This window comes from Argiope bruennichi, chromosome 10, assembly GCF_947563725.1.
Source record: "Argiope bruennichi chromosome 10, qqArgBrue1.1, whole genome shotgun sequence".
Taxonomy (NCBI): Eukaryota; Metazoa; Arthropoda; class Arachnida; order Araneae; family Araneidae; genus Argiope; species Argiope bruennichi.
The window spans coordinates 27,799,670-27,904,719 of NC_079160.1; the positions used below are offsets into that span (position 1 = coordinate 27,799,670).

A 105,050-nucleotide genomic window follows, 5' to 3' on the forward strand; every position below is an offset into this window, starting at 1 on the left:
CAATGATGTTTAATTATGTGGCATTCTTAATAAACTACTCTTTAAGCCCGTCTAAATTGATGTCCACCCTGTTTTAATAAGCTTTTAAAATCACTTACTTGGAACATAATTTCTTTTCTCTAACTCGTCTAAAATGCTTGGAGTGAAAAACAAAGTCGATATTTGATATTTATCGACCAGATCCCAGAGATAGGTGGGACTCAAGAAATACGGGACACCTTCAAAAACAATTATCGTGATTCCAGTGTAAATATATGATATAAATATATTCCACGAAACCCAGCCTGCCTGAAAAAAATTGATAGTTAGTAACTTCAAAAAATTTATACAGTATATTTTAGCTGAAAATGCAGTCTATTATGTTTATAATAATCATGCATAGTCAAGTTACTTTATTGTGATCTCTTCTACTTTTGCCTTCACTATAGCATAACTAAGCCCAAAGACGCACGTGAAGACAAAGCTGTTGGACACAGAAAGTGTGTTTTGAGCTTGCTACTGAACAGTTTATGGATTGTTGAGATGCTGTCGTTAATTGTTTCAAGAATGGCAAAATGTCATCACGAATACGTGATGTGGGAATAGCAGAGCAATGCGGTCCATAAATTTGAGTTTTGCGGGGTGAATGACGTATTGAAGAAATTGATAACGCAAATAACAGACATTAATTGAAGTGCGTCGAAAATAACGGCTCTTTATTTAACTGGTAATTTATCCTTTAAGCACATACAAATATCCAAGGATAAGATACAAAACAGACTATTTAAAAACTGTAAAACATATCCAATGTCTGCATTTGAGACGCTTGAGACTCCGACGCTTATGAATGCGTACACACACACACTAAACGATTGCCCATCCTCAAAAACACTGGCATTTGCACAATAATGCCAGCAGCGGTTCACTAAATGTGTGGCAAAAGAATATATTTCACGAATCAGCATGTTTCCAGTTCCTTCAGATAGATGCACATGTACATAGATGTAGCATGTACGAAGAAAAACAACCTTGTTCCTCAGACTGACAGACATACTGATATTTGAGCGGTAATGCCAATAGTGGGACATCAATATCTGGCAAAAGACAATTTCCTCTGATTAACCAGTGTTTTTTCCCCACCAAACTGATGAGCGGTGGAGGAAATAATGAGAAAATCGGAATGTTCCTTGCCACCAAAACGACCCCGCCACATGGTAAGAAAACACTTCGGAAAACACCTTACCACCAAATCAACCAACAGACCGATGGACGGTGGCGTGCATAGATTTCCTCGAGATCAAACTGACCACCAAACCAACGAGTAGTAGCGTACATGCTGAGAAAATAAGATAATTCTTTGCAACCAAAACCTGTTGGACGGTGAAGTTTATGTGATAAAATAGAACTCCTTGTGACCAAGACGACAACTAGACTGTTGAGATTTGGCTTTTATGGTGAGAAAATCGGAGAACACGCAATCCTTTATGAAGGTGGGCCATCTGGTGGAGGCAAACTTTAGAAAAAAATAATTCTTGCAGATGTACAATCGCTGATTGTACATATTTTAAATTGGTACAGATAGCATCTTGCAACCAAAACGATTACCAGACTGTTGGACGGTGAAGTTTATGTGATAAAATAGAACTCCTTGTGACCAAGACGACAACTAGACTGTTGAGATTTGGCTTTCATGGTGAGAAAATTGGAGAATTCGCGATCCTTTATGAAGGTGGGCCATCTAGTGGAGGTAAACGTTAGAAAAAAATAATTCTTGCAGATGTACAATCGCTGATTCTATATATTTTAAATTGGTACAGATAGCATCTTGCAACCAAAACGATTACCAGACTGTTGGACGGTGAAGTTTATGTGATAAAATAGAACTCCTTGTGACCAAGACGACAACCAGACTGTTGAGATTTGGCTTTCATGGTGAGAAAATTGGAGAATTCGCGATCCTTTATGAAGGTGGGCCATCTAGTGGAGGTAAACGTTAGAAAAAAATAATTCTTGCAGATGTACAATCGCTGATTCTATATATTTTAAATTGGTACAGATAGCATCTTGCAACCAAAACGATTACCAGACTGTTGGACGGTGAAGTTTATGTGATAAAATAGAACTCCTTGTGACCAAGACGACAACTAGACTGTTGAGATTTGGCTTTCATGGTGAGAAAATTGGAGAATTCGCGATCCTTTATGAAGGTGGGCCATCTAGTGGAGGTAAACGTTAGAAAAAAATAATTCTTGCAGATGTACAATCGCTGATTCTATATATTTTAAATTGGTACAGATAGCATCTTGCAACCAAAACGATTACCAGACTGTTGGACGGTGAAGTTTATGTGATAAAATAGAACTCCTTGTGACCAAGACGACAACCAGACTGTTGAGATTTGGCTTTCATGGTGAGAAAATTGGAGAATTCGCGATCCTTTATGAAGGTGGGCCATCTAGTGGAGGTAAACGTTAGAAAAAAATAATTCTTGCAGATGTACAATCGCTGATTCTATATATTTTAAATTGGTACAGATAGCATCTTGCAACCAAAACGATTACCAGACTGTTGGACGGTGAAGTTTATGTGATAAAATAGAACTCCTTGTGACCAAGACGACAACTAGACTGTTGAGATTTGGCTTTCATGGTGAGAAAATTGGAGAATTCGCGATCCTTTATGAAGGTGGGCCATCTAGTGGAGGTAAACGTTAGAAAAAAATAATTCTTGCAGATGTACAATCGCTGATTCTATATATTTTAAATTGGTACAGATAGCATCTTGCAACCAAAACGATTACCAGACTGTTGGACGGTGAAGTTTATGTGATAAAATAGAACTCCTTGTGACCAAGACGACAACCAGACTGTTGAGATTTGGCTTTCATGGTGAGAAAATTGGAGAATTCGCGATCCTTTATGAAGGTGGGCCATCTAGTGGAGGTAAACGTTAGAAAAAAATAATTCTTGCAGATGTACAATCGCTGATTCTATATATTTTAAATTGGTACAGATAGCATCTTGCAACCAAAACGATTACCAGACTGTTGGACGGTGAAGTTTATGTGATAAAATAGAACTCCTTGTGACCAAGACGACAACTAGACTGTTGAGATTTGGCTTTCATGGTGAGAAAATTGGAGAATTCGCGATCCTTTATGAAGGTGGGCCATCTAGTGGAGGTAAACGTTAGAAAAAAATAATTCTTGCAGATGTACAATCGCTGATTCTATATATTTTAAATTGGTACAGATAGCATCTTGCAACCAAAACGATTACCAGACTGTTGGACGGTGAAGTTTATGTGATAAAATAGAACTCCTTGTGACCAAGACGACAACCAGACTGTTGAGATTTGGCTTTCATGGTGAGAAAATTGGAGAATTCGCGATCCTTTATGAAGGTGGGCCATCTAGTGGAGGTAAACGTTAGAAAAAAATAATTCTTGCAGATGTACAATCGCTGATTCTATATATTTTAAATTGGTACAGATAGCATCTTGCAACCAAAACGATTACCAGACTGTTGGACGGTGAAGTTTATGTGATAAAATAGAACTCCTTGTGACCAAGACGACAACCAGACTGTTGAGATTTGGCTTTCATGGTGAGAAAATTGGAGAATTCGCGATCCTTTATGAAGGTGGGCCATCTAGTGGAGGTAAACGTTAGAAAAAAATAATTCTTGCAGATGTACAATCGCTGATTCTATATATTTTAAATTGGTACAGATAGCATCTTGCAACCAAAACGATTACCAGACTGTTGGACGGTGAAGTTTATGTGATAAAATAGAACTCCTTGTGACCAAGACGACAACTAGACTGTTGAGATTTGGCTTTTATGGTGAGAAAATTGGAGAACTCGCAATCCTTTATGAAGGTGGGCCATCTGGTGGAGGCAAACTTTAGAAAAAAATAATTCTTGCAGATGTACAATCGCTGATTGTACATATTTTAAATTGGTACAGATAGCATCTTAAAGTATCATATTACCAAACATAATATGTTCTTGCACATCTTCGCAAATTCAAAAACAAGGAACTTTCCTAAGTAGATGCCCTCGAATTTATAGGCTATTAAAAATCTCTCGCTCTAACAAATAATTATCTGAGTAATTTTACTATTATTATTATTAATAATTTATTTTTTAACATGTTTTCGCAATTTGCAAATTATACTCTTCGATATTTCTTAAAATTGTTTTGATCAGACGTTTTAAAGTTTTAGTCTCTGAAACTGGAAAGAAGTTTCCGCTTATTAAACAAAAATATGAAAATTAATTTCTTACAGGCTAGGAAATAAAATTTATAATGTATTGATTGTAATTTTACATTATAACAAACTTTCAAATTAGTTTTATGTGAATATTTGTTTTACAAGTTATTTTCATTTAGTTTAGTTAAAAATGCAATCACTAAGTTTTGCAAAGAGAAGAATTTTAAATAAAAAAATTATATCTTTACTTACAGGAGACATTAATAATAAATTGATTTGTTTTCCAAGATCTCGATCCCTATTCAGATAATGTTCTTTGGCCGTTGTAAGAAGTCCCTGAAAAACAATAAACGATATAAAATGTGCGAGAGAGCTTGAATGAAAAAAAAGTACGAAAGAATAGTATATTCGAATTTTATAACAATATTTAATCAACCACTTCGAACAGTCACAAGAATCAAGAGTTAGTAGAAAGTTAGTTTTGAGTTGAAATTTATCTCTAATTCAGATAGAAGAAGACATTATTAAATACAAATTCGAGTTGCATTAATTATAGAAGTTTCCCATGTTTATTTAGATGAATCAAAGATAAATCAAGTAAATTCTGTCCTAATATTTATTTAATATTTGTGATACAGTTGTGGTCAACATGATTGTTAAATGTTATCATTGACTTTATATTAACAAAATCCTCTTAGACCGAGTCGACGTATACGAATGTACACAAAGATATTTTTTTAACGTTATCGGATTAGAAATTTGTAGTCGAAATTAACCAATTGGCGACTCTCGCCAATCGTTTCAGCAGACATCGCCAATGGTGGCCAAACATCACAATATTCATTTTCAATAAAGCTGGTTAAGAACTACCACAAAAGGATAGAAACAAATATCTCTGAATAATAAACGTTTTAAAAGAAATCTGAAAATATCTTTTTTTATGTTAGGCAGTTGGAAGTGAGTTTGAGCTAAATCTAACGATTTTTTTTTAAATATGAACTGCATATGTGTAAGTAAAATCAGTGTAATATATACAATTTAATTCAAAATTAAAAAAAAAATTCTATAATACTTTTCCCAGCCTGTGGTGGATTAAAAATTCGGAGGTTTGTCAGTTAATTTGAATTGTTAAATTGGTTTATTTAAGTGAAAACTTTTATGACAATTTTTTCACATGTAACATTTCGAGCCCTAACATTAATCTACAGAATTTCAAATACATTTAAAAATTATCAAAAGTTACTAACCCCACATCCGTGTATCAGTACTTTCGGCAATCCTGTTGTTCCAGATGTATAATTAATAAAGACAGGGTGTGAGAAGGAGACCTGCTCAAACACCATAGGAGAGATTGATCCATCCTTTTCAAATCCAAGCTGTAGGAATTCGTCTAGAAAACAACTAAAATACACCATAGATTCTGTTAAATATTGATTTAAGAATTTCTATGGATAAAATGTGAAAAATAAATATACATCATCTCATTCAAAAAATGTAGAGCTCTCACACGACGTTATATGAATAGAAACCTCGATGAAGAAATTTAATAATTGTGAAAATTATAATTCTTCTCTCTATATTTAGGTTGATTCAAAATTTTACCAAAAAACCATTAAGAGATGTATGAAATATAGGGTGTTCATTAATTATTGTCGGGGTTTCCGTACCTCATAACTTTCGAATAAAAAATATTACGCAAAAACCGATTACGTATTCGTAAATTACAACTCAAAATTTTTATTAATGATATTAAAGTATAAAGCTTGCACAATTTGCACTTTGTAGGCATTCAGCTGAAGGCGATTATGTATTCGTAAATTACAACTCAAAGAATTTTACGTGGCAACAATGCGATCTTAGCACATTTGCAGTCTGGGTAATTATGACGTCATAAATAAAAATGATGACCGTGCAAGAAAAAGCAATGTGTATATTGTGGTTTTTCGAAACTAAATCAGTCATAACTACTCAACGTCGCTTCAGGACCACGTACAAGAAAGATCCTCCTTCGGATAATTCGGACACTTGGAGGGAAATCGAATTTCGTCTCGATGTGTTACGAGCCACGAAGGGCAGCCATGTGCAAATTCATTAATCTTTTTAATATCATTAATAAAATTCTTTGAGTTGTAATTTACGAATACATAATCGCCTTCAGCTGAATGCCTACAAAGTGCAAATTGTGCAAGCTTTACACTTTAATATCATTAATAAAATTCTTTGAGTTGTAATTTACGAATACGTAATCGGTTTTTGCGTAATATTTTTTATTCGAAAGTTATGAGGTACGGAAACCCCGACAATAATTAATGAACACCCTGTATAGAAAAACACCCAAATGCCATAGGAAAGCATGATCGGTAATGCCAGTGTAAAAAGCTAGAAGGCTCTGTGATCTAGCACAGAAGTGGGATTTAATTCCTTGTAATTTAAAATTTAATTTCGTACAGATAATAGGCAATTTAGGAATGTTGCAATAATTGATATTGCTGTTGCCTGCATAAGAATTACTACCGCTTGTTGATATCTTCATAAAATGTCAGATTTTCGATAGGAATTGCGAATTCATGCGGCATTGCAATGAAGCGCGCTTAGGTGCGAATGATGAGAAAATTCGGCAATCATTGTAGAAAAAATGAATTGTAAATGTTTATATCCACATATTCTGTCCACATTCTAGACAGAGCATAGTTAAATACATGATTATAAGATGAAAACAACTGAGTGCCTGAATTCTATCTTCGAGTATCCATCTTTGCTTTAAAAATGTCCGATAAATAAATCAGCTCTTTTAATATGTTGTTGTTGAGCTCTTGTAATAACTTTTTGTTGGTTAAGCGTTGTAAATGGGAACAAGGAAGCTGAAAATTTTTGATACATCTAGGAATTTTTAACTATTTGTTTTTATATTTGAAAATAGCAATGTACTTTCTCAAAAATTAAGAAATATAAACAATAACGGTGGCGTTTAGAAAGGTTGTTAATAAAGTTCCATTGCTTATCGTTATAGAATGTTAATTACCTGTTTTTGATTCCACTAATATCCTTCAGTTTAGATTCTTTCTTCGATGGAACAATGATTACTTTTTCTAAACTTGGCAATTCTGAAAAAGAATATTGAAATTCTTTTATATAAAAAATTACTACATTGGCAAATAACGAAATAAAGTCTGGTTTATAACTCGATTTTCAACTTTTGTGCGTGTATTCTGTTTCTAAAGGTACTAAAATGAGAGACTTTTCTTGTAATGTAATCGGCAATCTCTGTTTTCTAATTTGATAATTTTTTTGTATTTAGTTCTTTTTTTATAAAAAAAAGTAAGAATTCGATACATTGATTTAAAAAAAATGTAACTAAACAATAACTAAAAACAATTTCGGAAAATAAACTAGTAACAATTAATAAACTAAAACAAATTTTAGAATATAATTAATTAAAACTGGAGCAACATACTTTAGTTGCGTACAGCAAGTTCAATTTTAATTAATGACTAATATCAGTAATTAGAAATATGTAATATGCAATACAATAATTAGAAATATGTAATATGCAATACAATAATTAGAAATATGTAATACAATATATGTTAATATATTATAAGATATAATAAATAAATAAAATGGAAATTTTACTTGGATTTAAAGAAATCTATTTCGTATCGTTCAAAAATGTTGTTTCAGTTTAAAAATTATATATTATTTTTAGATTTAACAGAAGTATAGATTTTACAATCGTTGCTAAAAATGCATTTAACTGTGTACATATATCTATATAATCACTAGGAAAATAAATTATTGTTCTGATTTGAAAATGCTGCATTAGCTCTATAATTTTAGAAACTAATTATTTGATAACGCATCAGTATAACTCCGCAAATTTAAAACAAAAATCCTTTTGTGTCTGAATGTGATCAAGTTAAAAGTTTAATTATGAAAAAATGTAAAACAATTATTGAAATTTCATAATTTTTGCTTTCAAACTCAAATCACTGTTAACTAAGAGTAAATTTTAAAAATCAACTAATTTAAAATACAGCTCTTATTGTTGGAGATTTTTTTTTGGTATCTTGAAATTTACTAGGAACAATGATTATTAAAATCTAATATAAGTTAAACTGAAAAAAAAAATTAAAATTTATTCACATTTTATAATAAATATTGCTTTTTTTAAAATAGAAAATAAAATATGTAGCTTCTTAGATCAAATATATAAAAATAAAAACTAACAGGCTATAAAAAAACATTAAACAAACTTAAGGTCTTCTAAAAATAAAATGTCAAAGAAAAGGAATCACTTTCAGCTATTTCTTTTACTTTATCCAACATTTCTATTTCTTCTCCATTGTTTCTGAATCTGTCAATAGTGATCAGGATTCTTGGCTGAACTTGCTTTAAGCGATTTAAAGCAGCCTGCAAGGAAGGGATTTTTTTAAATTCATGCGCAAGTAAAAAAACAAAAACAAACCATAAAGATATGCAAAGAAGGAATAGTTAGTTCATCAACATAAAATGTATTTAATTAAACAGTTAAATAAAGCCCTTTTTTTTAAATCTTTTATAAGAGTATTAAAAAGAATGTTTTATTTTTTATTTTTCTATTTGTGAATCCTTAATAAGCCCGGCTAAATAAAAGTGTATAAAAAGCATATATTTAACAAATAATTTAGGCTGCAATGCTAAAATACTGTGTTGTCATGAAACATGTTCTAGGATGCAAATTTTGAAAACTCTAGTACATCAAGAGGCGAAGGAAATTCGATTTCAAAATTAAATGTTTACAAGCTTGAAAGTCTGTTTAAATAAAAGTGTATGAAAATCATATTTTTAGCAAATGATTTAGGCTTAATTTACAACTATTCTAAAACTTACTTTTAGTGTTGACGATAACAGCGTACACACTTGAAGATTTTTTTAAAAATTTTGACTTTAAAAATCCAGTTTTTTCACAGTAGGTTATTAATATATGTTTAAACTCATTTCAGTGAGAAAAAACCATATTACACTAATTATTAATTAATTAAATAATATTTAATGAACTAATTAGCCTATTTTTTGAAACATGATATCTTAAATTCTAATTTGTACAGACACACAATTCTAGTTGGAAATGATGCCTAATATTAGTCTTCATGTTGTCTGCCTCAAACAAGTTATAAAAATGTATAGTTTTTTTTAAACAATTTTTTCATCAACAATGAATAGAAAAAGCGAGATTTTCTCTGTAATTTTATTTTTTAAACAGCTATTAAAAATATATTTCTATAAATATAACTTTGATTGAGGCAAAAAACATCCGCTATTTCATACAGATTATTTTGATATATAAAATAATTGTATTTGGTTCATTTCTTGTTGAGTTATGATTGTTTGAATGAAGCAATATAGGGGAAAAATATTATTCATAAAATGAGTTTTAAAAACACCATAACTAGAGTTTTTAATGAAAGCACCTCAAGAAAAATAATTATAACTCGAGAAATATTTCGAATATTGACAACAACTTGGTATCGTTTGAAAGCTAAATGTTCAGAGAACATTATTAAGCAATAAAAAAAAATATTCGATATTTTGAACGATTTTTGAAGTTTTAAGTGTGTACATACACCTTAAAATTTAGAAAATAATTGTCTTGTTTTTAAAACAAATAAAAACAGCCTTGCATTCAACCCCATTCAATAAGTGATTTACAGAAAGGGATAATTTTAAAAATTGAAGAGTCACACACCTATTCATACCATTTCAATCATTGATGAAATTTATTTATATCATTGTGCTTTATTGCTACCACTATGGAAATTACCTGAGTAAGGATCGAACCTGCGACGCTAGGCTCCGTAGCCGCGTAACATAACCACTAGACAAAAGTAATCATCTCTGTCCAGAGCCTGTTAACTGGCTTATGAAGCGAGCGCCATACAACGATCTAAATTTTAACGAATGAAGCATTGAACATTCTGTAATACACTTATCTTTAAATCACCACAATTTTATATGGGAAAAATTAAACTTTAGAATAAATACCACTGAATTAATTTATTTTTGGAAACCGACGAGATTGCTTCTATTTGTAGCAAAGTAGTCAAAAATATTCTCTCACTTATGAGAATGATCGTATATGCTGATTGCAAACGAGCTACGACACGCTTAACTCGGTCTTGATTTCCCAGATTATCTTCGACTGTTTATTAAATTGATTAGTAACATGTATTAAGTAAATGTAGTGATTAGTAAATAATTTATTTTATTGATTAGTAATAAGCATTTTTTACAATTTCCAAGGCATGGGAATGTCCACCAATTACTTATTTATTAAACCTTCTTATTGAATTTTCATGAGTGAACTGATTCTTAATTTTATTTAGCTGAAACAACGGATACGACTAGAAATAAGAATATAAATGAGAAAAAATTAAATCAAACAAACAAAAAAAAGATAGTGATATCATTTTTGGATATTTACCATAGAAATACAAAAATTATGTTCTTAAATGGATGCTGCAAATTGTGGCGAATTGAGATGAGAGGGGATAGAACCTGGGACCTTGTGGTTCGCAGCCCAGTAACATGACCATGATACAAAAGCAATTGCTCTGGTAGCGTAACTGTTAATTGTATTATTTCACCACAAACTCTTCCTCCAGTGAGTCCGAGGTGAGACGAACGATATGGCTGTTGAGTGGTGATGTATTAGCTATTGATTTTAATGCGCCTGTACCCATTTGAGTAGCGCCAGACGTTATGGCAAGGGTTAGGGGGTGCTGTTGCTGCATCAAGGGAGTCTGACAACTTTGTGTTGCTGCGGCCTTTTTGTGTTGCTGCGTCAAGTGAGTCTGACGACTTTGGTTTGCTGTGGGTAGATGGCTCCACAACAGCTGTACAAAGGTTGAAGGTTCAGTGTCCGAGGTCACCAATGTTGTGGTTTGGAATGAGCGAGAATAGAACCTGGGAACTTGTGGTTCGCAACCCAGTAACATGACCATGATACAAAAGCAATTGCTCGGGTAGCGTAGCTGTCAAATGGGTTATAAGCTTTCACCACAGTATAATTACAGACTACTCAAGCTGTAAAAATATGTAATAATTCAAAATTCACTATGAAAATTATTAGAAGAGATAAAGAGCAAATTAATTAATTAATTAACACTTGAGTATATGAGAATAATGTATGAGCATGAATGAGCTAATGTGTGCACAAAGCTGCAGAAATGGCAAACCACATTCGGATGTCAGATATAAGCTTTATATTTAGCGATTTTCATACTTCGACATTACGTTCATACGCCCAGTTTCACAACAGTTACTCCGCACTCTTAATATTCAAGATCATGTAAAGTACAATATGACTGAATGGCCGGAATCTTTTGAAAATACGTGATATTTCTCTAAAAACTGTAGAAAAGGTGGAGATTCTTGCACTAAGGACGATTGTCGGGCATTTGCAGATTATGTTGTGGCGAATTGAAATGAGCGAGGATAGAACCTGGGACCTTGTGATTCGCAGCCCAGTAACATGACCACAATACAAAAGCAATTGCTAAGGTAGAGCAGCTGTTAACTGGCTTATAAGCTTTCACCACAGACTCTCCCTCCAGTAAGTCGGAGGTGAGACGAACGAGATGTATTCGCTGTTGAGTCTAATGCACCTGTACCCATTTGAGAAGCACCAAGCGTTATGGCGAGCGTATGGGGGTGAGTGGTTGCTGTTGCTGCGTCAAGTGAGTCTGACGACTTTGGTTCCCTGTGGGTAGATGGCGCCACAACAGCTGTACGAAGGTTGAAGGTTCATCGTCCGAGGTCACCAATATAGAGGATTGTGATTAGCGAGGATAGAACCTGGGACCTTGTGATTCGCAGCCCAGTAAGATGACCACGATACAAAAGCAATTGCTCAGGTAGCGTAGCTGTTAACTGGCTTATAAGCTTTCACCACAATGTTTTCAAGTCACATTCTTTAAGGAAGAAATACAAGTTAATCAAATTTGACTCGATAAATCCAAATATAGCGCCCCAAAATTTATCTAAGTGACGTTGCTGGTTATACATTTCAATTTGATTTTGATTCATATTTGTGATTCTTGCTTCCTCTAACAATTTGCTTGCCGAATTTTGAACCGCCTGGTGTATCAATATGTGTAAATTGCAAAATATATACTTAAAAAAATCATATATATAAAATAATATATCTAATTTTATCTCATTGAAATAGATGAAATTCACGTTAAATTGTTAAGAAAATCAAAAATAAAACCTCTGCTCCTATAAGTGGTAGTGCTCCTGTCCATATAGCTCCTAGACTAACAGCCCCAAGCATGGCGAAGACTGGTTCCTCTCTGTTTGAGATATAACCTAAAATCGAATGCATTATAGTTGCCAAAGAAAATATGAAATCAAAATCAGTAAAAGAAAATTTTAGATTATCCAAATAATAATCCTTAAAGAAACCAACTGGAATGATCTCTCCAAAACTTTCTCGCACCCTCTCTAATAAATTTGCCACGTCAGAGCATGTCTTACATGGCACTGGCGTACAATAGCTACGAAACATTAACCTTTGGCGTGAATTAAGCATTTTTACTGAATCTATCGTGTCATCTTTGGCGAGTATTAAATGATGAATTCCTGGTATGCCGTTAATAACATCCCAAATTCCAACTTGTATTTTAAACGCGTTTTTTTCAACAGGCTGAAACAAACATTTGACCAAAACAGCTCTTTTAGTCACTAATTCCCATACCAAATTTGATATATTTGAGTCATTGTGTTTTCTTAATTATCACTTTTACTTATTTCTGAAAGTACAGACAGACAGACCATCAATCCATTCTTGGATTTAGCTCAAAATTTGAGAGGTGACCACACTATATGTGTGAAATCTGTGTACCGAATCTTATCTATTTAGTTCTCTTCGTTTTGTAGTTATCTTGTTATAACTTATAATTAGACAGACGGACTTCCTCAGTACAGATTTTACCCCAAATTTGATAGAAATCTGCAAATTTGGTGTAAAGACCATATTTCAACCGCCTAGCTCAAATTGTTTTTGATTTATCTTTATCACTGACGGACGGGCGATTTGGGCAGAAGTGGAGATTTGTCAATTTCGAATTCGAATTTTTTTTGCTGATTACTATTCTTTTAGACACACATACGAAATAAAAAAGAGAAAGAAAATATTCAAGTAAATGAATGCCATGCATTTAAGAGAAATTTTAAGACTTTTTCTGAATGCATATTAGAAATTTTATTGATAAATAATGTATTAGCCGATGCACATAAAAACAAAAACAAAACATTTTACTTTATAAATGTAGTAGTACTTAGGATCTCCAGAAAGTAAAGTTTTTTTACTATTGATTGAAAGTATAGGGAATATATTGAAATAGCATTTTTTTCCCTTTAAACTGATATACATGTTTTTGACTAGAAATTTTGCACTTTATATATCTGAAATTATTACTTAAATATAATTGCCATCTAGGTCGAAATATTTGCCATAAAAAGTCTCTATGAATGGGAAGATTCTCATTAAAATATCGAAGAATGAATCAACTAAGTGATGATAGCTTGCTTCAGATGGAATCTTTTACAAGAATGAAAAGCCTTAAAGTTTCAGATCGATACATAAATTAGAGGGAAATATGAAGGAATATTTTTCAGACAATGTCTGTACTAAATCATTGCTTTGCAGCTGTCTTAGAAGAAGGCGGACCTAACAATTATCTTAAAAATCCTTGCGATCCATTATGAAACATTAGCAATACAGTGTTCCCTGATGAAGATGGCTGTGTTTTGCAGATGTTTAGATCCAACTGGCAGAAACATCCATCAAATCATCTCGAAAGTGTCCTTTAACCCATCATCTTGGAATAGGCTTGATATTATCTTTGCAAATGGCCATGGCCCTTTCCCTTCATATTTCAAGAGATTCCATATTAAAGGATCTGATCAATGTGGCTGCGGTGAAGTAGGCGATCCCCTTCATTAAGCCACTAGCTGCCCTCTCACTACATCTTTTCATCTCAAAAAACCTACCCACGACCTAGAAAATATCTGGTGGACCAACGTTATAAGAAACAAGATGTCCAAAGTTAAAATTAGAAATCTTGTGCGGTTCCTACAAGAGAACGAGGAATTGATTTCTCCAGACACAAGCCCAGTATAAATTTTTGTTTCATTTCCCAACCAAGCTCTTCTCCAGAATATATTACCTTCAATAGAATTCATCTACTCATACTCCCCACCGAACACCTCCCTCATCATTATAATATTGTATATAGTTACTTTTTATGTGTATTGATGATATTTTATGTCTTTTTATGTGTATATTGATATTTTATGTCTCTTTATGTGTATATTGATATTTTTTTGTCTTTTTATGTGTATATTGATATTTTATGTCTCTTTATGTGTATATTGATATTTTATGTCTTTTTATGTGTATTTCTTTTATCTTAATAAATACTCCCACGTATCCTAGAGATTCCACCGACAGGGAATCCTAGAGATTCCAAGTTCGGGAATATTCTGTGGCGAAAGAAAGAAAGATGTTTAGAGCCATTAGGCACGCACTCTTGGGAATGCAGAGTCGGTGTTAATAATCAATGAAACCGACTTACTGAATAATCTATGTATGTAAAAAAAAAAAGTTACTTACTGGCGATTCTATCTCCTTTCTTGATTCTAAACTTACGAAATGAAGCAGCATAGAGTTTTGCCGTTTCATACATTTCTGCGTAAGTCATTCTCCTTGTTTCTCTGTCTTCACCTAATTAAATGAAAATAAATCGCCAAAATGATTAAATATTCTCAAATGTTATTAGAACGTATGGGCCCAATCTATTAACCCTTAACTGGGGAGCTGAAATTTTAGGACTTAACTGAGGAGGTGCGCTCTACGAGACTGCATTTCATTTACACTCAAATTAAAATTTCTAATGAATGCATTAGTTTGAAAAACTGCCAATATATTTTGCAGATATTTTTCTTCATATATAGATATGTTTTAGAAATTTTCTAAACTATATTATCATTGAAAAAAGTAAATGCGTTGGAACATACATTTTCTTCTCAAATTACATGTTACAATAAATAATATTCTTGAAAATGCATATTACTTTTTACTTTTTAAATCATATTTATTTTACAGTATATGAAGGTATATAGAAGACAATATAATGTAAAATTCAATAATTATATGAAAAATAAAAAATAAAAAATGACAATGGGTAAAATTGGCCCTTTTTTTATGGGCTTGTGTGACTTTCATAGCACGGTTTTCTAGGGCATTTTAAATATACAGGTTAAGAACTAGTATAAAAATCAACCTACAAATTCTGTATTTATATTTCTTGGCATATTAATATATTTTATGATTTTTTCAAATTACATTATCACTAGAAAAATTAATTATGTTTGAACATACATATCAAAATCAGTTGAATGTGAACTTTCATCGAAAATCTCTTCTGTACAATTATCCTTATCACTAAAATCACTTTATTCTTCATTTAAAAGTGTCTGGAGCACTGCTTCATAAAAGAATCAGTAAACTGGATGATATTTAAGGGCCCAAGTTTTAGCGCCATCTGCTAAGCCTTGTTTATCACTGGGACACTAATAGGGAGATGCGGTCTTACAGACAGCGCTCGAAGAAATAACTGAATTATTTTTAAAAAGCATCTGCTGAAATCGGTTGAAAAAGTGCACGTGTATTCAAGGTCATAAAACAGGAAGCTACAGGGTCAATCCATTCAATTGAGTTAAAAACAGAATAGGGGTGACAGAAAATCCATCGCTAGCGGTCTCGCAGACCGCACGTCCCCAGTTAAGGGTTAAAAATAATTGTATATCCTTAACATCTAAATTTTCTTCATTAAATAAGTTTCGTTTTTTACTTGCTGGTTTTTTTTCAACTGAATTCATATTTGTGAAGATGAATTTTTACTCTATTTCTTCATACGCTTCCTTATGCATTGAAGTTCTGAAATTCCTCCCAGTATCGTGTACCAAAGTGCTGAGGGATTATTGGGATACACTGACCCCTGATCGGGACCTTCAGCTGCAATTCAGGAAAATAATTTTGGCTTGAAATTTAAGTAATAATTCCATGGCGTGGGAGAGAAAATTTAAGGTGTACGTACACACTTGAAGATTTTTTTTTAAATTTTAACGTTAAAAATCCAGTTTTTTCACAGTAGGTTATTAATATATGTTTAAACTCATTTCAGTGAGAAAAAACCATATTACACTAATTATTAATTAATTAAATAATATTTAATGAGCTAATTAGCCTATTTTTTGAAACATGATATCTTAAATTCTAATTTGTACAGACACACAATTCTAGTTCGAAATTAAGCCTAATATGAGTCTTCATGTTGTCTGCCTCAATCAAGTTATAAAAATTCATAGGGTTTTTTTTTCATTTTTTATATTTTTTTACAATTCTTTCATCAACGATGAATAGAAAAAGCAAGATTTTTTCTGTAATTTTAACATTTAAACAGTTATTAAAATTCATTTCTATAAATATAACTTTGATTGAGGCACAAAACATCCGCTATTTCATACAGATTATTTTGATATATAAATAACTGTATTTGGTTAATTTCTTGTTGAGTTATGATTGTTTGAATGAAGCAACATAGTGGAAAAATATCATTCTTCATAAAATGAGTTTTTAAAAACACCGTAACTAGAGTTTTCAATGAAAGCACCTCAAGAAAAATAATTTTAACTCGAGAAATATTTGGAATATTGGCAACATCTTGGTATCGTTTGAAAGCTAAAAAAGAAAATATTATTAAGCAATAAAAAAAATATTCGATATTTTGAACGATTTTCGAAGTTTCAAGTGTGTACATACACCTTAAAAGTGACGAAAGAAAAAAAAGGAAAGAAAAATATAAGTTAGATTTGATGAAAATCCAACGTTTTTATATTTGTTACGTCTCTTTAGCAAGAGCGCACAGTAGCTCCATCTGTATTTGTAAAAAGAAAAAAATTGTAAAAAGGATTTAGCCGAGAGTTGCTCCCCGATACAAATTGCCTCTCATACGAAACAGATAATAAATACACTTAGCTTTGAAAAAGATCCGTTTTTAACCCAATTACATAATATGCCGAAACACTGGTCCTAACAATTGCCGAAGGAATGGTTAAAAATCTGAAGGTAAAATTTTCGCTATGCAGCTAATGAAGAAAAACTGAATCACATGAAAAATTCAATAAAAGGAACTTTAACTGGGGTAGAGACATTTACCTCGGATAAAACAATGTCAAAAGATACCAGCGTCACTGAAATAAAATTAAAGCTCAAAACAATCGAGTAGCTTCAGGTCAAACTGGATAAAATAACAAAAGAATATTATGAAATCTTATCCTCTGAAAATTCGGAAACTATCCAACAAGATATCCAAGAAATAAATGAACTTATTAAAAAAATCGAGATAGATCTCAAGTTCTTAATACATTCTTTGAAAAATTATGTATATTTAACATTAATTTGAAAGACACTGGTAAATATAATATCCACTTAGCAGAAATCCCACTATAAGAATTGTTGTGTATAACAGCAAAATTGATAAATTTCAAAAATTAATTAATTTAATAAATAATAACGATCAACGTAAAGTCTAGCAAAAGCTTTACTATTTTAGAGCATATCTAAAAAGAGAGACAAAGCTCTTAGAGTTGCCTAGAAATAGTTTTGAGTCTCACTTTAAAGCTTAGAATATCGTTATGAAAACAAACGCCAATAGGAAGATTTTCCTGTCCTTGAAATAATAAATTATGAAATTTATTCATAGAGAATCAGCAAAAAAGTTCGAGTTTTAAATATTAGAGCACTGAAGATCCTGAAATATAAGCAGAGCGATCTATAAGACAATTTAAATAAATATTATTCTTCAAGAAAATAAGATTTAAAAAAAAATAGTCTGAATCTTCGTCGAGAACAGCAGAAATCTCAACAATTGAGACTGAAATGAATGTTCTAGAGAAGATAATTTTGAAAATATTACTTGCATTCCTAGAGCTAAAACCTTCATATTACTGCAGTGCCAACTAGAGCAAAAATTTATGATTAATTGTGGAAAAAGAGACACAAAGCCTTGCATTCCGAGTGGAAATTCTCATTCGCTTTAAAAATATTGCATTTCAAAATATTCATAAGAAATATTCATTCAGAAGGAATTTTGTAAGCAATAATGAACTGCGCATAATTTGTAACAACTTCCCTTAATATTTAAATGGAAATATACAATTTCCGATTGCAAGAGTTACATAATTCGCAGCTTCATGACTTAAATGAACTTCGTTATGCAATTAAGAAACCAGAATGAAGGGCAGAAAGGGATAAATTCTAATATGAGTAGATTTGAAGGTCAAGGAAGCGTTTCTGTTCTGATGTTATGGAATTAAATGTGTTTTATTAAACACATTTGTGAAATATGTTAAGGTTGGTGATGGATGTTGAGTTAAATTAAGAGGTTTTAGATAACGCTTCAGTATTTGCATCAGGCGAGAAGATATAGCAAGAAAGTTAGGAATCTGTAAATTGTAAAAAAGCACAATTAAAATTAAGCTATCGACTAGCTATATTCATCTAATATTGAAGTTTCAAATCGTGAATTTGCTTTCTCACGCAAAGGTAATTCAATTGCAATTCTTATTTCTAAATTTATAAATGCGTTTCCTATATCGTAATTAAACATAATGGATTTAAATATTCCAGCTTCAAATGAACTAGAACATTCTACTTACATGGCCAAATTGATATATTGGTGGTAATTAAAATACTTTTTTTTAAATTTTAAAACAAAAGCAATATTATTTGCAGGATTAAAATGTAATATTACATAATAAAAAAATTTGTTTATTTAATTACAGGTATATTTCCTCAATTACAAAAAAAAAAAAATGTTATTTTGTAAGTGAGTCAAAAATATAGAAATTTTTTGAAATGGAATCATTGCCATAAGATTCCATAAAAATTATTAACAAAAGCGGGTGCACGAAACAGCGAATAAAAAGATTTACCATTCCAAATTATTTTACCAAATTACAATCCACAAAATATGGCAAATTGCTTAGTTCTTAAAGATTATTAATTAATTCATTGCTTATTTTTATGAAAATTTAATTCAATATTTTTGGCGCCATCTGGTTGCAGAAAGAATAAAATAAGATTTCACATTAATTGGCAATAAGGAATTATAAAATATACCGAGAGTCTAAAGACTAGAAAAGAAAAAAAAAGTTTAAGCATGCGCATTTATTAGTGCCAAAAAGAATGCAGAAAATGTTTTTTTTTTAAATCCAAAATTTGAAGAATGAAACAAAAAAATCTTATAAGTGTGAGGTATTGAAAGCAGTATAATAAGGATATTGAGTTGAATTGATAAGACAGCTAAAAATTATAATCATTTATTAAAAATAGAAGTATATTTTGACTATCATTTAATTTTCAATTTACTTAGAATATTTATATGAGCTTCGCAAGTTTTTTTACTTTGAGCATCAGAGTTTTGATTAAAAAAGAATTTTCTGTATTTTAAAGTAAAAATAAAATCATTTTTTTAAAAATATTTAAAAAAAATTCAATTTAAAAGAAAACTACAGATACTGACTAAAAAAATAGTAATAAAACTTTAGATATTGAAAACGTTACATAATGTGATGCTACATTAGACACTAATTAAATTATGAAGTATTTGTAAAAAAATTTTTACCTGTCAAGATTAAAGCTGTTCGATCGTCTCTATTTCTGAGAAGATTTTCTGCAAAATTTAACTTCGCTCCTTCAAACCATCGAGGTATATCATTCATTGGAATATTTAAATCAATTACCTGAACATATATGATAAAAAAAAATCAATCTATATTAAAAGTTTTTTAAAATGAAACATGTTTCAATGAAAACTTTTCGTTATAAAATTTAAATATATATAATTTTTTTTATATTTAAAATTTAAGATGCAGTTATAAAAAGCAAAATAATAATAAAAACAATAATTAATAGCTGCTTTTCCAATGAAAAATTCTTTTCCATTTAAAAGTTATATATTGATTTTAATTATCGGTGACTTAATACTATTTGCGATCCTTTATTGAATAGTTTTTCATATTTGAACAGTTATTTCTTTGATAAGCTTGTTATACGAGTGATAATTAAATCTTATCCGAGATAATAAACTTAAACCAGTGAACATTTGATGACAAAGTCACTTTCAAACTAAATTGGACTACAAAAGTGAAAATAATACGAGATAAATAATTCAAAACAATATCAAGTGTTATTTTTGTATTTTGTTATGTAATTGTAAACGAAACTTTTTAATATGTCTAAAGTATACAAATAAATTCGACAGTTCTCTTAGTATTTGGTATCAGCCGTTTGGTGATAAGTTTTCTGTAGAAACAAGTTTGTTAAAACTGCAAGCTGCCAATTTTCAATAGAATGTTGAAAAGATTATGAGCTTTTTATGAACTTAGAATAAATAGTTTCATTGAATTATGAAATAATTTAATTGAATGTATTACTGAGAGTTAAAAGTAAATTGTTGAATTTTTTGAATGAAATAAAATTGGAAAATTTGTCATTTATTAAAAACCAAGTTATAAATTTAAAGTACATTAAGAAAAAAGTATTTTAAAATTTACTGAAAAAAATGTATTGCTTAATTCTATAAGTTTTCAATATTTAAATACCTTATCAAATTTTCTTGAATATATTATTTCAGTGAAATCCCAAATTTCAGTCCAAAATTCCTCCAAGTATTCTACGGACCACTTATGAAAATCCCAGTAATCACCTGTCATTTAAAGAAAGAAGAATAAGTTAGAAAACAGTTTTTTAAAAAAGTAATTGTGTATTTTTATTTTCGATTATCTTAAATGTACATGCATGAATTAAAACATATAAATTTCGATACCAATTTTTTTTGACAATTTGATGGTTTTCTTGCCTACAAAACGCCATTTATTGAAAGACCGAAAATTTTACAACATGTCTGTGTAAATTCAATTGTGTAACCTCAATTCTTTCTAATCCCAGCTAGGTATCACATTTTATAATAATAAAAGCCGAATTATTTGGCAAGAGTTTCCATTTAATATAGAGTACGTGAAATCTTTTTATTTGCTTTAGTTTTGAAAGAAATGTTTCACATGAAATGCTTAATTCAGATTATTAAAACATGCGAACTGGTATACTCCAATTCTCAAAATTTCATAGATTTCTTCAGTTATAATAATGGCATATAATATTGTTAATCAAATCTTGAAGCAAAATTCATAAAATCCTATGAAATAATTCATTTACACAAATTAAAATGGCTCTGTAAAATATGCTATTTAAATTCTTTTATATATAAAATTTAAAATTGGCAAATATAAACATGATAACATGGCGCAGTAAATTTAGTGAAATTAAAATGATAAATTGAGTTTTGTAAGTTTAAATGGATTAACTATCCAAAAATATTTCTCTATATTTAAGACTTTTTTTTTTTTTACCGTGATTGGTTATAAATTGTGTGGAAATTTGTATTTCTAAAATTCTTTTCAATGTTCAAGTATTTTAAGTTTAAAATTTTTAATATTTTTTTTAAATGAACCATTTAAAAATAAATGTTCTCCAAAATTTGTGTAATTTTTTTGGAAAATTTAATTTTTCCTTTTTTTAATTAACATTTTTAATATCGATTTCTATTTCTGTTAAACTCATATTGATGAGTTTAAAGAAAAGAAATTTCTGTAATGTGAATGAAATTGTTTTAGATCAATTTGCAGCAGACAAGTTTTCAAAAAAAAGTGAACTGAAATAAAACATGTTTAAAGATTTTAACAACAAAATACTATAACTAATACATCTTCTACTAAACCAAATATTTTTTTTTACAGTTTTCAAACTTATACAGATTAAAAGAGAACAATTTAATAAATATTTATTATCGTATTTTCTTTATAAATATTTATTTTAATAGGACGTCTAATTTAGTTATATTTAGAAATATGTTGAAAAGTTAAGAACATTCTAACTTTTTATTATCGAATTTGAGAATTTCTTTATTAAAGATCAGCAAATGCTTTTTAATACGCAGAAATAATTGAAAATCGTCTGAAAAAAATTATAAGTCGGAAAAAGTTTTTTGAAACAGATAAGGCTACCAAAAAAAACAAAAAAAACAACAGGTTTAAACCAATTTACACCAATATTTTAAATGCACACATTTTTTTTAAAATTTGAAGCAGAATTGTACTTTAAAAATGTTTAAATATTTCTTTGTTGAAATTAAAATTTTCTAGATTACATTCATGATTTCATTAACTTTAGTTTCACTGATAACTTCAAATTCAAAACCACTTTGGAAATCATTTTATTTGAAGCATTTGATTGTATTTTCAAGGAACTCTTAAAGAAAAGTTTATGTAAACCAAGTGATTTGATTTCAGTACATATAATTAGTTATTTAAAGTTTACATCGATAATTCAATTGTGGAAATTATTAATGATAACAAAAACTGGCGAGTTAATTGCTAAATAGGACAAATTAATATGATATTTATGACACAAACTAGAGAAAAAATAATCTTTATTGCTGAAATTTATATTATTAAATATTATTCATTATTTAAATCAACATTTTAGTTTTAAGTTTAGGTATGATAAAATGATATTACCTATTTTTGCCTTGTATTTATCTCTTAAAATTTTTATAAATTTTTCTCTTTTTTCACATTTTACTCCAGTTGGCCGCCACATTACCTGAACATTTTCAAAATCCCTGTAGTTTATACTCATCTGAAATGAAAAGTAATTTTTTTTTAATTAAATAAGAAGAAAAGGATAGTTTTTGATTGAATTCAAAATAAATTTAATTTCAGATGATAAACAATATTAAAAGCAAAATAAATCTTTTTTAATGAGTTCATTTGTACTAATGCTGTACGAATTTTTTTGTCATTTTGAATGCATAAAATAATTTAAATGCTATAAAATAGTACGGTTTGAAACTATTTTATTTTTTGAGCATTTATTTGCTCACACTTATTTGAAACTACAATGTTATCAAAAGGATATTTTTAGATAAACAATGGAAAACAGGATTAGTTTTCTTTTTTTACTGAACATGTATATTCCAGTTATTTTATAAATACATCACATTTGCATGTGCTTTGCACTTGCGCAGTATTGCAATGTCAACTAGTGTTATGCAAATGAAATTATATTTTGCTAAAATTTCTATTATAGTTATTGAGAAGAAATATGAAATTATTTCATATATATGAAGCCACTTTTAGATCTTTTAATTAACTATTCTTCCATGAAAGTAAAATTCTTTAGAAAGTTTTAGCTTTCTCTTCATTCTATTTCTGAAAGATTTTACGGTGCAAAACTCAATATTGAAAATAGAATAGAACCTCTATTATCCGCGCGTTTATTAAGAAACATTTTTACTAACCAAAACGCAAACTGGATTGTATTTTTTTCCCTGTTTATTTCAAAGAATTTTCTAGAAAAAAATTGCTAAAATTAGCATAAGATCCGAATTTTGTGGATTTACATGAAGTTTTGTTAAAAGTCATTATCGAAATGTTATCTGTTACAATTCGTGAAGTTACTAAGTGAGAAGAATAAAAATACATTTTCTACTCATAAACATTTCAATAATGATGTCAGCAAATTTCTATCATTTCAAAAGAAACATTCAATTGTTTCTAGTGCTTTTTTAGCAGGCCAAGTTTTTTCAAAAAAATTTGAAGGGGCAAGGAATTAAAAAAATTGCAATTATAGGGGTAAATACTATATGCAATTCCAGACTTTGCTCCAAAATTTCTTGAAGCTTAATCTAAAAGGAAAAACGGACACCTAATCAAGTTTTGATGAAGGTCCACGAAGAACTTTTAAATCTTGTGAAGAATAGTTTGCAAGATCAAATCTAGTGGAGGTAATATTTTGCAGCATTCTAAAATCTAAATGGGAAGCGCATTTTGCAAGATATTAAAAGAAATAAAATCCGAATAACATTTTTGTTTTACTGTAAGGTTACGAACCTTCCCTTGATGTAAGAAGACGAATGCTGTCTTTGAATTATTATTTTAGAATTCAGTCAAACATAAATCATCCATTTTATGATTTTAAACTTCGCCCTTACTTAATTATACTGCAAGAGGCTAGAAAGTCGTCCTCACCAGTTTTTTTACAAGAGTCCAAAACTTCCTTTCAGAAAACTTACTTAACCTACACGTTACTCCACAGCTGATAATTGGCTTTCCACCTTGGAAAAATCTTAATATGCAATTGTTAAACCCATTCAACACTTTTAACAAATCTGGGAGAACAGAAGTTATTTATCAGCAAATTTTCCTTGAACACAGACAGCAATACAAAGACTTTCTTCCAATTTATACCGATGGGTCAAAATCATCTAATCATGTCTCTTTCGCTGTTGTCTTACCAGATACAGTCATTTCTTTTACACTTCATTCCTTTTGCTCAATTTTTACGGCAGAAATAACTGCAGTTTTATATGCATTAGAAGAAATCTCTGAGAGACCGGGAAAAAAGTTTATTATTTGGTTTTCAAAATTCTAGATATTTTTAACAAACTGACTTCTCGAGATTTTATTATTTTATTCTGTTGGGTACCCTCTCATGTAGGAATTCTGGGAAATACAAGAGGCAGACAAGGCTGCTAAATTGGCAAGTATTCCAGCGGTCACATCTATTCCTGTAAGCGACTTAAATAAGCACACTAAAAGGCTTCTTTTTTCCAAATGGCAAGCTCAGTGGGACCTTGAAACTAACAATAAACTACATGCTATTAAACCTCATGTACAGCCGTGGTCTTCATTACCTAATCGGGAAGCAGACACAGTATTAACCCGTTTACGTATTGGTCATACGAGATTCACCCATCTCCATTTGTTACTAGGTGAACAACCACCTCTATGTTCCCAGTGTGACTGTCAAATGTCTGTCCAACATATATTGTCAGAATGTCCAAATTTCAATGCTCAACGTTTGCACTTCTTTCAAAATACGAACACTCCATTATCCTTCTTACTTGGTAAGACACCACATGTTCAAATTTTTGAAATCAATTGGTTTTTATCCACATATTTAAGTTTTTTTTTCATCTTTCTCAAAAATTTTCACATTGTTTTTATAGCTGAAATTTTATATTTTAATCCTGAAAAACACAGTTTGGCACAAAAGCCCTGATGTTGGCTTTTCAAAATCAAGAAAATCAAATCAAATTTTACTGTAATGCAATTAATAGTAACAAATTTGCTTTGCATTTTTTTCTGATAATCTGTGAAACTTATAATATTCATGAATATTAATGTAAATTCGTTGCCAGTTTTTTATACAAACTAAAAACTTGCGTGAATGTCTGAAAGAAATTCGGAGAAGTAATTACAATCAGAGTTTGTTTCACTCCTGAAATATTAAGGAAGTTATTGAAATATTCCATATTGATTATTTGTGAAGCCACTTGTGATTCACATGAAAATAAATTATCCTCCGACAAAATAAAAGAGAACTGTCTAACTTCTAATGTCATTCAAACACTAAATAAAAGTCTAATTGAAGCTAAACACCAATATTACATAAAAATCAGGGAGAGTATAAACTTTGTCGCATCTTGACTAATAAACGTGCTTATTTATTGTCAATCACATATCATTAGCGAAATAACAATTCTGAAATAGTCTATTAGAGTGAAAAGATCGGCGAATAATCACTAGAATGCACGAAAGTACCACTAAAAGAAACTGAATACTTTTTTAAAAAAATTGACGTTAGAATTTTGAGAAATGATGATACAGTTTATTAAAATATTAATATATGCTATTTATTATACATGGTGGTTGAAATTAGTGTAAAGTATCCGACTAGGTTCGGAGGGGATTTTTTAAAAACAGCAACAGATATTTTAATCTTTATACAATGTTTTTTTAATATAAGGATAAATTGATGATTAAAAGTAAAATTATATATTATATAGCATAGTTTGATTTAAATTTTAGCATTTATTTACAAAAACTAGGAATGTTCTAGAGAAACAAATTATTAAAGTTTTTCATTTTTCTTTGAAACATCACATGTATAACACATCTTAGAATGTAACTTACTATTATCTAAGAATTCTACTCAAAAATAAAATTTTTGTGTGTAATATATGACATCATCTATGAACATTTTGGAATTTTTTCAACAAAATTTACATTTAACAATTATAAATCCACTTTCAGACCGTTCAACACCAAGTTCGTAGTTCATTACATTCTGCATAACATAACGAGCACTAATTATAAATTTCATAAAGATACTTGATTATTTTTTTGAGATATGACGATATTCGTACAGTAGAACTACGAAATTACTTGTTCTCCAGAAAATGACATTTAAAGTTTTTAAATGCTTATAAATAAGTATCATTTACATATCAATAATTTATTATAACTTGGCTTCTAATTGTCGTAGAGACAAAATAAAGATCACTGGAAACAAAACGTACCTATTTTTTGAAACTGCACATATATGAAAATCCAAATTTTCATCCAAATTCATATTTTTAATCTAGTCGGATACCTTAAAATTTAGCTTTTATTAATATCTTTCCGATTATTCGAGACGATTAGAATCTCAATCAAGTTGTATAATCGAAATTTTATTGTATACATATTGCTAAAAGTCAAATCAAATACAAATTTTAAGGTTACAGTCACTTACCTCTTATACAATAATTAAAAATCACCGAAAGAAATCTGTACCACTTTTTACAAAAGACTTTTTTCAAATAGAGAACCCGAAGCATCAATATCTCCTCTAGATCATCTTTGAGCTAAAAGAAAATCGTGAAGAAATTTTTATCTTTGAATTCAGAGGTTTGTCAGAAGTGATTGCCGGTATTACGATTGATGATGGTAGGTCACTCTCTCTCTCTCGGTCAGTTTATCTCTGCTATTATACAATCAGCATCTCATCTATTGCAATATTGAGACTAATTCAAATTGATGGATCCTTGATGAAAATTCACTTTATTCTAAAATTAGAAACTAGAATAATAAATGAAAAAATATTTTTAGAGATCATTTCATCGGTGCACTAAAACCATATTAGAAAAGCGTGATATTTTGATAAAAATAATTTTTTCTACCGAAAATTTGGAGATTAAAACAAACAAGTAGCAGCAACAACAACAAAAAGAAAAAAAAGCGATTTTGAGGCTTTAAGTCAATTGATATCATAAACTCATTTATAGTGCACTTGGAGTTTTATATAATGTAAATATTTGGATTTGGATTTGATGATACTCACTGTAACACTATAGCCTTCTATTATTTTCTGCACCTCAAGCTTTTATGATTTTGGTTTGACTCTAGATTTTACATAAAATTTATTTTCCATTATTACTACACTGATAAGAGTTTTTTTTAAAATAAAATTTTACATTTCTTATTTATCATATTTTAGTCTTTATTTCTTTTAATATTTATCAAGATTTATGAAAGTGATAAAACATCTAAGCTTTAACCAGGAATGGTGGGACATATATAAGCCACCATACCAAACCAAACCGACTTTCGTAACATTTACATTCCTATTCTAAACAATCACAAAATTTCATAGTGAAGAAAATTACTTTTCATCCATATTCTAGATTTCTGACAAATATTTCAAATTTGTACATAATCTATAAATTTGATATTCAATTACAATAGTAAATATCCCAATTCTTATTAATAATATTCTTATTCTGAGAAATAAAAGTTTTAACTATTATACTTTTATAATATTTTTAATTTCCCTTTTAAATTTCTTAATCAAAATTATGAATATCAAAACCACTTTTTAAAGTGCGAGATTGGTCTAATCACTTTTAGTAAATTCGTATTTAATGATATTTATAATTGTAACCTTACTTGAATATACTTGCATTTCTTTCTTATGATTCCATTATGTTTTTATTTCTTTATATATTGCTTGATTGAGGATAAAAAATATTATTTACGAATATTTTTACTGCAATAATGAAATGTTTAAAATCTTTTTATATTTTTTATCATCCATTTTCCAGTCTTTAATATATACTTCACTTCATAATTATAAATTTTACGAAAAATTTATTTATGCAAAATTTAGTGGATATATTATTAAACAACAATAGAAGTACAGAATTGTTAAAATTCAATACCTATGATATATTTTTAAATATGAAATTGTTTTAAGCCCTTAATTTAAAAGCTGCTAAAAATAAATTTTAAATATTAATATAGAGATCCCTAATATGGATAAAAAGAAATATATAAAATGATAAAGACGATATGGAAAAAATTCTTCTTATAGGTAATTTTTGGTAATCTCTTTATCGATAAAAGATTAAAATTAACAACCACAAGTTTGTCCGACTCTTATCTTTTCTAAGTTTTTCACCGTTCAAGATTTATTTTCATTGAAGTTTTAGTCAATCAAATTATTATCAATTTTATCTTTCTGATTTTGACAATGAGTCTTCCATTATAGAATGAATAAAATTGTACTTACCTCATTAACTGCAACATATCTCCTGTAGGATATTTCATTAAATATATTTTAAACAAACAAGTTTTTCAGTTGACTTGAAAGGAAGTCATTGCCATGTTAATTAAATACGTTCAAAGCTGTAAAGGAAGTAATCATCTATTAACTGCTGACGACGATAAAGCATAAGCGATAAAGCTTTTCCTCTCCGTTTTTGGCAAGATAGTCAAGATCTTCAAAAATTTGATTGATATAAAATATGTATTTACTACACGAAGCATTCAAAATCTTTTACAAAGAACATATATTATTGTCAAAACTAATACGAAATATTAGTGTAGTGAAAGAATTTGTCTCTCTGCAAAATAAATTTACCGTGAAGCCTCGGTATATAATTAAATAAGATACAAACTTGAGTATTCAAAATATTAAATATTTGTATTGAGTATTAAATATTTTCTTTACTGTTATCCTTTATTATAAGCAATTTTAAATATTTTAATCCATATCAGATATTAGATTATTTGTATTTCATTTTAATGTAATCACAGTATAAATATTTTTCTTATGTTTAATTATTCTCTATCACAACATTTCTTTATTATTTACCCATCTTTATTTACTAAATTAACTCCTATAAATATATTTAAATAAAAAAAAGTCATAGTTTATGATATTCCATCCTTAATTGATAAGTTTTTTTAGTATTTCTTCCCTATAAATTTATGACCGTCCTTCCAAAATTATTGTGACATGATATTCTTTCATCATTTGTCTTTAAGATTTTGTTTACTTAAATACTGAAATATACGATTTTTTAAAAATATTTTAATAAATTTGAAAATTAAGCTTTATTAACGTCTTTCTTTTTTATTATTACAATAGAATTCATATTTTTTAAAACTAAATCAGGTAATTTCTGTTAATAATCATAAATATAAGCTTTAAAACTTGAATTTCTGGCTATAATTGTTGCTGTAAAAGCTCAAGCTCAATTTTTGTCCTTTGCATTCTAATTTCAAGGAATCCCTTACAGGGCCATTAATAGAAAATGCCATTCTGGAGAATTGACCTGTGATATGAATGAATTTTGATAAAGACAGCATTTGGCCACAGCAAATCCTGTTGATACTGCTTCATTCAATAGTGGCGGGGTAGTTGGCTGTGCACAGGAAGATGTAGGCCATTGTTGTCCCAGTGACTTAAGGCATCGTATAGCCGAGAAATTTGAACTGGAATAAAAGCTTGCGAGTTCTACCTCAATATGTAACCTTAACTAAAGCTTTTCATTAATAGGTAGACAGACAGATGCTTTAGTAAGGATTTATTTGCTGGAGGTTAGTTAGATGTCACAGGTTTTCATCGAAGCAAAGCAAATATTTAACCTTAAGTAAAGCTTTTCATTAATAAGTAGACAGACTGATGCTTTAGTAAGGATTTAATTGCTGGTGGTTAGTTAGATGTCGCAGGTTTTTATCAAAGCAAAGCATGAATGTAGGAAATTGTAACCAGTTTTTCCACATACTAATCCTAAAGTGATACCAAAGTTAAAGTGATATCTAAGAAACCTCAGTTATTCAAAGTCTCTTTGACCAATAGAACTAGTTTTATTTTTCCTTTATGAATTTTGGGCTCCTAGACTCGATTAATCATGCTTTTCCACGTGGACTTAATCACAGTATGTCTTTAAAAAAGTAACTTAATGCCATTTTATACTAAAAAAAAGTATACTAAAAGAAAGTATTGTAATCGTTGAAAAATTCGAAATCGACTTTTTGACGAATTTCTACATTTTGGACCTCGCCGAATCTGAAAAACATTTTCTTGAAATTACGTCTATGAACACAATTAATTTGAGAAATAAAATTTCGTACATGAATTTTACACCAAAATTATAAATTTCCTTCAAATTTCAAACCGAAATCCGTTTAGAGAAAGGAAATCAGTGCGATCGTTTGAGCAAAAGTGAATGTAATAACTATATGAAGTAAAGAGCTAGATAAATAAAATTTGGTTCGCAAGTTTAACATCTAAAAACGTAAATTCGTATTCTCTTTGGAACCAAATTCGTCAAAGATGGACTGTCTATCGATCGATAATTTTGTATGCATCTAAATTTGATAAATGCAAAAGAATAACATCCTTGGCTAGGTGAAGTCTGATTCATAGTTTTAGCCTCTAAATTTTAAATTCTTATAACATTTTGAAGCAAATGTATCAGAGTGTTGACATTCTGTACTTTCGGAGGTATATAAACACAATGACTTAAATGAGATTTGGTATGTTATCTTGTGACAACGATGCAATACGATGCCAAATTCGTGTTACAATCGGTAGGGAGAAAAAGCGTCCAAAATGCAATTTTTGATTTTCGCATACTTATACATTAAGTGCATGTCAACGATTAATCTCTTTGGATCGCACGTCAGATTCAATAACAATGCTAAATGCATGCAAAAAATAGGTATGAATTAATTACATAGAAATGACAAAATAAGTACCGGCGTTTCTTTTAATACTACAAAGTATAAAACGTTCCTATATGGAATTAGGAAAAATAAAAATCTGCGCAATCATGGCACTTACGGCTCTGTCCAAAGTCCAAAATTTTATGGGGGGAGGGGTCGGAACCTTTATTTTAGAGTATGCCAGAAAATTTGGAAGACAATTCTCATTTTTTTTACTTTAAGAACAGATTCCAGTTACAAAATTATTGAATAAAATATTTAATTTAAATAAACAATGATTAACATAATTTTTTAATATCTTATTGTTAAATAACCCAAGTTAAGGTAAGTGGCTACAAGTTCGGAATGAATTTTTTGAAAAACGTTCGAAAATAGTTATATTTTTGAATATATGCATAAAAAGTATTGATAAAACATTATGATTTTAAAATAGACGAAGTAAGTGGCAAAAGATTTTTAAAAAATTAGAAAAAGGGCCTTTTGGGGGGGGGCTCAAAAGAGTAATAAAGCAAAAACCTTCCAGTTTAGAGGTTTATCAAATGATTTGCTAAAAATTTTGTAGATAGCTTAAGAAGCATCATCTAGTTTCTTAATTAAAAAATAAGCTATATTTCTATCCATTCTTTAAATATTGTTCGACTGATAAATAACAAGAAATTTTCGATTTTTTTTCACTTTCTGAAGAACTAAAACAACAATGAAATATTTTTTAAAGAATAGATTACTTATTCCCTAGTTCAGGAACTGCAGAACACATTGAGAAATTATTAAACCAAATTTGAACAAAAAATATTCATTAGATTTTTGATTTATGAGCCTTTTCGTAAAAAAATTCTACCGACGATTTGAATTTGAAAAAACAGCATCTAAAAAAATACAAAATACCATTAAAATGTACGTAAATACAAAAATAAATTCAATGTAACTTTCCAAACAATAGACATAGAAAGAATATTCCGACGGCTTTATAAAGAAGCCTGTTCAAACATTAAGAATATTAAATTTAGAAAATTCATAAATTCTCAAAAAATCGACTTTTCAACGTAGTCATCTACTAAAGGAAAAGTTTCAAATTTCTTGATATATTTAACAAAATATTTTATTTTGTGAATATTAATTCGAATTTGTGGATTATTTCGTGGATATTAATTCGTTTCTCAGTCGAGAGTAAAAAAAAGCAGAATTTCATGCAAAAATAAATATTTATTAGTGATATTAAAATTCCCTTACAATTGAAAACACATTTTGCAGTAGTTAAAATTCTCCCAATTCAACAGTTTTGAAGAATTCTATAGATGATGGATTAATAACAATGTCAACGTTTGCAATTTGTTTCTTGTTTATAAGTTTCTTCACCAATCCGTTTAATTTCTTTCCTGTCAGGTTGTACTGTAATAAAATAGAAACAAAGGTACTTTAAATCAAAGAAATAAATATTTATGGCAAGTTTTTAACAAAAATAAGTTACCTTGTATTAATTTTTTAACTTTATATAAAAAAAATAGCCATTTTCTTAGCTCGGAAAAGCAATATTGAACAGAAAGCATAATTATGTATGGAGAATAGAGCAGTTAAGATCTAGTGGTTAGGTTTCGTCTTCTCTGTTAGAGAGCTTCAAATTGGAAACCCGATTACAATAAATATCTGTCGTGTATACAAATCTCGCGCATGATAAATTTATCATTATGGGCCAAACTTACTCTCATTTGTGCGGTGCTTGAGTCTGAATGGGAAGAGTCATCTCCGTTTTCGTCATCGTCATCGTCATCTGATCAAAGTTCAAAATTACGATATCCCAAAACAGCTCTTTTATTACTTCTGATAGGATGTTAAAATAAATATGCAGAATATTACATATATTAAATGAAAGAACAATTATTTTTTTATTAAAGATTTTTTGTTTGTTATATAATAAAAGCTGGTTCAAGTGAAAACCAAATTTTTATTTTTGATATTTAGAATTCGATTAACAGAAGCAAAAGGGACCTACGATTGAGTAAACAATCAGAAGGACAGAAAAAGAGAGTAAAAGATTGTTCATCATAAGATTTACATAGTTTCAAGTGTTGATAACAATTGTGTATGATTCATTTTAAGAGAAAAAAGGTTTAGTTTTGGTTAAATTGCTTTTAATTTGAAGTGCTATGATTTATCTGAGGAGTATAAATGCTTAGTTATAATTATATTAAAGTCCCGTTTCAAAGCAAAATTATAACTATTTTTTGAGACGAACATCTTAATTTTGAACCTTGGTCAGATAACGAAAACGACACCTGTGCTAACACTCCCTCTTCAAACATCCACAGCACACCAACGGGTGGACGATTGGCCAATGACAAGAATTTTAACATATTTAGGCCTGCATACAAGACCGATTTTAGAAGAATTGGGTTTCGAACATGAAGCCCTCTGGTTCCGAAATCGTGACCTTACCACCAGGCCATCGTTGCCTTAGGAGGATAATTTCAGAAGATTAAATAGTATGTACTATATTTGGATTGTAAGTTTTAAAATCTGCTTATTTAAATGCGTTGAGGTTGCATCTTGTATGCTTTGAAAAATTATTGAAGTGATGAAATGAGTTAGTAATTCATTCATTATGCAAACAATTTGCTAAAAAAAACTTTTTTCCAAGTCACATGAATGATACTGCATATGATGCGATTTATAAGGCATAGTTGGTTAATAACAGAGCGAATACTATGCTGATAAAAATTCTATAAGATTATTTTATCTGTTGCATGAATTTGTATTCTAATGCATGTGGTCAAGCAATAATTTAAAAGAGGAACAATTTTTTTTTTATTATTATTATTCACCAAGTAAATATCATATTAAAGAAAAAGTATCCTTACTACGGAGATAAACAGATTTGATAAAATTAACTTTATTTTGACTATGTCACAAACCTTTCCTTTTGATCATGTTTGTTATTATACATTTTAAATGTTCTTATTGTTCTTCACATATTTTTTAAAAAATATTATATATTTTTATATTCCATTTGAAATTTTATTTAATCTTTACATTTTATGACTAAGAAAATTCTTATACCTCCTCTTAAGATGGAAATTTTTTTTGGAGAAACATTATTGAATCCCTTTCCTTAGAAGATAGGAAAGTGCTCCATTTTTTCTGGACGCTTAGACTGGAATTAAGTTGCTCTTGCACTTTTTTTTATTAACAATCAAGGATGCATCATCCACGTTTCAATATAATTCAAGTGGAAGAGAATTCTTACAACTTGATTAACCCTTAACTGGGGAGTGCGGTATCACAAATTGCTAAGAATGAACTTTTGGTCACCACTATTTTATTTTAAGCACAATCGAATGCATCGACCCTGTAGCTTCTATTTTAAGCACAATCGAATGCATCGACCCTGTAGCTTCTATTTTAAGCACAATAGTGGACCCAATGCATCGACCCTGTAGCTTCTATTTAAGCACAATAGAATGCATCGACCCTGTAGCTTCTATTTTAAGCACAATCGAATGCATCGACCCTGTAGCTTCTATTTTAAGCACAATCGAATGCATCGACCCTGTAGCTTCTATTTTAAGCACAATCGAATGTATTGACCCTATAGCTTCTTGTTTCGTGACCTTCACTATACGTGCATTTTTCAACCGGTTTCAGCGAAAGCTTTAAAATATTTCAGCAATTTCTTTGAGCGACGTCTTTTAGACCGCACCTCCCTTTTAGTGTTCCAGTACTATACAAGGGTTAGCAGATGGCTCTAAAACTTAGTCCTAGAAATATCATCCAATCTACTGATCTCCGTTATGAAGCAGAGCTCCGAAGACTTTTAAATGAAGCAGAAAGTGATTTTAGTGATGAGGACAACTGTGCAGAAGATATTTTCGGCGAAGGTTCGCATTCGTCTAATGCTGATATGCATGTTGAAATATAATTAATTTTTTTTAGGGATAGTGCATTTTGAAAAAATTTTAAAATATATTAATATACCAAGAGAAATATCTGCAGTATTTGCAGGCTGATTTTTATACTTGTACTTAACCTATATGTTTAAAAGGCTCTCGAAAACGGTGCTGCGAATGTTCAAAAGTTTCTGCGTAGAAATGATGCCGATAGAAAAAATGGATCAATTTTACCCATTGTCTATTTTATTTTTCATATAATTGTTGAATTCATCATTATAATTTTTATATACCTTTGTACATGGAAAAATAAACATGATTTAAAAAGTGAAAAGTAATATGTTTTTTCAAAAATATTATTTGTTGTAACATATAATTTGAGAAGAAAATGCATGTTCAAATGCAATTAGAGTTTTCAATGATATGTTTTAAAAAATTTCTAAAACATTTATATATCAAGAAAACTATATGGAATATATTGGCTGATTTTCATACTTTCATTAGAAAATTTAATGTGAGTGTAAAGAAAATACGGTCTCGTTGACCGCACATCCCAAGTTAAGCGTTAAAAAGCGAAAGATTAATCTTATTAAGGTTGATCAATCCTGATGACCTATTACAGTAGTATATGTATCTACCTAAGTTGAAGTAAAAAAATTACTGATAAAGCACCTATATCCCTTGCAAAGTGAAGAAATACATTTTTTCAAAGATAACATACCGGTATGTCAGGAGCTTCCATTATAATGTCCGGAATATGCTCGTAGGTAAGGTGCCGTTCGATGGTCTCATTTATTTTCTGCTTTACTTCACCAGTGAGGGTATGGCCAGGACGCATCTTTACAAATAATATAACTCTTTCATCCATATCTTTGTTGTACTGAGAAACGACTACGCTGTCCTTTAAACCTGGGAAACCTTCCACTGCGAAAAAAAAAAAAATAAACAACAAAATGAATATGGATTAACCCCTTGAAACGATTTGACAAAATCCTGGCTCTGACGAGTTAGTTATTGTACTTCTATCGGAAATAGACCAATTCATGTGTTGAAAGAAAAGTATGGAGTGGAAAGCAGCTGCACATATGAAAAAAAGAATTATTTCTTAAAACCTTTCCTTGATGTTGTAGAGAAACATGTTATAAGGTTTCTTAAAATTAGTTCAAAAGAAATAAGTTAAACATTTTATTTAGTATCTGCATGTAAATTTCAATTCGTAAAATTACTTACAGGCGAAGTAAATGTCTGAACAGTTATATCTTGCTCCTTTTGGATCCATGGTTTCATCGCTGAAATTAAACAAAGCTGTAAAATTAATTTCTATTTTTAATAATGTAACGAAGCAATTAATAAATTAATAATAGCAATTAATAATAATGTAATAAGCAATTAATAAAAATAACAGATATAAAGATGAGCAAATACTGGAATTTTTTATATACAGGTTTTAAAAAGAGGTATAATAGAATGAAGCAATGATAGATATTATCTAAATAAGTTTAGAATTTATTAAATTCGCAATGCCTTTTAATTTTTAATAAATGTTTAGAATTTTTTTATTATATTTAATCTTATTTTATTACATTCAATGTTATTATATTCAATTCCTTTATCATATTGTTTAGGTATTTCATACTTTAATATTTTTACTTTGACCTTCAGATTTTTGACTCAAAAATTTCCAACGTTTCACTGCTTCAATATAAAATGCATTTTCAAAAAATTATTATTTCTAGATTTTTAGAGTTGAGCATTTTGTAATTCATAAGTATAAATTAAAAAAAAAATCCTTCAATAATATTTTTAAAATTCAATATCAGATGGTGCTAATTGTATGCTGTCATAAGTTAACCTAGCAGCTCTTAACTTCTGAAAATATTAAAATTATGTATTGACATTGAAAATATGTAATTGTAACAAAAAAAATTCAAAATTATATAATTATAATAAAACTTTCTTTTATTACAATTGCATAATTGTTTTGTTTTTTTCAATATATAATTGTAAAAAACTTTCAAAACTCTTGTTCATAAGGAAGTGAGACAAAATTCCACTTTTATTAGCATGAAAGCAGACAAGTTAAATAAAAGTGTATAAAAAATGGTAATTAAGATGCTACAGAAATTGATAAAATATTGCACCAAATTTATAATATTGCTTTCCTGCGCATAAAGTATCCTGTAAGGATGATAGTTTTAGAGATATAGTAATGATTGCTGAATGGATGCCTATTTAATAATCCTGATCCTTAGTAACAAACTTAAGTGTCAATTTAGAGACGAAACTGAACTTCCAATATTCGAGAGCATTAGAATTTTATTTTCAGAGCTTATTCTAGAATATTCGATACCCTGTCAAAAGATCTATAAAAAATTGTATGAGCACTGATGAGAGTAGATGAAGTGGGAGGCATGAGTAGCTGAAAGGAGTTTATTTTTTGGGGGGAGGGGGGGTGATCTGCAGATAGTTCTTAATAAGCAGTGCATGCTGTTGCGGTTATTTAATAGTGATCTGCTGCTTGTAAGTTATTCAGTTCTGCAAATTTCCATTTTGTGTATTTCGTTTGTGTTTTGTGTTCTCGTGTAGAATCTTTTACTGAATCTCTTTGGACTTTCTATTGTGGTATAAACAGAAGAATTTTGATTTTCGTTTAACAATATAATAATCAAATATATAAGAGTGTAAAAGTTGCAAAATGAGTTTTTGAAATAGAGAATTCTTGACAAAAAAAATTTCTTTAAGATATTAGTTGAACTGACATAATCATTACTGAATTAAAGGAATTTAAAAATATCTTTAAAATAAATTATCAAATAGGGAAAACCTTCTGCCATATACAATGAATCCTTTTGTGACTGGATTCTGCCAGGCATCGTCTCCATTATTCCAGTATCCTAGAATCAGAGAATCAATAATTAAGATATTAGAAATAAAATAAATTATATCTGAGCCTTTTATATGAAAAGTAATATTTTGCTATTTCTTTTTCAGCAAAATTATAGACATTTATTTCAAAAAAATCGTTTCTCTCTAGAAATTAATAATTTATATTTCTAAAGAGTAAGTTCAAGAGAAATGAAAGAATATAAAAGAAATTTTGAATAACATCTCTATTAAACACGAAAGTCCGCGAATCAATGCATGATAGCTCCATGAAGGCGAGCCTAATTAGTCTTCGTCCTCGTCATATTGCCGCATTGAAGAAAGACAGTCGAATCTCCATGGCCGAATAGTCATGGCACTGGTCTCATGATCAAGAGACCTGGGTTCGAATCCCACTAGAGACAATGTGATTAACCATTTAACTGTTTCATTTTCTGTACTATCTAATAAGATGACACCTTCTATTTTGGGAATATTTTCTTATTTTGATTCAAATGGGAATCCATTGAATACTTGACATCTATATATTCGAAGTAATTTTAATATTGAATTATAATCGTTATGAATGGTATTTTTTTTTTTTTTGCTTACAACTATCAAATTTCGATAAATCTATGCACGTATGGCACTCGGGCAAAACAGTTAAGGGGTTAATAGTATATGTAAATACTTAATTCCTCGATTTTATGTTCTCCTTTATTTCATGTTCCAGAAGATACTGGACATTTCTTTAATTTACCAAACAAGTGTTCTGGACTTTTCTTACTGTCTCCAGAAGAGTATTCTGGAACTTTCTCTGCTTGTATAAAAGCAGAAGATTTGTCAGTTACTGTATTCTCAGTTCAGAGTTCAGTTAATAAATTGGTTTAGCTCTGCCTCTTGTGTGTGCCATTCAGTTCTGTACTATAGTTCTACGTGACAATATGACCACGGTTCAAAATTACGAGTTCCGTCCCAAAATAGCCCTAGTGTTGCTTTACAACGGGGCATTAATATAACTAAACTAAACTATTTCCCCATTTTTAGCTTATTTATCATTCGAAACTCAATGTTTTAAAGAATGTACAGAAATACGGTTTAGGTTTTAGTTCAGATAATGTAGATAATGTATTTCCTAAGCTATCTGCAAAATTTTAAACAAATCATTTGATAACCTTCTAAACTAGAAGTTTTTTACTTTATACCGCTTTTGAGCCAAGAAAGGGCCTTTTTTTATTAAAAAATTGTTATTTAACTAGTATATTTTGGTTTCATATTTTTTTTAATCCTTTTATGCAAAAATTCAAAAATATAATTATTTTAAAGCAAATTATTAGTAACATACCTTAATTCTATTTGGCTTGAATGGAAGTAAAAGTAAAGAAAATTGTGTTTAGTTACCAGGATGTTGCGCCAAATACATCTCTGTAACCTTCTGTTTGTTTTCATCGTTGAGTAGACTTATTGGAAGAGCTGGATAAGGATTCGCAAGCACGCATTCACCCCTTTGTCCGATTGTCGGTTTGCCTGAGTTTGAAGGAAGAATAGTTCAATGCATCGAAGAGAAAAGGTACATCTAAATTATGTGTTTCAGAATGAAAATTTCTTTAACGCAAGAAAAGAATGGATATCGTTGGATTAAATTAACTAGGAAGAAAAATTATATTAAGGTATTAGACTAGATTGAAAACATGAAGTTGGATAAAATTTGGCATTCTTTTTTTTATTTTTTATTTCATTTTATTATTATTATTATTGCAGTTTTAAAAAAATAGGTACGTTTATGTTTCCAATGGTATCTTTATTTTGTTTCTATGTCAATTAGAAACCAAATTATAGCAAACTATTCACATCTCACATGTTGTTGTTTGTTGTTTCTTATGGCACTTGCCATGGACAAGCCAGCCCGCTGTTCGAAGCCAGCTGCTTTAAAGCCAGAGGGGGAGCGCCTCTTGTTTCTATCGTAGCGCCATCTAGGGCCAAGAGAACGTCTTAGCTACACACACGTCACAACCCTTTTTACGGGGCGGACTTCATTCACGCATTTCATTCACTCAACCACAGATCGTAATTTAGACCCAAATCAGAGAACGATCACCCCTGATCCAGTACCCCCAGTGGTATTACTCTCGACATGGAGAACTTTGTGACCACGACAGATTTAACGCGCGTCAGCCACCAAGCACGCGGGGAATCTTCGGCCGGCGGGGTTCGAACTCGCAACCAAAGGGACGCGAATCCGATGCTCTACCAACCAGGGAATTCCACCCCTATAATGTTATTCACATGTAAGTGATGCTTATGTATAAAGATTTAAAAAATTTAAATGCATTTTCAGAAGAACGAGTTTTTTCATAATTCTAGAGTCCGAGTATCGTGATATTTCAAAAAATAATCAAGTTATTTTAATAGAAATTATAATTAGTATTCGTTATGTTATGCAGAATGTAATTAACTATGGATGATGATTAACGTTGTTGTTGAATGATCTAGAAGTGGATTTATGGTTGTTGAATGTAAATATTGTTGAAAACGTTCCAAAATGTCATAGGTAATTTCATATATTACACACAATTTTATTTTTCAATATGATTCCTTGTTAATAGTTACACTTTAAGATGTTATATTACAAAGACAAATGAAAAACTGTTGCGATTTTTTTATATCTAGAACAATCCTACTTTTTGTATATAAATGCTAAATTTACATTAAAATGTGCTTTTTCATCAAAACCTACATATATATTTAAATAATATAACTTTTGTTCATTGTTTTATCCTTATATTAATAAAAAAATACAAAAACTAAAATAAGCTTTTTTTTCTTTGAAAAATCCCCTCCTTACCTTAAGAGATACCTTTAAAGAGATTTTTTTTCTCCCTCACAGAAGTTTTTTTTTTAACATTTTAAATTTACAAATTACATTTTACAGCATTTATAAAATACAAGAACGCAATTATAAAAGAAACATTAATATTTCTTGCCAAAAAATTATCTTTTGCTTTGCCGATTTAGAAATAAACATTTAAAACTGAATTGGCGTATTGTTACCTTTTTCGTCAAGAATTCGCACATCCATACCGAGAGACGGTAATTGTATTTCTCCCCTGTATACCGGCATATTGTGATCAACACCGCTCAGCAGGCCAAATACTTCAGTGGTACCTAAACAAGAATAGATGCACGTCTTAAAACATTTTAGAAGGTACAGCATATTAGCAGAGTTTTTTCAAATTATATTTTTGTCTAATTTTGATTGATAATCAATGATTTAAAGAACATCCATAGTTCGAAATAAAAGAAAATAAATTTATAAACACTATATGAAATGTTAAAGCAAATCTAAATCATGATATATAAATAAATATCATTCCTAGATTATTTAAAATATAAAATTAACTCTGCTATTCTGTTCGCATTTACTTGACGAATGTAACGAACGGTTGAATATTTACTACCAACTTCAGGATGCTATGTTGTCCCTATTTTGATAAAAGATATTACATTTAAAATTTTTTTTATTTATTAATAGTATATACGTGATATAATTAAAAATTACTGTAATAATAAATATCTAAATATACAGCTTATGTATCTAAAATTAAAAAAAAAAATGAATGGGAGCATTTTTTAAAAGTTTACATCTAATATGTGTTTCCATTTGGACAAAAATGTACTTCATGAAGCTTACAGATATGTTTTATAATTTTTGTACAGTTTATTTCATTTATTATCATCATTTGATGGCAAAAATCTTAAATTGTCACGCTTATTGCTCAATTATTAATTAACAGCGATAAACCATTTTCTTTTACCTTAAATTCCTTCTAGTGTATTTCGTGACTTTGTGGAAATTGAATTGCCAAGGATTGAACCCGCGATGTTAGGATCCATAGCCGCGTAACATAACCACTAGACAAAAGTCATCACCCCAGTCCGGAGGCTGTTAACTGGCTTATGAAGCTACCACCACAATACTCCCCAACCAGTGATCCGGCGGAGAGATCAACGATATTATCGAGTCAAGCGTTATGGTGAGCGCGTGTGAGTTGTTGCTGTTTAAGTGGTGTTGTTTGGCTGTTGCGTCAAGTGAGTCTGACGACTTTTTGGTTGCTACTTCAAGTGTGTCTGACGACTTTTGCTGCGTCAAGCGAGTTTGTCGACATTGTGGTTGCTTTTTGTTGTGGGTAGATGGCGCCACGACAGCTGCACGAAGGTTGCGTGGCCAAGGACACCAATGTGGAAGATTGTATTCCCTAGGGCCGAACCCACGACGTTTGGGTCCTTAGCCGCGTAACATAACCATTAGACAAAAGTGATCACCCCAGTCCAGAGGCTGTTAATTGGCTTATGAAGCTATCACCACAATTTTTCATTTTTTGGAGAGATCTGTATCGATAAATTTTTTTATTTGCTTAAATTTTCTCAAAACAGTCTTTTGGTCTAATTGTTTTCAAACCTTTTAATAGTTACTGCAGCCCAGAGAATAAATGCATTGCAATCAAAACTAACAAAAAATTGTTGTAGCGATATATTTTTCTTTATATTTACGAATATATTTATCAAGTTGGCAATTTGTTTTTTTTTTTGTTGTTGTTGTTTTTTAATATGTGTGTACGAAGTGTAGAGAAAGTGTTGTAATCGGCAAAAAAATTCGAACTTAAGATTTTGACGAATCTCCACCTTTTAGGCCTACCTGAGTTCGAAAAATTCATTCTTGGAAAATGTGTCTATCTGTGACGAGCATAACTAAAAAATGCTTTGAGCTAGACAGATACAATTTGGTTTTACTCCAAATTTGGAGATTTCTATCAAATTGAGAAAAATCTGTTCAAAGAAAATCTGTCTGTCCGGCTGTTAGAATATAAGTTAAGACGATGATTACGAAACGAATGATTTTCTGACAGAAAGTTTTTCAATAACTGCAGCTGTTCAGAAGATATGGAAATGATTATCATTGACTGCTTTTTAACCTCATTTCAAAGCACTTATCAGTTGCATTATCTTCCAATTCCTTTCATCTTTAAAGCTGCAATCTTTATAAAATCAAAAAAGAAAATAGGGGAAAAGGAGAGGGAAATAATTTATTTCCCTTATATATCTTCAGATAAATAAAAAAAAAATCTATTTTTGTCTACAGTTTTATTATAGAAATATATAAAAGATATTATATGTCATTTGATGTACTTATGCTACAAAAAATATATTTGATTATCCAAGGTGGGGTAATTTATGTGAGTTAATTAGAAACAGAAGGAAAAAAAAGAAATACGTTCAGAGAAAATTATCTGACACCTACCGTATGCAGGAGAACAGAACATGCCAGGTTTCACTTTTTGGGAAAGAAAATCGAATGCGCTCGGTTTGGCCGGACTTCCATTGGGAAGGATCTGCCTCAGAGATTTTAAGGAATGTTTGGAAGCTAAAACGGAAGAGTGATGAATAAAATAGTACTGGATAATATATTCATCTTTATTCATCTCGATATATTCATCTAATATAGTCATCTCGAAATATTATATTTATTCTTTCATGTGTTATGTATTTACTGACATCGTTCCCTTAAAAAATCACTTTAAAGCATTTTATGACTTTTCTTACTAGAGGTGGGCTTTATTAATCCAATATCACAAATCAGTTGGTGTGAGCCAAGTTAAAAACACCTTGTAATAAACATGTTAGATTTATACTTTAGATTATATAGGTACATTTTTTGTGCAAAATAATACGACAGTAAAATGTTATATAAAAATCAGCATTAGAAAAACAATATTTCCACACTGTTCGAACTTGGATTTTTAAATCAGCATTTACCAATAATTTTTCTGCCGATATAAAATTCGTCGTATGAAAACAATACTGCATCCTAATTGAATTTGCACTTTTAAACAGAATATAACAATAATTTTTGGATAGTAAAGACTTATGTCTAGAAAACTATGTAATGAAAATATGGAGTAAGATTATAAATTTCCCATATTTGATTGAAATAGGGTCATAATATGGAATCAGCCCATATAAATTTTTTCTGTTACCTTGATGCGGAGCTGAAATATTAAGATTTTTTAATATTTCACTATCTACGTTATTTTAATTCAGCTTCAATTTTTATACCATGGGCTGAAGGATACAGATCACAATTATGAAAATAGTAAAATGTGTTAAGTTCACAAAAAATACTAAAGATAAGTTCAAAAGCATGCTAAAAAGCACCAAAAATAAGTTCAAAAGCATGCTAAAAAGCACCAAAAATAAGTTCAAAAGCATGCTAAAAAGCACCAAAAATAAGTTCAAAAGCATGCTAAAAAGCACCAAAAATAAGTTCAAAAGCATGCTAAAAAGCACCAAAAATAAGTTCAAAAGCATGCTAAAAAGCACCAAAAATAAGTTCAAAAGCATGCTAAAAAGCACCAAAAATAAGTTCAAAAGCATGCTAAAAAGCACCAAAAATAAGTTCAAAAGCATGCTAAAAAGCACCAAAAATAAGTTCAAAAGCATGCTAAAAAGCACCAAAAATAAGTTCAAAAGCACGCTAAAAAGCACCAAAAATAAGTTCAAAAGCTTGCTAAAAAGCACCAAAAATAAGTTCAAAAGCATGCTAAAAAGCTAAAAATAAGTTCAAAAGCATGCTAAGAAGTACTAAAAATAAGTTCAAAAGCATTCTAAGAAGTACTAATGATAACTTCAAAGCTGATTGCAGAAGAATAATTCTTATTCACGATCCACAAAGAACACTTATAAATTTTAGAATAATTAATAAATTGATTGTTAGTGAAGATAGCTTTTATAATTAATACTAAAGCCGCAGGTTCTTGAAACATTAATTTAGAGTAATCCTAGTGGTAGTATTCAATTTACGTTATATAAGTAAGTTATTATAATTTTAAATAATATAAAATGTTTGGCTTGATTTACTTAAAGAATTTCACCATCATTTGGCTTGAGATGGAGTATCCCCAAATTGGCGACCCCTCTGATAACCTTTGCGTTTTATTATTAATTACAGCCTGAAAATCTTCAAGTTGGAACGAACATTTGGCGACATTGTCAAATCAAATCCTTATTATACAAGATGGAAATAAGTGAATAGAACTTTATATAAGGTTATGAAAATACTTACTGGGACCCCAGCCTTTTGTGTCCAATTCATCAATAGTGCTGCTCCACAAATACAGCGAAGTTATGCCAAATTTGTCTACCAAGTCCCAAAATCTGGTGGGAGATTCTTCAAATGGATCGCCATCATACATTACTACTGTTAAACCCAAATGCAAGGCGTTCACGTTCATATTCCATGAAATCCAACCATTCTGATGAAAAATATCCAAATTAGAAAAAAGTTTATTTGTATTTTAGATCTAAATATCAAAAATATATTAAGAGACAACATACAGCAAAACCTCTGTGGTTGTATTGTTGTTGCTTATGGCACTTGTCATAAACAAGGCCGCTGACGAACTCAGCGATTTAAACCGAGTTTTAGCGTCTCTTGTTTCAGTAGCGCCATCTCGGGCCAAGAGTACTCCTTAGTTGCTCATACGTCACAGCCCTTTTCACTGAGCGGACTTCATTTACTGATCCATAGATCGTAATTTGGATCTGAATCGGAGAACTATCACCTATGATGTAGTAACCACAGTGGTATTATCTCGAGTTAGAGGACTTTGTGGCTAAGACAGATTTATATGTGCACCAGCCACCTTGTACATGGAGGGTCTTCAGCCGGTGGGGTTCGAACTCACAATCCAAGAGATGCGAATCCAACGCCCTACCAGCCAAACTATCCCGGCCCCTGTAAAACCTCTATAGAATATTAGCCCATAGTGTTGCTTTAGTCCTGACATATTCCTATCCATTTAAAAGTAAAAACAAATCTTTACAACTCAGAAAGTATACGATAATACATCACAAACTCAGCTTCCAGCACACCGTTACTTTTTTATTTTTTATTCCAAAATAAAAGGATCTGTGTGTGTTTATTTACAATTTGTATTAAAAAAAAGTCAGCTTTTTATGACCAGTTTGGCATCAATAACAAAGTTATAAAAACCTTCTAAATGGTTTTACTGTATCAGCATCAGTACCTGAATCAGCATGATTGATGGATATAATGTATGACAATCAGTCAAGGACTCAAAATTTTTAAAGAATAAATTATTTTTAAATCAATGAAACTTTTAAAAATGAATTTAAATCTTAAGTTTCCTTTATGACATTTGCAAGGTATTTTGTACATAATTAGTCAAAAAAAAAAAAAATCACTGACGTATTATTTTGAATAAATTGTTCGTCTTTTTATCATTTAATGAATGTTCGATATATAAATGTTAAAATCTCGTACATCTAAAGTTTTCTTCGTAAAAATAAACAGGTACCAAATTACAAATCCATACTAAGTGAAAATGATTAACAATTCTTGGAAACCAGGATTAAAATTTTAATTACGCGAATTTTAGAGAGGATTTAATTACATTTATACTGTGGAGAATTAAAATTATGATTAAGAGCATAGATGTAGACATTTGGAACAATGGATAAATTTAATTCTTATAACTTTTTCTATAACTTTCAAGATGCACTAGAATGCACCAAAAAGTTGAAAAATTAATACCAAAAAAATTCTTTTTATGTTATTATTATACCGAAGAAAATTAATTTTTAGTAATATCAATTTTTTTCATGGTTATTTAATCAGAATAAATGCAGGCAAAGCAGTCATTTTTTTCCTGCCCAAAATTAAAATTTGTGGTTCAAGAAAATGATGGATGGAAAAAAAAAAAAAAAATCAAAACTGTTATTTGCCTAAAATCAAGCTTTTAAAATTACGTTCTAATAAAATCGTTTAAAATCTCACAATATTTTCAAAAAAAATCATAATTTTATTGTCTTGTGATAAAAATTCAAGATTGAAGAAATTTGTATATATAGTTTATTAAAAAATATTATGAAATTGAGAATTCCTGCAATGAAAGAGCAATAATTATCATTTCGTTTAATTTTATTTTCTGGTATCCAATACCATAAATTTCAAATTATTTTATTTCATATTATTCATCATTTTAAAATATTTCAAAATTGATTTTATATGCATTTTAATGCATAAATGTATTTTTAAATATTATTAAAAAGAAGACTAACCATTAAAGTTTATGGCTAAAGTGAACGTATCGTATTTCGATCGAAGAGTTGTTATTCGTCATTTTGTAGCTACTTGTTTACGACGTACTAAAAAGATTTAATTATGTATTAAATTATTTGAGAAAAATCAAAATTTGGTTGTGATTATGATTAAAGAGGAAAAAGGAAATCACTAGTACTCAGAGGTTTATGGAAGATGGTATAGCGACCTTCACTTGAGACTTTAATTCAAACTTTCAGATGAACTGTGATTCTTTTATATTTTACTTCTCTGCTTAGTAAAGTCACACTATGTCACGAAATTTCTGCTAATTAATTTTCATCAATAATTTAAAACTGTATTTCAAATCCGGAAACATTCTTAACTTTTCATAATTTTTCTTTGAATTTCAACGAAGGGCCACTTATAAATGAATCTCGACATGCAACATTTTGTCTGAAATGCAATGGTTTTTGCTATTTCTGAAACAAAGATGAACGAATTCCAATACTTGCACTTATAGAAGGAAAATATTTCTTATCAGATTGATTTGCTTTTCAACTACACATTTGTAACATTTTTAATAACAAATTTAAATAATAATTTTCAATTTAATTATTTTATTTCATAACATTAAAAGGTAAAATGAAGCAGATACAAAAATATTAAAATTTTAAATTAATTTTTCTTTAGTAAGATTTTTCTCATTCAGTTCTGTAACTAATCCTAAGACTTGACAAACAATATAGATATCTCCATTTCCATGACAACTAGTGCAAAGCGGAATTAACCCTTTCTAGGGCCATGGGAAGTATGCTTCCCACCAAATTCATCAATCTTTGTATGGAATTATGTAGTTTTGCATAAGTTCTGACAAATTTTTTCTATCAGATAGAAACTTAGATGCTTCATTTCCTTATCGCACACAAAATGGTGTGTCTTGATTTGTTATTTAATTATTAATTAACCAAATTAATTAATTAAAAGAAATTTATCTAATAAGCTAAATGAGTTACTTTTCTTAAGCCAATCACAATCCTAAAAATATTTTAATATACCATAACTAGAAAAAAATGACCTTTTAAAGGGTTAAAAGGCGAAATATATACTTACTGGTGACTGATTGAACAAAACATCTTTTCTTGTGCAATTTTGTTGTATGCCATAGTCTTTGAGATTAGCAAAATACATCTATTGGAAAAATGATTCTTTTCAGATGAGCAGATTAAAAAATTAAATTTTAGTACTTCAAGAATTTGAGATTTTTTTTAATGAAAGATGATGCATCAAATGTTTGTCTTTATTCTATTTTGCATTAATAAAATATTGCTTACCCTTTATAGCTATCTAATGAGTTAAAATTTAAATAACTTTATCAATAATTTTCTGTATTTTGATAAAATAAATACTCAGCCACGTCCCATCCTTTTCTTTTAAAGGGGCGTATTTCTATCCTCATACGTCTGAGAATTTTTTAAAATTTTTTAGTGAATTTTTGCACACATATTTTATCTACAAATTTCAATATTTTTGTTTTATTCAGAAATAAATTTAAATTACTGAGAGATTAGATCTGAAAACTACATATTGTAACAAATAAGAGATATGCCATGGAAGTGATAGTTTTACAATCCCGAATTTATTTCCAGCTTCTACTTAAAAGAATTAGTAAATCCATGGATTATATTATATTATATTATATATATATATATATATATATATATATATATATATATATATATATATATATATATATTGCTAAAATCTTCGTTTTTATTATGAAAAAAAAATAATGAATGGGAAACTTCTGCTTCATACTGATGCAATTCATTATTCTTCCATTTTAATTACATATAGCGTGCCTAAATGAAATTGGGATTGTGGTTCTATCAGCATATCCCACGTGTTGGACGTTTGAGGATTTTTTTTATTGATGTCTGTGTATACCAGAATAAATTTACTATGAAGCAGTTTACAGTAGTGTATCGTTGAGAAACATAGAAATGGAAAAACTAAATGGCATTATATAGGATATTTTTAATAGCAGCTTCGAAAATCAGAGATCCTATTTTTATTATTTCGAAGGTTTTAACAGAATCTATATTTAAAATAAAATGAACATGAGCGGGCCAGTTTGTATGTCACGTAGCGCGATATTTTGATGATATTTTAATTATTTCAATTAGAAATAAGCGAGTATTTCTAATATGCTATACTAAAGCAAAGATAATATTTAATGAGTCAATGAGGTAGTATGTGTAAAAGAATGATTGATAAATTGAAAAGACAGAAAAAAGCAAAAGATTGTTACCGAGCGGAGTTAAATTTGACTTTAACTATATTTATTCTACCCACGGATCGATGAAACATTTATTTCAATTCATAAGCTGTACACGGCACGTTAACTAGTATATTATCAATACATTTTTATTAAATTACATGTATGTACATTACATGAATTATTGCAAAAATTTGCCCATGTCCCACTTTTATTCGGGAACTCTTCACATAAGAATATTTTAAATTTGTTAGTTTCTTTTATATCGGGATGAAATTAAGTAATTTTATACTGAAATTATGTAATATGGTTATATTTAGAATACAGTTTGAAGTAATTTTAAAAAATAACGCTTACTCCAGCTGAGTGAACTAAACCTTTAGGAGCTCCCGTAGTTCCCGATGTGAATGAAATACACAGAGGATGATCGAATGGCAACTGTTCGAATTCTATATCCTTAGGATCGTTTCGAAGTTCCTTTCGAGCTTGTTGCAGGAATTCAGATATGAGAACGCTGTAAAATTTAGCATTGTTGAAACAAACTTTATACTGCAAAGTGATTTAGAGCATTCATTCGATTATTTGTAAAGATGTAGTAACACCAAAATTAGATAGTAACGACACTCAGGGCCCTATTTACCCTAATTGGGGCCCGGGGCAAAAATTTCTTTGTCCCCCCTCCTTTGCTTCATTAATTCACTCGTGAAGGACCGATCTTTATGGAGGTATTTAAATTTTTCACTTGATAATTTTCTATCCGATTTGAGGGCTCCTCTGGTGTGGGGCCCAGGGGCCCCTGCCTTAGTCAGGCTCTGACAACACTGGAATATGGAGATGTAAACAAAGTGAGCAACCACTACTGAAATCGTTGTAACAGTGCAGTAACAAGTCTCAACGCTGTAAAAGTTTGCATATATCTGATACGATGAAACCACGTATCAAGACATACCTGTGATATATTTGGAACACAGATTTCGTTTATTATTATAGTAGGTGTTGAAAATGCTTATTTTTCAAGAATTTCCCTAGCTTCAAAAGTTATCATTAATTTGCGAGCACTGCATTTAAATTATTATAAAAACAAAGTTAAACTTACCAATTAGGAATTTCTGATATATTTGCTTTTCTTTTCAGTTTAGTTGGACAATACACAATTTTCTGTAAACTTGGAAGACCTGTAATAAATAAAATGCTATAAAACTGTAAGAACTGCAACGAAAAAAAAACAACAACAACTTAATACTGTTTTGCTGAGCCCTCATTGCAAATATTCAGTTTAGTTTCAGTTCAGTTACTTTTACAAATGTTCAGTTTAAAGCAATCGTATTTCGTAATCGTATCATATTTCGTAAAATATTCTGAATATAATTATTTTTTTAAATGGTTTGGGGACTAATACTAACAAGTTTTGAAGATCATTACTTAAGTTACAAAACATTGAAAATCATTATTTAATTGGATGAATTTTACATATAAATTTGGAGCTTTGATAGAGATCTTAAGAAATCGTTTTGAAATTGAAATCATGTGCTTTTGTGATGCTTTTTCATGTTGTTCTTTAAAATAAATTTTTTTACAGCTTCTATTTTGGTTAAACAGCTATATTCCAATTTTAAATATAAAAATATGGGATTTTTTATCATATGTTTTGTCGACAATTACTTTTACAACTATGACCGACAAGACTAGGGGATCGTATAGAAATTAAAATTCGCAATTTTCTCAGAAATACATTATTGACTCAAATTACAAAATATAATCTTACCGTCATTTAAAGCATTTCTCCAACTGACTTTGTATGTCTTGCGGTTTAGAAATTAGCTCTTGGACTATGATGTTAGTGCACATCTTGCATGAAACCTCATTAAATCATAGCAAAAGTCAATAAATGAGGGATAACTTTATATATTCGATTTAATAACTCGAAAATTATCTATGTATTTGCATCCTTTTCTGAATCCAAAAAGTTTCTTGAATTACACTGTATTTTCCGTTTTTCACGTGCATTCAAATTTAAAATTTTACTTTAGCAAAATTCGAAATATGATAAGTAAATTCCCAGAAAGGAATCTGGATTTAATTTGTTCAGTTTGAAACCATTCTGCTTATTCATAATTATTTGAGACAAAAGTAAAAATTATTATTATGCCCCAACATTTCAGAAACATTCAGGAAATTAAAAAAAAAAAAATCTTTAAAAAATTCACTATAAAGAGAAATTTTTTACCTGCAACTATTTCGAATATTTTTTCATCCATATTGAATTCTCTGGAATCCATTGTAAAATTCCCTGCTACAAAAAGGATCTTAGGGTTTACTTGTTCAAATCGTGATAATGTTGCCTGAAAAGGTACATGAAATATTGCTTAGAAATAAATATCCAAGTTGAAATTTCTCCACATTTCATTTGAACCAAATGTTTAAAATGATTTAGTCTTTATGAATATTATAATAGAACAAAAAAAAAAAAAAAAAAAAAAAAAAACGTGATGGAAACAAAAGTTTCACATAAGGTATTGTGCAATTTTTTGGTCTTATTCTGCAAATTTAGATTTATACTAAGATGTTTCTCAAAATTCAGCAATGTAATCGAGGTCAGTAGAAATAAAGATGGGTGACGAAACAATACGAACAATCTTGAAAAGGCATGGCCAATGTTGTTACGTAAGCATATTGCCTACTGGGCCTGTACCCAGTTGAGTAGTGCCAAACGTTATGGCGAGTGTGTGTGGGTGAGTGGTCGCTGATGCTGTTGCGTCAAGTGAGTCTGACGACTTTGGTTGCGGGTAAATGGCGCCATAGCAGCTGTACGAAGGTTGAAGGTTCATCGTCCGAGGTCACCAATTTAGCGGATTGGATGCGCGAGGATAGAACCTGGGACCTTGTGGTTTGCAGTCCGGTAACAAATGTCAAAGAAGCAGAACACGCATGTCACTTTTTTCCTCAATCTGCCACCTAGTGGTTATGAAAGGTAAGGTATCAGTCGCTCATCATCAGTCATAGGTGTTGTATGCGTCTACCATAATCTCTGAAAAACTCAATGATTGATCTTTCAGAGTTCGAAAAAGGCAGGGATGTTGGTATGCGGTGTGCTGATTGCTCTGTGATGGAAACAGCCAATTATTTGAAGCTACCATGAGTACTGTAACAGCCATTATGACAGCATACACGAAATGTGCTTCGCAAATGACACATTACCACAACAATGAACGAGAAAAAACGTTTAGTCCTAAGGATAAAAGCGCGTTGACTCGCATAGCGTCCCGAAAGCGCAAGTAATCTTTAACCCCGTCGGAAATAAATAATCTCCCGAACCCCGTTTCAGCAAAAACTGTCCAAAGGTAACCTCATGCTTCGAACGTTTATGGTAGATTTGCAATTCGTAAGACAATCGGTAACATCAAGTCGGGCTTTTCAGCGACGCCAATGATGTAAAACGCACAAAAACTCGAAATGGACAAAAGTGAAAGTCATGTGACTTCCTCTTTATTTTAGTGAATGCTGCCATTAATGACAGATGAAATATATTGCCATCGATTCTATATTTTAACTCATGGCGTTGCTTAAATGAAAAAATTTTAAAAACTCTTTCATTTGTAGTTTGGATTTTCATTTGCATTCAATAATATTCAAAGTGAAAAATTATAAATTTTATTTTAATTAATGAATGTTAGATTCAAATTTTACAAGTAAGTACCAATGCAAGGACGTGTTAAGCTTGTCATCAAGGATTGCTAAGATTTTTTTTTATCGTATTTGTTATTTTGTGGCTGTTTTTAAAAGAGTTTGAAGATTTCATTAATTCGCAAGTGATAGTTTGTAATAAATGCTAAGAAATGAACTTTTGCAGATGAAAAGCTTTTCTTTACATAACTCATTTTCTGATGATGGAACAATTGCGTCAAATGTGTAAAACTATATTTGGTAGTGTAATAATCTAAAAATAATTTAGTAAAAAAAAATGTTTAGTTAAGTACCAGAGTGACTTTTGAATTACAATAACAGTAATCATATCTAATCTAACTATAACTATTAAAAATAAATAACTTTGATTAAATGTATTTTTTCCATCAAATCGTTTCGACACATTTATCGAATATATAAATCTACGCATATGCAGGAAGAATTATCTTGATAAATATTAAGATGCACCAGAAACTATTCGTGATATCTTTGGTCCTCTTTATGGTTTCTGGCACATATGTTTTAAATATAATAACACCAGAATTTAAAATAAATGAGCTTGCCTGAGCTCCAGAAATTAAAATTTCCTTCTATAATTTGAAAATTCGTAAGACATTGTTTTAATCGACCAATTCTGCTTCTTTCTAATCATCTAAAACTATACTAATTTATCCTCCGCCTTAATAAGTTAATAATAGGTGAATAAACGAAATTAAGATGATCAAATTATTATATTTTTATTAAAAATATTTCTCGTATATTCTTACCTTCGGTCCCAGTAATGGAAGGCATCCGCACCAAACAGCACCTATTGCTGCTGTTGCCAAATATGCAAAAACGGCCTCTTTTTTATTCGACATGTAACCTAAATAATATTTATTGAATTATTTTCCAAATTTACCAGTAAAAACATTTCTTTATGCTTTATTTAAAATTAAATATACTTACATGCAATGTTATCTCCTTTCTTTATTCTTTCGTTCCTCAAAGCTTTCACATAGACACCAACTTCATCGTATAATTGCTGATAAGAAATGTATACTGTATCATCTTCCGCATCTGTAAACATAAAACCAAAAAACAGGAATCTAATTAAAATATTTTTTTTAATATTTAAACTGCACTAGTATAAACTTTGAGTTCGAATTAGTTTTCTTTCGCCTTATGCTCTGTACTAAATCATTTAAAACTTCGAAAGACTTATTTATAAATATAATACCTATATTTAGATGTTTAAAAGAATGTAAGGGCCTAAACATGAATTAAAAGAATGAAATATGGAATTAGAAAAAGAATGTTTTATTTCAGAAAATGTTATTACAAATAATTTTTTGGCGAACAGGGACAAAAAATAATAAAAGCCACATGTAGGTGATACGATCTCTTCTAATTATAATTTTGCGTTATACTCTCAGTTTATTTTCAACAACAGAATGCTTATCTATTTTTTGGGTTTAGTTTAGTTATATTAACGTCCCGTTTTTTTAAAGCAACACTAGAGCTGTTTTTGGATGGACCCTAATTTTAAACCACGGTCAGATGACGAGGACAACACCTGAGCTGGCACCCCCTTCTCCAGGCTTCCACACCTCACCAGAACGAGGGCGTTTGGTCCAGACGTATTTAACGTGAACCAGACCCGCTTACATGAAGATTCTTCCGTGCAATCCGGTATCGAACCTGAAACCCTGCTGTTCTGAAACTGAGACCTTACCACCAGGCCACCGCAGCCCTCTATTCTTTGCGAATGGAAGTTTCTTTCTCAACAAGTTGCTTCAAGTTCTCTCAGCGTCTTCTGAAAACGGTCATGACAATAACTGATTGAAAAATCAACTTGCTGTACAGAGTTTGATTTCAGTGGCGTAATAATTCTAATGAGTAACATCTGCATTTGCAAACATTCATTGATATATATTATTGTTGGTTTTTTTAGTTCTTAATCTCCTTGAAAATTATCAAACAATTATTCTGAATCATCCTGTACATTTACACATAATATTACTTTATATATTTCTTATCATTAAGGTTTGATGCCCAAAAGAATAATGACTCAATTTTACATTTTTGAAGTGAATAAAAATGTTAAAATGCAAAATTTTAACTATCATTCAAATGAAAAAAATTCGCACTTGTTATTGAATATAAATAAAATAAAATTATAAATAGTGAATATAATAAAATAAAATTGAGAAATTTTTAAGCAATCTACTGACAAACCTGTGGCAATTATTGCAATTTCAGAATCTCTGTACTTTAGCATATTTTCGGCATAATTTAGGCGTGCGTCTTTAAACCATTCCATACTTTCAAATCCATTCTTTTTATCATATACCTGCAAACGATCGAAAGTTTTAGTTAGGAAAAACAGAATTCAAAATCATTTGATTGCACTTCATCTTTTAACGAATAAATTGGTACAATATAGATCTGCTCATTATATATTATGAACATAGCTACACTATTATCATGAATATTTTTTCTATTCTATTTATTCTAGAATGATCGCAAAAAGGTGCATATATTTATAGCATATTTTTATATCTTAATGTTGGCCTTCCAAACTGAAACTTGAAAAAGGCAACATAGTTTACACTGACCAGATTTCTGAAAATTTGCTTTTACGTTTGAAACGCTTACTGAATTTATGATTTAAGTATTGATATGGAAATCATGAATATCTCTATGAATATTCATGAGAACATTCATGAATCTCTCTAAAACTGTACCTGAGAGTAAGGCTTTGAATGAACAATATCAAAGAAGCGCCAAACACAATCCCAGAATTCTGGATAGTTCTTGTAAGACCACTCATGGAATTCCCAGTAATCATCTACAAAGAAAAAATAAATTAAATTGTATTACAAATTAAAATCATATTAAGATGTACTAAAGCTTATAAATATAATTGAAAAAAATTCTTTTTTAACTAAATATTGTCACTGAATTTAAATTAATAGTTTAATTTTATAAACTTCTGCTGAATAAACTTCTGGATTCTAGAAAATTCTAGATTCTAGAAATTTTTTTTCTAAAATTAGAGGAAATATTTTCTTTTTTTCCTTCTTTTGACATTCTTAAACTTATATTTGGCACAATATCTTTTTCTATGATAAATTCCAGATGGATATTTATGATCTTTTGTCAGTAATGTTTTTGAGAAATAAAGTCAAGATATGGTTGCAAGTTCTTGATGTGTTCAAATGTATGGCTTGCATAAAATCCCTACTACGCAGTAATTTGAAAATTTCCAGCATGCTTCTGAGTTTCCTGTTCTTTCTATTATAATTGGTGACGAAATTTCAGTGTAATCGTTAACTGTAATATGATTCGATTGCAATGCGGAATTTTCTCCAAAAATACTATTGATTTAGTTTGCAAATGAAATCAAAACGAATATTAGTTTCACAAAAATGTTAGTCAGTCACACATTTTCCTTCTCCGCATTTTTATTAGAAAGTCTTAAGCTGAATGCTTGTGCTTTTTTTTTTTGCCATCATAATATATTTTTTCTTAGAGATAAATATAATGCTAACTTCCATTCTTAATCCCCCCCCCTCGATCTTGAGTGATTGCATATACTATTAGAGCAATAATTTTCTTTACAGCATTTTTAAATATCAAGCTTTTATTTAATAGACTAAAAAATATTTTATTTTAAATATTTCTTGCAAATTCATTACCAGAATTTATTAAATCTAATGATTTAGTAAATTTTATAAAATATGGTGAATATTTAGTTGATATTTAGTAATATTCACCATATTTTATAAAAAAAATTTCCAGTAGCTTATACGTTACAAAAATATTAATATTATATATACTTCATAAAAAAAACACAAGAATTCAAAATTTGAATTCTCTGGGACTTTAAAGATTAAATCAAAAATTGATTACAAAATTACATATTTACAAAAAGGAAACAATTCAACTTAAATAAAGAATGAAAAAGATGATCAAATTTGCTTTGCGATTTAAAACTTCTGCTTGTGATATAAAAAAAGAGCTCAGCTACTGCTGTATAGGACAGTTCTTGCAAGAATCGGATGAAAATTACTTGTTCTGTTAATGAATAACAAAATTTTATACATCTGATTTACTCAAATAAATAGGTATGAAAATTGATCTGATAGAGATCTATTTTCTATCCGATAAAGAAATAGATCTGATTTACTCTAATTAACTTTAATACTAGTAAACTCTGATTTACTAGTATTAAAAACTGTTTAGCAAACTGCAGAACAATGATTTATAATTTCTAACAAGTTTAATTTCAATGGAGGATTCACTCATACCAGAAAAACACTGCACGCCACTTGATGGAACCACCATCAGCTTGAAAGATGGCTTGATCACAAAATTGATCCGTAGCTTCATGGGGTTTACCCACAACTGAAATCGGTCAGCTTGTGAAATTTTTCTCATTAACTCACGCTGCTTTTTTTCCTATGAACTTCAATCTAATTCATATAATAGCGAGCCAAAATGGAATGCTAACTTGGATACTTTGCTGTGAATAAAGATGCATGCGTCTGTTTTCTTCGGATATATTCCATCAGTGCCAAATTCGTAATTACGAACAAGTACATGCCTTTAGTAGTGCACATCTAATTGCATGAGATAATCAGGTCAAAAGTTTTCGTTTGCCTGTTAGTTCAAGCAATTTTTTCAAACATAACAAGTCTCTTGATTATGCAATAGACGTTGACAGGAATGTTAATTCCTGCCATGTGAGGAATCTTAAAAATTACAACTTGCGAACCAGATGTGAAGCTCTTATTATCCTTGCTTTTTAAAATCGTTATCTGTTAAATGTTACTCAAAATTTAAAAATCCATGCATTGAACCAACTGATTTTAATAAATAACAGGGAACTCTTTGTATTCTCTTAATCATTTGCGGTGGAAACACGTGTCACGCACGTCGAGATGCTTTTATCGCGGAACCGCCAACAATGTGTTACACACGTCAGCAGGTTTTCGACCTGTCGACTGAGATTGTTTGCAGGAACACAGTACCAGTTTAGGTCGAAAATTAATTTAGAAGATATAAGGTATTGGATACTCTTATATGGCCTCGCTGCGAGTTACAGTGGACTGTTTTGGCACGTACACCTGTGCATTTTTTACCACCGCAAGTGGTTCAAGAGATGAGACAACTACTTGAAAACTTGCGTGTTGCGATCCTACGATTTTACGCATATTTATACGCGACTTTACGCATATTATATACGTGTACAATGGGTAAAAAATATTTTACAAGAAAATATTTCTCTAATTATTATTCATTATGCAAAATTTTTTGTATAGTTTTAAGCAAGGTATTTAAAGATCTGATTAAAGTAAATCAATTATGGAGAAATATGTACTTACTGAATTTCACATTGAATTCCTTTTCAACCATTTTTTTTAAACGCTCCATCTGGGTTTCTTCATACTTTTGAGGTTGGTAAACGATTTTTGGCAGATTATCCAAACCATTTTGTTCCATCTTTCGAGACATTTTCTTGAAATTCAAAGAAAAATGCAAACTTCATTAAAAAATTGATAATGAGGAATTCGTATGAAAGTAAACATTTTGAATGAAGTGGAATATATTTAATATTTACTTAAAGATATATTTTACACCTCTATAGTAAAATATATGCGCCTATTCGTGTAAAATAAGCAATTTTATAAAAAAAATTAACCAGAGAACCTCTAAAAACTTTTCAATTTTCGAAACATGAAATTAAATCAATGAATTTCAAGTTTTTTTAGATATTTCCTTAAAATGTATAAATTTATTTCATTATTATAAAGATCATATATAGATATTTCTTCAATAATTTCACAGTATTTCAATTAATTTTATTTCGATATTCTAAATTTGTGTTTGGCGAGATATGCGACAAAATTCAAAGCTTTGGAAATTTATCTATTCAACAAATTCATGTAAGATTGGAATCGGTATTTTAGAACCTCAGAATGAAATTGACTCATGGCTTTATCACTGAATTCTAGATCTGTATCTAATTGTTTTCCAAATACGTCTTGACTGTCTGAGTGAGTCTTTTCGTCTTTTTGAATATGAAAATGAAAAAAATGTACTTAACCAGATAAAAGAAATTCTTTTTATGTGATCTTAACATCAAAATTGTAAACCTTTAAAATATTGTATATATCCAATTATCAACGGAAAAGATCTAAAATGCCTAAAGCTAAATAAAAGCATTGCATATTTTATAAGTAACCGAAAAGATAATTGAAAAAGTGTTCTTACTTGTTTAATTATGTATTAATGTTACCGAAATCTAATATTTTGATAAAAGATTTCATCTTTTATCAACTCGTCAAAAGTTTTTTTTATTATTATATTTAAGTTTAGCATACCGCAAAGGGTTTTTTTTATATCACTTATTTATCTAAAATGAATATAAAGCCGATTTATTCCGGAACGCGTAGGAAAGGACGAATTATGACAGCTGTATTTGGAGATTTCATTCAGTTATCAATTTCGATTCCCTCATTGATATTTCAATACAAAGAGCAAGGATTTTGTTTTTTAAGCCAATTGAATTTTTTTTCACGCTATTTAAATTGCCTCAAATGAATAAATGTTTAAGGAAAACAGTTACAAAGTATATTTCTTGGATTGTGGATTTTTAAATCGAAGTTTTTAAGTGTAAAAATCATTTTCTGCTTAATAGGAATAAAGAACTTTTTTATTTTAAAAAGAGGAATGGACGGAAAAGTGTTAAAACTACCATTATCAAATATCAGTTGACAATATTGCTATAGAGGATTCAACAGAAATTTACGATTTCTGAAGATAAACTAGAGAGAGTGGTCTTTAATAATTTTCTCGCAATAAAAGTAGCATAGCATTGGTATGCAATAGCTACGAAATATTAACATTTGACTTAAATTTAGAATTTTACTAAATCTATGTGTGAACCTTGGCGAGTTTTTTGGCGAATTTTAATCCCTGCCGTGCGGTTAATAGCATCCGAAAACCGAATTTGTGTTTTAGACGGTATTTTCCCAACTGATTGAAACAAGAATTTGTAATAAAATCCCAATTGTAGTTTCAAAATCCCATACCAAATTTGATGTATTTGAATAGTTATTGCGCTTACATGTTTCTAAAAGTTCCTACAAATTTAAATACCTTTTAGCATTTAAATTTGTAGGAAACCGTATTAGCACAAAATGCCGAACATTATTGTTACGATATCTTCCTGACAATGGCCGGCATTCAGAACATCCAATAACATCGTGGGAAAATCGTACAATATCTTGTGATAATAGGAAAGTTATAAAATTTATTCATTTTGAAATCAAATTCTTCCTTTTTATAGCAAACTCCTAGCAAAGTACTATATAGGATAAATCTGCATCAATTTCTAAAGTAAATTCCTTTATCCTGACTTTGGTTAATATTATTTATGGTTTATTAAGGCGATACCTTTGGGTAACAATAAGGAATTCATAATTTTCGATGAAGGCGGTTTAGTTTAGTTATATTAACTTCCCGTTTTAAAACAACATTAGAGCTATTTTGCGACGGACCTGGTAATTTTTAACAGTTGTCAGATGACGAGGACGACACCTGAGCTGGCAATCCCCTCTCCAAACTTCCACACCACACCAGCGGGAGGGCATTTGACACCCGACGGATTTAACGTGCACCAGGCCCGATTACGCGACGGTTGGAGGGAATCGGGTCTCGAACCTAAAGCCCACCGTTTCTGAAGCCGAGACCTTTCCACCAGGCCACCGCGGTCCTTTCGATGAATGCAATCTATATACTTAATGAAAGCAAATCGATATACTTAATGAAAGCAAATCTGTATACTTAAAATCGTTTATTAAATTCTATTTGATTTTACTTTCGATACCAAAAGACTGACCAAAAATCTAGACACATTTCAATTCAAATACCTTTGAGCGGTCTATGCATTGATCTCGTTAAAACAGCAATTTTCCGAAATGAATTTACAAACTTCAATTCAAACAAAAAGAATTTACAAACAACCCTTTATCTAAATTCATCATAATTATCTAAATCTAGTTTATCAAAATGCATCATAAAATCGTCATTCTACTAAATTTTCAGGTGATAAACTGATGGAAATTCTCGAAATCAAATGTGCTCCAAATACAAAATATTTGATCTTGAAATACAAAATAACATCGTCATTAAAAAAAATCCAAGATCTCCTTGTTGTTTTCAACTATAAAATTGTCTTCTAGTTTATTTCCTATTTATCCAGAATAATATTCAATATATTAAAAAAAGAATATTTGCCTGTATAGTAATTGTAACTACTCGTATTACGAGCTATGATTCTAAATTTTACGATTTTTGGGGAAATTTAATAATTGAGTCTTCATTTTAACCCTTGGCACGCGGAAAAGTAATTCTATGCATTATTATTCACCTAATACAGGAAGTTATTTATTACTCTGAAAAATAAATGTACATATATTTGTTTTTTTTAGTTGAATTTCGTCGAAAAATCAATCTACATCTTCTTATGATTCTGTAGGTATTTTTAATAATCAAAATTTAAAAATAAATAAATAAAACGTCAAAATGAGGCACCATCTTGAATGGTGACTAATTAATGGTGACTTGAATAGTGACTTAATTTAAATTAAGCCCTATGATTCTCAGTTACCATTCCCTAAAACCTTCCAGTAACCAGACATGCTCTTTCGCCATTTTAAAAATAAGAATATCTAAATCATAATCAATAGATAACAAAATAGCTTTATGATTACATTTTTCCCTTATTCTGAATTTAGTCCCTCTTTCAATTAAATCTTCATGTTTAGGAATCGATGTTTTTTAAGTCTATAATACATCTTTTGTCCTTTTCAATGAATTCTTTATAATTTTCGTTGCAAAAATAACAATATGTCTTATTAAGCTTGTTCAAGTTTTAACAGTTGTAGTTGCAAATACAATTTTTTTAAATCTTACAATAACTGAATGAATCGAAATTTTTATCCGATATCCTAAAGGAAAATTTCCATTTCTATCATGTTCGATTCTGGGTATATCCAAATTCTAAAATAAAATATCCAAACAATTTGTAACGCAATAATATCTATGCTAACTGTAACCGCCACCGAATAGTTACTTGCCTCCTATGTTGAGTTTAAATTTAATTATATAAAAAATCTAATCTAGTAAAAGAATTTATAAACTTTACATCAATAAAATTACACCAGCCTGCAACAATTTCTTGTTTTAAAAGTAATAGTTGTTTTTTATGTATTTTCGCATGCTTATTTCAAAAATAATATCAGTTTTTACGTATCACGTACAGTTTTTTTGAAAAGTACATTTTTTAAATAAGTAAAAATGCACAGATTTTTTGCGATTTGGATAGGATAAATTAATAAAGTATGTATGTTTATTTGTTTAAATAAATTTTGAAAACCTCTTACTTCATTGAAATTAAATAATACATTTATATTGAATAAATACTTATAATTGTATTTTAAAAAAACCTTTTATTTTAAAATTCAAAACATTGATAGCAGTTGGATTTCATCGAGAAAAATGAAGTACCTGAAAAATTTAATAAAGCCGAATTAAATGACTTAATTCGTGATTTAGGTTTAACTAAAGTAAATGCAGAATTATTAGGCTCTCGGTTAAAAGAGAAAAAATTTTTAACGACACATACGCCGTTTAGTTGGTACAGGAATCGAGAAAAGCAATTTTTATCATTTTTCAAATCTGATAACTTCTTGGTTTATTGTGCTGACATACCTGGTTTGTTACATGAATTAGAAGATAATATTCTTTATAATCCGAATGATTGGCGACTATTTATAGATTCCTCAAAGAGGAGTCTAAAAGCAGTTTTATTGCATAACGAATCTAAACTTGGATCAGTTCCAGTTGCACATTCCGTTTTCATGAAAGAAACATATGAAAGTATGGAGATGCTTCTCACTAAAATAAAATACACTGAACACAAGTGGGCAATATATGGTGACTTAAAGGTTATAGGTCTGCTTCTCGGGCAACAAAGTGGATTTACTAAATTTCCGTGCTTTATTTGTGAATGGGATAGCAGGGACAGAGAAAGTCATTGCATAAAAAAGATATGGCCGAAGAGACAAGAATGGATTCCTGGTAAGAAGAATATTTTAAATGAATATTTAATAGAACCACAAAATATTTTATTGCCCCCACTTCACATAAAATTGGGACTCATAAAGCAGTTTCTGAAAGCTTTGGAAAAAGGTGGAAAATGTTTTGAGTATCTTATATCGAAGTTCCCAAAATTGTCTAGCGCTAAAATTAAAGAAGGTGTATTTGATGGAACACAAATAAAGAAATTAGTTAAAGATTCCAATTTTGAACAATGTATGACAAATAGAGAGAAGCAGGCTTGGGTTGCATTTAAAGATGTCGTAGAAGGTTTTTTGGGAAATGAGAGAAAAGAAAATTACAAAGAACTTGTAACTGAGTTATTACGTACTTATCTTTTGGGGTGCAATATGAGCATTAAAATTCACTTCCTTCACTCACATTTGGAATACTTCCCAGACAATTTAGGAAAAATGAGTGACGAGCAAGGTGAAAGATTCCACCAGGATATAAAGGAGATGGAACGCAGATATCAAGGACGGTGGGATGTTAACATGATGGCCGATTATTGTTGATCTTTCAAAAGAGACAGTGATGTGGACCATAAACAAAAAACCCGAAAAAGAAGCTTCTTGACTTCAAGAAAAACACAAAAGTTATCATAATATTGTAAATGAACAGCATTATTGTGTTTAGTTAATAGTGACTACAGTTGCAACTGTATGCATTATATTGCATTTTGTTAATTTTTTTATCGTCATTTGTAAAAAATCCTTACGTGTTGCATAAAATTTAGTTTGCATTTTGGAATGACATCATCATTGCTGATATAAATCAATTAAAATTTTACAAACAATTTTTTTTTTTTTTTTTTTTTTTGCAGACTGGTGTTATTATTTGAGACTTTTTTTCTGTTTTTAATCCAAAAATATTCTTTTTTTTTATTTCACAATGCTTTCCCAAATGTGTTCAAAATTGTAATTGCTCAGAAATTTCTTAAATAAATAACAGAATTATCTAACTGTTACAAATATCTTTCTATTATCCACTCAATCTAAAAAGTCTTTATAAACATTAAATTTATTATAAATGCATACATTATATTATATATCACTCATCGTTTAGTTTATTTTATTACATATGAGACCGATGAAAATTTAGATCATAATTTTTTCAACAATATTATTATACATAATTATATATTTATTGATACATTTATTGACTAAAAACAAAATTTACTTTTTACTTAATTTTAAACGTTTTTCCGACAAAAAGTTTATACCTGATTCTAACGGTTTAGAAATTAATTGTTGATCCGATATTAGAGTGGAGACGAGGCATTTTATTTTACACTAATTTTATGTTTTCGACTGTTGATTTGGTTTTGAACATTAGTGCGAAAATATTTAGTTTTTCTTTTTAATAATAATATCAAAGCAACGAAAATCAGTTTAAAAGATTTTTAAAGTATATACGTACTTACTATAAATATTTTCTTGTCAAACACTTTGATACAATTTCACTAAACCGCTGAAAATCAATTTGAAAAACTTATTTTACTTGTCAAAAAAGTGGCCTACAGAATATGTATTATTTATTCATTTTTATTGAATAAAAACATTGTAAAAATGATATGGTACAAAACGCCATCTAGCGATAACCTTGAATCAAAACAAGTTTCAAACCACTTGTTACACGTGCGCGGAGGTCTTTAAAATTAGCTTCTAAATATTTATGATAAATTTGTTTCAAAACGTTGGAAGTTTTGCGATTCGTTTTTCAAAGAAAACGTAAGGATGTGGTAGACAAGTTGTCTGAATTGCGAGACAATAAGTATGCATTTGTATGCAAAAAGAAAAATAAATTTCTACCCTTCCTTAAATATAAAATGCACTTAAAACATTGGATAGTAATCAAATATAGTAATAATTTTAGCAAAAGTTTAAAATTCGAGTACTTTTAAAAATATAATTTTTACCACTAAAAATCAGGTTACATAATTAAATTTTTCAATGCAGGATAAAATCGTAAAGCTTCGGAAATGCTTATTATTCTAATTTAAACATCAAAAAGAAACAAGTATTGTATTCATGCGTTTAAATTTAAGTAACTAAAGATACATGCATCTTTTTTTTTTTCTTTGTTTGATAGAATCTTTTGGGGTTGACTTAGGCCTACAAATTTCATTGAAATCCAACTTTTGAAATTATATATAAACAGTTGCGTGGCCGAATAGAAGAAACTTTCTAGGTTTTAACTCCGATTTATTTCATCCCAGGAGGCATAATTTGTAAAAAACAAATATCATAAAAGATGCGTCGCTCTACATTGCGATACACTAGCAAAAGATACAGAAATTTTGTTACCTTCAGTTATTTTCCAATAAGATTTTGAAAAGGATTTCTTTTATACGTGCCGACAAAGAAAAGGGAATCTTAGGTATTGTTAAAAGAATGTTGTAAGCATTAGAAATTATTATCCCTCTGATCGGAGCGTGAGAAAATGCTGAGATCATCAGTTTTCTAGAGCACGTGTAGAATTAAATAAAATCCAAATGGAATTGGATCAGGAAAAAAAGAGAACATTTTAGAATGAAAATAGTATGGGTTAAATTAAGACAAAAATTTGTAAATTAATTAGGATTTAAATTATGCGCGCACACACACACACACCGTATATACGTAGAAGTTGTTCATATATTTTAAAACTTTTTTTAAATGGAACATATTCAAAAAATTACTAGGCATTAGATGGTTTTAAATTTTTAATAATTTTTGTTCTCACTTTAGTTATCTCTTTTTAATCATGAATGATGTGAAATGATGGACATGGAATTAAGAAAGTTATAAAATTTTATAATGAAAGATGAGTTTTCATTAAATAAAAATGGCGAATGGACAAAGAATGAAAATTTATGCTTTTGTCCTTTTTCTAAACAAACATTGAATGTATTATAATGCGTAACACATTCATTGTTACGCATAATAATGCGAATTGTGCATAATTGTTTTGATAATAATAAGAATATGTAAAGATTTGTAATGTGTTACCAAAAGAATTATAAAAAGGAATCTAAAAAAAGGAAGTAAAATTCTGTGATATTTCTAAGGTAAATCATTCAATTTTAAATTATAATTTGTCGACTCTAAATAATTTTTCAAAAATATTTAATTGCTTAATTTCAACTGTAAATAAAATAAATGTGCGATTTGAATTTTAAAATACCTTAAAAAATCTAAATTTTATCATTTTTCCTTAAATACATCCTCAAAGCAGAATTTAAATAAACATCGATCGGTCCAAATATGGAAAGTTACAGAAACATTTATTAAAACTGTTATATTTAAGCTATTATGATAAAAAAAATTATCATAAAAGAGGTACCAAAGAGTTAAATATTAGGCTAAAAGAATTTATAGAAACTTTTAAAGTCCTTTATGATTGCTTATGTTTTTGAAATAAATGAAAATTAAAAATAAAGAGCAATAAAAATTTTAAAAATCTAAATCAGCCGAATTTTATCAAGACAAACCAAAAGTTATGCATCTAAATACAGTATTAATTTATTGGAAATAATGAAACTGGCATCCACCTAATATCTTTAATTCATATTCCTGTTCAAATCAATCAGTTTTTTTTTCTCCTTCCATGGAATTTTGGGCATTCAAAAACAACAAAACCATAGAAATAACAGCAAACAAAAATTACATGTTCCCTATAGAAATCTATGGAATTAATACATTAATTTTTCAAGTATCTTTATTATGTAAGAAATTCTGATTAGAAATTATAGCAAATAGCAAACGGTACTCTATTTAATATAGAAAACGCAAAAAGTTTTATCTTGTGTAAAAATCGTTCAAAAATATACTAATATGCTGTATAAGACTCGACTAAAATATATTTGAAGAATTTTAAAAGAATTTAAAACATTATAAAATCAAACATATTGTTTAAAATACATACCGAAAGGATTTATCTTAAATGGTGGGATAACAAAATTTGAGGATTGATTCTAAGGGAACGTTTGTAGTATTTGAAATATTCTTCCAGTAAATGAAAAGTTATTGGAAAAAAACAACAACATTCTTCTTATCGTGTTCAAGGTGAGATAAGGTTTTGATAGGCAAATACAATCCCGAATTTTGTGAGATATCTCGAATCTATATCTCGAATTCTGTGAGATAATGCAATGCAATCTTAATTCTTTTGGGAAACATAGAAGGTAAATAATTATGCTCAATCTGTTAAAAGATGTGCTTGACTTTCTGTTTTGTTTGAAATCATTGTTTTCTTTGCAACATCGTTGTAGTATTTATATATTTATAATGCAAATGCTTCAAAAGCTGTGAAACTAACTCATTTCCTCAAACAAGACTCTTTTTAAAATAAGAAGGACTATTTCTTTTTATCAAAATCCATTTATTACATTTATTAACACAGAAATATGAAAAGGAAATTAATTCCATTCGCATTAATGCGCTACTTACTCATCAAGGTTTGCTTAGCTTAGCTTAGTTATATTAACGCCCCCTTTTAAAGTAACACTAGGTCTATCTTGGGTCGGACCTCGTAATTTTGAACCGCTGTCAGATGACAAGGACTACACTTGAACTGTCACCCCCTCTCCAAACTTCCACACCACGCCAGCGGGAGAAGACCCTCCGGTTCCGAAGCCAGATCTTACCACCAGGCCATCGCGGCCTACACGTCAAAAATAATAACAATATGGCCTTCTTAGGATATTTTGTCATTCATATAAAGCGTTTTTTCATTTACTAAAGCTATCTAGCTTTATATTTACATTTGTGCATTCGAAAATTAGTTCTAATTTGTAGTAGTTCATCGAACAATGTTGCAAATAATGGTTTTATCTGCATTGAATGAAATAACTAAATTTGTAATTCTATAATTTTTTCTCGTCATTTAAAATCAGTTAAATAATAACTAAAAATCATTATTTAAAATCGTTTTTTCACTCGCATATAACATTTGATTTTTCTTGAGATGAGAATTGGAACGATGTCATTTAGTCACTTGACTCTTACATTTACTCTCATTAGTTGTGAAAGTCAAATAAGCTACTCTGAAAAAGGACATGAAAACGAGATGTAACTTTAATTCATTTTTTAAACCTTTGTTGATGATGTTGCCATAATCATGCAACAGAAATGACAAAAAAAAAAAAGTTGCAGAGTCGAAAGTAAATAGAAATATAAAAATCCTTCGCATTCTTTTCTACTTTCTCTAAAAAAAAAATATGCAAAAAAAAATGCTCAAAAAATTTAAAATAAAAAAAAAAAACTGACACATTTACGCAATTAACCAAGGACATCTCCCTTTCTATCTATGACAGCAACAACTTAACAAAACAAACCAGATAACTGAAGTTTGAAAGAAGGTATTTGCAAGAAAATTATAATCGTTTTAAATCATTCATCATTACTGAACGAAATTACCCGTAGAAATATCTCTTCGTTCATGTATATAAGGGTTATAATTCAAAAATGAAAAGTAGTAAAGAAGTGGAATTTCACATACTAGATCTATAATCTGTATTTTCTGTAGGAGGTTCAAGGTGACATTTTCTACCGCGTAACTGGTACCAGACAACCAATAACGAGGTAGAAAATGCGACCTTGAACCGCCTACAGAAAATACACAGATTATAGTACAGGTGATCTATACTTAATTAATCATTTGGTTCAATAGCGTTTATGCAATCAAAATCGTTCGGAACTCAATCAGCCGGCGTCCTGACATCGGGGTAGCGCGTCTTCCCCGTGATCTGGGGGTCCCGGGTTTGAGCCCCGGTTTGGACATGGTTGTTCTTCCGTTGTTCTATCAGTGAGATGTGTGAATGTGCCCTCCTGTAAAAAGGGGTTGTGCAAGCGAATGAATGATGCGTGAGTAGCAAAGTACTCTTGGCCCTAGTTGGCGCTACTAAAAAAACAAGAGACGCTCCCCCACAGGCTTAAAATCGCTGTGTTCGTAACAGCGGGTTTGTCCATGGCAAGTGCGATAAGAAACAACAACGAAACAACAGAACTCAATCAAAATAGATTGATGAATTTTAGCAATTGAGAGTAAGATCAAAATTGTAAATCCGTGTCTAATTTTGAATTAAAGCACCAAAAAACATTCACTGCATGTCCGTGTTATATCATAAAGGTACTTCAACAAGATGTACGAGACTTGGTACATGGCTTTCTCGTTCAAATCGGAAAGATCTATATCAAATTTCTACTTAATTTTTTTTACGGCCCCGCGATAAATCATTAAAAATTTCAAATTATCGCCAAACACCTTGGCGAAATCTTGACATTTATGTATAGTGGCACTTCGCAATTTTGGCTTCTGAAAATCCTCAAGCAAACCTATTATTTTGGTGATCTTGATGAAATATTGGCATCATATATATATGATGGAACTTGGCGATTTTTAGATTACACTAAGATAGCCAAATAAATCTGGGAGATATAAAAATAAAGAATTACCCAAATTTTTTTATCCAATTAATACACTAGAAGATGTAGGAAAGATGTATTCAATTTTTTATACTTAGCCACGATAGTAAATACAAAACATGCAATATTACATAAGAAAATGCACTAGAAATTTCAATGTAGAGAGTTCTCTTTGATGTTTTGAAGGAAACACAAAATTCGCAATGTTGCGTTAAGTACGAGAAAATTGCATTTAGAGCTTTCCAGTTGCTTTCTTGGGATAATTCTTACAATAACATGATCCACATCTAATACTAATTCCCGAAAGATATCAGTTATCATAAGTTATTATAAATAATGTATTTTGGAATCAGTTTTGCATTTTTTTTAAAAAATAATTTCACGAAAGGTTTTTTTTTTTTAGAGAAATTGCTAAATAATAAAATTAAATAAATAAAATTTTTAAAAATCGAATATTGCTGACCAAGAACAATGCAGGCAACATAATGAAGTCCATCTGCTAACGTAATATTTAATAAAAGTTCTATGTTCCATAAACATGAAAAATTTTAATGAGGGGTTTTTTTTTTCTTTCTAATCTTGATATTTTTTTATGCTACCATTTTCCATGGCAGAAAGAAAAATGTTATTAGTAACGTTTTATTTTAAAAAGCTGTGTTAAAATGAATCACAAAATTTTTTGAACTTTAGTAAGAGCTTATCGATCAATAAGTTGATTTCAAATAAGTAAATAATTCCCCGCATAAGTACATTTAAACAAAGAAATAATCTCAAGCAAATTTTCAAATATTTCCAAACCTAACTGAAAATTATTTGTTAGATCTTACATCCGGAAATTTCCAAATCAGAATGATATTCGATTTTAATTACTTATACTTAATTTTTACGATATATATTTGTCAAGATATTCGCAATTAAACAGACAGACAAGACTTTATTCAAAGGTTTTAAAAGTTGTACATCTATCTTTTAAATCTTATTAAAAGCTGAAATTTTTTTTCTTTGAACTTTAAATTATAGAATTATTCTGAAGTTCACAATCAGATAATGCTATTGATATGGAATCAACTGATTAAATGATATAATTAAGTTCTAAGAATATTGAAATAGTTTATTTCCATTGAGAACATACAAGTGCAAAAATGTTTCAAATTCTAGCACATTTGGAAAAGAGAAAGCTATATTACAAAATTTTATTTAATAAGTAAAATTATTTAAATATTACTTAAAATTAAAAAGCTACTACTTATTTAATTTGTTATATATTTATTTCTACATTTGTTTGGTTACATTTGATTTGAATGAAAATCTTTAGCTTTTCTGCGTCATCAGTTACCTGCTACGTTGAAAACAATTGTATAATAAATAGAAAGAAAATATATAACTTCAGATTCTATTCAAGGTTTTTAACTTTAATGTATTTCATGATTTATTATTCAATAAAAGCATCAATCTCAATTATCCATCAAGATTAAAGTCCATAAAACATATCGTAAAAACAAAAAGCTCGTAAATCGAAAGCCAGTAATAATTTGGCAAATATTGATATTTATATTACATTGCCACTTATGAATGAGACCGCAAAAACCGTCATTTTATTAGTCGCTAATTCCAAGTTTTATTTTGAAAAATAAAATCTTGTAGATCTAATTCTGTTTTATTTCATTCGATTAACATCTGGAAAGAATGATAGCAAATATATATGTTGCAAGTTTGATATTAATGCTTTTCATAGAAGTGGGGCATGTTTCTGCTATTTTTATGCACAGAGAAAGATGGTTCCAAACGCTTTCTCAAAACCTTTTTCGAAATTCATTCACACAAACAAAGCACATAGCACCATCTATTGTTAGAATGTTGAACTATATTCCGTTATGTTATCTTATTCTCGTTGAATCCTTTATTTTTATTACAGCATAAACATTTCTTTAATGTAATGCACTCATTAAATGATTATTGCTTTATTTTTTATTTATGGTTTTATTTTCATATTTTTAACTTTCGTATACAAAACAGAAGATACTATAATCATCAAAAAGAGCTCTAAATGTCCGAATTTCAGATTTCCCAGAGATCGAAAAACATGTTTTTGGATAATGCCTGTGATAAAGATAACTCAAAAACACTTTGAACTAGATGGATTAAATCTAGTGTATGGTCTTTACATCAAATTTCCTATCAAATTTTGAGCAAAATCCATTCATAGAAAGTGTATCTGTTCAAATATAAGTTACCACGATTGTTATGACTCGGGACTCTACTTTCGGTTTCGAATCAGTTTATTTTTGCACAACACAAGACAGAATTTCACGAAGCTATTTACACAATGATTATAGAAACTGATGAGAGTATTTACAGTAGTAGACTTATATTGATCAAACTATCCGGATATCAAAGAGATGAAATAACGTAATGTATAAATTCCATACTAAAAGCAAACATAGCATATTCTACTTATATCAAACCGGGTTGCCAGATTCGAAGTTGGAATAAGATGCAAAAGAAACAGGAAATATAAAACTTATTAGGAGTGGCAACAACGATAATTACAAAACAAAAAGAGTTAGATGGATAAAATTCAGTACTCCGAATTAACATCTTTACTATAGACATCGATCAAATTTTGAGTGAAATCCAATAACAGGTGAACCTTCATTCGATCTGTACTTTCAGAAGCAAGTAAAAGCGATCACTCAAAAACGCTTTGATAAATATATCAAATTTGTTATGAGATTGTGACTGTAATTGTACCTTTTTTTTGTTTTGTCAGATTTTGGTTTTAATTGGTTAGAAAAATGCATCTAAAATACTAATTCGATTTTTAGATACTATTAACCATATTTCAGGGATTAATCACCAAAAAAAACGCCAAGAGTCACACAGTAAAATCAGCAAAAAGGTTAAATTTACTTCAACGTTTTTTATTTCCTAAACACTGTATGCAAAGCGTTGTTTAACTTACGACAATTTTTTTGCGAGGATTGGGAGATAACATCTTGGGGGAGAGTAAGGGAGAAAGTTTTGGGGAGCACACTTCGCTGATTTATTCAGTGGTTCAAATAAAATAAGCTTTAAAATTTACTTATAAAATAAATTTCAATCTTTAAAAAATCCTTAGTGTTGTCCTTGAGTTCACGTGTAATACAACATTGATTTCATGCATGCAAGTTCATTATTGTTGATAAGTTCATTACAACCAAATACCTTTAAAAGTCTAGCCTTAATGAACAAGGCCATTTTTATTTCATCAAAATATTTATGTACTATATCATTTCTAACTTTCTTTCCCACCTATCTTTTACCGGCAGTGAGTATGCGGAGGATTTACAGAAATGTTCTAGTTTATATAGTATCATGCTTCCCTAGTGAATATAATTGCCTTTCCAAATAATAAATGCCAGTTCCTCAACCGCATAGGGAGGAACAACCACAAGTGTAGCACAAGACCAGAATCGCAGAAACCTTCACTACCTCTAGGGATCTCCTGTCATTGCTCAACGTAATATATGAACTTATATTAACAATATTAAAAAGATTCAAATCTTCACCAGAATTAAAAGTGAAAAATTCACTAAGAAATATAGTTTGAGAACGAGTTCTAACTGGAGAGGGAGGATTCCCAATCGAAGCAGAAAAACGAAAGTCGTCAATAGAATCATTGTAGAAGTCGGATCAAAAGCCGGAGCTTCAAGTCCAATCACCTCCCCTCTTGACCATTATAGAAACGCAAATGGAAAAACTATAGTTTTTGAAACTAAAATATCTCCAAAAGGGATATTCCAAATATCACAACCTAGGTACCCAAACATCAAATAAGGGACATGAAAAATGATGTAATAAAATCACCTTATCCAAAATACATTTAAAAAAATTATAAATTCCTAAAGTTAAATAGTAAAAAATCATTCGGCAGGCAAAAAAGTATTAAAATTACCAGTAAACACGAACATGCAAGCATAAAAACTCGAAATATTATCAAGATTCTACAATAATATATATGTCATAAAAATTTAAAGGAGCAAACTCACCCAGGTAGAAAGCAAAAACTGGAAGAGAAACTCGATTATGTCTATTGAAAATGTTAAAAAATCACGATCTGCATCAAAATCCAGAAGTTCACAAGAATTGTAAAGTTCAGTCGGGTCTAAAATCACTCCGAAATGTGAAAAAGTAGTTGCCAAAGAGGAAAGGTCCGGTCTACTGCAAATTCTTTGAACCCAAGTCCAGGACACCAACTTCAAAAGATAGTAAAAGTATAGGGATCTTCAACGGAGTCCGCAAGCACACCAAGAAGACAGATCTCGGATGACCGAAGAAGTGAAAAGTTAAAAGACAGAAGGAGTTGTGTTGAAATAATTCCATACAAGCCGTTGGAAGAAGATTAGATATGGTGAAAAAACAGCTGTCAGACGAGATGTTCCAAAATAGGTAAGCAAGAATCCATTCGGTCAAATTTTAAACTTCAAAAATTCGGTTCAAATATCATAAGATATGAGAAGAAGAATGGAAGCCACGAAAAGTCCGGCCCAGGAGGACGATAATGAAGGACCCTTAGTTCCAGCACAGTGAGATTTAAATCCAAAATCTGGCAGCACCAAGAAGTAGTAAGAAGGGCATTGACAGTTTAATCTATTGCTCGCCAACGGATTCTAAAACCCTACGCGCTTTTGCGCATGCGTTAGGATGGGTTTAATTCGTCAAAATAGGGGTGAAAGGAAAGATAAAAGGAAGAGATGTTTACATTTAACAATGAAGTAAACTCGGATTACTCGCACACTAAATTAAAATAAAATAATAAAGTCAAAAAACGACACGATACTCATATACGTGTGAAAAAAAATTGAATGAAGAAGTATTTCATAGGGTGGGAATCAAGGTCGAAGAATAACGAAGAATTTCGGAAATGCGCTCATCCTTCCACGTCGTCTCACCCCGTCGAGATAGAATCGTCGAAAAGTGGTAGTTTCAAGATACTGAAATAAACATCACGACAGAAGTAAAAAAAAAATGGGTAACAAAAAGTTTGAAATGCAGAAGCACCACTGAAAACTGGAAAAGGGAATTTTTACAAAACATTCAGAATTGAATCTCAATAAAAGTACGATTATTGATAAAATAATAGAATTTATACCTGCATTTTTGTTAGTTAACTTGTAGTCGACTGGTGTCTTCGGTACTTTCGTATGTAAGAATCATAGCTGTATTGTAGTCAGTTACTTATTTTTCTAGTAAAAAAAGACATCCAGGAAGAAATTACCTTGACGTTAACGAAGATTTAAAAAAAAGCATTATGCACTGTATTTTCATCCATAAACATTCATAAAAGATTAACTTAAAGACAACACTGGACGGGAAGAATCCATTTTCGTCGAATAACCTTCAAATCCGTTATAAATGCAAAATCTCTGCATAAATCCATATTTCTATTTTGCAGCAGTTATAAAATCATAATTAAATACAATATAATTATTATATATAATATTACATTGGGTTTCGGTAATCTGCCAAAAATCGTTTATCAATCTCAAAAATTTGAAGAAACCCAGATGGAGCGTTTCAAAAATATGGCGGAAACGGAATTCGATGTAAAATTCAGTAAGTACATGTTTTTGCATAATTGATTTAATTAATTCAGATCTTTAAATACCTTGCTTAAAACTATACAATAAATGTACACAATAAATAAGAACAAGTAATATTTTCTTGTAAAATGTTTTTTTTTTTTTTTTTGACATTGTACACTTTAGTACCAAAAGCCATTTAATAGCAACACGTAGGGGGCCGCGGTGGCCTGGTGGTAAGGACTCGGCTTTGGAATCGGAGGGTTTCAGGTTCGAGACCCGATTCCAACGAAAAAACATCGTGTAAGCAGGTCTGATGCACGTTAAATACGTCAAGGCCAAACGTCCACCCGATGGTATGAAAGCTTGGATAGGGGGTTACCAGCTCAGGTGTCGTCCTCGTCATCTGACGGCGGTTCGAAATTGCAAGGTCCACCCCAAAATAGCCCTAGTGTTTCTTTAAAATGGGACGTTAATAAAACTAAACTTAAAATCTGCTAACCTTCAGTGACGGGAAAAAAGGACCTGAACGTACACGACTTCAGGTCCTTTTTCCCGTCTGTATTTAAACCTGTATTCAATTCTGTATTTAAACCGACAGCATGAGTTCTTTCGAAACTCCCCTTCCTTTTAACCTCCATACTGATCCACTTGCTATTAAAATCTTGGTACTCCTACAGACTCTCCATCACAGGGCTTTTATTTTGATGGATCCGTAGTCATGTTGGAATTGTAGGAAATGAAAAGGATAATCACGCAGCTGAAACCGATTCCTCATTTTTACATAGAGTGATAACTGAAAAAGGCAATGAGCTAAATATATTAAATTTGGTATGGGATTTTGTGAATACAAGTGTAGTTTCGTGTTTAAATTCTTGTTCCAATCGATTGTAATCAATTGTGAAAAACGTGTCTTGTTAAAAAAAATTTCTACCAAATACCGCCAATCAATCGTTATAACGCAGCGCATTTAATCGCTAGTTCAGCAGCTTGCTTGCTGTCTAATCCTCTAATATATTTACTTGTCGGCGACTCCGACTACTCTCACACACGACTTCCTCGCAGCTTGAGAGTGCCTGTCTTTTATAGTTCCGGGAGGCGGGGCTAGAATCTTCCAGACAATCAGGGCTTATCTGGGTGTATCTCAGTTCCTATTGGATGAATCGTGAAAGTTCTCGAACTGTCCAGTATTATCCATTTAATCGCCAAGCTCTGTAGGTCATTGACGCGGCACCCGCTCAGCACACACAGGACAGATCTTACAACGGTTTTTCCCACGATGACACTATTCGTGTTGGGTAGCAAAATTATAGATTTGTAACAATATTTTAGAACAAAATATCACTAACTGAATAAAATTTTAGAAAAAAATTAAATAATCCAAAAATTATGACTAGCTGCTGTGGAAGTGGTGCGTTGATTGTCAAAGCAAGTAAGAAGAAAATAGGATATGTCAGAAAACGAGTACTTGTTCCAATACAGGCAGATGTCGAATTGGCCAGAAAATTGAGACATTTCCCATTGGGGATCAGGGTTATGTTCAGCCGCAGAGAACTTCGTATCTGAACAGACTCGTAGTAATGAGATCGCTTCTATGTTTTAAATTAAAATGTCATCGAAAATGAATCATATTCTGAATAACTACCTATCCTGTTTCAAGATAGAACTTCCAGGGTAAATCTCATTGTCATGATCTACATTATATTCTATATTTGCAGATACAAATAATTAAATACTGCAGGAATGAAAGTACATTCTACACAAAAAGGGAAAGAAATATCAATAAATATCTTTATTTTCATTAAAAAAAATATATGATATATTTACAAATATACAAATTTTTTTGTACAGATGTACTAATACATGGTAACATAGCAATATATTTCATAGTTTCTTTTAAGCATTATATGCCGAGACAAGAAGAAAAAATACACAGAATTCATTTTTCAAAAAAATTCTCATAAATTTACAAGACATATTCTCAAATGTAAACAAAAAATTATTTATTCAAATATACATAGAAATCGCATGAGACTTGAGGGAAACAAAATTGACCCTTTTTTATGCTTTTATATGCTAGAGAATAGCAGAGTGATTACATCTATACTTATAAAAAGCTCAATGTGTGTGTGTGTGTGTGTGTGTTGGCGCTCTACAGGCCAGACTGCTGGACCTACAGCTACGAAATTTGGCACATGCATACCTTGGAGGTCGGAAATGTGCACCTGGGGTCTCTTTTTTTTTCAATTTTTAGTTAGAATTTTAATTATTAATTAAAAACTAACTGTCCCGCCAAAAAATCTTTTAATTTCCCCACCGCCAAATGAGTAAGGCTTCATTTTTTTCCCACGCTAAAGAGGATAGGCTTAACATATTTTCGGCCGCTTATTTCAAACGATTCTGTTTATTTTCTTAATGTTTGATGCATTTAAAATTAAACATTGTAAATTAATCGATCTTTCAGATTCATTCTGAAGTACTTTTGAATAAAAATAAAACAGAATAAAGGAAATTAAAAATTTCTAATCTGCATAGCGTTACCCCAACTGGAGTAGAAAATTCACGCATTTACGTTACCATAATTGGCGTTGAAAATTCAAGCATGCGCATTGTGTTCTGATTGTTGACAACTATTTTCAACGGATATGGACTTGGTTATGAAGGCTTAATGTGTTTTCGACAGATTATTTCAAACGATTCTGTTTATTTTTTTAGTGTTTGATGCATTTAAAATTAAACATTGTGAATTAATCGATCTGTTCATGATGAATCTGAGAAAATGTTGTTGAAAACTTCTTGAGATATTATATAAATTAAGAAAAATATTCTTTAGTGCCCATAAGGTTTAAATACTCAGCGACTCTGTTTTCAGTACTCATATTTAAAAAAAAAAAAAAAACTGCTTCGTTTCAGTAAAAAAAAAAAATATTATTATATTAATTGCAGTTTAATCATTTCCACTTTAATTTACAGCATAAATTCTAAGGGAGCTAACAGAAAATTAGAGATATACATATTGCGTTATGGCTGAAGGCCTTTATAATATTATGAGTGAATTATATGACTATTAAAATTTGAAGTTTTAAAATATTTTAATGAAGAAGCAATTAAAATGGGAGTTTCATAAAATATTTAATTATTAAAATTTTAACGTGCATTAAGATTGGCGAACCAGCTGGTCGCCAAAGGCGTTTAGTAATACATAAACCACAGTAAATGTATTTGAAAACAGATTATTTAGAGGAAATTGGAAAAAGAAATTTTGATAATAAACAGATGATATAAAACTTTCAACATAATAAACCCTTTTCACTCAGAAAAGTAATTTGATGCATAATTATTAATTACTAATACAAAGGCTTGTTTATTGCTCTGAAAAATAAATACATTTAATTGTTTTAAGTTGAATTCTCCTGTTCAATTAATTTGCATCTTCTTACTACTCTGCTGCTGTTTTTAACAATCAAAATTAAATAAATAAAGCGTCAAAGTGATGCACCACTTGAATGGTGAGTGAGAGTCATCATCCGCATGCAAAGGGTTAAATTGTGACAGATGGAATTTTTTTTTTTACCAGTACAGAAGAGACAGAATATTGACATCAGGATGATAGATCTTAACAGAATATAGAGACTATGTACCAAACTTAAGTAGAGGAATTGGAGGATTTACTTCATTTTGGAGTGAATGGTATACTGGCTTTTACCACATATCGCTTTTTCGAGATAGGTTCCCACATATATTGCAGAGATCCAGGTTGATTAATGGGTATTGAAATGGATGGTTGAGATCTTATGGCATCAGATTTCTCTGCAGTAGAGTTTGTTACAGGATCAGAGGAAGATTTTATAGAATAATAAGATGTAATGATACACGATACATCAGATTCCTTCTGGCAAGATTGAACTGAGGAAGTTACGTCCAATTGCGTGTTGGAAGTATTTGATATTCTATCATGTGATTTTTCAAAACATACTTTATCATTAAAGCATGTTCCAACACCAGAATTATTATTTGTTGTTGAAGCTAACATAACAGAAGGTTGAATTTTAGAAGATCCATGTGAAACTGAATTTGTTGCAGAAATAACAGGCAAATTGTCTGATGATGAAACAGTGGCTTTTATAATAAAAGGTGAATTTGTCACAGGCCCAGAAGAAACATCTGAAGAACCCTTTATCAGTAGCTCATTAGAAGAATTAGTTATTTCTCTGTGAAACCTTTTAACAACAGGACTGCAACTAGAAATTGAATTTGGTACAGGATCTACAGATGTAATGAGTGTTTGGTTATTTTTTCGAGATTTATCTGAAGTATTAATTGATGCTATCACAGGCTCTTGAGAAATAAGTGATACATCATTATTAGAAACAACAGGCAAAGAAACAGGTAATGGGTGATCAGAAGAATGTGCTGTAACATCGGAATGATTATTTAACACTGAAACTAACAATGAAGAGGATTTCAAAACAGATAGTGTTTCTGAACCTGAATTTGGCATAGAAGTAACCGCAACATCAGACAAACTAGCAAAATCAGCAGAACATGAAGTCACTTTCGATACTGAAGCTGATGTAACAGCAGATTTCTCGACAAAAGGCTTTTGTGGAAAAGAATTTAAGAAAGTACAGGCAGAGGCCTCAGGAAGGGCAATATAGAATATTTCATTATTAGTTTCAGCAGTAGATTTCATATCTGAAGATATTTGTGAAATGGAATTTGATCCAGTACTAACAGAAGCATTAGGAACAGCAAGATAGAATATTTCATTAGCTGATGTGGTAGTAGATTTCACGTCTGAAGACACTTGTGAAATAGAATTTGATAAAGTATTAACAGAAGCATTAGGAACAGCAACATAAAATATTTCATTAGCCGATGCAGCAGTAGATTTCACGTTTGAAGACGTTTGTGAAGTAGAATTTGATTGAGTATTAACAGAAGCATTTGGAATGGCAACATAGAAGATTTCAGAGGATGTCATGGCAGAAGGAGTCATAACCAAAGCTGTTTGTGAAACAGAATTTGATACAGTATTAACAGAAGTATCAGGCAGACCAACTTGTAATATTTGATTACTGAAATTTGTCTTCACATCAGAATTATTGTTCACTGTGAAATTTGGCATTGCAGCAAATTTCACAAGAGATGTCTGTGAAACCAAACTTGATGCAGCGTCAGTAAAAGCATTAGACGTAGCAACACATGATATATGACTAGTAGAATATGTTTTCACCTCAGAATGATTCTTGGAGGCTGAAACTGATACAGCAGTAGATTTCACAAGTGAAGGTACTTGCAAAACTGAATTAGATATAGCATCAGTTGAAACATCAGGCAAAGTAGCATTTGATACTTGATTAGAAGAGTGTTTTATCATATCAAAACGATGCTTGTTTGATTCTGAAATTGACACTTCAGTACTAGGCTTCACAACAGAAGGTGTTTGCAAAACAGAATTAACAGAAACATCAGGCAAAGCTATGTTTAATTCTTGATCAGTCGGATGTACTACAAAATCAGGATGATTTTTTGCATCATTACATGAAGAAGTGGATTCAGTAATAGAGGATGCTAATGGAACAGAATTTGATATAGTATCAACAGGCAAGTTACTTGATGATGAAACAGTGTTTTTTATCGATAAAAAGGAATTTTTCGCATAACTATCCGAGTCATTTGAAGAATCCTTTATCAATGGCAAACTAAGAACACTAGTTATTTCAATGTGACGCTTTTTAGCAACAGGTCCGCTATTAGAAAAAGAATCTGACACAGTTTTAGCAGAAAAAGGAAGTAAATTATCTGATGGTGAAGCAGAAGTTTGTATCACTAAAGGGCAATTTGTCATTGAATTATCACAAACATTCGAAGAATCCTTCATTACAGGAACATCAGAAACATTAGTTTTTTCAATATGACGTTTTTTAGCAACAGGTCCGCTATTGGAAAAAGAATCTGGAACAGTTTTAGCAGAAACAGGAATTGAATTATCTGGTGGTGAAGCAGAAGTTTTTATCACTAAAGGGCAATTTGTAACTGAATTATCACAAATATTTGAAGAATCCTTCATTATAGGAACTTCAGAAACACTTATTCTTTCAATGTGATGCTTTTTAGTAACTGGGCTGCTACTGGAAAAAGAATCTGATACAGTTTTAGCAGGATTGGGAAGTAAATTTTCTGCTGATGAAGCAGGAATTTTTAACACTGAAGGACAATTTATCATTGGACTATTAGAAATATTTGAAGAATCTTTCATCAAAAGATCATCAGAAACGTTTGTTCTTTCAAGATGATGCTCCTTCGTGACAGTTTTGCTATTAGAGGTAGATTTTGAAGGTATTATGGGTATTATGCTAATTTTGTCAACTTTATCAGAAGAATTATTTGGCGATAACACTTGTAGGAAATTGGATCCATCACGTCTTTGTATTGAATATTTTCGTAAAACCCGATCTAGAGGAGTTTCTATTGGTGCTGGAGTTGGTGCTATGGGTTTAAATCTTTTATGCTGCTTGGGTGGTGATGATAAAATATTAGCTGTAACATGCAACAAATCTGTTTGATCCCTATCAAACGCAGAATCCAAACTACTATCATTTAAATTAGTACATGATGATGTGCCACATTTAAATGTATCAATAATTTTATGCCTTCCAGAAGAGCTTGATACAGTATTATTTAAAGGTTTTAAAATAGACTTTGATGATGGCATGGATACAGAAGTAGAATTTGATTTCAAATGACAGGATCTCCTTACAGGATTCAAAACAGAACCAAATGCCATCACAGGTACAGAGGAAGGATAAGATATAGACATATTATTATCTAAACCTTTTAAAACATGATTTGTCGCTTTTACAATCTCAGACTCTGATAAATATTCTGTCTGAGTTGATTTTACAATATCAGGTCTTGAAAAATATTCTGTCTGAGTTGATTTTTCCACAGGATGAGAATAATCTTCATCACTGGAACATATTTGATAACACCGGTTCAACAATCTCAAAGCTTCCACAAGTGACTTCTTACTCAATTTGCATTTATTTATGCGCACTTGCTTATATACACCTTGCATTCTTTTCAAAACACTTTTCAGTATGTCTGGCTCTTTATCTGGAATGATTTGAACATCAGCATCAATATCATCAACATTATCACAAGGTTTAGCAACAGGAGACGTGGGCGGTGAAAAATGAGGCGTTAAGAACTTCCATACAACAGCATGAACATGTTGGCACATATTGGCAAGGACCAAACTTTGTACACAGCTACATGAGTACATATGAACACATACATCACAGTCAAAGCACCTCAAATCACATAATTCTGGACACGATTCATAATCTTGTGTCACATAGACATTGGCCTCATTTTGTGATCGAATCAACCAAATTTTATCTGATAAAGAAACTATATTCTCACATTCTATTTCTAGACCCTTATTATGACACATGCTGATGGTATTTTTGACCATATCAATTTTATCTTCATCCAACATGTTGGAAAGACGATCTAGCATTTTATACCGCAGCCACTTCATAAGCACCATTAGGAGCTTATCTAACTGTTTGGTCTTAGTTATCTTAATGCAGTATTTTAATGTCTTATTCAAAAACTCTATAAATATATTAGTGCTTAACTTAACATCCTTTCTGTAGCAGCATGCCCACATTTCTGGATTAGAGTCATAATGTGATACAAAATATTTTCCAAAATCATTAGTCAGTGGATTTTCTAAAAGAGAGATTTTGAAATTCTTAAACATGGTAGAAAAGACTGGCTGACTATTGCATTCCATGATTTTACGAAAAAGTCGATAAGTTGCTTCTCTTGTGTTAATGTCTTTTATAGTTGTTTTGGGATGCGCTAAGATCTTTCGGATTCTATCATCCAATGACCATGTACTCCACACCCATTTGGATTCATCTTGCATTACTTCCTGCCATGCTTCAAAGAAAAATTTATCATCATTTGACATAAAATACAAACAAGATAATGGACCAGTAGATTCTCTGACAGATGAAAGAAATTCCAGCATCGATGATTTATTTATCCTGTTGCTGATGCAAAATGCAACTGGAAAGGCAGCATCTTGGTCATCAATGATAATAAGAGTAGTTAAAAGTTTACGTCCTCTTTTAATGCGATTAGGACAAGCAAGGCATACAATTTGCTTAGTTGATGTCATAAGTATATGTTTCTGAAACTCTGTCATTATAATTAACATCAAATTATCAGATTTAGTTCCTGATGCTTCTTGTCTGTAAAGCAAGATTGGAGAATCCTCCATTTCGGAACATATGCGAACCCACTGTTCAACATATTCACCAGCACTCATTCCTGAATAGTAAACTTCAGAAGAATAAGCTTTGTTCAGAAAAGAAATATCTCTTTTCTTCTTAATACACGCTTGAAAATGCTCGGCTGAGGACTGAGTGTCCTTAATATCATTCAGCTGTTCTTCCAGTGGAATCCCATTATATAAATTTTCTGAAAACAAAATAATTTATTAAGCATTTAAGAGAAATATTAGCGCACACATATTCAATAGTGCTTATTCTAAGTAATAAAAGTAAAAGTGAAAATAAGATAGCCATTTAGCAATAATGAAAACATGATGTGATTTAACAGTAAAATTTAGAACACTTAAAAATAACTTTTTTATAGAAATATGTTATGAAGTTATGGCAAAAAAAAAAAAAAAAAAAAAAAACAATATTAAAATGTTTTGCCCCTTTAAGGAAGGGGGGAGGCAGTAGAAACTTTTTATTAACATATTTTATCTTTCTAGATAATAGAAAATGTGTGCCAAATTTTGTTTCAATGAATCAAGAGGTGTGGAATTATATGATTCAAATAAATAATCTTATACATACAGGGTGTTTCCAAAACAATACAAAAAGCACTTGTTTCTTTTTTGTAAATATTGTACTTAAATGCATACTTTCAATTCCAAGCCATTAACTATGAAATTTTCTGAGAAGTTAAAATGCAAATTTATTGGCTTAGACTACTTTTACAAACCTCAGATTGGTGCTGAAGTATGAAAAAGTAGTCAAAGAGAAGGAATAAGGAAGAAATTTTTCATTGCACATTTCAAATTCAATATTATATATATTACAATAATTTATCAAAAGGACAGAATCAGAAAATAATTATACAATTAATTATTGCTCTTAAATTTCAAAAATGATCAAATAACCAAATAATTTAAGTATTTGCAAAACTTTTCAAAATGAATACCTTTGTAACCTATACTAAGCTGTATTTTTTAACAGTGCTTGCATATAGGTACATAATAAATACATACAGCATCTCAAAATGTCACTCATCATTGAAATATGTCATTTTTTTAGGAAAGTTTAATATCCCACATAGTATTGACAACAAAGAAATTTATTTATTCTACAAAATGACATTAACATTAATTCTCTGATGTATCAATAACGTTCAATTTCTCAAGTTCCCCTTTGCTTCCTTAGCTAGTCAGAATTGCAGCTACCAATCAATTTAAGTGAGCAACAGTATGTGTAATTAGCAAATTTATTTCAAGACATAATAACTGAATGACGTAATAATAAGCAAATATTTATATAAAAAATAACAGTAAGTTACTAATTAAATAAAATTTGCATTTTAAAAATAAATATTTCCATCTACATTTGTGAAAAGCCTTTCTAAACATAGAAATAGCACTTATCTACAAATTTTAGAAATAGAAGCATGAAACTTAGCATTACATGGATGAATGTAAGAATAATTCTTTAATAGCTGACAATTTTATTCTATGAAAAGCTATAAAAAATTTAATTTTTTAAACTTTTTATCAGTAACTTCCATAGAAGCCAAAGTATATTAATACAAATTTCCATCTTTTTAATGAAATTTTGTACTTGGAAGTACATATTAAGTACAATATTTTGAAAATTAATATTTGTTCATCCTTTTTAGGACACAATGCATAAATTACTTTCTAAATAATTTTTCAAAATCAACAGAGTTGCAGCTATTAAAAAAACATTTTAAAACATTTGTTTGCTATTATGAGAAATTTAAATGGCCTTTCTATCATTAATAATAATAGAAGTTTGTGAAAATGGAAATTTCAACACTCATGCCATTTATATTCTCTTTGAGCTGTATGAATTTGGATAAGGTTCTCACTCTTCATAGAAAATAGTCCTCAATGATTCAAATACAGTCTTAATTGCTCTAGTTATAGCAATTTAAAAGATAAAATGAGAAAAGTATTATACATATGTAAGAGGCTATCTTTTACTTTTCTTGTATATGAAGTATACAAAGAAAAAGTACTGGAATCAACAAAAAAATTGAATTTGAGATTTTGACGAATCTCCATTTTTGAGATACCTGTGAGTACAAAAAACACATTTTTAAAAAATATATATCTGTAACTGAAATATGCTTTGAACTAGAGAGATAAAATTCAATATATGGACTTAACACCAAATTTGTAGTTATCTAAAAAATTTGAACAAAATTCATTACACATAGAGAGGTAAGAAATGACTAAAAAATATCAACAATGCAATTAAAGGTGGAAAAAATTTATCAAGAAATCTATAGAAGAGGAATATTCCTAAATGATTTAGAGTATATGCAGCAGTCTAAATGCAGATAAAAAAAGAATCTCTTAATTTAGATTGTGCATTAATGGTAAAACAAAACTTGAATCAGTAAGAATGATCAAACAATAGCTTGTTTGAGCATAAAATAGCTTTTAGGCAAATATCCTATATGGATTTCCATAGTTCTATGCTTCACTTTTTGATATAACTGATTTATTCACCTAAAATATTAATTAATAAAAGTTAAAGAATATAAATATTATGCGCTGTAACACAGAAATCGGATAGAAAAAGATTTCAAGATTTAGCAATTACCTTGGACAGCAGCTTGCTCCTCATCAGATAAATGGACAAAAGTCGTGCCTCCCCCATGCCCGTAATGCTGTAAGCAGTACTTAACGTGAACTTCATCTGGATATTCACGTACAGTCATGGATGCGGTGCAAAAAAATCCTGTCTTGCAAGAACCTAAAAGGTTATCCATTCTGCTCTTTTTTACTTTATTACCCTGTTTATAATAACCAGAACGATGACAGCAGTATTGTCTCCAGAAGTAATTCTGTAGTTTTTTAGCTCCCATTTGAGCAGTAAAAAATGTCAAATCTCTTCTTTCAATTTCCAATTTCCATTTCTTAAATGCTATAAAATATAATTTTTTTATAAACAAAAGGTCAAATTCACATATAATATGTACTTATAATTTTCAAACTAATGAATAATTTTTTTTCCTTCAAATTCTTCTTGTAATGAAAGTTTTATGATAATTAATTAGGCAGTTAATTTTTGAAAGATTTAAAATAAAATTTTCATATTTAGAAATGATTATTTTATTTTTAACGTTGTCATTCCAAATGAATGAAAATATCATGCCTATTTTAACATAATTTTATTCATTTGTCTTTGAATACCAATCCTAATATTTGCTGAAATTTTGTATCATTTTTAAAAATTAAAAATAATTTATAGGAATATTAATCTTTAATGGTTTTTAAAAGTTATTTATTACAAATTGCTTAATGAATATTACTTATTTTATATAAAAATATATTTTAAATCCAAAACATTATAAAAATACTTTCTTTCCAAAAAAAAAAAAAAAAAAAACAGAAGATATCAGCTAATAATATAAAGCAATTCATTGTATAATGATTGAAAGCTTAACTGTTTAAGTTATAGAAATTGATAGAAAATAATTACATGAGAAATATTTTCTCAGTTTCCCCCAAAAAAAGAAAGAATTCGATGTTAAAATTTCATAATCTGTATTATATACAAAAAAGACAATATTTTAATTTCAACTTATCATGATATAACAATAAGATGCAAATCTACCATTAAATTTTTGAAGAATTCATATATTAAGTCATAAGTTTACAGGATACCAAGAAGTACATTAAAAAATATCTCATATTGCTTAAAGGTATTAAATCAAACTACAAATATTCATTAAATGCTGATAAAGAAAAGTAAAGATGGATGATGTAGTTTAATGTAATTCATGAATAATAAGTCACACTTCCATGACTAAGAATCTTTAATTTAATCATCTGTTCAACTGTTATACTAATTTGGAGCTATATGAGAACAACACTTTTAAGACAGGCCTCACAATTTTGAGCAGATTTCAGATAGAAAATATAACAACTGAACTAACACTTCATTTTCTAAAACTAAAAGATTATGTTTCATTTCTAATGGCACTTTTATCATGAACCAGAATGATACATAGAGGGAACTTTTATGGATTCAAACATCAAACTTATCTGATCAAAAAGCAGAAATTCTTTAAGCTGGGTGTTTTCACAACAATCAAAAAACAAAAAAACAAACAAAATTCAAAAGCAAACAATGGGATGAATGCCATTTGAAAACAGAATTATTAAAAATGGTGTGCATTCAATGAAGACTTCAATAAATAATTTGTTTATTAAAATGTAATCTAGTTACTAGTTATAAAATCTTTCTTCTAGAAGTTTCAGAAGCAGCATAATTTCATAAATAAAGTAAGCAAATAATTCATATTCATTGTATAATACTTTTTCACTCGTAACAATCATATGACTTTTTGGCATTAAAGTAGAGCATACACATTTACTTTAGCAAATATTACACATTTATAAGCTTGTAAAAAATAATATGCCTATTATGCGTATTAAAAATTTGGCTGTTTCATCAGACTAGAAGTACAACATATCGCTATTTATTTATAATAATGTGAGTTACTTTAAATATATTTTTTATTTAAGGTACTAAACTGAAATAGTTTCAGGTAAAAATACTTTATAGGAATAAATCTAAAAAAAAAAACTTTTTATAGACATAAAAGAAATTACCAGTCATGTTAGGAAAACGTATCTCCTTTTCAGTGACATCCAGCTTATGATATTTCAATAAATGTTCCCGAAAAGTTCGAAATGATGTGCAATTGACATTGCATTCAATACATTTTATCCTACCAATGTTTTTTTTAGATGCAGGGATAGGCTCAGAGGATTTTAACTTATCAGTTCTCGATTTTATCTGAGACAATATCTCTATCTCATTGTCTCTATCTGAGGCAACTTCTGATGGAAGAGCATCTCCATTATCTATAATCAAATAGGAAATGAATAAAAGCAAATTAATTTCAACAATTAATTGATACATACAATTAAAAATATTTATAGTAAAAAATAACATTTCACATTTAAAAAATATTTCATTAATATAAAAAATAATAAAAAAAATTAAGAGACTATTTATAATGCTTTGGTAAAGCTTTTAGCATGCAAATATTAGGAAATTATATTTATGAAGGGGTGGGGGTTGGATATTGCAGCAGTATAATATGGCAGACAAAAACAAATTATTTCTAATGTAGACAAAGAAAGAATATTTCAATAGGAAAAATATTTTAATTATAAACAACCATATTTTTTTTAATTATCCTTAAAGGAGATATTTTGAAATTTTTTCTATGTAAAGAATTATTCTAGTTGCATACATTTGAAATAAAATAATTATTTCTATCACTGACTAAATCGGTCTCAAACCATATAATCAGAAACATTTTCAATTCAGATTTAAACAAAACACAGGAATAGATCTGATGGTCGAATTGGATCTTGGAAAATTGGATCTATCAAATCTTTGGATTTAATTGTGATAATATGTATTTCAATACTTCAGTAACTTTTTTAAAAACAACTAACTACTACATTTTAACCTTTTTGCTTAATACATTCATCAGAAGAGTTTTATAAGTAGAAGTATAAGAGTACATGCAATATATTTAAATCTGAAAAATATCTTTAAATATTTAAAAATAGATAGTAAGTCTTGCATGCATTTCTAGTTATTTAATAGCACATTTCACATTTTTTAAGAGGATTTTTAAATTATAATAAATATGATATTATAAAACAGTCATAATCACAAATGCAAAGTTTTATTAGAAAATATGATAAAACAGTGATAGCAGATCCTAATAGCATTAGTGTAACCAAATTTCGATTTTTGAATACATTTTATCAATTTTTCAACCATATAATGCAAATCTAAATTTCTTGAACTGCTACTGTGCATTCCAAAGTTCCTGAGGCTTATTTCAAACCATTACAATGTATATATAATCATTAACAATTCGAAAAGTACTGTAATCTCTTTTGTATGCACATGTTGACACTGGTAGAATGCATGTAATTATAGCGATTTAATTCAGAAAATTTGTGAACAACTTAAGAAATGCACTATAGCACATATAATAATATTCTTGGTTTAGATGCACCTTTATTGCTTCTTTGAAGAAACGCATTTTCTTCAGATCACTTTTAAATCTGCTATAGTACAGTTAACGAAAAAACAACAATATCTTCTGTTTTCAAAAAAGTTGTTGACTATAGTAACAAGGCTTTTATGTCTAACAGTGTTCATAAATCAGCTTTGGATGTGTACAAAATAAATCTTGTAATGACTCTGGATACATAAAAAAAAGTTGTCAACAGAAAGAAAATCAAAAATATTTCTTCTCACAAATTTCCCCCACAAGATACATATATTGTGAAGGTAATACATATATATATATATATATCTTGCGGGGGAAATATATATATGATATTTTATAATAATGATATTTTAAAATTTAATTTAAATATTATTTCATTTCCTAATTTTCATCTGATCTGAATATCTTTCAGCCTATATAAACTTCATTCTAAAATGTTCTCTTATTTCCTGATCCAATTTCCACTTTTGATTTAATTAATTCTATATCACTCTAGAAAATGGATAGTCTCAGCATTTTCTCACACTCTAAGTGAAAGGATAAAAATCCTTAACGCTTAGCAAATTCTTTCTAAGATACCTAAAGTTCCCTATCCTAAATCTACAGGTGTCAAAGAAAGACCTATCAAAAACTCATAATAAAATGATCAAATGGGAAAATTCTGTCTCTACTGCTTTTGTGTCATGATGTAAACTGACATATTTCTTACCACTTAATTCTTGGTATATAAATTATGCCTCCCATGGTGAAATAAATCTGTTTTAAAATTTCAAAAGTTTCTTCTACTCGACCACACAACCACTAAAATATGTCTATATGTAAATATACATATTTGTCTGATGGGGGAGAGGACACATCATCCATTATCAGAGGAAAAAAATTTTTTTTTTACATCCACTTGTGCAAGGATAGCATGAGCAGGAAGGGACTTTCCACTTATACTATCCTTGCCATTGCTGTCTAATAAAATTGAATTTAATAGAAATTGAAATTTATTCAAAAATGAATTCCCATTTCCTGAGCTTGCTTTCAAAATAAAGCAAAGCATTAAAATAATTTATATCTTAATTGTGTTAAATCTTATGTAAAATTTGTCATGTTATTGTTTGAAAAAAATTCAAATTTGACAGCCAAAGTATCTTTTAAAAAGATTTAAACATCATTATTTTCTAAATAATAAATTTTGTAAGAGAAAAAGTTATCTTTTATAATAAAAATATTTAAAAGAAAAGAAAACATAAAATAATAAATGCCAAATTATACTGAATCTAATATTCTTTAATTAGGAAGCAAAAGTATATACATGTTGACACATAATAAAAAGTATCAATTTGTGCCAATTGTGAGAAAATATTTCACTATCCAAAACTTATTAAATGAAATAAGTCATTTCATTCAATAATCATAAATTGAGAAATAAATTTCAAATATGTATAACATCAAACTGTGTGTAAGTGAAAATCTACTTTGGAATTAATGCATCAAAGAAAGCTAGATACTTGTAAAATAGCCATAAGTTATTAATATACTTTTTGTGTAATTGTATGCCATTGGTAAACATATTTAACATACTAAAAATAACATCTTTAGCAGTTAATTGATTATTTGCAATAGTCAAGATATCTTAGGCAATTATTCTCGTCAGTTAATCACTGGTATGCTTTTTATACTTAAACACCCAATGGCTAATTGGCTTATTTTTATTTTGGTTTTGTTAGGCTTTTAACAAATTTTGAAAGAAAAAAATGTTGCTAAAATGTTTGTAAAGTGAAATATCAAATTAAAAAAATCAATTCATGCAAAAATAATGAATTAAAATCTTATGCAACAATAATCACAATAAAAAATAAAGTCTTCATAACAAGAATAATATGAAAAATAAATTCTTGCAAATATGCTGCTACAAAACTATGAAATCAGTTTGATTTTCACTGAAAAGAATTGTTGCAAATAACAAAAAAAGGAATTTTAAGAATTTGTTAAATAAAAAATTGAGCCACAATTAAAATAGTATAATTTAAAAAGTATAGAGAGATAGACAAATAGATTTTGAATTTTAAATGGCAAAAATATCATTTTTACGAGATAGTATTTTCAGAAGATATAATAAGAAAACATTGCTTATTTGTTAATTAATCGTTTACTTTTTAAACAATCAAAATGTAACTTAACTTTTGGATTCTGAATCTTGGCAGTGATGTTTTGTATTTTAATGAGCCTCTGTACAAAATTTCATTAAGGTTGGACAAAAACTGTAGATTTATATAAACAATACACATTGACATTTTACTTTATATAGAGATATCATAAATTTTAAAAAAGAAAGCATAAAATGTATTGAATTGTTTGTAAAACATCAATGTTTTTAATCCCCTCTTACTATTACTTGCTAGTGACATAGTACTTTTATTAACTTGAAATGCCAATCATAATTATAAAACTAGGCATTAAACTAAAATTCAATATCTTAAAGAAATATTTAACAATTTTTACTTTTTTTTTCTTGGAAAAAAAAGGGAGAAGCAAAATTAGAACTACACTTAATTGTTTTCTGGCTCCACTAAACCCCTGCTCTAAATATTTTATATAATATCAAACAAAGAAAAAAAAATTGGTCTTCACTCATTACAATTTTTTAAACTGATTACCATTTTGCCCACAAAACTTATCATACTCCAATTTGTTGTGCCCATTGTGAATTTGATTTCAGTTATATCATCTTGTTTCAAAATTACTATTACTTTATTCATTATGTTTCAGAACCCTGAACAATTGAATTTCATTTATTCTTAAAATAAAAAATTAAGCTCATAAAAGATATATCATTAATAAATCTATAATTCATTTGATAGGATATGCTGAATTATAATATTTTGAAAACTGTTGAGATCATTAATATATTCTACATAAAAACTACAAAATTTTCAGCACCACAAAATTAGTTAAAGAGGATTGTCAATTTTAGCACATGTTGCACAGTAAGATTTAAATAAATGCAATTTAGCAAAGTAATTTCAAAGAATTTTCATGCAAAAATAAAATAGCTGTGTTCTTTTTAAAATGATTCAACAGGATATATGATTTTGATGAAAGCTTTGTAAAAGATATATAAAGCTATAAATTCTAACAAACTAGCATTTCTGAAGAGAATAAAGTTTCAAACTCTAAATTTTAAGAACAAAAATGAAATTTACTTTCTGTTGATTCTAAAGCAGTCTGTTCTTTTTGATTATGTTCTTTTTCATAATGTTTCAGAAGTAAAATTTGTTTCTCGAATGACATCTTACATGACTTAAAACCACATGGAAATGCAACTTCATCTGAAGTAAAGTTATGTTTTATCTCTAAATGTTTTTTTAAATGACAGGGTTTAGCAAATTTTTTGGGACAATAAGAGCATACAAATCTATGAGGATCAGCAGAATACATTCTTGTTATAAGAAGAGCAGTTTGTTGTTGATATTTATGTTCAATTTCATAGTGTTTCAGAAGCAAATCTTCTTGTTGGCATAATGCGTTACAATAAAAACATGGAAAAGGAGCTTCTGATGAAAGAAATTTATGGACTGTCACCATATGTCTCTTCATAATATATGCTTTACTAAAGTTTGTCATACAATAAGGACATGTTAACATATCCCAATCCGAAGGCTGCAATTGTACATGTCCCGAAACTGATAAAATGCAATTTTTTCCAGGAGTAGTAACTTTCTCCTGATGATGTACAATGGATGAGTCTTCAACAGAATCTAAAGATAAATTCTCTTCTACATCCATATATGAATTTTGACTGTGACCACTAAGAATATTCTGTTCATGATTGACGGTTGTTGGTTGATTTTTGTCGATAAATGAATTTTCATTTCTCGTAGTAACATTTTCATTATCATTATTTATTAAACTGCCATACACATTTCCACTGTTATCCACTGTGTTACTGTCATTTTTTTCCAAAACGACAGATATCAATTCCTTTCCATCCATATTTTCTTTGTCCTGCAATTGTATGTCTTGCCCATCTAAGCTAAAAGAATTTTCTCCAACTATGAAAAATGAGCCATCTATAATTATTTCTTTACCGATATTTTCCGAAATAAAACTATTATTTAATTCTTCTTCAGTTATGACGTAAACTGTTTCACAATCTGAATCTTTTGATTCCATTGCACTACTGTCCACATCCTTCTCCATTCTTAACAAGCAAATTATACCACACTTTTGAGATATGAATGTTGCACATGTTCTGTGTGATTGACTTAGTTATTTAATAAATAAACCAATATGAAACGTTTATCCATTGATTTCCCGAAAACTAATTAATTAATTAACTAGTATTTTTTGTTTGTTTTTCGAATTAATTAACTATTTATCATCTTTTAATAATCGACCTACTGTTGAACAACTTTCAAAAGACTCTTGAAAACTATCATACAAAACAAACTCCATGCTATACTTGACATATGCATTTATTTCCAGGAATATCACGAATTATACGCATGCGCTGAACAAATGCTACAGCCAAACACTAAACTTGAAACTGAGGCTCGGATCCAGATCTACAAACTAAAGTACAAGGTCGACTATAGACCCATTTCGACATTCGGATCCGACGTATGGATTGCATCCTTTGAGGGGGGAAAAGAGATTTTGCTTAATAGAAAAGCATTGTGCCCTGCCGGCCGCCGTAGATGTATCTTTTTTTTTGGGGGGGGGAGGGGAGGAGTAACATTACACATCCGTTCCAGACTGAAAGCAATTTCATACAGACAAGGATCGTTACAATGAAACCAGCAGAACAACTGACTAAATTTTTCTTAACTCTAATTGGCATAATGAGATTTTTGTAATGAATAAAATTAGACTTTTAATATTGCAGGAGAAAACTGCTATAATAATAATAAAACTAATTATTCTCGTTTCTGATATCTGCTTCTATTTGCTCTGATTATCAGCAAATCGTTATTTTCTTTTCATATTAATTTTTTAAGTATTTTAATAATAGCAAAGAAATTAAAAATAGCTAAATCTTCTTTAAATTTTCAAATAAAATATTGGAATCACAACAATTCCCCCCCCCCATCATAAATTCCATCACTTTAGCAATTCTTTTGGAAATATTTTTTTAGCTGCATTTTAAAACTTTATTCTAGATTTCGAAATTTTCTATATTATTTTAAGTTTTTTTTTTTAATTTTTCCACTCGAGCAATTATGAATAAATATACTGAATTGTAAATATATGATTTTGTAGAAAGATGGTAAGATTTTTTTTTTAATTTTTAAAAATTAAATAAAATGAAAATTAATAATTTAACTTGTTGACATCTCCCTTTAAATTATTCATTTTTTCTAAGTTTGATTTATTAGTATCTTCACTTTTTTTTGTGAATTTATAGCTTCTTGCAAAATTATCCCCCCCCCTCCTCCGTCCATTGCTTAGTACGATATCAGTAAGCATTTTTTATTTTCTTCTAATTAAAGCAGAGATGCATAATCCACAATTTTTTGAATAACAAATAATTTTGCTATTGTTATTTTTAAATATTTGTTCCAAATATCTGTTATTTCAATTATATTATTAATTAAAAATTATGAATTAGTACTAAATATAAAATTTATTAATTGTAATTAAAACTTAATTTACTAATTTAAATAACGTGTGATTGAATTAATTATCTATTTTAGCTTACTTCATAAATTTGATTTTTTTCAAAACTATTTATTTAATTTCTTTATTGAAGTAAACCCTTTTCTGAAAAATTTAAATTAAATATATATCATTTCTGTAAAAATTTTACTTTATTTCTCTATTCTACCAATGGATGGCGCCAGCAGTAAACAGAATATATGCAATCAAAGTCATGCCACAAGCAATTAAAAATTATCTTTATGGAACACTGCATCGTCAAATCCGAATATCGGCAAGTCAAGGTCCCTCCCATGAAGTGGAGCGGTGACTTCGCACTTTCCAGTAAAGTCACCGCTCCGATAAATTTCAGTGATATGCAATTCAATGATACTGTAGTGATCGTAGCGCCATCTTTAATCATGTCATTCTAAAGCGCTACCTATCTACTTTCCCTAATACAATCTATGTTATTACTTCTCCCGGGGAATCCCCGTTCTGTGTATACGTGCGCTAAGCAGCGATGTTCAGATAGTTGTTAGTGTAATAAAGAGTTTATTTTTCTAATGGCGATGAAATACTTTATACTACACTCTACATGAACATCACCACAAATGCTGACCCGGATAATGAATCACGCATCTCTTTTGATTCAATTTGATTAATATTATCTTACTAAGTTTCGTTTTGAAACGAAAGCGCACTTCATGATGGAGGAAATCTCAGCTGTGAAGATGCCTAACTTCATTCCGTCCGACCCTTCCCTCTGGTTTACGATGGTAGAGTCAACATTTGAATTGGCTATTCCAAAGCCAATTACAGCTTCTCGCACTAAATTCAACTACTGCGTGAGCACTTTGCCACCTGAAATCGCGATAACTGTGCGCGATATCATTCTTTCGCCAGATGCAACTGACCCTTACAGCCAACTTAAATCTGAGATAATTTCCCGATGCGGAGAATCAAAATCTCAGGAAATTCGTAAGTTATTGGCTGGAGAGCAGTTGCATGATAGAAAGCCGTCCGAGCTGTTAAGAATTATGCAAAGACGTGCCGAAAGTCACAATATTGCCGATTCTCTTTTACTGGAATTATTTCTTCAGCAACTACCATCTAATGTGCAATCGATTCTTGTCTCAATACAACCTTTGACAACTCAAAAAGCCTCTGAAATAGCCGACAAAATACTGGATATAACACCAAACCAGGTAAGTGCTGTTTCAAATGCAACTGCTACAGCTGATTCTGAACTGTTATCAGAAATTAAAATGTTGCGTAAAGAAATTGCACAGATACGTCGCCATTCCAGAAGTCATTCACGGAATCGCCCACCTCGTTTTCGACGGAAAAGCCCTGCCAGTAATGATGATATCTGTTGGTATCATCGGAAGTACGACTCCAAAGCGCAAAAATGCATTCTGCCTTGCAATTATCAGCCAAACCACAACGGCAAGGAGTAGCGGCGACATACGCCTCGCCCAGTAGTTCTCGTCGCCTTTTTGTTCGCGATAGAAAATCAAATGTAAATTTTCTTGTTGACACTGGCAGTGATTGTAGTTTGATTCCTGCGACTAGAAATGATAAACTGTGTATTCCGATTCAAAAATTCTTTGCAGCAAATGGTTCCATCATAAATGTTTATAAACAAAAGTTATTATCTTTAGATTTAGGTTTAAGAAAACAATTTGTTTATCCTTTATGTTTGTGATATTAAAACTGCAATTATTGGTGCAGATTTTTTACATCATTTTAATTTGCAACCTAATTTAAGAAATCGTTGTTTAAATTATATGTATACACATATAAATGCTCATGCTATTCTTAATAATACTGATGTTCATTCTGTAAAATCTGTATTTTGTAATGATGATTTTTCAAAGTTATTGAATGATTTTCCTAATATTGTTAAAGCTCCATGTGCAAACCAAACTGTAAAACATTCTGTTATGCATCATATTGAAACTTTTGGTTCTCCTGTTTATGCAAAACCTCGTAGGCTAGCACCCGATCGCTTAAAAATCGCTAAAATGGAATTTCAGCATATGTTGGATTTAGGCCATATGCGGCCATCCAACAGCAATTATGCCTCTCCTCTACATATGGTTCCGAAAAAGGGAAGTGACGATTGGCGTCCTGTTGGTGATTTTAGAGCTCTTAATGCTCAGACCAAAAAGGACAAATATCCGATTCCCAGTGTTTTGGATTTTACTAGCGAACTACATGGAACCACAATTTTTTCTCATATTGATTTAGTAAAAGCTTTTCATCAAATTCCGATTGCTCCCGAGGACGTTCATAAAACAGCTATTTGTACTCCGTTCGGACTCTTCGAGAGCACTCGGTTGCAATTTGGTTTGTGCAATGCATCAAGTACCTTTCAGAGATTTATTGATGAAGTTACTAGAGATTTAGATGGTGTGTATGCTTTTATTGACGATTTATTAACTGCTTCAAAATCAATCGAAGAGCATAGACAACATCTCAGAGCTCTCTTTTCAAAATTAGACCATTATGGACTTACAATTAAATCTTCTAAGTGTACATTTGGTGTTCCTACCCTAGATTTTTTAGGATTTAAAGTTTCCAAAGAAGGTATTTCTCCAATTCCTGATCGAGTTAGTGCAATTCAAGAATTCCCACGACCCACTACCCTTACTCAACTTCGTAGATTTTTGGGTATGTTTAATTTTTACCGCAGATTTCTTCCCAAGGCAGCTCACATATTATCACCTTTGATTAAGTTTCTTGAAGGCCATACTAACAAAAAGAAATCTGAAACTACTCTGCAATGGTCTGAGGAAGCTGATAAGGCATTTTCTAATGCTAAGAAAGCTCTTGCCGAAGCTACCCTACTCAAACATCCGATTCCTGGAGCTCCTTTAAGTCTGTGGACTGATGCATCCTTATTTGCTATCGGAAGCTCTTTAAATCAACTTTCAAATGGAATTTGGGAACCTATTGCATTCTTCTCAATGAAACTTTCTAAAAGTCAAACTAATTGGTCAACATACGACAGAGAACTTCTTGCTATTTATGCTTCCATAAAAAAATTTCGACACATGCTTGAAGGTAGGGAATTTTCAATCTATACTGATCAAAGACCCCTTACTGAAGCCTTTAAGCAAAAGCCGGATAAATGCTCACCTCGTCAACTGAGACATTTAGACTTCATATCCCAATTTTCTACCGATATTCGTTATGTCAACGGTACAGAAAACATTGTTGCAGATGCATTGTCTCGCATTGAAATCAATTCAATTTCAAAGAAAAATTTAAATTTTAATGACATCTCACTTGCACAGTTAAATGATTCTGAACTTAAAGAATATCTGAAGTCTTCAAATTGTAAAATAGAAAAGCAATATTTTCCCTTAGAGGATGTAACCTTGTATTGTGACTTATCTACTAATTCACCTCGTCCGTACATTCCAAATTCTTTTCGTTCAATAGTTTTTGAAAATATTCACAATCTTTCTCATCCTGGCATTCGAGCAACAGGAAAGCTGATTACTAAACGTTATTTTTGGCCAAACATGAATTCATTTATTAAAAATTCTGTTCAATCTTGTCATAATTGCCAACGTTCTAAAATTCAAAAACATACAAAATCTCCTATAGGCACTTTCGCTTTGCCAGATGCTCGATTTGCCCATATAAATATTGATTTCATAGGACCACTCCCACTATCTGATGGTTATAAATATTGTATGACAATAGTTGACCTATTTACCAGATGGCCGGAAGCTATTCCTACTTCAGATATAACTGCTGAAACAACATGTAAAGCCCTAATTCATAATTGGATATCTCGTTTCGGTTGTCCAGTAACTATAACTACAGATCAAGGTAAAAATTTTGATTCACATCTATTTAGACATTTGAATAATATTTTGGGCACAAATCGAATCCGCACAACGTCCTACCATCCCCAATCCAATGGACTTGTAGAACGTTTCCACAGGGATCTTAAGAGTTCTATTATAGCCCATTGTCAACCAAACTGGACTGAAACTATTCCCATAGTTTTACTCGGAATTCGATCTGCAATTAAACCGGACATAAATGCCACATGTGCTGAATTAGTCTTTGGTACAACTCTCAGATTGCCTTCTGACATTTTAACCTCAAAAGTAGATCTATCAGTACCAACAGATACTTATGTATCAAAATTCAAAGCACTAATGCAATCTATAAATCCTATCTCTACGTCTAGACACTCAGTTAAACCTATTTATATTCATCCATCCTTAAGTACTTGCTCTCGTGTATTTTTGAGAGTGGACAGTGTTAAACCTCCTCTTTCACCTCCTTACACTGGTCCACACCTTGTAATCAGTAGGAAAGATAAAACTTTTGTATTAAAAGTTAATAATAAAAATGTAACAGTTTCCATAGACCGTGTCAAACCTGCATATGTGTTGACAGGATCTAATGACTCGTTACCTTCTATACCTGCAACTATTCATAAAACTCAAGGTGAACTTTCTTCTAAAAATGAACAATTACCGACAAAACCAACTACCACTCGTAGTGGACGTCATGTCCATTTTCCAACGAGATTAATTACTGAGATATAAATTGTTATGCATATATATATATTGTAACTGTAATTTTATGTATTTCATATATTATTGCATCTATTTACCATTTGAAATCATTATCCTATATTATACTTATTGTATTATGTGATGTTTTATTTTGATGCGCGTATAATTATCTTGTATTATCACATTTGTCGTTCTCCTTGTTCACTAGGGGGATACTCATGTAGTGATCGTAGCGCCATCTTTAATCATGTCATTCTAAAGCGCTACCTATCTACTTTCCCTAATACAATCTATGTTATTACTTCTCCCGGGGAATCCCCGTTCTGTGTATACGTGCGCTAAGCAGCGATGTTCAGATAGTTGTTAGTGTAATAAAGAGTTTATTTTTCTAATGGCGATGAAATACTTTATACTATACTCTACATGAACATCACCACAATACAATAATTCCAAGAATAACCGGTCCGTTCACTTCAGTGGGTAAGACTTTCCCCATGCATGATTGAACTCTTGTTCGAGAGTTTCCATTGGACAGATTGTATCGACTGTTACTTTTCATCGTGATCCAAGACCTGCAATCGGAATATCACCAGTAAGACCGTATCAAGGATTTGAATCACACCCCTCTTTGAAAAGTATAGATCACTGGTATTTGTTACTTTTGGATATTGTTTACGTAATAACCGCTCGTAAAATATTCGTCATCCCTAAATTAAAGTCAATAGAACTTCGTTATTCTGCAGAAGGAACAACACAGTTTTTCTTCCCATCATGAACTCTATCGCTTAGGTTAATTTTTGTAAATCTTAAATTATAATTGTTGTTCTTAGCTTATTAAATTTCAAAATTTCTACGGCTCTTCATTTATTATACTTTTTATTAGATTTCTTACTTTTTAAATCCTAGCAAGTGACGAACCGGCCGAATTGCCCGATAGCAAGTAGGCCCCCTTACACATAAAACAAAATGGACAGCTAAGATGGTGTGTGAAGGAGAGAGAATGCGAGAAAGTGAAAAATATACTCATAACAATGAATTTCTGTAATTTTTCTTGCCTTTAGAAACTAAATAAACAATATAATAACACGTGTTTTTTTGGTTCAAACAACAATCTCTTTTAAGGCCATTTTAATGTCCCATTGACCTCTAAGATCTTTATAACTGTCGGTGTTCTGCAACAAGACGGAAGGGATATTACTCCTCTTTTTCGAAATGTGTTCCAGATATGACTAAATGATGAGCTTTCCTTCCTTTTAATTTTTACAACTGATTTATTTGTTGTAAAATTGATGAACAAGCATTCTGGTATATCTAAAGTAAAAATAAATCCTCTTGATCCAAAAAAAAAAAAAGCGATGGGAATTTCTGCTTTGAACTTAAAACTACTAAATTTGGCACATATACGTTGGAAAATAAAATGGTGCGTTTTAGAACTATTTTTAGAAATTTTAATTTAATTAATTAAAAAAATAACAATTTGACTTTTTTCTACCCAAACTGCTGAATGTTTTATAAAGTATATATATATATATACCATCTTGAAAATTTTAAAAAATTCTATTTCAACGATACTAATTTAATTGCTATACAGTTGTTTGTCTTTTTTAATAAACTTTTAAAAATATTTTAAAGCATTTTATACCAATATATTTCACTATTATAAAGAAAGTTGTAAACTTGTATTGTTCATGTTGTAAAATGTATTGTTGTCATTGTTGCTACAAAAATTTCATCCAGGATTTATTATTATTATTATTATTGATGATGAAGATAAAAAGATATGTTTTATTTTAATGTTTTTTAATAAGCTTTATATATTGTGTATAATAAGGGATACTCCTGTATCATTCCAACTTTAATTTCTTCAATTTCGATTAGAATATTATTTAATATAACTTAAAAGATTCTTTTGGCAAAGAATTGATTAAAAATATATTGACAAGAATGGGCTGCAATTTGTAATCAGCCCATTCTGTACAATATATTTTTCTGCCCATACAATATATTATCAGCCCATTCTGTACAATATTCTGTACAATGACAATGTACATACGTTTATTGTACCACATTCTGTCAAAGACTTTTTTGGCTTCAAGGAAAATTCCAACAGCTTAAAATATATTGTTAAGAGTAATGATAGCAATAATTCGAAGCCAATGCATACACTCATAACTGAGTTTGAATCGATATTTTTATCAGCAATGACGGTCTGTTCTTTGCATTGATTTTTTAAAATCTAATTAGTATAATTTTTTCATAAATCTTCCCAAAACTGCTCAAAAAGCTGACTTGTTCTATAACTTCCAGATAGTTAGGAGTTTTATTTAGCTTTGGATAACATGAGCTATTTTTTATGTGAAAGATATAATATTGCAAGCATCTGTTATAGGTTTCAGTTATAAGGTTGATAATGTGTCGAATTGGAATGAGCGAGGATAGAACATGGAACCTTGTGGTTCGCAGCCCAGTAACATGACCACAATACAAAAGCAATAGCCCGTGAAGCGTAGCTATTAAATGGCTTATAAGCTTTCACCACAGACTCTCCCTCCAGTGAGACGGAGGTGAGATGAACGATACGGTTGTTGAGTGGTGATGTATTTTAGCTGTTGATTCTAATGCGCCTGTACCCATTTCAGTTGCGCCAAGCGTTATGGCGAGCGTGTGTGGGTAAGTGGTTGCTGATGCTGTTGCTGTGTCAAGTGAGTCTAACGGCTTCGTGTTGCTACGACCTTTTTGTGTTGCTGCATCAAGCGAATCTGACGACGGGTTGCTGTGGGTAAATGGTGCCACAACAGCTGTACGAAGGTTGAAGGTTCATCGTTCGAGGTCACCAATGTAAACGATTGAATTCAGCGAGGATAGAACCTGGGACCTTGTGGTTCGCAGCCCAGTAACATGACCACAATACAAAAGCAATTGCCCATGTAGCGTAGCTGTTAACTGGCTTATGAGCCTTCACCACAATAATATTTAGTGGAAGAAATTCGAAAGCTTTATTAGAAATCCCGTCCTGGGGCTTTTTTACTTTTTCTCATACGAAATGTAGAGGATCTCCACCCTGAGTTCGAAAAACAATTTTTGGAAACTGCCTGTCTGTGATAAAGACAATTGAAAATTCTTTGAACTAAAAAGGTGAAATTTATATACTACCTTTACACCAACTTTGTAGATTTCTATAAAATGTTAAGTCCGTTCAAAAGAAGTCTGTCTGCCCAATTGTCCTAATAGAAGTTGACACGATAATTTCAAAACGAAAAGAGCTAGACAGATAAAATTCGTGCACAAATTTAAAATCTGTAATATAGACATCTATAGTTACAGATCTTAAATCTGTACTACAGATGTCTATAATACATAATAATAGATTATTCTATATTGTAAATTCAACAAGGCGTTGACCATCTGTTGATATGTACTTTCAGGGAAATGTAAACACGATAACTCAAAAGCACAATGACAAACATTTAAAATTTTATTTGGGATATTTTGACTATAAATGTAGCTTTGTACAAAATTTTTATTCCAATCGGTTAGCAGAAAAGATGAAATTGGCTTTACCCAAGACAGAAGACAAATTTGGTTTTTGGATACTTTAGCTCAGTAACGGATTTTAAAACCCTCCGCGTTTTTGCGGAGGATTTTCACCCCTACTTTAATTCTTGAAAATAGGGGTGAAAGGAAAGATGAAAGGAGGAGATGTTTACATTTGCTAGCATGTAATAGGGAAAATCCAAAATCAAAGAGAATATCGGAAATGCACTCATCATTCCGCGTCTCACCCCTTAATGAGATGGAGTCGTCGAAATGTGGTCGTCTCAGAATCCGTTGACGAACTATATTAACCGCATACCAGGGATTAATCACCAAAGACCACATGACAGATTCAGTAAAAGTGTTAAATTCATATCAAAGGCTAATATTTGTAACTATTGTAGGCCATTCAATGCAATGCGTTTTCTGGACAACACCTTTATTATACTCTATTTCACCTTAACTTGGCAGTATTGTAAAAGGCAGAAAATGTGACGCTCCACGTTGGGAAAGAGTTCCCCATCAATTTTGACTTTAAAATAGCTAAAATGTGCAGAAACTTATCAAATAATATCAGAAATTACAGAAATCATTTTTTATCAGTATGTATTTAAGTTGGAAATGCTTATCTGTTAAGTATTTTGTATATAAAGCGAACGAATAAAATCAAAAGATTGACATAATGAATTCCACTTTGGCTTGAACCGGTCTTCAAGGTCAAATATTTGGCGCGCTTTTCTTGTACGTCTCCGCCAACTTTGCTTTATTCAGTTCGCAAGCGTTATTATTATCACTCGTACTTTTTTTATTCACTCTTTTTTATCAGCTGATGTTTTTAATACTGTTAATCACATTAGTAGTTATTAGTTTTGATTGTTGAATATTTATTCAATTGGTCATTTCTATTCACTTCTAAAATGTCTGAAAAAGTGTTATCACCGACTACGCTGTACACACTTTCAAGAAGTGTAAAATCAACAAAAAGTGCAGCACGCAGAAACATAATAAATGTTTGTTCTCGACTCCGAGAAGAAAACCCTCAAGATTCTATCAGTCAAATCGTCGATAAAATTTCGCATCTTACAGGTGTTTCGCAAAGAATAATTTTCCGTTTGAAGAAAGAAATAAAGGCATCCAGTCCTTTAAATACCCCTGGATAGAAGCGACCAGGCTCAGTAGGTAAACATTCAAGTCTTGTAAAATATGATTTTACATTATCTTGTATTTGACGAAAAATCCATGAATTTTTTCGTAGAAATGAGATCCCAACATTAGATCAAGTTTTAAAAGAAGTGAACGATGATACAGATATCTTTTCAAAATTATCAGCCGAACTACGCTTTACAGAATATTGAAAGATTTGAGTTTTCTTTTGAAAAACGATGAAACGAAATGAAATAACTTAAATGATTTATTAAAATAATGTATCACTAATAATGAAGAAAATAATGAAAAAATTAATTATCTGATTTAAAATGATAATATAATAAAGCTAGTAAATATTTACTATTTGGCGAAAAAGTTGCGAGATAAAGTTTCGCCAGCGATCTGCATGTCTATACTCTGTTTCACCCTAACTTGGCAGTATTGTAAAAGGTAGAAAATGTGATGCTCCGCGTTGGGAAAGAGTTCCCCAACTATTCCGACTTTAAAATAGTTAAAATGCACAGAAATTTATCAAATAATATCATAAATTACAGAAATCCTTTTTTTATCAGTATGTATTCAAAATTATTCTCAAGTTAGAAGTGCTTATCTGTTAAGTATTTTGTAAATAAAGCGGACGAATAAAACTAAAAGATTGACATAATGAATTCCACTTTGGCTAGAACCGGTCTTCAAGGTCAAA

The 105,050-nt window shown here is 30.1% G+C and overlaps 3 protein-coding genes across 5 annotated transcripts in view; all 3 read right to left on the reverse strand.

The window, feature by feature from the left end:
* LOC129987424 (acetoacetyl-CoA synthetase-like) overlaps positions 1 to 22,978 on the reverse strand; it is a 41,230-nt gene extending 18,252 nt beyond the window's left edge. The window contains exons 1-10 of the mRNA XM_056095403.1: positions 22,879 to 22,978; positions 20,905 to 21,008; positions 19,926 to 20,043; positions 14,849 to 14,959; positions 12,443 to 12,540; positions 8,490 to 8,604; positions 7,217 to 7,298; positions 5,442 to 5,595; positions 4,447 to 4,530; positions 99 to 288 (exon numbers count right to left, since the gene is read on the reverse strand). Coding sequence (XP_055951378.1) covers positions 99 to 288; positions 4,447 to 4,530; positions 5,442 to 5,595; positions 7,217 to 7,298; positions 8,490 to 8,604; positions 12,443 to 12,540; positions 14,849 to 14,959; positions 19,926 to 20,043; positions 20,905 to 21,008; positions 22,879 to 22,960 — 1,138 coding nt within the window. The 5' untranslated portion in view covers positions 22,961 to 22,978. The remainder of the gene's footprint in view (positions 1 to 98; positions 289 to 4,446; positions 4,531 to 5,441; positions 5,596 to 7,216; positions 7,299 to 8,489; positions 8,605 to 12,442; positions 12,541 to 14,848; positions 14,960 to 19,925; positions 20,044 to 20,904; positions 21,009 to 22,878) is intronic.
* Positions 22,979 to 32,386: 9,408 nt separating this feature from the next.
* Positions 32,387 to 74,154, reverse strand: LOC129989379 (acetoacetyl-CoA synthetase-like). 3 transcript variants are annotated; one of them, XM_056097883.1, is made up of 18 exons: positions 73,605 to 74,154; positions 58,390 to 58,522; positions 55,747 to 55,850; positions 55,238 to 55,352; positions 53,969 to 54,079; positions 53,788 to 53,885; positions 51,564 to 51,678; positions 50,433 to 50,511; positions 49,694 to 49,850; positions 48,172 to 48,249; positions 45,061 to 45,250; positions 43,240 to 43,362; positions 40,992 to 41,105; positions 39,342 to 39,467; positions 37,903 to 37,972; positions 36,309 to 36,367; positions 35,800 to 36,002; positions 32,387 to 32,586 (listed from the first exon to the last, which is right to left on the reverse strand). In XM_056097883.1, the coding sequence occupies exons 2-18, from the start codon at positions 58,517 to 58,519 to the stop codon at positions 32,452 to 32,454; spliced, it is 2,007 nt and encodes a 668-aa protein (XP_055953858.1). In that variant the 5' UTR covers positions 58,520 to 58,522; positions 73,605 to 74,154; the 3' UTR covers positions 32,387 to 32,451. The 3 variants fall into 3 exon arrangements, with proteins under 3 accessions (XP_055953858.1, XP_055953859.1, XP_055953860.1); XM_056097884.1 differs by lacking the exon at positions 73,605 to 74,154 and adding an exon at positions 67,076 to 67,161; XM_056097885.1 differs by lacking the exon at positions 73,605 to 74,154 and adding an exon at positions 64,593 to 64,691.
* Positions 74,155 to 77,007: 2,853 nt separating this feature from the next.
* LOC129988549 (uncharacterized) lies at positions 77,008 to 93,934 on the reverse strand. The gene is made up of 4 exons (XM_056096798.1): positions 92,690 to 93,934; positions 88,066 to 88,320; positions 86,048 to 86,371; positions 77,008 to 83,633 (listed from the first exon to the last, which is right to left on the reverse strand). The coding sequence occupies exons 1-4, from the start codon at positions 93,684 to 93,686 to the stop codon at positions 78,811 to 78,813; spliced, it is 6,399 nt and encodes a 2,132-aa protein (XP_055952773.1). The 5' UTR covers positions 93,687 to 93,934; the 3' UTR covers positions 77,008 to 78,810.
* Between the last annotated feature and the right edge of the window lie 11,116 nt (positions 93,935 to 105,050).

Excerpts from the sequence above, each read along its gene's own strand:
- LOC129989379 (XM_056097883.1), bottom strand. The coding sequence starts at position 58,519 with ATGTCTCGAAAGATGGAACAAAATGGTTTGGATAATCTGCCAAAAATC. Across the intron at positions 55,353-55,746 it reads ATTCAAAGCCTTACTCTCAG|GTATATGATAAAAAGAATGG; the intron begins GTACAGTTTTAG and ends GATCGTTTGCAG. Across the intron at positions 54,080-55,237 it reads AATTGCAATAATTGCCACAG|ATGCGGAAGATGATACAGTA; the intron begins GTTTGTCAGTAG and ends TTATGTTTACAG.
- LOC129988549 (XM_056096798.1), bottom strand. The coding sequence starts at position 93,686 with ATGGAGAAGGATGTGGACAGTAGTGCAATGGAATCAAAAGATTCAGAT. Across the intron at positions 86,372-88,065 it reads ACGTTTTCCTAACATGACTG|CATTTAAGAAATGGAAATTG; the intron begins GTAATTTCTTTT and ends TATATTTTATAG. Across the intron at positions 83,634-86,047 it reads GGAGCAAGCTGCTGTCCAAG|AAAATTTATATAATGGGATT; the intron begins GTAATTGCTAAA and ends TTTTGTTTTCAG.